The sequence below is a fragment of the Caloenas nicobarica genome, chromosome 1 (genome assembly GCF_036013445.1).
Source record: "Caloenas nicobarica isolate bCalNic1 chromosome 1, bCalNic1.hap1, whole genome shotgun sequence".
Classification (NCBI taxonomy): Eukaryota; Metazoa; Chordata; class Aves; order Columbiformes; family Columbidae; genus Caloenas; species Caloenas nicobarica.
The window spans coordinates 179,787,868-179,932,046 of NC_088245.1; positions in this window are offsets into that span (position 1 = coordinate 179,787,868).

Here is a 144,179-nt window from a genome sequence, read left to right on the forward strand (position 1 = left end):
AATCACAACTAGGTTTTATATACACATGCAGTAAGAAGTCCTATTAGGAGACCAGGTATTTCTGGGTTTATATCTCTATTTGTACATGCACTTGTAAGGAATATCTACACACTGAAGGAGGAGAAGAAACCCTCAAGGTCAAGTGCACAGTCATGAGAATTCTTCCTTCTCTAACTGGAAAGCAGGAAAAAAACAATCAATGCAAATTCTTCTTGGCTGATGTGCCGCAAGTTTCTCATTATGGTAATTAGTGACGCATGAACACTGTTAGACTTTGCAGCATGTTATATCCCTTAATGCTCACTATTTACTGCAGTGCCCAGAGGCCCTAATAGGAACACTGAGCTGATGCAGCACAGCTGGGAGGCTGACAGGTCTGCACTAGGAGGAAATGCCACTGGTGGTCCTACCAAGGGACCCAAGGATCTCTTGTTGCCTCCCATCTCCTGTAGAGGCTGCAGCTGCTGAGATAGAGTCAGAGAGCAAAGCCATCACCCTTGGCAGGCTCAAGGGCTCTGTGTTCATGGTGTTGCAATTGGGAATTTTAATTTCTCTGTGGTGAGTACATTCCTTGCACTGTCCATAATAAATAAGCACGCATGATTGAAATGGATCTTACAAAAGATGAATACTACATTGTGCAGAGTACTATGAAAACCAATATATGTACCTTTTCCTTGTCTAAATCATAAGCATTTCCATTGTCATTCAGAAGCAGGTCAACCACATGTAAATGTGATCATTGTAAAATTGCCAAGGTCAGGGAGACTTAGGACAATCTGCTGTGTAAAGGCTGATTGCACAAGTTTAAGCTACCTGAGGGCTGCTTTAACTTATCTCACCAATTTTTCTAAAACTTAGGGTGAAGAGAATATTGTTTGATAAAACTGATTCTTTCTACTTCCTTTATTTTTCTCTTTACCCCTTCTGAGCAGCCACCAAACTCTCTGTCCATTGCTCTTTAGTGAATATAAAAAATATTTTACCATATTCACCAAAATATTTTTCTGAAATAACTAATGTATACATCACGTAGGTTAGAGAAACAACTATGGATCAAATGCTTGGCTGTGCTTGCTGAAGATTAGGAAATGGTCTAGCTCACAGTCATTGAGACCCCTCTTCTAAGTTCTTACTTGGTAGTCCAATGTGTTAGAAGTTAATCCTTTAACTATTCACCTGGTCTCTCCTTAAGTGAAGGAGACAGAAGGCATTGTCAAAGGTTTATCTCATTCTGTGATAGATATTTAAGAAGTTTCATATAAACTACTCTCATGAGATTCCTTTTTAGAATCATGGATCTAGGCTCAGTAGGTTACTATGTCTAATGTGAAATTGTGTAGGTTAGATGAAATTAATTGCACAGTATAAAGAGGTGGAATGTGATTTACATATTTTACTCAATGAAAGATTACAAATAAAAAGCTGGGATTTAAAGGAAAGTGTTGTTTAAGATGCTGTCATCCACAAGCAGATGGTTGGCATTTTAATGTAAAGAAATAGTAGCCAAAAATATTGGTGTATAACCTGTGCAAATACTGTTTCAGTGCATAGATGTAATGAGTCAGTAACAAGAAATGATGTATCTGATAAAATGGCCAGTTTAATATGTGAAATAAGGCAGAGCGAGAATTTCTGTATGCATAAACAATTATATTTCTACAATTAAACACTGCTAAAATGATGGAATAAATGTTATCAGGATGTTGATCACACAGCTAGCGTTGCTGCAATTGTAAGCTAACAAAACAAAAACAAAATCAAAAGAACAACCATAACCCAAAACCCACCAAATAACTGCTAGTAGGTAGTTTTAATGAACACTTTGGGTAATTTAGACTTTTATCTAAAATGTACTTTAAACTGTTAAACTTTAAAATGTTTATCATCATATGCTTTCATGCTTTCTCAATTCAGAACTGATCATTCAAACCCAGAAAGTTCTCCTTGAAATCTGCATTCCACCTGGTAAACTTATCTGAACATATTTAATGAAGAAAAATGTTCAATTGTAAATGTACACCATGAAATTTGCTACTTTGTCTATGTTGTATAATACTTTACAAATGCACATTAAGACTTTTGTCTGATTACTATGAATGATTAATAAAAAAACCCACCTTAAATGCACAGAAACTGGAGACCATACAGCCTAACTCAGCCGTCATGCAATCTATAAATACAGAAGCAACTACCCACATCTGTTCTCCTATTTTCTTTTTTCGATTTAAGAGGGAAATTGACCTTACAATCTTCAACGTGACTTCAGGTCATTGTTATTGGTGATGAGAAAATGCTGTGTTCTTCTTTTGACTGAGTCTGGCAAATCTCCCAGATATTTTACAATCACAGTATAAAAGCTCTGAAATGCTGTGCAATATTTTATTTTTTCAGGTTTAGACACTTGTTGTAGTAGCCTGTACATCTGGCAGATAGAAATATTTTTTTTGCAGGAAGTCTGTATGCTTTTTTCAGTTAAAATGGTATTTCTCCTTCAAAACCCTGAGTTCTAAAAAAACTTGTCTGAATTAAGTTACTAGGTCTTTCTTTTAGGCAAATTGCTTAGTAATTTTCATTAAGGGAGGATGAGTAAGGAGAAAGTATCAGTATTATTCAAGTCTCAGGAAGAACAAATATTTGTGTGGAAAATTAGAGTAAGGTTGAGGCTCATTCTCAAGAAGACATGGATCCACAAATGCAGAAGTATGGAACTTTCCACTCTCTCTACTTGAAGGAAAGAGCACATCCAGCTTTTTACAGCATAATTCACATTAACTACAGTATTATTCATGCATAGTCCTGTTTAAATTTTTTTATGTTTAAGTTAAAAAATCAAGGATTTAAGTACCCCAATAAAACAATTTTATCACAATTTAACAGCATCCAAAGGATCTCCACAGGAAATTGTTTGACTTCTTATCTTCTATCTGCAGGAATTTGGGACCCATGCAGTAAGTTTTCATGTTTAATATAATAACCAGAAGCCTGTAAGAACAGAAATAAAATTGATGCATGTGTTTAAAATCTTATGGGATACAAGGATGCTGATCCTGAGGGTTGCATTCTTATCTCCACATTTTGAAACTGTTCTGTTTTCCATGGTATTAAGAGAGAAAGATATTCCTCCTCTAACAGCTCGTTAAGATAGCACACACACATAATTTTGGATCTGGGACTGGAATTGAAGTTTCTACTTATTCACAAGCATTGTGCAAGAGAATCATGCTTAGAAGCTTTCTCGGTTAAAAAGAATTTTTAACAGTGCTGAAAGAAGGCAAACAATCCTTGTAGAAGAAAGGTACTTTTTTCCATTGAAATGGATTGTTGTTCTGTCGGCAATTTTGACAATTTTAAGCAAAAATGCGACAATAAATATGGACTCTATCGATAAAGATCAGAAAATTAGCAATACAAAAGCAAAACTTGCTTGTTTTTTGTTTAGCAAATATGTAACTATAAATGATTTTTTTTTTTTTAAGGCGGCTATTTCTTTAGAAAACAACATAATCTACCTCAGATGTCACAACATTCCTGCACTTATACGTCTAGAAAGAGAGCAGCAGAGTAAGACATACTGCATATGTTGAGGAAGGTACATTCATTGGCCACAGGCAAGTTCTTATGGACGTTCTTTTATACAGCCTCCTTGGAGAAAGGCTGGGTAAACAGATAGGCATTGGAGCATGATTTTAAGGCTAGCAAATTCCGTGCTGTTAAACTGTAGGGTTAGCAAGATCTACAACTCTTTGCTGAAAAAAAAAAACAACAAAAAAAACCAAACCTGCAAAGAATCGTTGCAACTAGTTAGGTCCCTTTATAAAACGGGATTAGCTCCTGTCTAAAATATGGAGTTAATATAAGGAAACAGAAGAGTTTGTCGTGTCATCCAGGAACTTAATCATACGTGAGTAGTGGGGGGTGGGAGAAAGAATATTTATTACTCAGTTATTTACCAGGAAAGGTTTATTACAATTGTGAAATATAGTAGTAATGTTGGTAGTATAGAGAGCCCTTTAAAATTTAAAACATCTTAAAACTCTAGAATAAGAGTTTGTTTTGCAAAATGAATAGATCACTGAATATACACTGCACAGTACCTTTATTACTTTTCCCACCATTTGCTGTTATTTAATAAACCCTGCTATTAATAAGCAGAGATAATGTCTGACTTAAGCTTACAAAAGACAGGAAATTCAGAGTTCAGACTTTTCACTTCATCTTTAACTTGGACCTTTTTTGTCTTGATATTGCAGAGGCCTGAGAGCCTTGAACAAGTGTCCTTTAACTTATACCACAGTATAAGTTGAGCAAAATATGCAAGCATAGAACCCTGTAACAAGGCATTGTCATTGCTAGTAACAGGCCAAAAACTTTGTACTGAGTTTGCATGGCCTCAGGACCAAGGTTTGTCACACCTGCTCTGCATGAACTTGTCTTGTCCTACTTGCAGCTTTACTTCACTTGGTTTAGCTGTCAGAGCACTTTCTCTAATTGACTAGGTGTCTACAGCTGATTTGATTTGTTTTATTTTTGTTCTCTTTGTATGGTGAAACCATGGTTTTATACAGAGAGCAGAAAAAAGCAGTCGTTCTATGCAGAAGAAAAAATTATTATGTCAAGGTAATGATGTAAGGTAGAGAAATACAGTCCTGGTACAACAGCAGAGGGCTTGAGAAGTGGGGGCTCAGGATGTCGTGTAGGGTTGGGCAGGAAGTGATAAGGGATAGGTGACAGGATGGTGCTTCAGACGCCATGGTTATAAACAACTCACCCATGGTCAGTTATAGACTACAACTTGCCATGGTCAGGCAAAACTCGTTTTAAGAATAAAAAACAGAACAAAGCAGAATTATCTACCTATATGCAAAGAGTACTACATATGGCACATTTGGATGTAAAGTAGAGTTGCAGACAAGCAAAAAACTAGCAGGGGTGTAAAAGCCAGTTAACAAACACAAAAAATGACCCTAAGTGAACCCTAGAGTGAAGAAGAGGAAACGATCAACATTGACATCATATTCCTCCCAGTGAAGGACTCCAGATGCTGACAATTCACCATAACAACACCCTCATACATCCTCCAATAAATAAAACACTGACCCCAAGATCCCAAGAAACAAGGCAAGGTGAGCATAACACCAGAAAAAGGGACAGAAACAAAGTTTTTTCTACAATTAAATCTGGATTTATGAAGGATTAAACTGTTAATATTTCGGTTATACTAACGAGTTTTTGGCTTTATATGTGTATAAGATATGCCTGCTTTTTACCCATGAAGATTTAGGGTGGAACAGACACTGACTGTAGTGTAGTAGAAGGAGGTAAAGCAACAAGTTATAAGGTTAAGAACCAGAGCTGTTCCATATGGTCTGCATTGTGCTACTACAGTTTTGGATAGCCAGTTTTAATATACCAATGCAGAAGTAATGGCTCCAAAATGTTAGTTGAGAACAACTTTTTTTCTTTTATCATTCCTGCACTAAAAAGCAATGAGAAAAAACCCCTAACATAAAAGGTATGATGATATCTCTTAACACTATTTTTCGTAGAGTCATAGATTCATAGGTTTCAATTGTTTAGCCACAGAGAGCTGGTTGCTTGGGCAACACACTGGATTTGAAATTCAGATTCTTTGATTTTGCAGCAAATCTATGTAATCTAGGAATAGTCATAAGTATTTTGCTGTCCATCTGTTAAATTTATTTCATCCCACCTTTGTCCCTGGTAGTTTTACAATTTTTTCTTCAGCTCATTTGCATAGTAATGGACTTTTTTTGTTGTTGGTGGTGGTTGTTTCTTTGGTGGCTTTTTGTTTGGTTGGTTTTTGTCCTCCTCAGGAGGAGGATCTCCTGTTGATTAGCTTTAGAAAGTGCATGACGGAAGAGTAGATGTCTGGTTGATTATCATCAGGTATTCCAGTGATACTGCTTGACATCCCATTCAGCAACCTCACTCAGATATTTTTGACAATGGTCAAAGTTTTTAGAAGTCAGTATTTGAAGGCAACACCTCTATTCTTCTTAAATCCACATTGACAAGGATCTGTTTGGCCTTGAATCCAGGACATGAGATTACTAATTCATTAATTACGATGACAATGAACTGAGATCTGATATGAATTACAACTAAAGTATTTAATAATGAAGTATACCAGGACAAAGAAATAGATTCTTCTCTAAAATTTAAATTAGGAAAAATAATGCTTTTTATTTTATCAAAATCTTCTAAATCAATCAAAATGAAATAAAAAGAATATTTTTATAATGCAGATATTGAATAGGATTTTATAGTATTTGAGACACTCTTTATTACCTAAAAGAAAAGCAAATTTAATATGTTCAAAGGAACTAGAATGAAGGATCCATCATTAAGTGAATGGGACTCTTTGATTATCCATGGGTCATTAGTTCAATATGCTCTAATGGCTCCTAAAGAGCTTTTGCACACTCTGAGAGTACTTAACTAACTTAGCTTATAATGCATCAATACAGAAGAAAAAAATATCAATATCAGAAAATCATCTTGGTAGGTCTATAGCTGATTCAGAATATTTATGTCCGCTTTTCAGGTATCGTGTGCATGAAATACCCATATTTTATTCATGGCAGCAGCTATTGCTCATGGTGACATGACACAATCTTTGTCTGAAATTGTTACTTCTTTCCACATTGTTTGAAATTTATATCACATAAAATCCAAGTTGTCAACTTGCAGAAATCATATTGGCTCTTTTAATGTGCAGGTCAGGTGGATTTTAGATGGCCATGTACAGGAAAATAGTCCAGAAAATTCTTGCTCGCTAGCCCAGGGCCCTTTAGGGGTCTTTGCTTTACAGTGTCTTAGAGACTTACATATTTGGGGAGAGATTACTTACACATTAACAGAGCTACTACTGCAATACGTGCCAATTTAATTCTACAATCTCGTGTGTTCTTCACATGAATGTGGAACATTTTGTAAATCTGGAGCTTCATTCTACTTTATTATAATCTTTTTTAAAATTTTTTTAATCCATTCTGACCTTTCTTTACTTTTACAGTTATTGCACTACAGTACATAAAGGCTCACTGAAAAATACTTTACTCCTTTCCTCTTCCTTTTATGTCCTTTCATGTCCTAAAAATTATTAAAAAGGATATCTTATGAAAGCACACACCTAAGTAGGGCCAAACACATATAGCCACATACCTTCAGGACATCAAAAAGACAGCATTAGAACTTTTTCCAGGTAAAAGAAGGCAGCAATTGCCACTGAAGAGGTGAAAATCTTTTAATAGGATCATGGGATCATATGATAATTGAGTTTTGAAGGTACCTCAGGAAGTAATTCATTCCAACCTCCTCCTCAAAGCAGGGTCAGATCTGAGTTGAGACCAGGTTACCCAGGACTTTGCGTAGTTGAGTGTTGAAGGTCTCCAAGGATGGATACATGGCTTCTCTGGACAACTTGTTTCCCCACTTGAGTGTTTGCATCACAAAAATCTTTTCCTGACATCCAGCCTTAACCTCTGTTGTTTCAACTTATGCCCACTCTCTCTTGTCCTCCCACCTTGCACAGCTGTGAAGAGTCCAGCTGCATCCTCTTCATTAACTGCCTCATAGGTAAGAGAGGGCTGCTGTTAGTTCTCCTCAAAGCCATTGTGTCTCCAGGCTGAACAAGCAGTTTCCTCAGCCTATATATCTTTGACACTATTAAATACATTTTGAAAATTTAAAGAATATGTGGTAAAACTTATTTTTTAAATCATTGGATTAACATTGAACAGACTTAGATTCAACAAATGATTTATGATCTTACCTGTTGTGAAAGCTTTTACTATCTAATGTCAGCAGTCAGAAGTTAAAAGCATAAATATTTTGTTGGATCTGGGCCTTGGTATTTTCCTTGCTTGTTCTTACTTCACCCTTAGTCACGCATCTACTCAAATTACAGTTACTTCTATATTATATGTTATTCATTAAATCTTTTTTCCCAGAATATGTCCTTTTTATTCAAACCAGGTAATGTATCCACTCCTTAAAATGTGTGTAGCCTCAATCAGCAATACACAATTTGCCCTCAGTATAATATGCACCCAAAAAATGATCTATAAATTCCTTATTATGTCTCTTCTCTCCAAGGTCAGTCAACTTCTTCTTGTCCTTCTTCAGCAATTCATCAGTTCCTTGTTCATTTCTCAAAGGAACTATCATTTCTATACTCTTTTATCATTAACATTTTTTCAATTCCATTGTTTCTTACCCCTAGGAGAATTTCGGTCAAATGTATCAATCACTGAGTTGTTAGTCCTTCTGCTTTCTACCTGTCCAGCCACCACAGCAAAATCTAGTTGGTTTCTCAAACCTGGATTCTTATACAACTTTCTCTAGGATGGCTTATCAGAAACCAGAAAGAATAAATGGCCTACATCAAGCCTTCTGCTATGGATGTCCGTCCTCACAGTTATGGCACTTCAAGAAGTATATTTCACCTCTTTCTTATTTCCTGCTGAAGAAAGGGAACTTAATGACTCCACTTATTAAGCAACCAAGAAAAAGGGACTATCTGCAATCGTAGCACTGAATTGTTGCCAGTGGGACTCTACCTTCTCTTTCCTCAATGTCAATTAAATTCTCAGAGCAACATGGAGACTGGGTTTTACACCAAGGCAGAGTAATAAGGTGTTACCCATAACAAAGAACACAGTTTAATTCACAAGCTAGATTTCCAGCTTTTTCATTCATTTTTTCCAGTACATTTTTAATTTCATTTCAAACTGCTTAATTTAAAGTGCATACTTTTGTCACTCTGACCTGTGTTTTTGTCCAGACTTAGCATGGTACAACTGATACCAGCCCAGTGTGAACTGCTGTTGGGTCTACTAAAGAGAAAGAGCATAGTGTGATGATGTTTGTTTCTGCTGAGATTTAATGGCTATTTGACTTGGCAGCTGCTTTCTGAGACACGGTTCTCACAGGGGATCTCTCCATTTCAACAACCACAGTATAGGTTTTCTCTCTGGTACTGAGTGTCAAACATCTGCTCTCCTCTTATCTTTCCCTTCCAGTTTTTCCTGTCTATGGCTCAGCTTGCTGCAGGCCAGGAGTCCGTTTTTTTTCCCCCTTCAGGTTTGTGACAGCAGCTCTTTCTTCCTCAGGCTCACTGTGATCAGGAATCTGTGTATATTTCAGGAAACATGGGGAACTACAGTGACCTGCCCTTTCTGTCTTCGCCACTACTACATTCCTCTCTACAATGGTCCTTCAAATGCCAGGAGTGATCCTGAAATTGCCACAGGCACCATCAGTTGGTGAAGAGACAAGTCAGTTCCAGCGTTGGTGCAATACTTACCTTTGCACCACGTGTCATTGTGGCTGCATTTTCACACTTGTCTTGTTCTCTGTTTCCTAACATACTGTATTGCCCTGCATCAACTCGGCCTTCCTCCCCTATATAACTTATTAAAATGGAGCCCAGGACAATTATTTGTGTGTTTAGTTTTTAATTTTTGCTAGTTCAACACAGAATTTAATATAAAAGGTTTGCCAACTTAAACCTCTATGTGTTTTCTTTAAGGGCTTGTTTGCAGGGCCAAATTAAAATTTTGCATTACTTGGGCCTTACCTTGTTATTGACATTTTTCTCTCAACTTCTCTATTTTTGGAAAAGAATTTCATTCAATATACCTTAACCTCTGGAGCAAGCCTCTAATAAGAAATGTGTCTGTTTGTTTTATGAGAAGAAAAATGGATTCAGCTCTATGTACAGATTTTAATTTCACATTTCTTCAGGAATGATTACAATTACTTTCAAAGCCTACACTTAGTCTCCTTTTCACACCATTAAGGCATCAAAAGAACCTATAAGGAAACAAAATACATTATTTTATTGTAATTTATGAGCTTATTTGAAGGCTTGTATAAATATATGAGACTTCATTACACCCTGTTAGCAGAATAAACTCTGTCCTCTACTACTTATGTTTAGGACTGGAATTTGAATGGATGGCAGTTGTCCAGCAAACCAATATCTGTGAAGATTCTTATCTTTGTAGGCTCAAGCATCTAAGCTTTCATTAAAGCATAACAAACAGATTTTCAGATCTTGAGTTTTTACAAATAACTAACTGTATTTGAACAAAATAGTCTGAGTGGGAGGTTTATGATACTTAAATGCTGATACACATAGAAAATCCAACCATACAGTTAAACACAGACATTGGAAGTAGTGGTGAAATGCTGAGCAGATGGAGGAAGAGGACATATGTGCCTAAGTGGGCTGTACAGAAGGGGTTTCAGAAGTGTGTTATGGGCCAACAGTTGATTTGAGAATAGTAGGGCATCATGCTGGCTTATTCTTTCTTAATGTCAAATTATAGTTTTGACTGATGGAAACAACAATACCTTCCAGTATTTGGCATTTATTTTGCTGACATTTTAGTGTGTAGATTCAGACAACTTCCCTCAGATCTAATGTGTTGTCTAAACTTCTGATGAGAAAAGTAATAAATCTTCAGAAAAGCTCCAGAAAGGACTCCAGACATTCTCATGGAATCCACTTCAGCTGAATCACACTGAGATACAAATTAATGGCTCTGTAGAAAAAACAAAAACAAAACCAAAAACCCCACACTATTTTCTAGTGGTGTTTTTTTGTTGTTTTGTTTGGTTGGGGTTTTTTGTGGGTTTTTTTTGTTTTATTTTTTTGGGAGGTCTACCTTCTGCATACAGCTGCCAGGCCTCTCTAATGCCTGCTCACTTTTGCTCTCTGCCTTTCGCAGAAAAGAGGTGATGTCAACTCCTTAATCTAATTCAGATGTTTCAAATAGATAAATTATAGTCTAGGAAAGGACAGAGATAATCAGAGATAAGCAACAGAGATAATCCTCTGCTAACTGACCAGACCTGGGGCAGAAACGATAGTCAGATAATTACTGCTTTATTTTTACATCAGAAATCATACTCAATATTTTATATGTTAAACCCATATTTTTTTTCTTGGATCAACTGAAAGAGAAATTTCCAGAGACTATCATATGTTGAAGAAGTGTTTAAATGAAGACATAAAGACTGGTCACCATGATTACAGAAGGGAAGCATTTTTCAGATATTTTGCCTTGTGGGAAGTTAGATTAGGTGAATGAAGATCAATATTGGAATAAACACCTATTTGATGTTAATAATGAGAAAAAATATACACTTAGTGGTTGAACTCAGCCACAGAATTTGAAAGTACTTTTTAAACTCAATTTTTCCATCATCTATTGTATTCTGAAGGCAGCATAGCGAAAGAGTGGGTTCACTAACACTGCACACTTGCTGGAAATACTTTATAGTGTCTTGCACTATGCTTATCCAGAGACAAGAACTACCTTGGATTTAACTGGAGTGCTCTATAGTGTCTTCAGAGGCCAGCACATTGAAGTTTTCCCTTTTATCTGCACAGGAAGACACAGGCATGGTACTTAAAGTCTGTGGGAAGATCTGCCAAGATCTGCTAGAGAAAGAATCTCAACAAGGAGTCAGACAATAGGGAAAAGCCTCTTTCTACTTTTGCTGGCTAGATTATGTGTAAAATTCACATAGACACGGTGTATAAATAAGGCAAGGGCTGCACATTCACCACAGAAGTTGGTTTGTCTATTGATGTCGCCTCTGTAGCAGTCTCATTCTGACTGTATGCCAAATAGCTCCTGGCAGATGCTCAGCTCCATGAGCCTACATTCCTTAGCAGCTACAGTTTAGCAAAGACTTGTAAGAGACAGAGACAGACTGTGAAGCTGTTCAGAAACGATCCCGCTTCAGCAGTAGATGATGATTCCATAAAGAAAACAAATCACAGCTACACGTTTGAACAAGCAAAGACAGTCTTGCACAGTCCATGCTGATCTGCATGAGGGACAACTAATTAGTCCCAAACAATGATACTGATCTCAAAAATACAATCCCAAAGTGAATTCTGAAAGCTATCTTTCAGAAGGAGGAGCATGTTCTTTAAAAACAGATGGATACTCCTAAATCTTAGATAAACCACAAGAATATTCTGTGTTACAAATAGGATTTTGAAAAGTGATGCAAAATCGTATAAAGTGGAGTTCTGGTTATAGTTGTTGCCTGTGTAATACACAAGTTATAATAAACTGTTACTATATGGCACGTGATGTTTCTACACCTAGGTCAGGTTTTTTTTTTTTTTTTAAGTAGCCAGCTGTTGTCAAATGTTGGCTTAACCATACTCTGGCAGACAGGGGTATAACTCCCTGCAATGATCTAATATTAGCATCCTAGTGCAGAACTGCAATGTCCCATCAGATTTCCAAGTGCAGAAATGTATCCCTGATGCACCATGGGAGATATTGGTCTTACAGACTTCCAAAAATCCTTGTGAGCTCAACAAAAATAAGAAATAATGATGGACCATAGAATCACTAGACAGGAAGTGAGGCAGTAAAAGCTAATAATTTTCCCAACTTGAGCACTATTTAATATAAATACTTATAAACAAAATTTAAAGTGGAAAATTGTCTTCTGTGTTTTCTTTTTTCTTTCTTTTTTATTTTTTTTTTCTGCCCTATCTGTACCTACTGTTGAGGTGTCTTATCTTTAGTGTTTTCAGAATAACATCTTAGACACACATTTCCATTTTTTTTTCTGTGATTTTTTTCCAATGGAGTAATTAAAAATGTATTTTTGCAGCTATTCACACTCCAACATTAATCTTCAAGAAAGCCTAAGTTAGATCTGTCCTGACAAAGTCTATTTTCTATACATTTAACTTTCGTTATTTCCTCTTTTGTATGGTTTGAAAATTTCTGTGCAGGTGTAACTGCTTCTGTAAAATTTGGAAGACCTGCCCCTTGCACCCTCCCCTGCCCCCCAAAGATGTTTAGATTCTTCCTCTGTCATACTGAACAAAGTAGACAGTTGTGAAGTGTTATTTGTCTGGTTATGGCCATCCCATAGGTACAGCTGTAAGAGGTGTGATCTGTATTATTTTAGTTAGAATGGTAACACAAAACCTAGATGATGATAATTTAAATGTCAACAATATCAAGACTGAAGCATAAAAGCAGGAAAAGAAATGATCCTAACTATACTTTAAGTTTATAGACTCACAAAATCAGACTGAAAAAAACATTTTGAGAGGTCTAATAGTTTGTCCTCAAGGTAGGATAAACTAGACTTAAAACATTCATGGTAGCTATTTCTCTACCTTGTTTCTGGAAACTTCCACTGATAGAAATTCTACAATATTCCAAGATAATCTTCACCATCTGTACAGATCAAAAGTTTTTACTTGTGCCTAAACCAAAACTATCTTTCTACAATTTAAGCAAAGTGCTTCTTGTCCTTGCTACACAGACAAGGAAATCAGCTTTCGAGAATAACCTTTCCTATATTTTGGGATTGAAAAAAAAAATGTATAACAAGTTTCTCTAGATTCTTCTTTTCTTATACATTAGCTCAGTCCTGATGGGATAACCAGAGTCTTTTCATTCAATCTGGGTAGAATTCATCTCACACTGTGTAAACCTAAATATCCAAACGTGTCTATCAGGTCTTCAAAGCACACAGTGGAAATACTGTATTTAGATGTACACAGGGTCATGTGAATCCACAGTAGCCACTGGAAATGTAAATCCTGATTTAGTTGCCTACACATAGGTGTGTAATGTTATCTGAAGTACCCAATGTGATTGAAAGATCCAGATGGGACTGTCAGGTATGACACAACACCAATGAGAAACCTGTGCTTTCCTGAAATGTCATCTGGAGGTCACTGAATCAATCCCAATGTAGCCTGAAGAGCTATTCATTAGACAAAGTGTATATATGCCTGCTTTTAGGTGAGCTAAATAGGCCTCTTTGCTCCATTGGCTGTATTTATTTAAGACTCAGTTCTGTTACCCACACACACACAGATGCCAAGGGCTATTTGAGATGACCCAGCATACCTGAGACATGCAGATGTGACCCCAAGGTATGACACGAGGTCAATGGTTACATGTTTTTCTGGAGGACAGGCAGAATGCCATAAGGTGTATCAAAAAGTGCTAGATGCCCACTGTGTGTAACTAACCCAGACAGTATTTCAGTATTTTTCAGCAGCACTACCGTCTAACTTGTTGATTTCAATGTTGTACTTGTGGTTATTTATATCAACTTCGAAGTGATATTTTGCTCTTGTCCCATATTGAATTGCATTCTATTTACTATTTTTCTCCTTTTGTAAATCATTTTGAATTGTAGCACTGTTCTTCAATATACTTGCATCTGCTACAAGTTTGGTATCATCTGTATATTTAATAAACATTGTTCTAGTCTGCTGTCCAGATAATTAATGAAAATATGAAATAGTGCCAGTTCCAGAACAGATTTCTGTGGAACACCACTTGACACAGCTTTTTATTTTGGCATTGCACTATGATATCTAGTTTTTCAGTATGGATCTTCAGCTAATTCTATATGCAACTCACAATATTTTGATCTAGATGAATTTTCAGTCATTTTGTAGTGAGAACATCATATGTGGCAATGTCACATACATTACTTACATTATGGTATATGACAACAAATCTTTTTCTCCCTTACTACAGATCGAAGATTCTTTGAATGACATAATTTGTTCTTGACAAATCTGTGTTGACTGTTACTTAGCCTGTTGCTATCTTCTGTATCCTTACCAACAGAGAGTCCCAGCAGTTTTCTGAATTTCAAAGCATGATGATAGCCCTATAATATTCTGGCTTTTCCTTCTTATAGGTAAGATTTTTGTTTGTCATCTTAATGATCTGGAAAATTAACTGTCCTACACTAATATTTTTTATTGCTTCACCAGGTTGAAGTCTGAGTACCTCAGGGTCAATCTAACCAAGTCTAGATGAGTAATTTATATACTAGTAGGATATTACTTTAATTTCTCAAATAATTGAACTTAACTTGAGAATTTTTTTGATGTGGCTTTTTGAAAAACTTTTTGTTTGTTTATTTTTCCCAATGCAAATACTGTCATTGCACAAACAGTAAAGAATGATTGAATCAAAAATAAGCCTGAAAGAAGGATGCTTTATTGTTTTATCCTTATTTTTTTCCTTATTTTCCTTTCCTTTTTTCCTTATTTTTTTATAAACTTGTTTAATAGTATTCATATTGCTAACAGTTGAACAATGTTTGTTTTTAAACATAAAAAAGCTCATTATACATTATAAGAAAAGTATTGAAAGAAATATCTAACATGCTAAAAATATTCTCTGTAGAAATGTTGTAAAATAACAAGCCTGTAAATAATAAGAAACATTGTATACGTAACAGTAAAGCAATGTTAAGGCTGCACCAGGCTTGCTTTAGTTTTCTGTGGAACAAAGAAAATGAAAGCACAAGGAGAACTCAGACAGGAATGCCAAGCTCTAAAAAGATGGTTTTATCAGGACAAAGCTGTCTGGAGCATACCAGATTCTGCTGAAGATGAAATACAAATAAACAAACAACTGCAGATAATGCTACATCATCTAAACAGACTGGAAAACAAACTGTTGTACGGCCTGGACAGTCTGTTATACAGACTCCAGACAGATCATAAACAAGAACAAGCTTCTGCGATTCCAAAGGAAAAGCTGATCCATGATTATATATGCTTTAGAATTCCAGTATGCAGAAAACAAGAAATAGCTTATTAACTCTTACTGCATAAATACTTTGGGAAGCATCTTGACAGAAAGGAATCCTTCTGCTACATTTGGATATAGATGCAGAGAAAAGAAATTCAAACAGACTTTGTATCACATATAAATATTATATAATTTGAAAATATTACCTTTCTGAGTGAATCTTGGAACACTGATGTCATGGAAATATTTCCTTCTTAAGGAAGGAAAAAACCATAGCTGATTTCAGTTCAGACACAGACTAAAGGATTTACATGTTATGTTGTCAGAAACAAACTGCTGAAGTTAGTCCAAAACTTCTGAGTAAACAATAAGAGACAGACTGCGTGGAATTTACCATAAGGTGTTGGAATGGACCGGAAAAGCACATATCCTATTCTGTATAGGTCTTACCTGCTATAATATTTAAGAACTAAAGTAGATAAACTGTATATCTCAAGTTTAAGTATTAATAGATAACCAGTATGTCTCAAGTTTTTAATCTCTAGGGGAAAAGAGAAGAACAAGATGTGCAATATTGTCGTGAATGAAATCTGCTGTGAACTTTTGCAAGAACTGCAAAAAATTGCCAAATCAATGGTTTCAGTCATTTATGACAAAATTATGAGAAAGAAATGGAAACCAGCCTATAGAAGAGAGGCAGAGAAACAAGAGGTAAAACTGAACTGATCCCTTCTCCTTTAAAAACATGCATTTTGGCACATTAAAAAAAAATCTAGTTTTTAGTTCAGTGTAGCATTATAAACATGTTAAATATCACAAGTTTTTGCAAAACAGAAGTGTCGATCTCCAGCTTGCCCTGTTACTGAGATCAGAAAATTCATTAAACTGCTTTAAAATATCTCTTGTCCTAACAGGAACTGCACTCTAAGAAAGAATGCAAGTATGCCAAGAATAGAGTTCTTCACATAATGGATTATTTTTTCAGCCACAAGACGAAGATTTTCACAGAGAAAGAAGCTTAAAATAATGGTATGATTTATAGGATACAATGATTATTATTGTTTTATCGTTTTGCTAGGATAACATGAAAATTGATTATAAATCAAGAAGAGGATTACGCATTACCTGTACTTTTACCATCAGGGTATAAATTGGAAGGAGTTTAGTTTTAAACACCTGCTTCTTTCTCTTTCTTTCTTTCTTTCTTTCTTTCTTTCTTTCTTCCTTTCTTCCTTTCTTCCTTTCTTCCTTTCTTCCTTTCTTTCTTCCTTTCTTTCTTCCTTTCTTCCTCCCTTCCTTCCTCCCTTCCTCCCTTCCTTCCCTTCCTTCCCTCCCTTCCTTCCTTCCTTCCTTCCTTCCTTCCTTCCTTCCTTCCTTCCTTCCTTCCTTCCTTCCTTCCTTCCTTCTTCTTTCCTCCTTTCCTTCCTTCTTTCCTCCTTTACTTCTTTCCTTCTTTCCTTCCTTCTTTCCTTCCTTCTTTCCTTCTCTCTTTCTCTCTTTCTTTCTCTCTTTCTTTCTCTTTCTCTCTCTCTTTCTTTCTCTCTTTCTTTCCCTTCCTTCCTTCCTTCCTTCCTTCCTTCCTTCCTTCCTTCCTGTTATTGTCCTGTGATATTTTATCTCTAGATGTGGAAATCATGAAAAAAGTTTAACAGTATAATATCAACATAAAGGAAATAAACTTCTAAAGTAATTGACATTTAAGTAATTCAATAATTGTTTATATACCTGACTGAGGGTCGCACTCTGTTGGACTTCTGATTGATGTTCTTTGATTGCTTTGATCAACATAAATCTGGACTTACTGATTAACAAAAAATTTAGAATAAATTAGTACTTTATAATAGAAATTGGATTCATTATTCTTTGATTTCTTATTTCTTGATACATTTTAGCATCATATGCTAAATCCATCAATTAACTTTTGTTAGCAATCTATAATATCCTTCATTACTTTTTGTGATTTCTTATTTGTTTTTGAATTGCATGATGATGAATATGTTGAAGTTCGTAGTTAATCTAAACAACTTCAAATTCGTGATTTCATAAGATGCATGGTACAGTTAATCGATGAATTACCTTTATTTTTATTATTATATTTTATACCTTATTCAGTCTAATGTTCACATACCTTACAATGTTTTCACACTACCTAAGTTTGTGTGCTTTATTTGACTGCTGACAAAGTGTGGAATTTTAATCTGTTATTGTAACAGTCTGAAATGAAGAGAAATTTGTCTTATGCTTTTATTGCTGCTTAAGTTGCTGCCAGAAAATCTGATTGAAAGTACAGAGAAAGCAGCCATGAAGAGGAAAGCACAAGCAATCTTCCATTCTCTATATTATGGTCTGACACATATTAGATCAGTGTCTTTTTGTGCAACAGACAGTCTGGGATAATGAATACCAATTTCATGCATGTTACACACAGGCAAGTCTTATTGCTCACCTTTTTCTTACAGTTTTCGTAAAAATTGGAGCAGATTATGAAGTCTACTTCAGTTGCCACATTCTTAGTGTGAAGTAAAAAGACATTTTGCCCAAATCTTCCCTGCAAAGAGCTTAAATTTAGTAATATATTCCTTTGAAAAAATGAGCAATTTCTTTTATGGAAAGGGAACTGAGGTGTGCAGGCTGGAAAGCTGCTACTCTGCACTGCTAACAGGTCTCTGACTTGAATGATAAGGGGACCAGGACTTGCCAGCCTGCCACAGAGACACTTACCAAGCAATTTAGATGCAGCCTGACTAGCTGAACTTCACATTAAATGCAGATAGATTTTTTTGCTCCATATATTTTGACTGCGTGTTCTCCAGGGTACTACATTGGAATCTAAGAAGCAATTCAAAGGCCTAACACGGGTGTCTGGTGACTTTTTAGATGCCATAGAGTGTATAAAATATTCACAAAGGGGTGGCAGGTATGATATAGGACCTAACTGTGACTCCCATCTTCTGGAGGGGTATCAGGAGGCCAGACAAAATACTTTTGGGTGTCTGAAATAGTATCAAGCAACTTCTCTTCAGACTCCTGTATCTTCTCATTCATTCAGAATTTTAGGTGGTATTTTCCCTCTTATGTCAATGCTATTCTGATATAAGTAGTCAATTTAGATTTTGGCAGATTAGAGTATTTCTGCTTTCCCTCATTCTGGATACTTATGCTTGTGATATATTTGTTTGCTCTAGAGGTGATCATAATGTCACATTAGGTCACACTGTGATCCCACTGTGATCAGTAACCACACAAAGTATAAGAGGAGTTGCATTAACTCCAGTCCACATGTTTTCATATAAATTTGTCTATCGCCAAATAATTTGAGTGTATATATGGAAGAAAACCCCACCCCCAAGGAGAAAACAGAAAATGTTTTGTAGCTAAGAGCCTTACAGCCTCTTCCACAGGAACATTTTCATCCCAAGATGCTCAGTACATGGCATGTAAGTCTGAGTTGAAGCTGGAATGGGCTAAGTTTTCTCCCCATGGTTTTAAATAGATCCATATTTATGGAACTATTCAGAAAAAGCAATATGTTTTGCACATATATTCTGTTTCTCATGTTTTTCCTTGCAAAGGAGAAGTCCCAGTTTGACTCACTATGTTTTCCATATATTTTGCCTAAGTGACACAGAATATTTAGGAGCATAGTAACTACTGACTTACTTGCAAAGCAAAGACTTTACCTAAATGCCTGTTCCACCTTCATCTTCTTCATAGACCATGCAACTGTCTCTAGGGATGTAATTGTAACTTTTCTTTTCTGATAATTATACTCATTCCTGTGTAACCCTATCATTACTGAAATGCGATGAAATAAAGATAGCATTTCTTTACAAATGTTTACTTACAACACATGGTTGAAATTGCATGTTTGACAGGTCTGATTGTCTGATGACTTCAAATTCTGACCAGAGATGACTCTTTAAGTGCATATCCCAGAGGAGCAGAACTTGGGAGGTTTGACCTGTAGGGACGTTCCTGTCATCAGTCTGTCCAGTTACCTTCCTAAGTCATTTTACCACCCTGTGATTCCGTTTCTCCATTTGTAAAAGAGAGAAGCTCTCACATTTTTGCTGAAAGTTTTGATAATGTGCCAGCTTTTGTTATTCTGCAGACCAATGACGTGTCAAGACTAGTCTTATATACACCAGAGAAAGTTACAAAACATTTTCTGAATGATTATATGTGTACAGCCTGTGATACTGAAAATTACAAAACTGCAAAAAAATAGGTATCACTTTTTCTCTTCTACCCTGAAGGTGGTAAAAATAACTTATTTCTCAGCAGAGAAAAAGCAAAACTAATTAACAAGAGTGGTTGTAAGTTTGAAAATGTGAAAGATTATCTCAATTAAAAGGATAAATTAACTGTATTTCTGGAATCTGGCTTACAACATAATTTAATCAAAAAAAAGTGTGCAAAAATTCTACCTTTCATTATCAGTTCAGTTTCTACATTTTTTCTCGTGTTATCAACATGGCATTTTTAATGCCACTATTACTGTCACCATATTTATAAGAAATCCCAAGAAACCATGGTTTTACAATGGGTCTAAATTAAAAAATATGTGCATAGGTCTGAAATCTTTCCTGGTTTATGCAGCTTCTCCATACTGTTGCATTCTACTGTTTTTCTACAAATTTTACGTAAAAGACTAAATTTAATGAATAAATGTCAAGCAAACAAAAATTAAAACAATTTCTCTTTTAACAATTTTACAAGTAAAATAGTGAATTTTTCATCGAAAAATAATTTATGATTTTATTTTCACTAATATATTTAACAGCCTCACCCATAACTAAATTTGGATGTCACTGCTAAGTCTGGTTATTCCAGATCAAAGTCAATGTGCAAAGGAGTGATTCTAGTACTGCCTTCACCTAGCGTTTTAACAGAAACTTCCTCCATAGGACATGTAACCAGCTGCGTTACATTATAGTTTACATGGGATACAAATAATTCCTTTCTGACTGCAGCATTTTATCAGAGTATACCCTACAACAAAAGATCTGATTAGCCTTATTGTTATCATAGCTACCTTAGTTACAAATGTTATTAGTGAGTATAAAATTTTCCATCTTTAATTTTTTTTAAGACCTAGCTGAAATATATTTCATCATTTTCTGCAGTACGAACTCTATTTGCTGAGACTATTTGATGTAGAAGCATAATTTATAAAATTTTGGATATTTATCTTCTTTTTACTTAATTTTATGATGTTGCATTTTTTTTAACATACTGTGGGACAAGCCAGATAACAGTCATTTTTTTTTCTTCTTTTTTTCCCCCCTATATTTTATTTTGTATCGAAAACATGATTCAGTTCCTTTTCAGTATCTGTCTTTTCCTGACTGAATATTTCAATCTTTTCATATTGTGCCACACATCTCAGCCATCTTTGTTCACCCTTCGTGGCCCTATACCACATTCAAATGTGTCTTAATGCCTTTATGTGGAAACCAGTTTAACATAAAAGACCATAATGATTTCTGAGTGGCTGTTGCAGGCCATTCAGTCAATGGTCTGTGAACTCAAGTATCTCTAAGTAAACCAGAAACAGTTAGGTAATAATAGCTGTGAAATAAAAAATTGGAACACCTGAATTTTAATAACTCTCTAATTATATATTTATTCCCTTCAGTAAAACCACTTAAAACTTTAATAATTTTGCATGATTTCCTGTAATATCTCTGACAAAGTTGTCAGCATCTGCTGGTTCCATGATCTGCAAATAAGAACTTTAAAAGCAAGTACTGACTTGGTAACTCCTGAAGCCTCCTTTCCTCAGTGCTGTTTGGAAAGGAGGGTAATTCAGGTCGTCTTGCAAATGAACAGCAGTACACCTTTAACCAAATATGTGAGAAAGCCTCCACAAAAATGTGTTGGCTTGGGATAGATCAGCTGTACCTTGTCTAGAACTAAAAGATCAGCTTTATGGATTCTGTGGTCAAGTTTCATGGCAGCATATATAGGGAAAGACTTACGTATCTCAAACAAGCGTTAAGCAACCTGAGGTCCCCTAACTCAGAATCATGAATTGTCATAAACCATCTGGGTCAGTTGCTGCTTCAATACAATTGAGTTTCCTCTAGGCTTGACTCTATAAATTGATAAACCTCCTCTTCTGCACATAGGCAAGCTTGGGCACTTGGCATCCTCCTGCTGAAGAACCAGCTTCAGAAACTGGGGCTGGAGTTTGTCCCTTTGACAGATGCAGGTATGCACACTGTAGAGATGCACAAGGAAGCCTGTGGTATATGGCTTCTTAAACATAAATTAGAAGGAGGAAAAAAAAAGCAAAACCAAAACAAAACCATTCTCAGGATGTGTTTAAGATGATCTATTAAGCTGATGGCTACCTTAAAACATCATTAATTAGGCTTTGGAAGTGCCTATTTCTTCCAAGACACTATATAAAGGAACTTTTGAAGGTCAGATCAGATGTAGATGTCTTCCTTTGACCAAATGAATCCTATGTTCTAGAGATAGATGTGGCTCACTACAATTCTTTGCAAACAAGCTGGCAGTGTGCACCTCAGGTAGCATAAGGAGCCTGTATTTAGTCAAGTTAACTCCACCCTGTGTGGTCTTTTGACTAAGGAATCCAATCTGGAAAGAACTCCCAGACATACCTACCACAGACCAACAGATATGATCTTTCCACAGAAATCTAACAGAGACCATTTCTTTAAAAGCAAGGAAAACATAATTGTGGTGGTTGCTCCCATCTCTTATGTAATGGATTAATATTTTCTTCAGCCAGAATGGCTGTAAAAGTGCATACTCAAACCAGCTGGGAAAAATGACAAGAATCATGAGAAAGCAAAGCCTGAAAAGTCTTAAAACTCAGCTTTAAAGTCCCAGCTAGCAATAACTTAAAGGTACTTTATGAATTTATTTTTAAATAGAAAAGTAATTAAAAAATCCCTGAGGCAGGTTATAAAAGATAAATGGAGTGTCATTTCCTAAACAGGCACTCATAGTAGGCCACCAGGTTATTCTTTTGCTCCAGTCACTGTGTGACAATTTCTGAAGAGGCTTCTGGGCCTTAGATCCTGAAAGGCATTTACAGAAAGATCATACCCTTGCCCTGGTCTCCAATATTTCCATTTGGCCAGTGGCTAGCTCAGAAGGTAGATTTTTTGATTGCCCCTCTAATATTCCTCATGCTGCTTTTTAACACTATAGGCAGGGGAGATGCATTCCAAGTAACTTGAAAATGCATATTGCAACTGAAAAAAATGGTGCTAAAATGACACCTCACAGTAACATAAAGTATCAGATTCTGGCCTTCCAAAAATAGTTGCATAATTGATATGTCTTGACATTTTTCTGTGCAGGTTTATAAAATAATGTTTCTGTTTTCCTGTTAAATATTAAAGATTGGAAAGTTTCATGTTGATATCCAGCAATTTCAACTAATTTGCTGAAGACTTTTGAAAAAAATAAAAAGAAAACAAACAAAAGACAGTCTTGGGAAAACATCTTAGAAGAATTTTTTGGTGTGATTTCTGCCTTCCTTAGCTTGTACATTTGTATGGTACTCTGTGCTAAATGGAAAATATTAAGGTAATAAAGTTCTCAAGTTATATCACTGAAATGACAGTTACGAGAATGAGTTACCTAATGCTGTAATTAATATTACTAATTAGACTGCCTTACATTCTGAGAGATTAAAAAGAAACAAACGAATAAATCATGTGTATAGAAGGAATTACTACTAATACATAAGATATGGAACCCTCAAGATGAATAGTTATAAGGCTGATGTTCTTCAACCTTTTCCTTAAAGACAACATTTCAAGAAACCCCATTCTGACATTTCCAAGACTTTGCTGAACGTTTTTTCTCTGCTTTTCTTGGGAACCATAGTCATACTTGATGGGCCATGTTTGGCTGTCACAGTCTATTTTGGTTTCTCCATGTACTTCCTAATCTTTCCCAAATTAAATGTGCCATATTGCTCCTTGGGAAGATGCACCCTTCTCATTTCAGAGAGTATCATCTGATCTAGAGTGTCACAGCCCAAGAGGAGCTAAACCTCCACAAGTAAACTAAAGCTGTGTTCAACTGTTCTCTGGAAACAAGGAAAACTGCCTTGGAAATGCTCAAGTCTGAACTGCTAAGCTCTTACTTTATAAAACTGGGTCACTATGGCTACATTGCTTATTGACAGTAACCCCGGGTTCTCTCCTAACTTCCAAATATGAACCTAGCATAAATGTCCCAGGCTACACCCTTCAAGGGACTCTGTTATCAGTTTCAATGGAAGAGACTATTGCATTCCAAAGCAGGTGAAAGTTCTGTAAAGTCCTTTAATTCATTAGTAGAGACACAATTGCTGCTGTTTCTCCCTATTGCTCAGCTCAATACATTGTGAAAAAACAACAGAAGCTCTAAAGAACAGTGTAAAAGAAATAGCGATCTTTCTTGAGGCACCAAGACTTTTCACGGTGCCATAGAGGATGGGAGACTGCAAAAGGGGAACCTCCTTAGGGAGTTATACATTAAAGACTGCTGTCCAGTATGAAATATGAGTGAACTACTTTATTTGTGCAAATTTCTATTGAACTAAGAGTTCTGGGAGCCTTCGTTGAACTCAGGGACATGAGTGTTGTAGCTACTGCTTTTGAACTAAATTCTAATACATGTTCTCTTCTTCTTCTCATTGTAAAGATGAGAGCAAAAAAGAGGAATTAGATGTACTGTTCTTTTTAGAGTAGCTGGTGTCACTGGAGCTAACTTCTCAGTCACATTCCTGGTATATGAAGGCAGAAAACTAGCATACAAGATCCCACACAATGAAGTAACTCACCCCCTTTGCACCCCTCTACTTAATCTTCAACATCCACTACAGAGAGGCTAGAAAAGTGCTCTATTTTCATACCTAAGAAATCATCAGGAAGGTTTTTGTTTGCACTGCTTTTTGTTTGTTTTTTGCTTGTTTGTTTGTTTGTCTTCCCAGTAAGAATGGAGTGGAGAGAAATTAGTCTTTCAGGATTATGGCTATTGATTTCAGCGGAATTATGAGTTGGTGTAATGGAAAGGGAGTGGCTACGCTTAAACAAATTAGACTAACACAAAAGGTGTGGAAAATGAAAGAAAAAATATCCTTAAAAACTCTTAAAGTACCTTTAAAAACTCAGCCCAGTTGAAATCCAAAGAGACAAGGAAAACATGAACAAAAATATGCTGCTGACTTACAGGTGGCTTACACTTTTTGTTTTTCCTCTACATGGCTTTGAGAATCCTGGAACTTCCAGATCATAAATCTAGTACCAGTAGACATTTGGAGGTAGGGTAAAAATACTCTTAAATATGATATAGTAACAAAAAACTAGTTTAACAAATGTGTGTAGTTCTGAATTTGAATGACCTTCACATGTTCTAAATGAACCTCCAGCATTCGTAATAGCAAGGCTTTAATAATCATCCTATAATAATCACCCTATTAACCATTCAGGTTCTTATACCTTGGGAAATATTAAATTTGGACATTTAAATTATGTCTAAATTATTGTTTCACAATCATTAAGCAATATTTCCTGCATTTCCTGTTGAAGGTGTATATGATACCACCTTGAATTCCCCTCCATTCCTGTGTATTTAATGAATATTTCTAATCTATTGTTAACATTTGAACTTGAGTGTGATTTAGATTTCCTGGCGTAATGTGTGCTATGCTATTGTAAATAAACAGCTGCTTTAACTTCACTAGTGCACAAAGTTAAATGTCAGAAAACCATATTTGCATTTATTCACAAAATAATTACATGCTGAACAGAACAGTATAATTAGGGATACTAATGTGAAATGTTAACCAAGAGCCCATGTTTTTGCAGGGAAAAAAAAACCAATAGGAGCAAACAACAAAAAAGAAGCTGAATGTTTATTTTAAGTTGTGTAAGATGAAGAACTGCAAAAACTTACAAACCAGCTCTAATGCATGTCAACCTGCTGTTCAAATTATTTCTTACTTGATAAAAATGTCATACGTTCTCTCTAATATTTTTTTTTCTTTTTTTTAGGTCTCTTAACAACACATGAAGAGCTGCAGATCTTGACTGACTTAATATATTTAAATTTCTCTTATGGAGAACTGGATTTGAAGTGCTTGGGATTATAATCGAAATGAATTTGATGGTTCAGCTCAGCCTCTAATGGATTACAGTATGAATGTCATCAACTTCATATTACAGTTAAAAGTGTGATCTTGTTCCAAATTTAGAGGTTTGGAATGGAGCAGAGTGGCTGAAGTCCATCTTTTGATCCCAGAAAGAATGCAGAGAGGGAATTAATGCCAGTCTTCATTTAGAAGAGTTTATTTGCTGAGCACCTGCTTTCCTGACATGGCAAGACATCAACTGAAATCTGAAGAAACATTTAAAAATATCAAATTAGACACAAGTTGTGAATCATGATTTACAATGCTGAAATGAAATGTTAATACGCAAAGTTTTATAAAAAATGCTTCTGCTGTTAATTGTCTCTTTTCCTCTATTTTCAGATGCTTTTGGAACCCTGTACCTGTAACTAGAATTGTGTAAAGTATGGGTGAAACTGCAGCTGAAAAAATAAAACAAAATTTTGAGACAATAACACATACCTTCTTTAAGAAGAAGATTGGCTTCAGCGGAGTCTGTGTTTTCCCTTTGTAACATGTCTTCACTATCAGTAAGTATAACATTTTCTGGCAAGATTTTTTTGTGGAAATAGATAATACTAAGCTAATAGAAAAGAATGGTCATGTAAAGTGAGTTCGCTAACATAATTCACATTTCCAATCAGGCAAAACCAGCAGTGTCAACATAACTTCAATTCAATATGATTCCTGTTTTGAATTTCAAGTACTCAACAAATGACTGATAAGTAATTATTCTTGGAAACTTTATGTCACATTACTACCTAAAGATATATTGAGAAAATTAGATATAGCTTTAATTAACTCATAAACAGAAAACAGAAGCAAAACTCTAGTAATATAATTATTTGATAGGAATTGTGACCTCAGCTTTACCTTTGATAAACTGGACCTTTCTGTTTAGCCATGGTGTCTATAATATACCAGTTTCTGTGTTTTGAGCAGTATCATGCTGGCCAAAACATGAGATTAACCTACATATCCAGCAATTCAGCCATAGGCTTCTTTTAGCTGTTTGCTTTTGCATTAAAATAGGTAGTTTGGTATCAGGAATCCTGGGTAACCCAGATCTACATATTTTTGTTCTAAATATTTGGTTTGGTTGTAATCTGGGACTCAAGAGTAAAAAACTGTAGATGAAAATCTGTGTGCATTGAAGATGAAGAAAATGTTTTCATCAGCCTTCTCACTGTTAAACTGCAGAATGATGTACAGCTCGAGATATGACTCAGGCTCACTTAAGCAAATCTACCACGAAAGGTCAAAATCACTTATGGGGGTTAATCACAAATAAAATGCCATTTTACTAGTCTTTCTAATACTCAAAAGATTCAGAAGATGTTTTAGGTTTTCTCTGAAGGCATTTACTTATTACACTGACACAACAAGAATCTGCTTTGAGTATGTGTTGTGTAGGTGGAGTAAGGTGTGAGTAGAAATGGCAGAATCACAAGGCAGGATATTCACAATATCTGCTGATGAGCTATGGACAAGCCATGCCAAAGATCAGCCTCATTATATACATTTATAAATACAGGTGGGAGCACTTGTTTAGTAACTACATATTTATTGAAAAGAAGAAAATAATAAAATGTTTTTATTCCTGCTCTCAGAAAAAAAAAAAGTAGCGAACTTGTGCAGCGACTCGAGAATCTGTTGGTGATAAAAACACTTAAAGGTGGCATATTTGACTTTGTGGCAGTAGAAAAGAGGAAATGGATTCCTACCTTGCAGGGACAGTGTTCATACCTGAGATTGAGGTAAAGGGTCTTACATTTTACTTCTTTAATTCAGATTAAATAGAACTCCATTAAATTATTGGAATAAATGCCCCTAACGCTACAGTTGCTCTAGCTACAGGTGTAGCGAAATTCGAACCTTGAACATTTGAAGCTACCATTTGTCAAGAGAACTTGGTGGTAGAGATAGAGGCATGCCTTCCAGATGGAGTAATACAAAATTGGTAGTCCATGTTTGTATAGACTGAGGAGAAAGTTTCTGAAGGGGTCTGGGACCTTTTTGTTTACACCATTTCCAAACACTAACACTTTACAGAGCCATAGACTGATGACAAATTATGAGCAGGGTTTTTCAGAAGAGCGAGCAGGGCTGTGATGAACCACAGGTACATCTGCTCTTTATACACCCATCCTGACAGACATGGAAAACGAGATAAATAGCTATGGCCCAAGAAAGTGGCCATGGAGATTATCGTCATAGTACTTGAATGCATGACCTGCTTTTTTTACTCCCAGGAAAGTTTTGTGTTTCGCACATGAATTCACTATGTTCAGGAGGACACAATGGTAAAGGCACATGAAAGGAAGTATTTCATTTCCCCATGTTGCTGAATGGATGTTTTTTGGTGGTAGAGTTCTCTCTGTATTAAAGACCTTTTATTTGAAGTCAGTCCCAGGCATCACTAATTACAAGATCATCAGCTCTTCTGTACAGCCAAATTGTGTTGGTCTTAAGGTTGGTGTCTTAATTAGAATACCTTCCAAAGTGAACTTTCATAGTTTCACTTCCTCATTTAAGGACAATCATGAGAATGACCAATTTCCATTCAAAGGCAGCCACAAGTAGGCCTACTTATATAGACTGCATGTTAGTATTCAGTGTTCCTCAGTATATCCAAAACTTCTTAGCAAGAAACTCTGAGATAGATCAGTTAATAAATTAACCTAGAGCATGTCTTCACTACAAATATACAGACAAAGAAAACATACAGTCAGCTAAACCTTGCTTTTACAGGAAAGAGAAAGACGTTACCTGTCTAGGGCTTCTGAGAATGGTGCTCTGTAGAAGGACTTAGGCTCTGATGATGGACTTGTGGTTGCCATAGACTTTTATATGTTAGAATGAGGAAGCCACTGTAGCCTTTCAGGCAAGAAACAAGAATGCATTGATATGAATTTCAATAACATGTTTGAATTACATGAAAACCTTTTAGCATTTATGCAGTCCCAATAATTACATTCAGATCTATCCTTCCGTGGTCCTTCCTAATGTGCATTTCCAAAACCATAGACCGTTTTCCTATTGTATACCGGATCCAGGTTTGTGTCTGCTCTCACAACACATTAGCCTCTAACTCAAGGATGTGTTTTTAGCATCAAAATGAACTATGTGACCATATTGCAGTCAAGTGTTCTTGCGGAGAGTAGGTGAAATATGGAAGAAACACCCTTGTTCTGAATCAGTTTCTACAAAAAGATTTTCTGACAAACAGGATATTTTTAAATTGATGTGTTTTTTTCCTTCATGTACCTTCACTACCATGGACCATATTATATATTTTTGCTTCCAACCTGTGTTTCTACATGCCATCTACACATCATTCACAGACTTTTGGTGAAAGCAGCCAAATCTCTCTGAGATCTGTAGTTCACATCTTCAATGTGAGTAAAAAATGTACCTTTACAGACACATCAGTGCAAACTACAAGCAAAAGAAAATGGAAGAACACTGCTTAGAAAATTTAGTGAACTGCAATTGTCATACGTTTAAATTATATTTATTTTGTCATACATTTAAATTATATTTATTTAGAGCAATGGTGATCCCATGAGTATGGTCAACACTGAATCAAATTTTCCTCTCATTTGTTACTGTAATATGAAATTTTGTACTAATTTTGTACATGAAGATGTTTCACATAGCCAGTTATATTCTTTTAGTGTCATTGGACACTTGCTTTGAGATAAAAAGCTGTTGAGTTCTCATAAAATTAACCTTAGCCTAACATTGCTTGTAAAAGGAACATAAAGGCTTGTCTGTTGAAACATGAGATTTTTTAAAAGACCTTCATGAGATAGTTAGATTCAGAGCATTTTCACAGGCAATACGCTGAACTATGAAGAAATATTTAAATGAAAAATAAAATAAAAAAAAGTGTTACTTTTGATAAGCCTTCAAGGGAGTTCACTTTAGAATAAATCCATGCACGACTATACCTATTACCTCCCTAAAGTTCTCCAGTCTCTCAAAAGCCTGATGCATGGTAATTTTTCTGTGTTGTATGCTACACAGTAAAATGTGCATTCTTCTAAACACATAATTAGTTCTCTTGGGGCTTACACCAATTTCAGTTCTTATACACCTGTGTCTAGCACAAAGTAAATTTGAAAACTGAAAGCCTTAGGAACATGTCAGTCTCTACAAACTGCCCACCTGTGAAAATTGTAGACTTGCCCTTTGAATGTTTTATCGAGCTACTAAATAAATAAATTAATAAATCTTCCTGCTCTGGAACTCAAGGTCCAAAGACATATTAACTGTATGTTTGAAGATGAAACACGCAAGCCATTGCAAAGCATTTTATACAAATATGTCCATGTTTCAGACATCAGTACTGAGTTTGGAGCTGCAAATTGAGGAACTGGGAACTCTGATCTTTTGGAAGGTCCACATGAAGATAAATGAGGAGGATATTCTTATTTATGCTCACTTATTCACCCTTGAAAAGAGAGGCTTCTATCCACAGTTTAATAGGTATGAGACATTAAACTGATTACAGAGCCCATACCAGAATAATGGTGAGAGTTGTTTATCTGAATAGAACTGTAATTACATAAAAAATTAAGAATGATAATGTTTTATTGGATAAACTAAACCTACTGTATGTACCACATATAGTAACTTCATGGAGACTTTGTAATCATTACTCAGTCAAGCCAGAAAATATGAAACAGTGCCAAGACCATCAAAACAGTTTAAGAGTAATTAATGAAAAGGTGTCGTCAGTTTTGAGGTTTATTCTCCAGATTGGATGACTTTGTTGTTCTATCTCAGTGAGTAACTGTTCTCAGCTAAATCTAACAATTCAATGTAAAATTTCTTGACTGAATGTCAATGGGTTCAGTGGTATCGCAATGGGCTATAGGATCCCTCTTTTCTAGGTGACTGTTTCAAACCAGACCTCAGAGACCAGTGAATTGCTTTGCTCTATGTGAAATGAGCTTGGTGATATATGGCTGTTGACTCATGAAAAGAAACAGTACAGCTACTGCTATTTGACATATCTTTTGGAAATCTCAGCCAAGTAATCTAGGATAGATACACTCAAATGTTGAACTGTTATCTTTATAGTAAGCTTAATTTAATCTGATTCTTGAGCACTGTGGTTTTATGTGAATAAAGAGAGGACATCACAGGGCAGTAAACTGTCACTTTACTAAACACTACATTTACTTTTGAAAATCTACATTTCTTATATACATTCTTAAAATCTATCTATTAACCCGTAATTCAAAACACGCTTCTTTGGATATATCTTGCCCATTTTATGTTATTGCTATGTGAAACTCTGGCAGAATGGGGAATTGCTCTTTGCTCACCATGTGTTAGAGTACTGGGACCAATTCAGTAGATATAAAAATATCAGATATGGTAGAGCATATCTTTATCGTTCACTCCATTATCACAAAATTAATTCTTTTTGTTTTTAAAACATAAAAATAAGAAATGTCTGTTTGTCAGCTGTTAGCACCTTTTCCTTTTAAGACACAAAAATGCTTTGTGTTTCCTGGAATTCCTATAGAAATATATAAAGCAGTAGTAAGTATTTGGAAAGCTCGCTTGTGGTACTGCAGTGAGCAGATGATTTGTCGCAGTGTGGCTAATAGACATGTTTGCCCATCTTTTGAATGCTCACCTAGAAATAAAGTACATTTCATTATTTCTTTGCCCACTTGGTCCCATTACACTGTAGGTTTGTTTCCTAGAGGGAGGAAAATGTATGTGCCTGTGTGTGTCTGTGTTTGTGTGTGTGGGTAGTCTGCCCTTCTCAAATTCAACTGGAAAGGGTCTTTGGATGCAATGGAGTTAGCTCTGGAGTACTACAAGTCCTGAAAGTAGCTTGCTTTTAAAGACATCCTTTAGATTTCTGTTGTTTTCATATTTAAAGTAAAAAACCTAGTGACTGCATAAGTGATGGAATTTAAAAATTACCTGCATGGCATATGCATCTACGTGAAGGCTGTTTACTGTGTAGATAAAAAAGTGAGTTAAAGGCCTTAGCGGAATTATGTGATTAAGAGATGATGGAACTGTTGGAGTAAATCCAAGCTAAAATTATTTGGCTTCACCTAAATTGATTCCAAAACTAGTAAATGAAATAAAACAAAACAAACAAACAAACAAACAAACAAAAACCAACAAAAAGCAACAGAAGAGAAACAAAAAAGTATTTTAAAATAACAAATAAAGAAGAAAGGAAGGGGCAAGAAAACAGGATATGATGTTGTTGAGTGGGAACAGCCAAAATGTATAAAACATAGCGTTGAAAGATCTATAAGTGGGGAGGAGAAGGGAAGAAGAGTAGAAATACAAGTCTTAGACAAGGACTAAATCTAGTAGGACTCAGCATTAATTTAAACTGGGAGTTGAAAGGATGTTGCTAAATGTCTTTTGAAATACAGAAGTTTTACTTGTCATTTACCTGAAGACAGTGCTATTTCAGATCGTTTCACTGCTTACAGTGGATTTTCAATCAGATCCTTAAAGTCAATGTGTCTAGATATCTGCCCAGTATGCTCTATGATTCTCTAAAGTGTATTCTGAAAGTGTCTTCTATTAAATTTTCCACTTTATTTTGTCATTAACATACATTTGAATGGTTTGGACACAATTTATCTGTCCTGGTGTAGGCACTTAAAAATTAGACCCCTAAATCTGAGCTAGGCCCCCAGACTTCCTTTGTAATTGATTGAGAAAAATCTGCACACGAAGATGACCATTAATTTTATCTCGAGATATGCATTTAAAATACGTTAGATGTATTGCCCTCCAGAGTTGCCTGTTTCTTCCCATTAACTGTAAGAGGCTAGAGTTACTAGCTGAAACTTTTGTATGAAACTCAATCAGATAAATCTTTCCACTTTTGTTTTATTATAAGCAGTTCCTTCCTTTAACCAAATTTATTCTTGCTTTTCAGGAATAAGGCTGATTTAGAATCTTACATGTTTTACATTTAATTTTACCTATTTTCTTCCCATCTGTTATCTTTTCAATGTCTTCTGCTAAATATTTTTTGTTTAGACTTTCTTCTTATTTCTTACTCCTGTGCCATAAAATAATTTACGTTGGGAGAGAAGCTTCAAATAACAGTCATAGCATTTGAGCCTCAGAGGTGTAGTGAAGGCAAAGTAAACCAGGAGTCTAATAAAAAATAAAAAAAATATAGAGGATGTAAGATTTTAAATTAAAAATCCCTGAGGAATAATGTTAATTTAACATACAAAATTCCAATACAAGCTTCATAAGAAATAAGTATTATTTTCTAAGCCCTACTTCAAGGCAAACAGAGCTTTAAAACTGACAGCTATTACCTGTGGGTCTGTTGTGGGTATATTAAGCTGGTATCTCAAGTTAAGTATCTCCCTTTATGGAATATCTGGATGAAGCTAAGATCCCATGTGTGGGATGAAGCAACCACTATTTAATACCAGTTTCTAAGATCTTACACTCCCATAAGAAAGTCCCAAGCTCTTCCTTTTCACTAGAGATCATTTATTTCATTTTTAATACACTCCCACTCTAATCCCTTCTTGCTGCTTTTAATAAAATATGTTCAAGACATCCTTCCATTTAACTGAAGAAGTAGTTTTATGGGCAGTAGTGAATGTATCAGCTTTCCTGGCTACAAAGATTTTCTAATCCACCTATTTCTCAAGAAGTTTTCACCTATGTCCACCTCTGGTGTTCTTTCACCTGAGAGAGATAAAGGAGGGAGGAAACAATAATTCAACTATGTTATGCTTGCTATGAGCCTATTCTACTTTCCTGTTTTTCAGCAATCTCACTGAGGAATTGAAAAAACATATTACAGTTACTGCACACCACTGACTTTACTTCCTTACTTTTTTGCAATTTTTCTCAGTTTAAGTTTCTATTTAATGAGATGATAAGTGTCCAGTACAAGAGTATGTTATATGTCATTGCTGTGCTCGTTGAATAAAGATTTTTCTGAACTCCCAGCTGCAAAGGGCAGCTCTCTAATATAAGTTTGAGACACTTATGTTTTCCATTCTATTAGTCTCTAAACTTCTGGCCATAAATTTAAGTGGAAGCACAACTGGAGTTTATAGTTCTCGAGATAAAACTCATGCTGTTAAATTTCTTAGGTAAAGAACAACCTTCTGCTGCTGGGGTTGTGAAACTCAGGAGAGGCTGTTGCAACGTGTTTGTCATTCTACAGAGATGAGAAATTATCAATCTGCCCTTCATATGACAATGGAAGTGGTACACAGTGGTTCCTACAACTTTGATTCTGCAGTCCCAAGCTTCAGCCTGTCTTACTGGTGCTAGTTTTGCATTTCATACCTGAAGGACTGCAGAAATTACCAGCTCTGCAGTACGTCACCCTCTGAACACAAGGAGAGATGCATCGTAGGAAAATTCCTTGCACAAGACAAATTGGCAGAAGGTTCATGTCACCTGTGCTTAGCCCCATAACATCTGAAAGGTCCATCCTGTTTCCATTCCTTAAAAGGGGAAATCAGCTCTAAGAGACACTAAGACAGATAGTGTGACCATCCTTCCTTTTTCCCCTGGTTGTCTTCAACCTGGCAGACATCTCTGGATTTTTCTGTTTTCTCCCAGTAACTACTACTTTCTTATTCCTAGGCAGACTTCCAGAATCTGTGTTCTACTGTCTGTGATCATTATGTTGTCCACAACTGCATCAGCTGCACCTAATTAATCTGTTATGCAGTGTACATGAAAGAAAGGGGAGTAACACAGCTAACACTACAGCATTTACTAACTAGCAACAGAGAGTGTAGGCCTGTGTCAGGGTTAACATCAGTCCATCAGTCTATTTTTTCTCACAATATCTACTTCTGATCATCTTCTACTTGATAGCACAACCCTCTACCATATTTTCTTTTAAGTTCAGGCATAAAGGTTAGACTAAATATAAGGGCAAACGAGGCAAGGATTTGATTTTACTTTCAACCTGCTTTTACCTTTTGCAAAAAATGCTCAAAACTCATTTGAGTTATGCTAGTTAAAGGTATTTTTGGCACATATATAAATCTGCTTTGCACAGAAAGAAAATGTGACAAAAAGGCAAAATGTAAAAGGCAATGCCGAGCACAGTTCTGCTGAGGCGTAGTTTGAGATACAGGGATGAGGGCTGTGTTCACAATTTTAAAGGTTGAAGTGTACACCTGTTTTAGGGAAACGCTAACTTGCAGCTGCATTGTACTTCATTTCAATGAAATCCCGCTGATCTGATTAAAAGGTGCCGTTTCACAGTCACATTATCTCAGTCGCTTTGAAAGGGAAAGCAGCAGACTTGATCAAAACATGCTTCCCCATGGCTGCATTCTCAGAGCCACTCTCACAGCAGCAGCAGATGACGTGAATGAGAATTGCTCTTTGCTAGAATTGTTAAATGAGTATCTGAGAGCGAAAATGCTTCTCACCTCTTCTTTGTTCTCCAGTCTTATAGAAGAAACAGTAGTCCTGACAACTATCGGTGATGTCCTTCCACTCTCCCTTCTCTCCTTTGGGTTTTCATGAAAGTTCTGTGTGCCTGGGGCTTAATATTTTGTTAGACTTTCTTGCTGTCTGTCAGAAGTGAGTAGTATGATTGATTATAATGAGTTTGTTGAATAGACCAGAAAGCAATTTTCAGTTTTTCTTAATTTTCATGAAGAGAGATGGCAAATTCATTTTGTTGTTATTAACATATCATGTTTTTCTTTGACTTTTCATTTTTAAATCCTGGCTTGTATCTAAAAGTGGCCATGAATTATGCCAAAATTCTTAATTTAAGGTTGAATAATATATTCATTGAAATGAAACTATTGTCTCTTAGAAATTTTGAGCTGCCTAAGAAAAGATGTCCATCATCTTGCTGCACTGGAGTTCAGATTTAAGATATCTAAATGCCACACCTACTGTAAGTGCCAAATACCACAAGAACATAAATCTCCATCTTTAATCCTCTTATGACAAACAGGCTACTCCAATATAGGTATATGGCAGAAGTCTTAGTCTAAAGATCTGATAACAAAGATATTGACTGCTATAAGTAGGCATGTCTGAAAAAGTCACAATACCTTTCACAGCCATTGGGATTTCTGTTGTTGTATCTCTAAGCACTTCTTCAGGAAGGAATAACATCCTGTGTGTCAGCTACTTGCCTATTCAGGATCTTCTGGTTTTGTATTAATTTTTTTTTTTCTTTGAGATCATTCAGCTGAGACTTAAAACCTAAACATTAATTATGACTATTTATTGAAAAATGTGTGAAAAATTACTAATAGATAGTGGGAGCTCCTCAAAACCTGTGGTAACATTTTTAACACCAATCTACATCATGATTTATTTCTTAAAATGCAAATCGATTCTATAATTTTATAACTTCATTGCTAGTCTTCCGGTACTTCTTTATGTAACCTTTTACAGGTAAAGCAGGAAGAACAGTGACTCGGAGAAGAAAGAATACTTTAGTGGTAACCTGAACCTTTCATCTTTTTCTCTTCTTTAATGAAAACCAACATTACAATGTCAGATTTGGCTTACAGCACATAGCAGATGAGTGGAAGTGGCTAATGCAGAGTTATGATCTGAGTGTTTGTCCTGGAAATGTAAGACAATGGAATAACAGTGAGCAAAGTAAGGCTCAAAAACATGTGAATTAAATGGAGGTTGTCTGTCATGCTCAAAATCCAAAGAAATTCTTGATTTGGATCTTTCAGGTTCAGTCACCTGTTGGGAAAGTGATAAACAGTGGTCTGTTCACATGAACACAGCTGATTTGTGGCAAAAGATGTGTTGAGTGCCTTGGCAATGAAGGGGAGAGAGCTGGACACCAGCTGTGAATGCTCTATCAAAATCCATGGACATTTGTTTCATAGGAGTTGGAACTTATCAGTGTAGAAAATGTCATCACAGATCTAATTAACACTGGACAATATCTTACTTAATAGCAGTACTAACCTATACCACTATTTTCATATTCATCAGTGCTCCTAATGCATCACTCTTTGGTATCAAAAAGTTTAGGTCAAAAGCCAGAATCAAAGATTTCTAGTGTCACAGTGGATAACATAACCTTTTCCATATGTTCCGAAGTCAGAGAAAATTCTCTGTCAAATGTAATTTGCTCCAGTCAACCTCATTATGTGGTCGAAAGGTGGAAATATAAGGCAGAGACAAGGATGGAAATTTCTGACAGTGAACAGAGGCTGGAGCACTGATGTTTACACTGTTCTGTCCAAATGCTCGTAAGTTAGAAGCTCATCTTCCACTGCAGTCTGGCTTTGCTAGACTTTTTTTTATTGTTGTTATGCTCTTATACTGCCAACAAAGCAGATTGTTTATGAACTGTCTGCCCGAGTACACAGCTTATACACTTGCACTACTGTTGGGATTTTCTTTCTGTGCATAGCTGGAAATAACTGCTGGACAATTTTCACAGCCACGTCTCTCTGGTTATTGCATCTGATGTGTGACTCAGACTTCACCATTTATACAAAACTTTATTTTGATATGTCACTGAAATTCTTGTATTTCAGGAGACAAACATAAGAATTAAAGGATTTCTTTCCACAAAAGACCGATAATCCCAGTCTTGAACTTGAGTTTAAATAAATTCACAATAATTCTTAAGCAAGCTTCAAGATGATGTTATTGTTTTAAGCTTAAGTAAATTTTTGTTAGGTTTCTAGTAGCTTCCAGCTATTTCTCTGCAAGGAGCAGAAAACTCCTATTGACTTCTGAATTCTTGACTTATGATGTATATTAACATTTGGTTTAATTTTAAGAGATACTGAATAAAAGGTGTAAATGTCATGTAGATTTGGGGGCATATTACTTATACAATCAATCTCTATTGAAATTGATTACATAATCAATGGACCATTATGAAGTTCTTGGTAATGAGAGATTGCAGCCATAGTTTGTACTCGGACTTCCTGGGCCAAACAGGTACATTGTAAATAATCCATTTTGCCTCTGTTTACTGTCTGAAACATCCTATGTGCTAAAATATTGGATTGGCTTGAGAAGAAAAAAAAAAAAAAAAAGATAATCTTCAGCACTCCTGGAGCTGATAACGAACACAGTGTCCTTAGAAATCCTGATAATCCTTATGATTAATTTCATACAATATCAGTTTTTAGTGATACTTTCCATTTAGTCATTTATTGCTCAAGTTCTTAATGATTTGTACTAGTATAAACATAAGAATAAACTTAAATTTGATCAAGTACAGCTACATCCATTTAGTTCTTCCACTGAGCTGCTAAATGGACAAAACATGTTGTGGGTAGATTGGCATACTGACAGGTGCACTTCTTCCCAAGAACAGAGAGAGAGAGTACTGTCTTCACTTGTTTCAGAAGAAATGGAAAATCTTTTAGAAGATAATGATGAACTATAATGATAGGTAAGAAAGTATGATACAAATTATCAAGCCGACTTTCAGTTCAGGCTGCTTCGTAGACTTCATCAACATAACCAGCATGAAGAGGGCAGATAAAAGGTGAACACAGATCTCAGTGCTACCCTTTATCTCGGAAAAATCTACTGTCACCATCTCAGAAAGATTATTTTTGTGTATGAGGAGCACTGACTCATTTAAGGACCTGATACATGGAGCGAATGACAGACTTTGTATACATGGAGAGGCATTTGGGTTGATTTCATTTATACTCCTGGGGGAACTGGGTTTGTTCTGTGAAGAACTGAGAGTGCCCACATGCCAAAGGCACTCAGTGATTTATAGAGCCTCTGCGTTCTTGATCTGAATCTTTAATATTATGCCAATCTACAGAAGAATAGCTGTGCTGCATTTGGGCTGGAAAACATAAGCGAGGAGACAGCAAAGCTGCCTCACAAAATGACCCTGATTAGATTGCTGCAGGTAGATGGTGTGAGAGAAGATTCATTTGATAAGAGACAGTTATTTTTGACTCCAGTCACAAATATCATCTTCCAACTGTTGTAAATTCAACCATCTACAGCATACCACTGCATATAATGCACCTCTGATAGAAAGATTGGTGGTTTGCCACAAAAAAAAAAAAAAAATCTGTAACCTACCCTTCCACCCTCCCCAGTGGTAATTCTGTGTTCGAGCCCTACTCAGACCCTGACGAGGTCAACCTGCTCCAGAGAGACTGGCCTGTTCTTGCTGCAGGGCAAAGGTGGGATTGCCGTACTCCTTCTTGCCCTCCTCAGACCCAGACATGTAAGACTTTTCTAGCTGTTCACATGAACTCTGAACCAGATGATATTTCTATTAATTAAAAAAAAAAAAAAAAAAAAAAAGATTATTTGCTTTTCTTAGGCTTTGCCTGACCCCAGTCTTCAGCACTGGGAGGTTATATCACGGATTTTGGAAAAAAGGAACATCATTACAGGGTGTCCTCTTACCACCTACATCCCTCAACTCACTGATATTTTCTCTGCATGTTTATTACTTTCTAAGTGCTGTCTTTTATTTGGCTTTTGCTGAATTAATGTCTGAGTGATTCAATGATCTTTAGAGTTAGCCTATCAAAACAGTTGAAATACTTAAATCAAAATTTACCAGCCTACTCATATTTACTTGGTACATTAGCTATCTGAAGATTTCATATTGCATACACACTTAGCTTCTAACTCAAGAAGGTCATTTGAACATCAAAGAAATGCTGAATTGTTTATTGATTTCTTAATTATTCAGTGCTTGAGGTTACTTCTTTATGTTCCACTATGTTGTGGGGATTTTTTTCCACTTGAAAGTTTAATAAACCAAAATTTTAAAAACAAAACAATATTTAACCATAAAAAGGGCAAGACTGTGATCTTGAAATCTTGCTTTCCAAATGTTTTATCTGTTAAATCCTCATTGAGGGAATATTTCCTCATTCAGGTAGCTAGCTTTAATTTTACATATTTGTATAATGTGTGTGTATGTAAATACATACATATACTCATGTATGCATGTGTACAAGGACTCATCTCTATGGTAGAGAAGCAGAGCAAAAGCAGTTGTGAGGTAAACCTTACAGTTTTACTACTTTGTGAATCTGAAGCGTCTGATCTTGTTCAATACTTTTTATGGAGCAACACGCATAAGTAGTGACAGGTATCAAAGAAGAGAGGATGCCTTTTCCAAAGTGTTTTCCAGACCAAGTACGACTTTATATTCCTGTGCTGTCTTTTATTTTTTATAGTACTAATGAACTAATTTTACTGAAGCACCTTTTGTGGAACCGCTGAACAAATATAGTATTATCTTTAAAATCCTTACTTCAATTAAGAATGTCCATTTACTTATATAAGAAGAAATACTGCTATTTAAAAAATTATTTTATTTTGATTATATTCGGTGATGCAGTCTCAAAAATGTAAGAAATGTAGTATTGGACATCTACCATGTTCTTTGCGTTATTAGCACAAATAATGGAATAATTTAAACCAGTTAATTGATTTGACAATTTTTCTTCTACTGTTTTTTTCTTTTCCTTTTTTCATCATTATGCTAGACAAAGCTGGTCACATAAGAGTCAGCAATTTAATTGAATTTAACTATGTATAGTTGAATGATGATGATGATGTTTTCATTTGAGCCACTAATTATGGCTTGCCCAGTTGTTTCACATTCTAATTAGCATCATACTTCAAAACAAACAAACAAACAAAATGTGTTTGTTTCACATACAGTCACTACTGACAACCACCTTTGCCTATTGCTGTAAATAAGATAAATCAAAGCGCATCTTTGACTGTCAGTGTCCAATATGGAGTTATACTGTAGAACAGTATCTTCCTGTCATTTGACTTAATTTGATTTAGACAACTCCATAGTGTTAACTAATTTGCTGAATAATTATACTTATGGAAGTAAGAAATCATTTGCATTAGCTTGATCCAAGTATCATTGCCAAAAGCAAACCTGCTCTGCAATGTCCCTTCTATTCCATTTCTTGGTTCCTTAGAGAATAGTACTCTACAATTACACTTTACTGCCAAATTATGTACAAGAGTAGTTTTGTGATATAGACAAATGCCTACTAAGGACTAATTTGAGACCATTAAGCTAATTTCACTTATGACCCATACCAGATTTAAACCTAGGCCCTGTGAAGGTGACGGCCGAGTATATTAACTTATGGTACTATGAAACTTGCTCTAGGGCAGGAAGATTTCAATAACATTAAAAAAAAAGTCTCTTAAAATTGAAATATGAATAATTTACAAAACAAGAAACCTCAACTAATAGTCTCTGTTCATATTCAGTACTACTGTGACCTGCAGGCTATATTACAGAAATGTGTTTTATCTCATGTTACTTTTGCAGCAAACTGTGTGGTAGATTACTGCTTTTAAAGAAGGCCTCAGTATAATTTTTCCATGTTTTTTATGCATAGAAAAACCCGTACTTTTTAAATGGTTGTGCCTTACTATTAGTCATCAGAGATCAGGTCCTGCAAAGCTCTCCAAATGAAATTTTCTGGGAGACTAGTCCACTAGTCTGACCTTATGTGTCATTCATACACAAAAGGTGATGTTTTAAAGCAGATATTAAACTAATGCATCATGATGCTCAGCTCTTCAATACACCAAAATTAGAAATCTGGTTGAAGGCCTGGAATTCAAGGGTAGTTAGGCACCTAAGTTTCACAAGCCCTCTACAGCTTAGCTTATACAGTGCTCGTACAGTTAATAACCTGTTGAGTGGTAGAGCATACTGGTCTACATGAACACATGTGTCTCTTTCAGGGCAGCAGGTGATTATCACCGTCAAACAGTTTTACAGTCTGAAGCAGCTTTCTCTACTAAGTCTTAGAAAAGCATGATGGCATTCGTTCCTTCAATCGTTTCTCCTTTTTTTTTTAATTAATGGTCAATTATGAAAATGTAAATAATATTCTGCATTAGTATTTGGATCCAGATCAGGAAAGTTTTTTAATTTTCCCACTTGCCACACATTGGGATATACTGTGCAGATTAATTTTGGGATTAAACTGGACTGGAAGATGGGCGACAGAGAGTAGCTCCTGAATATCTGGCCCATGCCACTAGACTAGATCCTACCTTTTGTAAAGTCCACTGAATTTTTTATTGTTTTCGCAACAGTTTTGCTCCAAAGGCCCAGTTATATTGGCCCACACTGCTCAGCAACATAGGCACAGCCAAATATAGAGGAAACCTCAGGTTTCTGCCCTCAGCTAAATATGTAAAAATTGGGCTACAGAGCCAGGATCCCTTTTGCTGGCTGGACTTGTGGTTTGATGATCCTATTTTCTTCATTGACTAGTGTTTCAGATTCAGGAAGGAACTGGGAATTCAAAAAGTATCGGGAAGTCTTTTACTCAAAGTGTTTTGTAAGCTGTCATATAGATGCTGCGTTGGAAAATCAGAAATTCAAATTGTTGTGTCAAAATTGGACCTAATGTGTTGGGTTTTTACCTCATAAGTAAGGACCCCCACCACATATTACACAGTGAAAAAACCCAGCTACTGTGATCTCTTCATTTTCTAACAGTTAAGGAACTTTTGCTTGAACCATGGAGTCTAGACAAGATTTTTCTGAACTTTTCTTACTGAAATATGTGCATATGCTTAAGTAGCAAGAGCTCTGACTCGTATGACATATACTGCATGTAACTGAATCAACATTAAATTTTCTTGTTTAATAAAACACTTAGTCTTAGCTAATACTATTCAATTTTCATATATTTTCATAAGGGAAAACTTTTGGGTTTGTCACTAATAAAAGTAATCTGGGGAAGAGATGGAAGATATTTTTTGTATATAGCAACAAAGTCACTGACTACATTTTTACAATAAGAGATTTACTTAACCAGCTTGTTCAGCCAACGTCTATGTAATGATAGAAACAGCCAGTTGAGGGAGGTGATTGTCCTGCTCTACTCTGCACTGGTGGTTTAAGGTGGATTGAGTAGAACCTGTAAAGAGTTTTTATTTATTTCTTTATTCTTGATGTCACCAAGGCATCTATAACACATGGTTCCAACCATCTTTTCTTTAGGTTTCAGTTGTCCCTACAGTTTGGACACGTAATCAGAAAGACTTAACAGATAGGAAAAAAACATGGACTTTTAATACAAATTACCAAAAGAACAACACAATTAGTGAGATGATATGGTCTAAGAAGTTTCTGATTAGGGTGGAACTTTGCACCATGCCCACTACTTTATTGCCTGTGTTTATTTTCTGTGTGAAGACGTGATGGCCAACATGAAACACCCAAAATTATTTTTTAAGAAAGGAACTTTCTCATCCTATGTTCAATATGGTTAATGGAGAAATAAAATATGTCCTTTGCAGAGGTTATTCAGCCCACCATGATCTCCTTGTTGTCTCCACTGACTGTAGAAGGAATGTACACTACTAAATTTATTGCTTTAATTAGCTGCTAAAAACTAAACTAGACTATTGAGTTTTGGGGATTGTTCTAGGAAGAATCTGCCAGAATAATCCTTGGAGGCTGGAATATTTCACTAATATAATACTTAGTTTGTTTAAGGAACAGTACTTAAATGTAAGATATGCCATAAAATTTTCCTTGGTTCAGTAGGAACCAAGTTTTCTTGGTAGTAGAAGTACTTTTCTTTCTGTATATTGCATATATATATTCATAAAAATGTTGATGTCTACTTATAATCATTTTGCATACTTTCACCATTTCCTTGATGCTACTACTCAGAATTATATTTTTCTCTTTTGTGTGTGTGTGTTTATTGTTTGTAATGAGTAAAAAACCTCAAGACATTCTCAAATAAAAAATTGCTTATGATCAGTGTAATACCGTGTTTCCCTGAAAATAAGACCTACCCTGAAAATAAGCCCTAGCATGATTTTTCAGGATGCTTAAAATATAAACCCTTCTCCAAAAGTAGGCTATAGTTACAGTTCATGAAAAAAAAAAAACAATTTAAATAGTGTCCAGGCAGCTATACATGTAAAAAAGTTTTGAAGTAATAATTAATATAAATCCCTGTTTATTTTCAGGGAAACAAAGTACATTCAGTGCAAAGTACCTCTACAAAGCTATGGGATCAATATGACAAACAGCTCCTGAATAACCTCTAGTAGTTATTAGAGTTTCTTTTGAAGGAAACAAAAGATGTAAAATTTATCTTCCTGACTTACAGACCAGTTCTCCACTTACTTTTGAATTACAAAGATTGACAAGAGCCAGTAATGAGAGTTAGTGCTTAATTTAGGATTGTAATGGTCAAAGTGCATGTCTAGAACACTAAATACAGTTCCTGAATTGCTAAATGTGACTTAGCTGTATTCCAATCTTTATTCAATTTGTACTTTGGACAGGTCACTGAGATGGAGAGAAATAATGGCTATATTCTACAGGGATAGTCCCCATATTCTGGAGTCAATGAGGGATGAGTCTGGCAGCTGGCAATAGCCAGAGCTTGTGTTCAGTTATATTACATGTCCACACAAAATTATGAATAATAGGAGTTTCAGCTAGTATGGAACAACACAGGTGGCTTTCATGTGCTGGGACGAAAGTAATTTGTAAGAGCTATGATGTATTTGTAAGCTATGATGGCTTATAGCTATTTACAACAGCACTACTAGAGATAAAACCAGAATCTGGGACCTTGCTATCAATAGGTAAACTTTCTTCAGAAGATGAAAGTAGCACACAGCATTTTGCTTATCATAATGAAAGGCTACGTGAAGCAAATAGACATTTTTGAGACAAGTGGTGTCCATAGCTTTGTAGCTTCTCCATGCTACTATAGATCTGTGGCTTATGAGGCATGAGAAACAGCAGAGGGTCCGTTATACTTTTCACATAAATGTTGGGAAACAGCACACAGCAAAATCTAGATCCACCTATATTTCCAGTGCCAGAAGTCTTGAGCAAGGCAAACAATAGATTCATTTTATTGATTGATTGAATAATAAGGTCTGCTACCTTATTCTGCAAAAAACTGCTCTGTGCTTTTCAGCTTTTATCTTTTTTTTTTTTTTTTTTTTTTTTTCCTAGGGAACTTCTTTACCTGATGAAAACATTCAGCTTCTAACTCTTCTATGAAGAAGTTATTCTTTCTAAAAAGGGAATAAGAATTTAAATGCTGGAAAAAGTAAACTTTGCTGTGTTTGAAAACATACTGGCCTCACAGAAAAGAATGATGACCCTATTAATGAAACTGAACGAATAAAAGATGGTAAATAAAAGATGTTTGCATTATGTTTTAACAGGCAGGTTCCTTAGTAAGAGTGTAGAATTTCTTTAACCTCCTGTATTGTATAAAGAAAAGAATAATTCAACACTAGACAGGTTTGAAAACTGATTAACATTTGACTATTTATTCCTAGTTCATACAGTTAAGTATGCTTGCATTAAGCAGCAAGAAGTCTAAATAATTTGACTCCTCCTTGGGTGTTTGTACAGTGTGAATTAAACAAATAATTCTGTCATATTAATCTGTGCAGGTTCTACTACTTTCAGTACAATAAATGCAGGTATACTTAAGAGTATCTTAGTATAAGAACTATTTCAAAATTTAAAAAAAAATAGGATTAAGAGTATGTGTCCAAATTTATACCAAGTGCCTTTTCACTGGGTCTTTGAAGATATAGGCACCTTTTCAGTTCTTATCCATCAAAAAGGTTTAAGGATGTATCAATGATTTGTCTAAACTGGACAGGTTCTGCAAGTATGTTATCCAAGAATAAAACTGAAATCACAGCAACGTACCGTGACCTTCAATTATATGAATTGCTGTAGCAGTATTATCAAGAAGTATGATATATTAAGGAGAGAAAGGGGGAAAAAAAAAGTTCCTATTCATATTTTGCCTCCTCTGTGTCGTAGTATAGAAGATAATATACAGGATTAGAAAACAGTGGAACCAGATGTGACACTGACACACTATGTCACCATAGACACATTACATTAATTTCTATAAGCAAAATTCAGAATAGGACTTTGGAATGTATGTGGAAGCAATAGGTATTAAAAGACATTCAAAATCTAAATTTATTACCCTACCCCAATGTTTACTGTTACCTTGGAAGTGCAGTTGTCTGCATAAATACTCTTTTGAATCTGACCTGCTAGGCTTTCTGAGAATATAATACATCCATCATGAATTAAGATGACTCCAATTCCCTCAAAATGCTGTTGTTGCTGACCTTTTTTGTTTCAATTCATTTTTCTGCCAATGAAAATTACAGCTCATAGGTCCACATATTTATCTGATAAAACAGCAATGAGATTATTTACTATCTAAGGGAATTCTCTATTTATGGCAAAAAAAAGTGTGAGGGAAAAAAAAAAGACTAATTTGCTAAATATTGATCAGATAATCAATAATATTCAGACACAAAATTTCTATTATGATAGTCAGAGGTAGTTTTCCAAATGTAATAAATGCTATGACCATCTGAGTTTGTTTTCCAGAGCATTTAAACACTAAAATTCTTTACCTTTCTTCATGTACCCTAAGGGATATTGTGATGATGAGGGACTACATTCTGAAGCAGAATTTTTTATAGGAAATAGATTGTAAAAAGAAATTCCACAGACAAAAAATCATTAAGAATTTCAGGTTATAATAAAACAATTATATTTTTAAAGAAGGACACTGAGTCTAATAGTTTTTCCACAATAATCTGACTATTATCAGACTTTGGCCAGCCTTCAGTCTCAAAATAGCATCCTCCTACTGTTCTCTTTTTAACTTTGTAATCTCAGGTTCATACTTTGTAAGTGACTTGACTTGATTATGGAACATGCAGACTTTCTGAGGAATTAAGGTTTATAAGTGATCAACATTTTAAAACTTATCCTTTTCGTTAGAAAGTGTCACTTTCCTCCAAACTACAAATATTTTTAAAAATTTACTGTAGGCTGAAAAATGTTTCGGTTTCAGAAAGGAAATAAAAATGTTGAACTGAATAACCAAAATCTCAGGATACAAGAAACTCGTGTTTAAATTGTGACCAAAATTCAGTTTCCACATCTCAAATGAGAGCCTCATGCCTAGTACCTTTAAAGGAATGAGCAAAGAATAAGCATAAAGGTCATGTAGATTAATGAGGAAAATTCTATTGAAAAGCTATTTTCAGGGTTGCTTGTGTGCTTGGTGTTTTTGTTTGTTTGTTTGTTTATTTGTTTTTCCATTTGAGAGTTTAATTTGGAATTTCATGGATTTTCTTAAACAAAATGATTGACTTAAATAGTATTTTTTACTATGTTTCAATTCTATGACTATGCCAAAAATCAACTGATATGTCAGCTACTGACAGAAGCTGAAGATTCTCCATTTGTAACTGATGCTTTCTGCTGTGTGAAAAACCACTTTCAGATTCCCGAATCTGGGTAATTCATCCCAAAACACCCATGTTCAAAGTGAAGGCCTTCCAAAAGAAGCCATTCTGCACCTAGATCAATTATATGCTGCTAAATAGAGAAGCTGTAGCATGTAGTCAGTTTATAACAGATTTCAAAGATCCTTTGACTTATTGTTGTAGTCACCAAGGCAAAATGTTTAGATATTATCTTTTAATTTGTTGCCTAACTTTTCCTAAAGAGCTCTAGTTTTCCTCTCATTTTCATTCTATATTATAAGACAATAGTGTTATTTTATCTGACATAATTAAGATGTCTCAGTGATGAGGGGAAGAAAAAAGACTTGAACAGAAAAACATGATTTTGGAAAAAAAAAGGAAAAAAGTCATTATTTTTTATTATTCAGTGATCTAATGTATATATTTTAAACTAGAATGTCTTTTAAAAATGAGGGGACATTCAGTGCAAATTTAAATAAATTAACTCTCCAGAAAATAAATCCCCTCTTACAAAGACAAAAAGAGGTATTAAAGAACTATGTTGTATATAATGACACTTTGAAAGAGTTAGATCCTGAAATACTCTACCAATTTTAGACAGATGCATCCTGACTCACAGTGTTTCAGAGCTAATTGGAATACTGACATGGTGTTTAGGATGACAGCTTCAATTTCCCTTCTTGCTCTTGATTCTTACCAGTTGACCATGGCAACATGTAATACCGCATGAAAAGCTATCAGGATTCTCAAAGCTATAGTTTCCATTGTTTAAAAAACAAAGGAAAATAAAGAGTAGTATTTTGCAAGGGTCAATACTGTATTGTAATTATTGGCACCAACTTCTATTTGGTTATAGTGAATTAAATTTGATTATACTACCGCCCATGAAAAGGGACTACCATGCCTATCTTTTACTAATAAATGTTGACATGCAACATTCAAAATATGTGAAATATTTTTATTGAAAACCACACACACACAAAAACCAAAACCAAACCAAACCAAAATCCCCACACAAAGAGCTCTGACTAGACTTTAACCCAATACATATTTTATAAGAATTATGTATCCTGCATATACAATATAGCTATTGCAAATAAGCAAAAAAGTTGAATGGCAAAACTTCCACTATTTTTCAGAATTTTTATGGTTCTCTGAAGTCCTATCTTTATCTTGCTTTAACCTGGCTTTATTTTCAAAGGTGTCAAATACTCTGAGCTTTTGCATTTAAAGGATTCCTGATTTTTCTGGAGGGTGCATATGCATGACAAATAATAAAAAACAACTAAGGAATACATCAGGTAACAAGCTTTATAAATTCAACAACCGTGAACCAAAATGTGATTTATTAAACATTTGTTATTACCCACTAACATTCTCTTGAAATCAAAGGTGTTTTATTAAGTCGTAGTAGCATAAATCAGTTCAGGCATTTAAATACTAATGCTGAAGAATTTGAAACACTGAAGGAAGCAGAGAAAGTCATACAAATCATCAGCAGAAAGAAAAAAGAACAAGCTATTTTAGAACTAAGCAGTCCATTATTTTGTCTGGTCCCCTGGTTTTAGCTCCACTTTTTATACAAATTGTTATATTATTATTATTATGATAATGACAAATGAGAACACACTGTCCTTAAGAAGAAGGAAAATTATAAAATTACATTAAACTTTCGAAAATGTTCTTGTCATTGTTATTTCAAGTTCATTTTTTGGAGGGGAGATTATACTTGAGAGAAAATCTACTTACAACCATGGTAATTGCCATTCACTGCCACTCAACCGTGAGCAGGTGTGTTTTAAACCATAGTATGCCCACTGCACAATATATATTTATAAATTCAATTTCCTTCCAAGCAAAAGGTACCTGCAATTCAGGTGGGGAGAAATGGTGATTCAGTAAGCCTACTTTTGTGGAATGAATATATAAATCTTAATATGACTAATAATTTAATAATTCATAAATATTAATATCTTTGCACAGGAAGAGTACAGAATCTCAGTTTTTCTTAAATACATTTAAAGAGATGAGATATAAAACCTACAAAACTGTTGATATAGAGAGATTTTTTCTCTTCTGATTTTTTTTATGAAGGTCTTCTTTCATGACCACACTTATGAAATAACCTCTCAAAAGTTAAATTTAGTGCTTTGGAAAAATATAATTCTCTTTAGTGAGTTACTACACTACTTGTTTTTATTAATTACCCCAGACCTAACAGTTCTATTATTTAATGTTATTTAATGTTATTTAATGCTATTTAATGTTTTCTTATGTTTTTACACATATTTGAATTTTATCTTTAAAATAATGTTATAATTATTGGTCTACTTCTGCTATAAAAATAAACTATATAAATAATATATTAAATAAATTAAATAAAATAATTATAAAAATAAACTTTGTTCATTTATCAATAATATCTGTAATACTTTTAGCAAAATACTTTTAAAAGCCTAAAGACAAAAGTAAGGAAACAGAACAACTTTCTCAAGTGTATCTGCAAGAAGTTCAACAGCTTTTAAAATCCCAGCTGTTATTCTCTAATTCCCACCTACTAATTCCAAAGAAATCTTAACTTTTATGTACAAAAAAAAAAAAAAAAAAAAAAATCTTTGGCTCCTCCCTAGTGATTCTGAAGGAAATCTGAAAGGTTATTACTTTTTTTTTTAATTTTATTTTTTTAATTATTTTTTTAATTTTCTTTCCTCCAATAGGAGGAAAACTGAATACAAGAGTGGAAAGCATTTCATATTAATTTTATAGTTCTTCTTAAATTTTGTTTGCTGTTGTATTTATCTCTAGTTCCAGAAAATTGGGTTGGAAGATAATCCAGATGAAGACTTTTTTTCCTATGTCCAGCCCGTTATTTTGAAATCTGTGCAAAATAATGAGTTTGAAGATGCATCAGGGTATTTCACACAGCAGCTTTTGATCACTAGCAGATTTTAAGCACTAAAAAAGTGTTTTAATTTGGACATTCTAGGTAAAAGGAAAAAAAGGAGTTGAGGTAACCAGAAGTAATGAGGTTTATGACAAGTGTTTTTCATGGATTCTCTTGAATGAATGTCAACTACTGCTTAGATTACTTGGAATGAATCAAAAATACACCAACTCCCTGTTACTGGCTTATTGACAGATATATCAATTTATGACCTATTGTAGGTCAGTTCTTAATAGCCTTGCCAGGGATTTTTTTTTTTTTTTTGACCTAGAGTTGTTAATATCTATAATGCACTCTACACAACCAACTTTAAATAATAAATATTAAAAAAGAGATACAGTTATACAGAGTGCTGTGGTTCATGAGTAGTCTTCAGATCACAGATTGGTATCTCTTAATGCGAACTATAAAGCCTTAGGCTGACAAAGTATGCAAAGATATGAAAAATGCTTAAAGACTAAATAGCAGAGTACAGGATACTATGACAGCAGGATCAAAAGCATTTGATTTAATGGTTGTAATTCAAAAAAACACATCTTAATGCAGCTAGATGCAAGGAGGACATCAGTTGATCAAGTCTTCCGACTAATTGTTTCTCTCAGTCAAAGCTAAGAATATAATCCTATAGCAAAAAGATTCACTGACATACAAGAAGGAATAATTTATCTCTGTATTCTACATTAATGATATCACTCTTAGAATACTAGTTTCACTATTGGTTTCCACACTTGGACTACTCAAAAAGTTGGAAATCAAACTGAGACTGAGATTTACAGAACTCAGTTTATTCATCTTAGCAAAGAAATGAATGAACAGTGAGTTGAAAGAAGAAAAAAAAAACTTTCTTTGCAGTGAGTGATCTAGTCTTCATTTCAGTGACATAAAATGAATCATTTATTTAAATACAACAGTGTTCACTGCTGTGACAAAGTTTGCATGCTCAACTTCAGCAGTGAAAAGCACAGTGTGGCTCGAAACGGAGGAATCCCATTAATCCTTCAATTGGGTTTAAAAAAGGCAGCTTGCGGGGTACTTAATCAAGCCAATAGGAAATGCCAAACAGAGGGCAATATCTGATACTCTTTCCTACATGAATGTGAACAACTGCCTCAGAGTTGCAGCAAAGCACCCTTGTGAAGATAGAATTAAGAGCCTGAAGCCCTTTTCTGTGCTGTAGCACCTTTTGCATGATTACTTAGAGCTTTTACCCAGAAGAGCTGTGTTTTAGGCCATCATCAAACTCTGGAGGTTTAAAATTTACAGTTTTGACATCTCAGTGGTATGCCTAGTCATCATAACTATAGTACATGCAGTGCTCCTTCTGCATTTTACTTTAGACAATCACTGGATAGAAAGGATAGAAATAACCAAGGAAAAAAGAACTGCCTGCTTTCCTCTCAGCTGAATACTCTAGATACCATTTGTGGACCAGGCTGCTTCTTCCTTAAAAGATACCAGATTACATATATATCCCCTCTCTCTCCTGCAAAAATACAAGAGTTGCAATATTCCAACTCTGTTAGGCTCGATTTGAGCACACCTTTTTTTTTTGTCTATTCAAAGCTATTAAGCATAAGAATGCCAATGTTTTGTGTCCCAAACTGACTATTGTTATTTCGGAAGAAACACTGAGCCTACTACGTGCACACAGTTTGTTGGATTGGGAATGTTTGGCCAGAAACCCTAAGCCCCCTACAGAATCTCAAGTGTTTCAGTGTGTTGGGCAGGATTAGCCTGAATTGCTCTTTTCAGTTTTAAGGGCCCTAATTCCACTTCAAAAGTACTTTATTCGCCTTATGAAAATAGGGCCTTAAAAATTTTCTTTTTTTTTTTTTTTTTTTTTTAGGAGAAATCTTATAGATGTGTATAAGAAACAACCTTGCAAGGCTGTAACTGTCCCTTTATGACATTTGAATTTGTGCATCTGTGAATCCTCCCATTTGTCCCTTACCTTCATAAGGCTTAGAGATAACATGATTTCTTGCATTGCCCTTAAAATGCTCATTAAAATAGAGCTTTGCATTCAGAAAACTATAATCTCCTCTAATCAGTATACTGCCATTGCATAATTACTAGGTCACTTGTGCCTCTTTCTTATTCTTTGCTAGTAGCTCAGGACAATGTAGACTCCTGAACACTGGCATGCTTCTGCTGATTAAAACCTGGGAGTTCGAATGTGTAGGTATCTGGCTGAAAGGCAACAATGAGAATAGAAGATGGTCTTCTCATAGTTAAACACTACTAGCTGTGCTTTTTCCCATCTGTTTGACAAGAAAGAATTAAAAAGGAAAGTATTCCTTGTAGCTCCAGGTGCTTGCAATGCACCCACTTAACACAGATGGCAGAAGGCCTGCCTGTCGATGAGTGGACCTTCCTTTGCCAAGGAAACTAGAATTGTAGCTAAAATTGTATTGGTTTTGTTTTGCCTTTTTTATTTTTTTTTTCTCTCACTCTGCCCACAAAAGATAGGAAATTTGCTTTACTGTATCTGATTTATAAAATGTAGTCTTTTCCTGATGTATGATAAAGATAAAAGACAGTCTTGAAGGATGTGTGCTTCTCTTCCACTTTAAAAAATCTCAATGTTAAAGTGCCTAACTGGCACAAAATTCTTATGGGTATTTCACTTGTGTCACTAGTGTCCTCAGAATTTAAAAGAAATGTAGGTGAACACAGAATTCTAGAAATGGAAATGACCACCCAAGTCACTAAATCCAGTTTTTACAGTTACAAGAAAGCAAGTCATACAATACCATCTCTAATTTCTACTCTAATCAACCAAGCTGGATTGCTCCAGCACTTTTTTTTTATATGATTTCTCTAAAGTAGCTCTGCTCACTTAGCTGCCAAGTTGTTAGTATCCTTGGAACATTAATTTATTGTCACATAAAACCTCAGAGGTTTACTCTGATTCATTTCTATGAATTCTGTTTAAGCACTCTGCATTTAGATTGCCTCGTGGTTCCAGAGAATTATCTATTTCCCCTCACATTTGTCAATAAGAAGGTAAAACTGAGGGTTGTTTTAGCTTCTTACAGATGATGGTGTTCTTTCGTATGAACAGGATTACCGTGTCCTTAGTTTTTCTCTTATCAAAGATCAGACTAGTGAAATAAATCAGAGCTGAAATTACACACACTGAAAATCCACACAACATTTCGAAGTGCGCACTTGCTTTGGTAGGCTACAAAAACTCTGAATGTCTCTTCATACATATTCACATGTATACAGAAAGTTATAATTTGCCTTATTAACTATATCTAAGACTTTTTTAGAGTATGTCTGGCCTGTTGTCCTGCTGATATAGCCTAAGCTACTGAAGACATATTTGTTTCACAGACAAATATTCAGTACATATGCCACAGGTCTCAGTCAATGTGGCTGCTGGCTAAGAGAAGGCAGCTTTCCTGTCAGCTCTCAGGCTCTTTCTTGTCCAGTAATCTTTTGACATATTGCTCTGGGAATGCTAATCAGAAACATAGAATCTGCATAATGGCAGTCAGATTACAAGAAGCAAATGTGTCTGCTGTTTGGGTGATTATATTTTATTTTTTTGCCAGTGATTGGCTACATGAATGCACAAACATTTGGGGACAGAGTAGAAGGTAAACCTGGAACTGGGTAGAGGAGCATAAATTATTCTACTAGGTTAAGATATACCTATGGGCAGACTATTACCTTGGAAGCTAAAGAAGATATCAACTGATGAGATAAAGAAGTGCTGCCACTGGGCACTAGAGATTGCCAGAATAGTTGGAGAAGAAAGCAGATTGCTGTCATCTTCATAAATAACAAAAGACAAGAAGCTAAATAGCCTGTTCCAAAACAGATCATTGAAAGGAATTATAATAGAAGTATAAATTGAGGGAGAGACTGAATGTTGGATTAAAAACTTGATTCAATTATGTCATTTTAAAAAATGCATAATTTAAAAGTGATTTTTTTTCCCCAGCTAACTCTCTGAAGAACCCTTTATTGTTGAGTGTCATGTGGAAACCTTTTTCACACAGATTTTTTGGTGAATACAAAAATGCTTAGTAAATCATAAAAAATAGTTGTGTAAATCCATTCCCTGTGGTGTGTATCCTCTGCAAGGGTAATGTTTGGCCTATAAGTTGAAAATGATCAGTGATCAGTAACTTGGCACACTGTCCTGATATTTGCAATGTACTGCTTACTTGGCAGTACATCTGCTAGTGAAAGGAGACAGTTTTAATTTCTGCTTGAGGTCATGTTTGCAGGAGTAACTTTTGCTAAAAACTGCTATCCTACCCACCATTAATTCTGTCTGTATTATCAGTAGTCTTGTTGCATTGAGTCAAACCCTGAGTCAAGGTCAGGTGTCTTCATTTCAATCAGATCAGCAAAAACATGCTAATTTATGCAAAACAGGAGAGTTGTAGAATCATAGAATCATCTAGGTTGGAAAAGACTATTAAGATCATCCAAGTCCAATGGTTAACGTAGCCCTGCCATGTCCCCCGCTGTACCATGTCCCTAAATACCACATCTACACATCTTTTAAACACCTCCAGGGATGGTGACTCAACCACTTCCCTGGTCAGCCTATTCCAATGCCTGTCAACCCTTTTCGTTAAGAAACTTTTCCTAATATCCAATCTAAACCTTCCCTGGCACAACATGAAGCCATTTCCTTTCATCCTATTGCTTGTTACTTAAGAGACTGACACCCTTGCTACTACAACCTTCTTTCAGGTATTATTAGTTGTAGAGAGTGATAAGGTCTCGCCTCAGCCTCCTTTTCTCCAGGCTAAATAACTCCGGTTCCCTCAGCTGCTCCTCATAAGATTTGTGTTCTAGACCCTTCAGCAGCTTTGTTTCTCTTCTCTGGACTCCCTCTAGCACCTCAAAGTCTTTTTTGTAGTGAGGGGCCCAAAAGTGAACACAGGATTCAAGGTGGGGCCTCACCAGTGCTGAGTGCAGGGGGACGATCACTGCCCTAGTCCTGCTGGCCACACTATTCCTGATACAAGCCAGGATGCTGTTGGCCTTTTTGGCCACCTGGGCACACCGCTGGCTCATGTTCAGCTGGCTGTTGACCAACACCGCCAGATCCTTTTCTGCCAGGTAGTTTTCCAGCCACTCTTCCCAAGCCTGTATTGTTGCATGGGGTTTTTGTGACCCAAGTGTAGGACCTGGCACTTGGCCTTGTTGAACCTCATATAATTGGCATCAGCCCATCTGTCCAGATCCCTCTATAGAGCCTTCCTATCATCAAGCAGATCAACACTCCAACCCAAATTTGTGTTGTCTGCAAACTTACTGAAGGTGCACTTGATCCCCTCATCCAGATCATTGATAAAGAGATTAAACAGAACTGGCCTCAGTACTGAGCCCTGGGGAATACCACTCGTGACTGGCTGCCAACTGGATTTGGCTCCATCCACTACAATTTTTTGGACCCAGCCAACCAGCCAGTTCTTTACCCAGTGAAGAATATAAGCATCCAGGCCATGAGCTGCCAGTTTCTCCAGGAGAATGCTGTGAATACAGTGTCAAAGGCTTTACTAAAGTCTAGGAAGACAACATCCACAGCCTTTTCCTCATCCACTAAGCTGGTCACCTTGTCATAGAAGAAGACCAAGTTAGTCAAGCAGAACCTGCCTTTCACTAACCCATGCTGACTGGACCTGTATGTGCCATGTGATGGCACTCAGGATGATCTGCTCCGTAACCTTTCCCAGAACCAAGGTCAGATTGACAGGCCTGTAGTTCCCTGGATCCTCCTTCCAGTCCTTCTTGTACAGGCATCACATTTGCTAACTTCAAGTCAACTGTGACCTCCCTGGTTAGCCAGGACTGCTGAATAAATTGTTGCAAGTGGCTTGATGAGCACTCCTGCCAGATGCCTCAGAACTCTTGGTTGGATCTCATCCAGCTCCGTAGACTTGTGGGTGTCTAAGTGGTGTGGCAGGTCATTAACCATTTCCCCTTGGATCATAGGGGCTTCATTCTGCACCCCATCCCTGTCTTCCAGCTCAGGAGGCTGGGTACTTGAAGCACAACTGGTCCTACTATTAAAGGCTGAGGCAAAGAAGGCATTTAGTACGTCAGCCTGTTCTTCGTCCTCTGTCACTATGTTTCCCTCTGCACTCAATAAAGGATGGAGATTCTCCTTAGCCTTCCTTTCGTTGTTAATATATTTACAGAAACATTTTTGCTGTCTTTTAACACAGTAGCAGGATAAACTTCTAGATGAATTTTGGCTCTTCTGATTTTCTCCCTGCATAACCTTGCAACATTCTTGTTGTCCTGCTGAGTTGTCTGCCCTTTCTTCCAAAGTTAATAAACTTTTTTCCTGAGTTCCAGCCAAAGCTCTGTGTTCAGCCAGACTGGTCTTCTTCCCTGCTAGCTCATCTTATAGCACACAGTGACAGCCTAGCAGTTTTAAGTTTTCCTTCTTAAAAAACAAACACCCTTCCTGGATGCCTTTTCCCTTCAGTATTGCCTCCCAATGAACGTTACCAACCAGGCTCCTAAACAGGCCATGGTCTGCCCTCCAGAAATTCAAGGTAGCAGTTCTGCTGACCTCTCTCCTACTTCTTCAAGAATCAAAAGCTCTATTTCATGATCACTGTGCCCAAGATGACCTCCATCCATCACATTGCCCGCAAGTCCTCTGTTTACAAACAACAGGTCCAGTGGGTCACCTTCCCTAGCTGTCTCCCTCACCAACTGCGTCAGGAAGTTGTCTTTCACACACTCCAGGAATATCCTAAACTATTTCCTCTCTGCTGTGTTTCATTTTCAGCAGAAATCTGGTAAATTGAAGTCCCCCATGAGAACAAGGGCTAGCAATTGTGAGATTTCTCCTAGCTGCTTATAGAATATTTCATCGGTCTCTTCATCGAGGTTGGGTGGTCTGTAACAGACTCCCACCATGATATCTGCATTGTTGGACTTCCCCTTGAGTCCATCTCTTCTGGACCGTAATATCTACATGCTTAGTGGGTTCTTTTAATCTTTGCTCAAAACTGAAGAAAAGATACATCCTGTAATTAATCTACACATAGGTTCATTTATCCTTGTTTTGACAAGGCTATTTACAGTCATGATCATTATGCATATTGGTAGATTCTATGGACAGTGTAGGATCAATGGCTCTAAATATAACAGGAGAATAGAAGGCAATTTATGGTTTAAAAAGAGGAAACTACTCAATTTTGAGAGTTTATCAACAGTGCTGCAATGATCCAATTTTATATTAGAAACAATGAAAGCTGTAATTGCTTTTGAAAGCCACAATTTATAGGTGGATTTGCTCAGGGACTTTTTTTAAGATTTAGAAATGCTGAGTAATTAAAATATATCTTACTTTGCCTCTCCCCAGCTAAATGGAAACATGCAAGTGAAATTAATGTGAAGTTGTACTGTAAATTTTATTTCAAACTAAAATATGCACAGGATTAGTATTCTGAAAGAAAACTGAATCATAAATGTCTGACAGTTCCTTACAACTGGTAGGTATCTTTCCTTGTCATAAAAATGTGATGATCTTTATTCATTTTACACAGATATTCCATATAACCTCTGCTTAAATTAAAACCCCATGTTGTCTTTCTCATTGGCATTTTCATCCTTTGCTCTGCATTCATCTCTGCTCTCTTGAATCTAAGATATTGAAAAGGATAAATTTGGCTTGATAGGACTATGTATAACGATGCTACTGTGTGTTGCTAGGATACCATTTGGTGGTCAACTGTCTTTAGTGCAGCCACTATTACTTGCCAGACTGACAAACATATTAGCTTTTATCCCCCTTAATTCTTGGGCTACAGAAAGTTTCCCTTAATTTTATTCCATTTTGATTTTTTGTGGGAGGTAAACTTAGAGAGAAAGACAAGGGAGAGGGAGAGAGATGTTATTATTTTATTTTCTTTTCAGTCAATCTAAATAACAAATATGTTATCTCAATGAGTTTAAAAGGAAACATTTACCAATCTTTCTGAGTTTTATAATTTTCGGTACATGAGCTAGTACAGGATCTAATCTGATGTCCTCTAGAGCCAGTGAGAATCTTTCACTGATTTGTTATGAATCTGATAGCACCCTTTGGCTTTGTCTCTGGGGATTCTGAGGGATAAAAGCAAGAGATGGAATAATTTGAGCTATATAGTCATGTGGTGTAGCTGGTGGTGTCTAAAAGTTCATATCCTCTGGGGATGCATGAAGAGGGGAGGTGAAAGAAATTCACACTTGACTTACTCAAGAAAAAAATGCTTTTTCCACAGGAACAAATAATGGCTGCTTTTCTTTTGATAGAATTGCTCATTCCTTAGTGCTGACCACTTCTAGAAATTAGTCAGCTTGACTGAGTGACAAAATATTAGTTTGCTACTTTAACGTTAGGTGTCATTTCTTGAAAAAAAACAAACAAGCAGAAAGGCACCCTTTCTCACTTGTAGCTTGCTTTCCCTTCCTGATCTGATTCCTTCTCCTGCTTCTGGTCACAAGCTCAAGGTAATGGTACACTATAGTGGAAACGCTGAGAAGCTACGGTCTGCCAGGAGACTTGAACTTTGGTCATCATGTATTTAAGATATTAAGGACTCTGATAGCAAGAAGTATTTCTTCTTTTGAAAAAGAAAACAAACAAACAAAAACCACGAACAAACAAAAATGAGGACAATTACAATAACAACAACAAAATAGAAAAAAATACAGTGCTTTCTAGTGATTTACATTGCTTTCCTAAATTGATTAAAAACAATAGGAATTGTCAGTGAATTTCAGGCTGAGTAGGACCTGAACGTCCAGTCTTAAATGAAATAACAAGAATTTAGGGAATAAGTATTTACATGTAAAGAGTATTTCTTCATGTAATATCTGTCCAGCATGAGGAAAAGTAATTATGTCCATAACACACAAATCTAATTGATAAGTTTTATAAAGACATCATTATTAAACCTTCTGTAAAGGATGTTATTTGTTGTGGGATACATCTCAACAACATCTGTAGTAGTGACCTTATGTACCTGACCATAGTCAATACAGAAGAAGGCATTGCTCTAGTACGTGATTTAGCTCACTTGTTTTAGACATCCAACTGTAGAATAAGATGCATTGCACTTTTCTCTTGGAAGATTATAAGAACAACCTGAGGTTATAGACAACTACATTTAGTCATTGATACTAATCTTTCTTGTAGGTTAGTATCTAACTTCAGCACCTAAACCAGTGATATTTGGTCGTCTCTGTATTCAGAGGAAAGAGCAAATTGTCTTCAGAGAAGAGGCCACTGTCACTGTTCTAGATTTGCCTCAGAAAGGGATGAAACTCCCTTTAGAGATGCCTAGCTTTCATTTGACTGTAGTAGGAACTGATATTGCAGTCTAGACTGAGCATTAGACTCTCAGAAGCCCAAGGTTAGGTGATATGAATACCACCTTTAATGGATATCTATTACTTTACAAAACAGCATAACCTACATACAATAAAAGTAATGAGTCACAAGTAAATATTATTAAATTTTACAGAGGACACATGGTATTTGGGATAGCAGATGGATATCAGGTAACAGCTGATTAGGAAGTTACTCCCTAGTGTGTTCAAATATATCTGGACAGAAGGTGTGCAAACAGTATCGCAGCACACATGTGAACTCAGTGAAAAATTCTGGCCACACGCGATGTTGCTGGCCAATGTCTGTCATTCCTCTCTCCACATTGCTTTATGCCCAACACTGAATTCATGATTACTAACATCTGCACATTATACTGGCAGTGTATCATCATTTTCTGGCAGCTATGAGTGCCAGTGAAGGACTGTAACACTTTGTTTAAGCCATGGGCAGTTGGGGGTAGTGAGGTCCATGCAGTTTATTCTGAGAATTTGCTGAGTTCTTGGCTACTATAAATACAAATAACTCTAAAGCCACCACCAGTACCAACAACAATGAATATTCAAGCTCTAGCCAGGTACCTTAAAATTATATTGTGCTTCACAGATTTTTCTCACAAACATGCAGATACTAGTACACAGCACTGAAAAGATTAAAAGCCAAATCAAATACTACCAGTAATAAAGACACCAAACAATAAAAATTGTGCAAACTGTAATTCCTAGCCATTCTGTGCAGCTGCTTTTCCTGTAGCATTTTCTGCCTAGATTCCAGGGGAGAGATCAAAAACAAGTTTTGGTGATATAATCTACCTGCCTGCAACCTCACCAGCAAAAAGGCAGCAATAAATCTACCTTATTTGGCTACAAACTCATGGTAATGCTTTGTCATTAGGCAGACACTAAGAAGGCACTGTACATCAGTAGACATAGACCTTGGTCTTCATATGTTTAAGATGCAATGAACCCCAGCACTAACAGGTAAAGCAAGGAAGTTTAAGGAGTCATTGGTTTAAGAACACTCGAATAATCCCTTGAATCAAATGTTAGTGCAATGAATGAGGGTGGCGAGACTCAGTAACCGGACGAGAACTGCTTAGAGAAGTTGTGGATGCCCCTCCCCTGGAAGTGTTCAAGGCCAAGCTGGATGGAGCTTTGAGCAATCTGGTCTAGTGGAAGGTGTCCCTGCCCATGGCAGAGGGGCTAGAACTAGATGATCTTTAAGGTCCCCTCCAACTCAAACCATCCTATGATTCTATGAACACAGCTTCTTGAGTTGTTGAGGAGTCTAAATGTTCTGAGTTATAAAGATGTTTTGAAATTTTTCTTGGTACTCTCTATTGACTCAAAATTGAGTGTAAATTGATGAATACTTCCATAACAACAACAAGAGCAGCAAGCATGTGTCTTGTCAAATTGACTCACCAGTCATTTGGGGGTTTTGTGTATTTTTAAGTAAAACTGGTGGTTTATTTTCCATGAAAAATAAAAAGGATGCAGCAGCAAAAATTGTAAAGATAAGAGAAAACATATTTTACTGAAAAGCAGGGGAAAACATCTGAGCAGAACTCAGGTGTCTGGTACTGACTCTTCACTTGGAATGGAGTATAACATTTTCACTCAACAGCACTGACGTGGATGCATTGCTGCATTATGAAGTTCTAGGGTTGCTAACTGCTGAGGTCATCTTCACTTTTGAGTGGAGACCACAGGGAGGGAACAAGGAAATCAGGAAGTTCTTAACAAATTCTCTGATCTGAATTTTCTGTGTCTATTTTATGTCTATTTTATGTCTTATTTTGCCTATTGCTACCTTTATTTAGTGAAACAAGATTTGTACCACTGACACTACAAAAACAGCTATATCATTGATTTCTTCTTTCAGTTAAACACTGATTGTTACAGCACAATAAGCGGTTGTATTTTTTTTTAAATGGTCAACAGTGTATGTTATGTAGTTCAGGCACGGCTCATCTTTTCTTGCAAGGAACTCAATGCTGATAAATCTTCCCATAACCTGAAGTCGCAGACACACTATGGCAGAGGAGTCAAGATCAGTCCACTGATAGAAGATATCTGTGCTCCTTAGGTATTTATGCAACATTTTATTGTGGACTGAGAGTGGGATCAGCAGACAGCTGAGTCCTGGGAGACCTGCTGATATTGGCTTAAACAGCCAATGCTGGCTCATTTCCTCGCTTCTGGTGCAGATCCAGGAGGCTTTCCACCAGGAGAGCTTGCCCACAGCCATTCACATCACAGTTTCTGCAACAGATCCACACTTGAACTGTTCAGATGCCACAGGTTTGCCCATCTGGTATAGTTAAACCTATGGCTGTTGCTCCCACACTAAAACACATCAATGACTTTCTCCACCCTTGATATCTTGCTGAGCTGGCTGTATCTGATAATGCAGAATCTTCCTATAACAAGGGAATATGGGTTCTGGCAAAAATACTGGAACTCTTCATGCATCTGCCTCTGCTTGAGTCTCATTTGTCAGCTTTATATCTGTGCTGATCTCTGGATTGCATTGCTACTGATGTTCATTTCCTAACCTGTCACAACTGCTATCACTTGCCTATTTCTGGTGTTGCATACTTGCCACTCTATGCTGTGCATAAACAGCCTCTTTGTGACTCAGCTGTATTAACAGAAAAGGTTACCATTGCCAGTTTAGCCCTGCTGTCCCTGCTTCTTCTGTTTGAGATTTTTCTCCCCATTAGATCTCCTTACAGAAGTGCTGTTACAAGTGTTGTGTAATTTGCATTGGTCAAAATGATCTGGAATAAAGAAGATTTGCTATCTGCACATTTTAAAGTAACCCAATTTGTTTTGATTAAAGTGTCTTTCAAATCAGGGATTGAGAAGAGGCAGACCCTAACAAACAAATGATGGTGGCCAGCTACAAGTGAACTGTGTGTGGTAGCCTAGACACAAATTTTATGCAGACTGCCTTTCCATTTTTAGCTTTAAACCAAGCCCTATATGCTATTTCATGTCCCTCAACACTTTTCTTTGAAAAATCCCCACAGATACCTCTCCACTGATAAACTTTTTTGGCCATATTTAATGAAAAATTTCTGATTCAGATGGTGGTTTATTTTCTATGTGAGAGCAATGCTGCATCTGCACAGAACTACATTGTCCACCTTGGAATCCATTTCTCGTTGGCATTTGACATACTTTATGTCTGCACTGTATAAATCCTGGAATATGTTGACACATGGGATGCAGCAATGTCTCCAGATAGATTTGAATACAGCTGCCACGGACACAAGTATAATTCTACATAAGCATTATCTGATTATCTGATTTGCTCACGGGAACCTCAGCAGCATGTTTACACCACATGTGGGGTTGGCTATTCACAGTAAGTTTTTAATTGCTGCTTAAAAAACTTACAGCTGTAAAACTCACTTGCCAATACCAAGGATGCTCTGTCTCCTTCCTGTCAGAAGTAACAGAAATGGCAAAATTGACTCAGATGGAAGAAAGAATAATTTTCTATTTGTATAATGAAAAAAAGTCCCCCCCCAAAAAACCCCAAAACCCAGTTTTGCCTTTTGGCAAGTTCTTTTTATAATACCAAGCCATAAAATGTTTCTGGAATGTGAATTTGTGGTACAGTTTGTATCCTTTCACTTGTGGTTTCTCTCATCTTCACCAAAACAAGAATTCAGCTCTCAATCTCACTTCTATTGTCATTATGTTAAGCCTTTCTGTATTTACCCAGATTAAGGAATACTCTATTTGGTAAACACTAACATATAGTTGTGGTTATTGCAGAACTTTCCATATAATACTATCAGGCTACTGAGATTCCTGTAATACCTTTGTGTCCATAACCAGCTATTGGCCGGATGTAAGTGACTTCCTACACATTGGCTAGTCCAGCTTGATGTTGACTAGTGAATCACCCCTCAACACACATCACATGGAGAACAGATGGCAAGATCACACAGCAAATAGTAAGGAACAGTATTTAAAAATAAGACAAGTGGTCAGATGCAGGGTTGGCCAGAGGTGTGTCAATCACCCTCCCTCTCCATCCATGCTTGTATTATCACACTTAGATCCCTCCCTTTCCCCAACCTTAACTCTTTTCCTAAACATCCTGGAACACCTCATGTGTATTCCCACAATCCTCTTAAAACTTTCCATAAATTTTATACTATCCCATAAACCCCATAAAATACCCCACTGTAGGTTTGTTCTTTCCCGTGAAACCCATGATAATTTCGTTACCCTCCCTCATATCGGTTCTAGTTGAGGCCTCTCAGTAGCCCACCAATCAGTGGCCTGAGAGTCCTACAGAATGTTAGGGATTGGAAGGGACCTCAAACGATCATCTAGTCCAATCCCCCAATCCTAGTCCTTGTTATTTCTCTATTAGTTCCTGTTCATGTTCATGTTCATTTTTTTTCCTTTTTCTTTTTCTTTCTTTTTCTTTTTTTTCTTTTAATGTTGAATAGCTATTAGTCACATATCCTCACAAACCAGATGTCCTTACACTCCAGGTGTCCACACATCCTTATGTTCCACCTATACTTACAAACAGTTGAGTTTGTTCCTGAGTTTCTAAAAAAATATTACTAGAATCATTAATAGAAAAAATTGAAGAGATGTTAGGGAATGCATGAGAATACCACCATGACTGAAAATGATTCTCCACTTACATCCATGTAGATTAACATCCTTTGGTTTACATTTGAAGGGGACAGGGCTGCACAAACTGAGTGGCTGCTCTAGACCTTCAAAAAACCTACAACAAAGAAATTGTATATGTAATAATTCACCTGTCTTCCAGGGAGGCAGAAACGCAACTGAGTCAAGGCAGGGTAAGGAAACCCTTGCCATGGATAAGGCCAAAAAATCTGAAAAATCCTTGCCCACTATGGTGGGCCTGGGGAAACAAGAAGGATAACCACTTTCTTAATGACTTTTCTGTAAGGAGGCCATCTAGGGATTTATCCAGGCATCTAGAGGTTCAATCTGAGGAGGGCTTGGGGAGGAACATATTCTGAAGTGATGTTAGGTGAGAAGGTGACTGTGAGAGGGAGTATCACCTTCAGCTAGTTGAATAGAAATCTGAGTGGGAAGCAATTCTACCTGAAGTTTTCAGTTCTGGTCGACCTGCAGGGTAGATGAGTCGAAAGCAGAAAGCTGCAACTAGACGGTTCTCAGAAAAACTAGCTTGAAAACTGTTGCATAAGATTTTTAATTTAATTTAAGACTTAAAGGACTGGCCCTCCTCTGTGGAGACTTTCTGACAGGACAGAAGTGTCATCGGCTTCTCTGAAACACATTTTATATCAAATTACAAGAGTACCAGGTCACAGTTACTCTGAAATTCTGATCAGAGTCACAAATGTGTGAAGTTGGATGATGACTGGTGAATTAGTCTCCTCCAATCAGCGACTGTTAAAAAAAATTGATCAGACATAATGTAGTGTAAATTATTCATTCATTCATTTAGTTAAAAATGATTAAATACAGTGTCGCTGTCATGGAGGCACCCCAAAGTCAGTTTTAGGCAGACAACAAGTTCCAAAACAGTCTTTATTCTAGCTGGAAAAGTGCAGCCAATAAACCGACTAGAAATAGGGTTTATACAATTAGTTAGCACTCCGACAACATAAAATACGGGTTCGGATATCAGTTGAGATTATTGGGGTACAGCAAATAAGAATAATGAGGATTCACAGCGTGAATGCACACACACACTCACAAGAAACAAAACCAGAACCCTCTGACTCCAGGGTACCCACAAGAAATAATCACTCGCCTGGGTTAGGCAAGGACTCACACTTGTCTGGTTAGGCAAGGACTCATTCAAGGATATATCCAGTAAATAAGCACTCACCCAAACGGGGAGGTGAGGCGCTCTCAATCCCGGGAAGTCTCTTCAGATGGCATCCCAGTCTAAGGAGAGGGCTCCAGTTCACAGACCCGCTGCTCCGAGAAGACCAAGGGAGCCTTCGGTGGGAACCCCGTTTTATAGTCTGGTCAGATCTGGCTGTGGGCTAACACAATCCAGAAGCTTTGCAGCTACTCTGGGCACCTCCTCTGCTAACGACCCTGTCAACTGACCAAGGGTCTCACTCCTCCTGCCCCACCAGCTGGTGGAGGTGAAGGCACCCTGCCCCGGGGTAGGGAAGGATGTGACTATCAGCACCTGGGTACCATCCTAGGTGTGTACATGGGGACAGGCACAGTGGGGCACAAAACGTGCTAAAAGAGTCATCAGCTGCCCCATTGAAGGCTCCAGATCTCAAGTGGATGTGCAACTGCCACAGTCACATTTTCATACGCGATTTTTTGTGGAAACCTAACTATTGTGTATGAAGCTTCCCCCTTCACCTTTGTTTTAATCAGTTACTTTCAATAAATGTCATACCTTGGAATGGATGAGAGGCAAAAATTATACTTTGTAAAAAAATTCAGATTTCAAAACTTGATCTCTCCCCTCACCAAAGGGTGAACTCTAGATCTTTTAATTACTGTTACATTTTAGGAAAAAAAAAAAAAAGAAAAAAAGAGAAAAAAAGTGCGCCACCCAAGAATACTCCATTGCATGGTTGTAATTAACTCATTCATTTAGCTCATTTAAAAAGCAGAACCATAAGGAGAAGTCTCATATCAGAAAAGGAAAAACAGAATGTAAGAGATTAATACATATATATTCCATTGCTCATACTGATGCCATAAACAGTGGATAATTCTATATGAGCCTTTCCTTCTCATTTCTATTATGGCTTTATAAAACAGATTTCTATGCACTTTTGTTTGTTTTATTATCTCCATTTATGAAAGTTTCCAAAGGAAAGATATTTTTATAACATTGTCTTTGCCTTGAAGCTGTGTATAAAGAAGCCAGAAATAGTTATGAAGAAATACATGGCAGAAATAAATAAGAGTGATCTTACTTTATTTTTCAGAGTCTTGCACAAGAAAAATCCATGTACAAAATGCACTGCAAGAAATTTTGTGATCATCACAGAAATATTTTGTCAAGTATTTAATTGTTGCACTTTTTTTTTTTATATTCAATGGTAACTTGTCTAAAACATTGATAAGATACCATACTTTATCCCACCATAAGAGAGTGGAACTTCTATGTAGCATCTGGTGCCAGTATTTTTTTCCCTGTCAGCTTGCTAAGTGAGAATCTGTATGTCATCAACACTGGGATAAGTTTTCTGCCACACTCCGCATTTTCCTTTTTGCTTATTACAGTCAATATACTTTTAATTATTTTCTGTATCTTTTCCGAAACACTGAATCGCTGTATCTTATTCTAAACATGCTTTTCCTAAAATATTTGTGTCTTCTCTGTTTTACAGCTTTTTCGGGGAGGTGCATTGGTGTAACATATAAAGTTGAAGAAATGTTCTGGTAAGGTAAAAAAGAATTAATCACAACCCCATGACTAGTCAAAAGCTTGAATAGTCTTGAAGGAGGGAAGTGAAATGTGCAGCATCTGTGGATCTTTATACACCTACACTGTGTATAAACTGCCTGACAAACTATCAGGCACTATGCAGTGAATTTAAAAACTAGAATACAAAGCAGATGGGACACAAACATTTAAAACTCATGCTACCTAGTTAGCTTGCAGTAAGTTCTACCTCCTCCCTTTTCCTTCAGTCCTGTAGTACAAGACTCATGGCTTAAGATGGTACGAGGAAATGTTTGGCCAGATCCCAGTTTTTAGTTACCTGCTCTAACAACAGCTACTAAAAAGAGATCTCTACTTCAAAAGATGTTTCTGTATATATTGTGTATATATATATGTGTGTGTATACACATCTGACATATTACCATACACACATCATGCACATGTCTATATATACATATATTTGTGTTAAAACAATCTTTTATTTTTTTTTTTACAGCAAAGTTCAAGCAGCATGGTAAATGAAGTGATCAGAGGACTAAAGCAGGACACAAAATTCCTGACTTCAGAGACTTCTGTCATACTCCTGACTCTAAGATTAAGTTGTTTACACAGTTTTCCCCCTCATAGTACTGTTTATTCTGTTTATTCATACCATAACTCTTTGGGTACCAAGGACTTAATCTTACTCTAACTCTAATTTAAGTCTAGAAGTCCAAGTACCTACATTTGCTCCTGAGTTAGTCATTCTGACAGGGAGAAATAAGCAACTCAGAGGTAGATATTCACTTAGGAAACAGCTACATCTGATCATATGACCTTGATTTCAGTTGGTAATTCTTGAGCTTCAGTTATTTAACAAAACAGAAAACATGAGTTAACTGCCACGCTACAATACTGCCCTTCACAGATGGGCATAAACAGAGAGTGCTGTAATGCATATTACTCCTCAGATGTTGGAAAAAAACTGCGCACAAAAGCTGAGAGGCAACAGCAGAAGGCCATCAAAAAGTGCCAAGTGGTTTATCAATAAACAGTCATATACTTTGTTAAGTGAAAGATCACTTGCTGGAATTTCAGAGAGAGAGTTTGTTAATGCTGTATGAACAATAACATGGACATTCATAACTAAATATCAGAGACACAGCTATTCCTAAATAAGTATCTTGAAGTAACCAAATGGGGAACGATACTGCAATAACTTTGTTCCAGGTGTTCTTTTGGTCTGATCGACCATTTTCCAGAGCCTGCAATAAAATATTCCTCTATTATTAACAGTTACACTGTCCAAGAGTCAGTCCCATAGTGTGTCATGAGATATTTCTTTATATTATTCTTCTCTTTTGTATTCAATGAAAGGAATTCCGGTTGGACATTGAAATATGAATTAATGTAGATTTACAGTGGGAGTTATTTACCTTATTTTTCCCTGTACCATACATGTTGGTACACTTCTACAAAATCTTACATAATCACCTCCTGGCAAAATATTAGTTTCTAAATTTCTCTTTCTATACAGATTTAAGAATTATGTTCTGATTGAAGTGATAAAGCTACTGTGTGACTGTCAACATTTACTCTTTATTCTAGGTAAATTAATATTTTCCTTGAGTTTCCTGTATGTTTGCAGGCGTTTTCTTTTTCCAAGGGCAATTATTCTATGTAAAAATGCATGAGATGTACCAGTAGTTGTGACCTCTCTGTCATTGACCCTTCCTGATAAATTTTTCGAAGGAACTCTCTCAATAGGTTGGGACTGAGGGAGGCTTAACTTCGTGGAAGGAAATCTATCACACAGTGAACTGTGCTTAGAGCTTGCTTATTGCAAGACATGAAAAATAAATGGTTTGAGTGTGAAGCATATTTTTTCAGCCAGAGAATGACTTCAGGCATAATGGACTGCATTCAGGAATCTTCCATTATTTTAGTCAATATTTCATGTATTTGCTTTCATTTTCTGCCAAAATATAGTCCTATTTTTTCAGGCATTTACTTTTACTTTTAGTGAGAAAATAACACTCAGAAATGCAGTGTATTTCACATCTTCTAGCTGAAGCCCTAGAACTTGTATTGTGTCTTTGTCCATAACAGAAAATAAATGTTAAACTACCAAGAAACCTACCTGATGTACTGGTAAAGCATCCCATAGTAGCTCAGTATAATACACATAGGGCTCAGATTCAAGAGTATTCAGTGACTGAAACAGTAACAGAATAGGATTATTACTTACAAAGAGTAAAAGTAATGGATAAGTACAGGAAGCACTGGAATTCATCTTCTTTTTCTCTGCGTAGTGCAAAATGTGTTGCAGAGGAGAATAAAAGGGACACCATAGTCTTTCTAGCAACTAAAAAACCCTCTCAAAATAAATTAAATAGTAGCTGTGGGAAAATACAGTGAAGTGGTATATTGCCTTTATCAGACAACTAACCTGGGTTTGTACTGGCACTGAAGACACAAAATGAAGATTAAAATGTGAGATAGATTTTCCATACAGCAATTAAGAAAACCAACAATTACTGGGTACTGGAAAACTGAAATATCAGCCCTTTCACATAAGAACTTTTATGGGGGAAAAAGGAACAAAAATAAAAATAATAAAATATTTTACAGTTATTCAGAACAGTAATTTTAGTCATTCAGTTGCAAATACCTTTTGTTATTTCTTACAATGATAGGACAAGAAGTAAGGGTTTTAAACTGAAAGAGAGTAGATTTTGGTTAGATATAAGGAAGAAATTCTTCACCATGGAGGTGGTGAGACACTGGAACAGGTTGCACAGAGAATTTGTGGATGTCTCATCCCTGAAGGTGTTCAAGGCCAGTTGGATGGGGCTTTGAGCAATCTGAGTGAGTGGAAGGTGTCCTTGCCCATGGCAGGGGGGGTTGGAACAAGATAATCTTTATATATCCTTTTCAACCCAAACCATTCTACGATTCTATGATTTTACACACATGACTGCAATAAAATTTTATATAAATCCTGCAGTATCACTAAAGTGTGTTTCATTACTGTATGTTTATGTGCATGTCTATGTACATATGCACTCACAGAATCCCTCAAAATGTGTGAATTTAGGTCTGCAATCTAATATTTTGTGTTAAACTGCACCTGATCTCTTTAGGAGTTTTATCATTTAACATCACTTCTCAAGTGAGAGCTTATGTCTATTAATTGTAAAGACACTGCCGAAATGATAATTTTATTTCTAATTGATCTGAGTGACCACTGGGGATAAGTATATGTGATTTTTTAAATTTAAAAATATCATGTCTACCTGATTGAACACTATAGTAAAAATATTAACAAAATTTGGCATTAAAATGCATTAATATTCATTGGAACCAAATTTCAATCTGTATCTGATATCTGACCCAAAGTGCAGAGTACAAAAATGAATTACAAGAACACTCAACTAGTAAATAAAAATTGTACCATATGATGTTAATGAACATGATTTCCAAGTAAAAATATAAAATATTTAATAAATTTTCTAAACACCGATCTTGTTAGAAAATGCATCTATGAATGTCATTGATGAGAAATTCAGTTTAAGTGAATTGTTGATAATGAATTGGTTGGTCACCTTTAATATTTAGGAATGGGCAAGAGCATTTTTGGGGTGGGGGGGTCCATCTCCACTTGACATCTCCACTTGACATCTCCACTTGACAATACTCAACAAAATCTTCCTGAGTTGTATTTACCTCTTGTGCTAATGGCTGATGGTGTGCATCAAGCCTGATACCACAACATGCAGGAAGAGTGGGTTTGCTTCTCCACAGAATTTTTACTGTGCCTGCACAGTAGTTTTCAGTAGGGATTTCCCTGGTTGCCAGTCAGAAGTGAGCATCATGGGTTCATGATGAACAAGCCCAGAGGAGCTGGGACTTTGAGCAGCATCAGGGGGAAACCTGTGTGTGTGCATGCACATCTCAGAATACAGGTTTTAGAATACAAGATTGCTGTCCACTCACTATACCCATCCTGCTGAGCAAATATATTTTTGATTACATGTCACTGAGTGGTATAGTTTCATTCTTGCTGCCACCTCACTGAAGTTTCCTTCTGGCAAGCAATGCACAAGACTTATAGCCCTTTTTTTCTGTCTTCCAACCTCTAGCAGCTAAAAATTCATATCTTGTTAGTATTATATTAATAATGAATAACAAATACATTTCTTGTTCTGTTAAATATTGTTCTCCTACACCTCCACTGTGTTATATGCACACAGATCCATATGTACATACACACACACACACAAAGAAAAATCTACTGCAAAATTTTCTGTTGAAATCCCCACCAGCTAAAAGACATTAGAATTGCCACAGGCATAGGATTCAATATATCACTGGCTCTGTTATAATAATTCCTTTATACTTCATAACATGAAACTGAGGACATATCTCTTCTACACTCCTTTCTCTCACCTCTTTAGTGTCTTTGCTTGATGCCTCTGGTGATACTTTTAAAACTTTTGCTTTTATTATTGTGCTACATATCAAGTAAGATACACCATGTAATTCAGAAACTTTATAATGGAAGAAAAGCAACCAAAAACTTAAACAGAAAATAAACAGCCTAATTGCTTTCATAATTATATTTGCATGAAACTCATGCAAATAAAGAAGAAATTGTAAATTGTCTCTACTAAAAGTTTTACAAAAAGTTACAGAAACGAGACAGCATTCAATTGAGTTTTTCTGTATCACGATAGCCCAACACCATAGCTACCAAATGACGTGTTAATGTTAATGATCCAGCAAATTTATGAATTTCATTGGGTTGTTTTTTTAATGAAGGTATTAATCTGTATGTATGTAAGTGTTGCATTTTTATGAAGGCTGAGCAAGTATTTGTGCAAAAGTAAGGACTTTTTAAAACTGGCGGTGGTTTTTGTTGTTGTTGTTGTTTTGGGTTTTTTTTGTTTTTCCCTAGCATCTACGATCATTCAATCATTTGATTCTGCATGGAAAATTTTGAACTTTATTTGGACTTTACTGTAGTTTTTGATGTTCACTACTACCTGCTTTGAAACAGTTACAGGTCAGTTCTATAGTATCAGTGTGCCTGATATAGTGAAGAGAGTGTCTGTCACCTTAAAATGCAGGGCTATTGTAAGAATATAAAAAGAGAAGTATGTCATTAGATCAAAGATCCATTTGTGTATGACGGATGTCACTATCTTGTTTCTGGCATTGGCCAAGAGTAGATTTATATGTAAGAACAGATTGACAGGGGAAACAGCCATATGACTGTAGTGATACAAATTAGCAGCTTAATTTTGGTTTGTAGTTTTTCTAATACATTGACATGCAAAAAAACCCCACCCTAAAAAAATCAAACCAAAACCAAAACAACCAACCAACCAAACAAAAACCCACAAAAAATGAAAAGAAAAAATGAAAGGTACATGTGGTGATTCAGGTCAGAATTTTTTTTTTTTTTTTTTAATTTCTGAGTATGCATTTACTTACTCATGGAACCATCACACATATGTGGAGGTTGTATTATTTTCTAAAAGTTTTGTTTAAAAATTGCCCCTAGCCAAGCCTCAGGTCTTAATGGTTTTTGTTGTTATCATCGCCTTTTCTTGAAAGACTAGGAAATATTTTCATTTTTTTCCCATATTTTCTCTCTTTTTCAGAAAGAAATATTAAAACGTTATGTTTTCAGATAGGTAAAGAATTCCTTTATTTTTGTCTACTCTTAACTATAATTTTTCAAAGAAATTACTCATGTGTGTAGTCTTTGGGAATAGCCTGACATCCTATGAAAATATTAACTCTACATCAAAATGAAATCTTGTTGAAACTCTCTTCCTCCTTCATGTTGTACAACATCTAGAATGTGCATATGCAGCTTGACATAGAAATGCCACAGCACTCCCTTGTTTAGCAAAGTTGGCAACAGAGAAAATATCATGCCTGTTTTTTTAAAGCCAGAAGTGCTTCCCTCTCCAGTTATACATGCAGTTCAAGCTGCAGTCACATAATTGGGTCCCAGATACCTGAGGAATTTCCTCTCTCTCTCTTTTTCTCAAATTCCCATGCCCAAGTTAAGAACTACTATTAAAGGTCTCACTTTCATTCCCCAATTTCTTTTCTCTCAGAAAGCTTCACTGTAGTACTCTAGCAATTTGCTTCATTTTATCTGTTGATTTTCAAGTGTGTTAAGTCAAAGTTAGAGAGTGGAGAGCTAACCTTTCTCTGATTTTTCTTATGGATGAGTTTGGGGTATCTTATGGTACTTTAAAAATGCAATTCAGTATGATCTCCAATTATACAGTCTTATAAAATTATTATTATTTTTCACTGTGTGTGCATGTGAGAGGATTCTCTCACTTGACATGTTTATTGCTCTCAGCACTGAAAAAACACAGAGAGATGCTGAAGAGATCTGGGGTCACAGTCTTGTTGGGTTCTTCTCTGGATTTCATCTCAGCTGCAGCTCAGCTCTTTTCAGCAGGGCAAATGTAATTGACAACTGAGTCACAAAACAGACATATAGACAGACAGATTAACCTCTTGCCTTGTAAAGATTAAGCCATATATAGTTTTGAAGGAATTTTTTCTCATCCATATTTGTTGGCATCAATAGCTATATTCATTGCACGTATCTATGTGTGGTTTTGTATGTGCTCTGTGGTTTTCAACATCAGTGCACATTTGGTATAGGAACATAGTAGTCTTTTTTTTTTTCAACCAAAATGAGTAGATTTTAGGGAAGTTGGACATTCAGCATTCTGAAAATCAGGTCCTGGAGAAAAACAAAAAAGCATCTAAAAGTAACAGTGGGTTTCATCTCTAAAAATAGCCATCTAAAATTTAGGCACAACTTTTGACCTGCCCTATAGTCAATGGAGTGAAATGAGTGCCTCCACATCTGAGTTGTTGCTTTAGCTGCCCACTGTATCTCAGTTATCTCAGTGATGTCATAGCTTTGTGAACACATGACAGGGAATTTCCTTAACACATGCACATCTCGACTTCTAATACTTGTTTCCCAGGTTGCATGTGCATTAGGTGAATTTCCTTGTTTTATAATTTCTGAGGTCTCTTTTATTCCCATCATCCTGCATCTCTGCTTTCCAGCACTTTTGACCCGTACTGTACTTTACCATTAGATGTGCTGTTCTTAATTTAAAACTCTCTTCATCAGTTTGACCAGCCTTTAGCAAAGATTATCTTGGCTTCACTTGGTCAGTAGCATCCCCTGCCCCCCTACCAGTCCTCCATCCTCAAAGTAGGTCCCATGGTTGTAAAACCCAAATTCCTGTCAACATCACCAGCTGCACAACCAGATTGTTGACCTGCAGGTGCTGAAATTAATATAATTGTATGACTTTGATGTGACAGGACTCAAAATCAGCCAGGATTTTGAGGTAGATCTGTTTATATTTTCTCCAGATCTAAGGTAAAATGATATTTAAACCTAGTTTTAATTTTGTTTTTAGTAGTCTAAAACCAAGAATAAGTAACTCTCTGAATAAAGAAAATCTACAGCTTTCTTGCAGTAGTAAAATAAACACTGCCAAAGAGATCTCCTGGGCAGTGGAACTCCATTGCTTGTGCTATTAAATTGTGCAAGAGAGGTCTCTAACATGGTTTTGGCCTAAAAGAATACGCAAATGCACTGCCAGGGCTCTAGCAAGGTTTGCATTTAGCATAAGTCAGACACCTTTCTCAACAGGCAGCATGCATTCAGCCACCCTGTTTTGGAAGTTAGGAGAGTATAACAGTATGCTCATGAGCAATTTGCTGCTGAAGAACAGGTTAGGGAGCATTTTTTTTTTCCCAGTTTGAATGTAGTAAACATGATTAGGAAAAGCAGAATAAAAGGAAAAAAAAATAGTATTAGAAACTACTTTTCTTTTGCCAGCTCTGCTCTTGCAAACAGGTTCTGGCTCAGTCCAGCCACTGAAACTCAGGTTTTTGAATTACAAGGAATTATATTAACCTCTTTCTAGTCCCCAGGAAATTCTCTCTATCCTCTAGCTGACCACATCTCCAAAGGAGTTTCTCAGCCCATGCACAAAATGTAAACTTCCAAATCTTTCTATGAGTCTTTAAAGCCTTTTTTGTTTGGTCATGCTCAGTTCATCTCACCCACATATTTAAAAGCCTGCCCTTATTTTTTTCTTTTCTTTTCTTTTCTTTTTTTTTTTTTTTTAATTTCTGGAAAGTTCCACATGTCCCAGTGACTTCTTAAAGGATTATAACGCAAGAATGTGCACACATATGATATCTTTCCTTAAACAGGGCATTATGCCCAAGCTAATTAGCTGAATTCTCAGCAGGGCTAATTAGCTTGGATGGAGCTCCACGGTGAGGGGTATGTTGTCTTTGGTTCCAGAGCAACGGTGTTTGGACTAACAAGTGCTCTGCAAAGTTGTGTACTCAGCAGGGTAAAAATCCTTCATCAGAAGTCCGAGTTGCAGCAACCATCTTGCAAAACTTGGCTGGTTTGTATCTTCTAACCAAGTTAAAATACATGACTTCTGCTCCTGCTTTTTTCTCTAGAATTTCCCAGTCTAAATTAATTAGTCATTTTAGAAACCAAAACATTCTGGCAGGGCATTGGAGCAGGTGCATAGACACCGTGCTCTATCATGTGTAACTTTAAAAAGACTGGAGACGCTAAAGACTTTGTTAAAATTATTATCTGTAATCCTAGACAGTAAAAGGAATAGTAGGCCAAAATTCTTCTCTCTGTTGAAGAATCTTGTTAGAAACTCATCCAAATTATTGATGGGTCATTTGTGGCTCATTCTCATAACTGTGGGTCTGGATTTTCATGACAGATGGTTGAGTTGACATTCTTGGTAGGAATTGTGCTCCCTGCAAATACGTTAGTATACATACATGGTATTTTGCCTCTCTGAAGTCATGTACGTCTGTTCGGATGGCATTTTGCCTACTTGCAAGTCAGCACAGAAGTCAAGCAATGATAGGCTCATGCGGACAGTTGGCATTACCCTGAAAATGTCACTTTTTTCAGGAATTCTTCATTCTGTGCCAGCGTTACATATTGGCACCACATGCCTCTTTACACCTAATTACATGAGTTGACATGTACATGACAGAACAGAAATGGTTGATCTGAGGAGGGACTGAGAGGTTGAACTTTATGACTGCTTTTACAAATACAATTAATATACTTTCACACTTGTTGGCAAGTCAATATACAGGAGTCGTCATGACCCTTTCACTGTATCATGTTCAAGTAATTTTCCTAAAAAGTAATGGTTGTCAGTGTTTCCTGTTTTGGCACAGATGATTGTCTGATAAAGCTAAGTCCTTATACTAAGAAGTGTGTATTATGCATGTACTGAAGTTTTAACGGGGGAAATAGAAAGAGAGAATTTTTCTGTTTCTTCTAAAACCAGGATAAGAAATAGCTTTTTCTGTTGTAAAATCTATCACAAATAAAAAGTGGAGGTAATATACCTAAATGCTGCACATAGGTTACTGGTTTGGGAATTCTGCAGTTATGCTCATTCTTTTCTAGAGCTCTTTTCCATCTTATGCATGTACAATCCAACAGATAACAAGAGAGGGCTTAAAAACAATTCTGCACAATTACTTCTACATTTTTGGTAAGTGGCAGTTCAACCTCATTAACATGTCCCTTTCTTTCTCCTTTTCTTCCTCTTGTTTCTCTTTTCTCTTTCTAAAGTTGTCATGGTGAATATCTACTATTTGTGTTGTCCTAGCTGAAAGGCTCTGATCCAGTTAACCTGGCTAGTTTTGCAGAAAACAAAACAAAAAAATCAAAAGCGGATAGCTTTCTTTTGGTGAATAGTAGATCCAACGAGCATGCAGATTGCAGCAAGGAGGAGCAGAAGAGCAAGGCTATCTACATATTTAAGTATTAATGAGCTATTAGATTGGCTCAGAAGCTCATAGAAACACAACTTGAGGTTCTTTCTTGTAGACCAATGATACCTTTGGCTTTTCATTTTGGCAGATAGCTGACTTTGGAGAACTGGTTAAGCCTGACTGGGACTGTTAGTCAAATATTAGCAAGATAACCAATTTTTACTGAGGCCATCTGCTAAACAGCTTCACAGCCTCCTCACAATTGGGTCACTTCCCTCAAATCTGTAAAGACAAGTAAACACTTCCATATTCACTAGAAGACCACTAGAGAATGTAAGATATTGCAACAGAAAACTTGGCTTGCAACAGACAGAAGAAAGACTTAAACGGCTTGTATGTATCTGCTTAAATACAGTTAAACTAGCTTGGACGCTCATACCCATTTCATTTCAGCTAATCTACAATGAAAACATAGCCATACTTAATCTATTTGAAATAATAATAATAATATACATATAAATACAAATACTTATCTTCATAATCCAGTTGCTCCAACTTATTCTCTTTCAACTTTGCTAAATTATTTAATATGTTTACTCATCCCAAAGTCATCAAAGGAAAGTAAACAGGAGTGAGGAACATATGTCTTACTTTTGCCCTTTTACTAATTTGTGGGATGGATTGACCACACAGAAGAAAAGAACGTCAACCTATAAAATGGGAGCACAGCAAATACGTAATCTTGGTTCATACAAATCCTTCCAAAACTTTACTGTTACATCCAGATGTTCTTTTCAAAAGGGATGGAAATGTCTAACTGTATTTTGAAAGTAAATATTTAATATGAGACGCAAACAGTGACAATACGACATTGTCTTAGAGATCTATGGGAAAGTTAATATATCAGTTAAAAAAAAATTGCTTGCAAAATACCTTTTGTTGTTTAAAAAGGAATTAGTCCTCATCCACTAAATACCTCACATGTCACTCACATATGTGCAGCAGTCTTTGGGTTTTGATTTATCCTATCTAACTATAGGCATCAACTTGTATGCCCTAATGGAGAGTTTAATCTAAATTAGTAGCTCAGACTTTCTTGATAACTTGATTCAGCTGGAAAAAATCACTTTCTAGAGGTGCCACTATTTCTCTTCAGTGCCTATATAAGAGTCCTAGACTTTATGTTTTGGCACTGTAGTGGAATTAGATGGGATAAATGTGAGTATGTGTCTGGGTTCATTCTTAGTTCAGTTCAGTATAAGTAAATTGAGTTTGGCTAAATGACTTGCACTGCTTCCTTAAAACAATCTGGTTTATTTGACCTGAAATGGGACAGCAGTAGTAATGCATCCAGTTATCACATCTCAAGTGAGGAGTGATAACTAACAGCTTTGGAGCTGTCATCTAATGAATAGCTCCAGCTGTTCTGTAAGCCAGCATCTGGCTACATCCCAATTAAAAAAACCAACCAAACAAAACCCCACAAACAAATAAACAAAAAACACAACCAAAAAACAGCAAACAAGAAACATTCTAAGTTCTTCTCTTACGGAGATATTTTAGGGCATTATTTTTGTTAGGTGTAATAATGTAAAATGTAAAAAGGCATTATTTTTGTAAGATATTAAATAACATTTACTACACAAGTTCAAAAGTCTAAGAAAGCAGAAATAAATGTCTATGAGTTTGGTACAGCTTTCTGTACCTCTGTGAGTAAGAATAGACTACAACTGTTCATGTTTACAAAATATTTTCTTCACTATATATTTCTTTGCTGTGTGAATGTATTTTAAAATAAGAGTTTATAAATTATTTCAGTAATAATTTTGCCTAAAACTTCTGTAAAAGAAACAAAACAGGGAGAAACACCACTAAACAACCCATGTTAAATATTTATGCAGATAAGTGTGCATGAAGTTTCTGAGGATTTTTCATTTTTATGAGAAATGTAATTGGTAGAAATGTGACTCTCTAAACCAAGGATTTAAAGAAATCTTAAGATGGGGGTGGGGGGGGGGATGGGGGGAAAAATGCTGTTTGGTAGGAGAAATATGGATATTATATCTCTAAAACTTCATGGGAGACCAGATCAGAAAACTGTATAGATTAGGAAAAAATTATGTAACAAGGTATATTACTGAAATAGAAGCTGCATATCGCATGGGTGCCTATGGCTCCTGTGTGGTTCCTATGAACTTCTAGAGAGCTCATTGGCATTTGCATATCAGGCAATAAGGATGAGAAAATATAAAAATTCCCAACACCAAACCCAGAGAATGCCAGTTTCCAAGTCATGTTATCCTTCCCAGATACAATAGTGGTTTCAGTGAATTTATTTATGTCCTGCTCTGCCCTCAGAGCATCACACTGGCATTTTCTTCCAAGTGTCACTTGGAAATATGTTTCTCTTGTGACCTCCCCCTTGGTATCACAAGTGCCCCAGAAATCTTCTAAAGTGAAACAAGTGAGCTACAGAAAGGCCTAGAGGGGAGTGAAAGGAATGACATTTTAAGAGGCAAGCAATGTTTTACAACAAATTCTGAAGGTGACAAAAGCTTCTTGACCAGAATTAAGAAAGGTGCTTTCACAAGTCCAGTTGCATTTTTATAGGACTTATGATTGATCAATGGGAGGTGAGAAGAAGAGAAGAAGAGAAGACAAAGAAGAGGAGAAGGAGAAGGAGATGGAGAAGGAGAAGGAGAAGGAGAAGGAGAGGAAGAGAAGAGAAGAGAAGAGAAAAGAGGAGAGGGGAGGGGAGGGAAGGGGAGGAGAGGAGAGGAGAGGAGAGGAGAGAAAAGAGAAGAGAAGAGAAGAAGAGAAGAGAAGAGAAGAGAAGAGAAGAGAAGAGAAGAGAAGAGAAGAGAAGAGAAGAGAAGAGAAGAGAAGAGAAGAGAAGAGAAGAAGAGAAGAGAAGAGAAGAGAGGAGAAGAGAAGAGAAGAGAAGAGAAGAAGAGAAGAGAAGAGAAGAAGAGAAGAGAAGAGAAGAGAGGAGAAGAGAAGAGAAGAGAAGAGAAGAGAAGAGAAGAGAAGAGAAGAGAAGAGAAGAGAAGAGAAGAGAAAAAAGTATTCAAATCTATTGAAATCTCACCACTTAATTATTCATTGGAACATTTGCTGTTTCTTGATATGATAGTACATTGAAGCAACTTATACCTAACCTTTCTCCAACAAAGGCCATGCTCTAAAATCTAAAGCTGAATATGCACTAAAAAAGTTGTAGTGTTTCACTATTGTCCCCTGAGAGTTATGCCAAATCTGTATGGCAAGATAATCTATTTTACCGAGATAACTATCTCCAGTTCTGGTGACACTCAGCATAAATATATGACTAAACACCACAGTGTTTTGAAGATACCTGATACTGATAGAAAACCAATGCACAGGCATGCTTTCCTCATTTGAGAGGAAGAGAATATTAGAGCATATTCCAGATATTTTCAGCAGCACTATCAACAAACACTGTCTTCCAACTAGCATTTTTGCTTTTGGAGTTCATTATGTCAGTTTGTTTGCAAATTACCACAGCTTAGAAGGCTGACAAGATTACAAAATTTACTCATAAATTCATTAACACATAAGTAAGCTTTAGAAACACACGGGTGGGTTCTAGAAACACACAAGTAGGCTTTAGAAATAGCTGTGTTCTGCAATGCATTCAAATACAGGCAGTCTGCCTCCAGGCAGGTCTCAGATGACCTCTCTTCATGCTCCATGGTTAGTCTGGAGGATGCTGCCTGCAGCTCTTTGATGTAGTGGCTGCACATGCTGTCCCACCATAAAGGTAGTAGGTATTAGCCCCAGAGCAGGGTGATAGCTGGAGTAGTGAACATTCATTTACGAACTTTATGATCTCTTTATGATCTTTTTCAGTATCAAACTTTTCTATTTTTTTTTAGTACTACAAGTAGCCTAAGTCCTTATAATTCTCGTTTCCTGTTTCACAAGTCTGATTTGAATGTTATCACCCTCGCAAATGAGAACCGTAACAACTTTGTTTTGCTTACCAGCCTGCCAAGCTAATGAAGAATGGAACATTCAGCAAAATAGAAAATCCATATCAATATTACCCAGATAATATAATATCATAAGAAGCTATTATATCTCAATATGGCCTCAATATGCTGTGAAATCCACATACCATAAGAAATAGAGTGTGAGATTTATCTCATCTAAATTTAACCACTGAAATCTTAAACACCCAGATTAGTAATTTGATCTGCCTTTTTAGAGAATACAGAGAAAGAAGCACCATTGTTGAAAAGCATGTGGCAAAAGGTACTTTCTATATAATGTGCATTCAGATGTCCAAAAGTACCTGTAGAACCCTGTAATTAGGAGAGATTAAAATCTTTCCTTTCAGTTAGTCATGTGTCCCTCTAAACAGAAGAGAAGAAGCTGGCAGTCTAAAGCACTCATATAACTTGCTGGACAAAAGAAATTGCCTAAGGTGACTAGCTTAGACTAGCTGGCATACCTGACACAGTATGACCTAGTGATCCTTTCTTTAATGATTCCAGAATCACAGAATTGGTTGGGCTGGAAGGGACCTTCAAAGTCCGATATCCTTGCAATGGACAGGGACACCTACAGCTAGATCAAGTTGCTCAAAGCCCCACCAAACTTGACTTTGAATGTTTCCAGGGATGGGGCATGTACCACCTCGCTGGGCAACCTATTCCAGTGTTTCACCATCCTCATTGTAAAAAACAAACAGTCCATCCATCAGATCCATATCTCTTCGATTCAGTTTCACCAGCAGGTCTCAACTCAGCCATGCAGGCCTCTTGACTTCCTTTCCTGATTTCTTACACCTGGGAATTGAGAGCTCTTGTGCTTGCTGGAAAATATCCTTAAAGATCTGCCATCTCTGTTCTGCTCCTTTGTCCCTGAGGGCAGTTTCCCAGGGTATCCTATTGACTAAGTCCTTAAACATCTGGAAGCTGGCTTTCTTAAAATTCAGGGTCATGATCTCACTCTTCACCTGACCCATATCCCTCAGGACTGCAAACTCCACTTGTGCACGATCACTGCAACCCAGACTGCCCCCAATCTTGACACCTCTGATGAGGTCACATGTGGGTGACCAACAGTTCCAGGAGAGTAACAGAACACTGGAACAGACTGCCCAGGGAGGTTGTGGAGTCTCCTTCTCTGGAGACATTCAAAACCCACCTGGACGCCTTCCTGTGTAACCTCATCTAGGTGTTCCTGCTCTGGCAGGGGGATTGGACTAGATGATCTTTTGAGGTCCCTTCCCATCCCTAACATTCTGTGATCACATCCCCTCTGGTAGGGCTGTCTACTACCTGGCTTAAGAAATTATTCTCACTGTACTTCAACAATCTCCTAGATTACCTACAGCTCATTGTGCTACAGAAGGTTTAGATGTTCCTCAGTCTCAACAAAGTCATTCAGGAAATATCATAGTTTTGTCTGCAAAGATCTTCTGTGGAACTTGTAATTTTTTGTAAATTATTTTACCTTTTGTTTTCTCTCATAACGTGGGTTTTCTGGTGCTTGAAAAAATGATCTTTATCAGCTCTATATCTGAAAAAGATGAAGTACCTTTTTATAAAACAACACTAATTTTCCTCACTTTAAAATTCCTTTTCACTCCTACCAGGTGTTCTTTCCAGGTTTCACGGAAACAAATGCAGTCATCTAAGATTTGAAGTTATCTTCACATCTCAAAATTTGTAATAGATCATTTACTACCCAATGATCATTTACTACCCAGGGCACTCATGAGTCACAAAGGCATTCCTTGGGTCTGAAACCCTGTTGGGTATTGCAAAAGGTGTTCTTTCTTCATCTGCATGTGTTAGTTTAATCTGGTGGCAACCAAATTCCAGAACCAAACTACTGAAATATTTTGTTTCTGACACAATGAGTTGATCAGCTAAGTGTGGAAATGGGTAGTTGCCTTCAATTGACTGAAGTTTCTGTAATCAGCATAATCATTTACTTATCATTAGATATACTTTTTTTTTTTAAAATTGCAATCGAGATGTTCAAATGTTCTGTAGACTAACTCCTTAAACATCTGGAAGTTGGCTTTCCGAAAATTCAGGGTCCTGATCTCACTCTTCACCTGACCTAGCTTTCAGAATATGATTGATTACCTTTTAACGTTATCTTATGTATTAAGAAGATGCTTCATGGAAACACTACAGGAACACAGTCCAGACTTGCATTCAACAGCATTTTTCTCAGTCTTATTTTTGGGGAACATGATTGTAGTAAAGGGCTAAATCAACTGCTATAATGTCTGCTTTTTGCTACCTATAGGTTCTTTTCTCTAATACTGTCTTCAAATGCCTCACATATGAGGATCTCAAAAGCTTCAATAATATTAGACAGTATTCTACGAGATTATTTCTAATTACTTATACACTCTGTGCAGTCATAATGGTTACTTTTACCCAAGAATCCAGTTTTAGTCCAGGTTGAAACAGAAATCCCAAATAGGTCTTTCTGACTTTAAACAATTCGTCAATTGCATTGTGACTGTGCCTGTCCTATACATTATGCTCAGCTGAAAGAAGAGTATATCCTCTCATTCACATAGGAGCTACAGGAAATATCTTTATCACTGCAAGAATTTAAATTTCCTCATAGCCATTTGCTAGAGTGTATGAACATTGTTTACGTTTAAGTCTATTCCTTTATGACAACATGCATTTTCTAAATACCTTTCAGTGAAATTCACTCTCAACACAACATTAGAAATATCATAATAAGAAATAGTCATTAATATGCAAAACCCTCTGATTCTTCATAAGACAGATTTTTTCTGTTGTCTGTACTTCCTGGCTGATTACTAGCAGTAACATATGATTTATCCGATACACACTTTCTTCCTTTCAGCATTGCTCATTTTCCATAGATCAAACTTTGGCTCTTCAGTGGCCTTTGCCTTCACTTTGTCTGCAAATGTCATCCAACTTAGTATCCATTTGGAAAAATGTCCCTTTCATCAGACTCAGTCTGTATAAATAAGCTGGTTTAGGCACCAAAACCAGTCTAATCACATCAGTGTAGGACTCCACATAATATCTTTTTATTTCCTTCCCACCAAAAAGCTTTTTTACAGCTAGTCTATGTATGTCTGTGTTGTGTCTCAGCATAGACATACTATTTGTCCTATTCCTTTAAAAATCTGTTAGGGTAGAAGGCAAGGAGACTAATGGCTGTGGGGTTGGTGCTACCACAAAGCAGAGAGTGAGAATGAAAATATAACTTTGGGGATAATATCATTTACCCTATTCCAGTAAATTTCTTAGACCAGTAAATTCCTTAGACCAGTAAATTCCTTGTTAGAAGAAAAGAATTCTTAGCATCCTCCTGCTACTTTTGTATCATGTGTGGTTTGCCCATAGGAGACAGAATGTAATGCAAGTGATTCCTTTATTTACTTTATCTTAGGGAAAAACAGAGACCTGATTAAAGAGTAGTAGGAGAACAAAAGTCTCTCTGGGCTCAGTTCTGCAACTTAACATCTCAGTGGTTGCTGAAATCACAAGCTCTTTGGGTCCCTTACACTATTAGTTATAAATTTTCTTCTTTAGACCCAAGAGCCTGGTTTAAAATCCTACGAGCTTAGAAATGCTACCTTAATGTTGTTCCCTCAGCTGTGCTGAGAGGAATACGATCTTTCTTATCCTGTTTACTGCAAGCTGTATTTAGAAGCATTCATTCACCTCTGGCAATCATATAACTGAGACAATTTCTGTGAATATGTTAAATGTTCATTATTTAGCCCTACATTCAGAGCTGGTGAAAGATGATATTTAAAATATATCAGATGCTCAACAACCATGAAATACTCAATTGAAAGAATATCCTTGTCCGTACTAGAAGTTCTGAGGGTCAGTCTAGTAACTGTAATTCAGATTGATTAAAGAGCATGGAAATGACATTAAAGTGCAAAGTATCTCTATTTCACATAGCAAATATCTGATTTTTTTAAATGAAAATAATACTGTGAAGGAGCATGCTGATTTTATTTTGTTGTAATCATATTATGAACACAGTGGGAAGGATCCTTGTGCAACAAGATGGCTGTACATCTATCCTGATATATATTACACTTGGAAGTATTAACAGATGGCACAGATCCTTCCCTAGGAACTGGAATCTTATCTGTGGCTTCGTGAAACCTCAACTTTGTGAACCAGAATTTTCTAACCACCTAACAAGGGAATTTTTTTTAGAATAGGAGCAGTTTGTATACCAAGAGAATAATATTCCTTGATACACTGGCTGGTAGGTTGTGCCAAAGTAATTAACTATTGGAAAATATTTAATCTCAAATAGATTTCTAATAGAACAACAGAACAAAAGATCTCCACAGATACTCTTGTTTCTTTTTTGAAAATATATTGTTTCATTTAATCTGCTAAAGAATCTGATACATTTCTAATATTTTAAATTTTAAGTTTCAACAGAAGAACATATATAACTTATTTTAGTTCTATCTTTTTAACTGGGAAAGCACCAGGGTAAAAATGGTTATAAAGCTACTAAGCCATATAAGGTTTATTTTTCATTTTATCTTTCAAAAATTCAGGATCTAATTTGTTTACATGACAGATGACAGGAAACAATCTCTTTCTTGAAGTCTGTCCAGACTTCAAGGGGGGAAAGTGGTAAGAAACCTCTGATAACCAATACTAAAGGACAAAAACATATAAACATGATAATCTCTGCTGTTAACTACCACTTTCATAAAGATTATATCTTCAGGATAAGAAAATGGTAGCACTGATCTTCTGATAGTGATCAGGTAAAAAGCTCCAGTCTGATGTTCATAAGAACAAATAACTAGCAGAATTCTTTCTTCTTTATATCCCTTGCACTTGACAATATTTCAGTTCTTTGCACATAATGAGAATTTACGTGTTTTAGAAGAGTTTAGTTTTAGTTTAAAGAGATGAGACGGAGGAGCTGGCTCATTAGTGACTGTAACCACTGGTATCTACACTAATAAAGTCAGAATGCAAGATAACACTGAACCAGAGTTCTTGTTCACTCATTTGAGTCATCAGATTTTTAATAAGAATAATAGTAAAACCTGATTCAGGGTAGTTCAGTTAAGTAACTATGGCTTCAAGGTCAAGGATTCACTTTAGAATGTGAATCTTGTGCTCCTGCAACCTCCTGTGTAAAGGTATTATAAACTGTTGGCTGTATACACAACATATTACTGTGAAGAACCACATAACCATGAAGTGGAATGATTGTTTTTTGACTCTCAGGCTTTGATAGCAAAGGAAGAGAACTTGCCGCAACGCTAAGGTGTGAACTAACATCTGTGATTCAGTACCAGCCCTGTTCATGAGTACAATACTTAAATCCCACTGAAATGGTTTTCTTTCTGCTGGATAGAATCTATCAACAACTAATGACTGGAGACTATATTTTCCAGTACCTTGCTTGATTATGCAGTATTTTCAGTGTGTATAAACATGCATGAGCCAGAATGATTTAGCCGTTCAGACTGGCAGAAGTTTACATGCTATTTGCAAGGAAGTAGATGACTGTAACAAGGTGCAAAGCATCAGCAGATCTTTCCCAGGTGTATTATTTCTCTTTTTCATCGTGTGCACTCTTACATGTCTGGCGTTTAAGTGGTGAGAAAGTTCCATTTCAATAAGGCACTTGAAAATCCCAAGGCATATTCTGTGCAATTTCTATGAGTTAGAGCTCTGTGGCTAGTTTGTTGCCTTGCAAGAAACTGTTTTGCTTCTATAACTGCAATCTATGTCACCAATAAGCAGTTGTTATAATGACTTCCAACATATCAATTATTTTTTTCTTTATCCCACTTTATTTTGCTATAATAATATTGTCTTAGTACTATACCATGAATGTAGAGCCATTACTTATTTTCAATAAAGACTTATGGAATATACATGTAGTAGAGAAACTAGCTTTTTGTTCTGGAGAAAAATTCATAATCAAACGAAATTCCTCCTCATTCATCATTTACAACTACTAAGCAGCTTGACTTTAAACAATAGAAGGAAAACATTAAATCCATTCTGAATCTGTGGGATACTGTTGCGTTGTTGCATTTGAAGAGAAGATGTAGACAGATGGTGACAGAGAGATGGAAAACAATAACAGAGACAGAGATAGAATATTTAGAAATTTCTAGAGTAACAAAAGACAAAAAAATGTTATGTTTCACTTTTTTTTGGTCTCAATTTCAAAATAGTGATGTGTGGAAAATATTTATTTTGCTTATGCATAGTAATTTTCCTGATGGTTGAAACTGATTTCCAGGTACTTCTACGATGGAAATAAAAACACCTGAATGGGGAAGAAAGTGACCAAACAAATATGTAAATTTCGAATTTTGACCTAAATTCAACTAGAACTCATTTTAGCAGTCATAGGCATCCTCATTCAGAGAATGAGAACATCATATCAATGAAAACCGAGATATATTTAGGAAAAATCAAATTAGAAGGAGATAAATGTAAGTAATTTTAGCTTTCTTACATGGAACATGAAATCCAATGGCCTGGTGTCTCTATATGAAAAATCCAGAATATAAACCACTAACCAAGACTGTCCATTCTAGATACATTTCTGGAGAACAAAATAGAAATCCAACGACAGTACTAATGTCAGCTGAGGATAAAACTTGTATAAGTAGGGCATTCTAATTATTTTTGTGTGGAAAAAATATAATTTACAGAAAGAAAGGGTGCCTGTTCTCCAACTGGACAAGGTCATACTTTATCATGATGGATCTATGAACAATTTAGACTCAATAAGTTGTTCTTTTTCAGGACTACAGAAGTCAAACTCAAATTTTCCCAAAAACTTTATAGGTGAACATGTACACTGTTTAGTAAAGGTAAATTTATAAAAGACAAAAATCCTTTGTAATTTTACAACCTCACAAACATGTAAGTTGTGACCTAAGTTCCTCTAAAGACAGACTTTTCTAAGTATTAGATGTTTTCAAATAGATATTAATTTTTATCTGCTGCATGAATGTTCTATCTTTTGCATCCTATAGTAAGTGAATAATTTCTTATTAATAACAAGCTGGAAGAACAAAATATAACTGAGAAGTCCTTTTGTTACATAGTGTGTAAAAATTATATTTAACATAGAAATTGTTGTGCTGGTAGCTAAAAAGAGACGTTAAGTGCCTGAAAGCTCTGATCATGAGAGGATACCAGAGGAGTACTTGATAAGGAGGAAAAAAGGATGATTCCTGACAGTAAGGCTTCAAATATAAATTTAGGGTAGGAAGAAGGAAGAACGAACAGAAGATGAGCAAAATAAAAGAAAAAAAACCAAAACCTCTAAGATAATAAGTGTTCTTGTGAAAGAGTCTTAAAGAAAGGAAAATGCCTTGTTTACAGTTAGCCGTGAGTATATCCTTTCTACCAAAAGATGTGAACCAAAATGGCAAATGGTCCGTATTAAGGAAGGCTTTGTATAAGTAGACCTAAACTTCCCTCAAATATATTAGTTATAGTCATAAGAAAAATACATGATTTAGAAGACTGATATATAAGCAGTTGCAACACAGTGTAGGCTAAAGAAGTTATATTTATCATCAACTGCTATTTAAGCTTTGCTATTTTAAAACCCCATAAGCTAAAGCTAGTAGAAAACTTCTTGACATGAATGAAATATCATAGTAACACCATCGCAATCTACTAATATTAAGTTTTAATGGTAACAACATAAACCAAGTGAATCACCAACCAAAAATAAGCCTAAAATCAAGTTGGGTGCAAGGCTAAATAAATTTAATTATTCTGATACTGATGAGCATGAGGCCAAGAGAATGTTCAAATAGCAAAACACAAAGTAGCATAACAAGAATCTTAACTCTCATCATGTGAAAAGAAATCCTGGGAAAATATATGGAAATTTTCCATCCTGTCTTTTTCTCTCATGTCTTCCACAAACCTGCCAGTAAATAATGCCTATGATGGACATTTGCTTTATTTTTTTTTCTTTTTTAGTCTTTTCTTCAGCCTAAATTTTATTTCTGTTTGGAGCAAAAACCAATTATGATATGTATTAAAAACGGTGTTCTTGGACTGTCATGACTCAGATTCCTTAATCTAGTTTCAGACTTTAATATATCTTTGAGGTACTTTCCCACACTGGCACCTAAATTGGAAGTTAAAGTCAGGTATATAAATTTCAAGAAACTGTTCACTTAATAATGTAGATTCAAAGTAGAAAATGGACAATTAACCTGAAGGAGAATAATATAGTATTTAAAGAGTTCTGGAGAATTCATCTCTGAAACAACTTTCAACACAAAATTAAGTACAATCATGAAAACTTTGCTAGGAACTGATAAGGGCTATAATTTTCAACAGACTGCAGTTTGTAATTAATGTCATTTTTAAGCCACGTATGTTTTATTTATCTGATTTTGGGGAAGAAATGATATTCAGTTCTAATCTGGAAATCCTGTTACACCACTGTTGTTGAATGCTAGGTACTGTTGTTTTCAATGATATGCTAATTGGATTCTCTTTTTTTTGGCTCATATAAATCTTAACCATATGTGAATGAAATAGGGAAAGTGGGTAGGCTTTACATATGGAAAAAAATGACATTTCATATACCTTCCATGTAGTTATGCAATGAATTTGGCCAGATTAAAATTCAACACAGAAGCAACCACAGGTTTTGCACTTAACAACACAAAATCTCTTTCTGCTTAGATATTTTCAATTAAAGATATAATCTTTAAAATTCACATATCTATGACATATAAAAATAATTGCAACTAAGATGAGATTCAGATAGGTAAGTTCTCAAAAGAAGGATAGTCTATCTAAACTTAAACCACAGAAATAATCACATCTGGTCTTCACAGGTATATGTAACAGAAATAAACTTAATTTATGAGGTATTTTTGACAGAAATAATTCCTTGTTGATTTCCAGGCATATGTCCTAGGCATATTTGCTATCGACAGAATGGGAAGAGGTAGAGGAAGAAAGTGGGTATAATGAGTGTCAACTAGATTTTACGTGGTAGTCTCCATTGAGTCTCCTCAACTAGCTTAGAAGCTTGACTTCTAACGATATAACTATGTACAGTTTTCTTTTACATATTCCTTATTACATGATGCCCAAAAGCAAAATTACAGAAGGATGTACATAATGGTGAAACACACTTAATATTTTTTCTAGACCCATTTCAGACCTGTTTTTATATATCAAGACTGTAGAGGTTGATTAGCAACAGTGATTTCAAAGTTGGATAACCATATTTCTACTTAATATCGTAATAAATGTAGAAAGGTTAAATTTAATATAGATGAAGACTTTTTGCAGAAGTTCACATTTTTACTTTGGACATAAATTTCTCTTTTATCTTCCAGGTGGGATTCGCTTCACCTAACACTTGCCATCTATTCTATAGAGGTCCAAACTAGAGGTAGTAACTGAAGCCATTTTTGTGGTCATTAGAGAGAGACAGATTCTTGAAGGTGCAATTCATTTCAATGTGAGATGAAAAATAAATGTGTGTTTCTCTTCATTAAAGGTCTTTATGTAGTTAGCATAGATGCAGAATATGTAAAAATGGTATGAATTCTCAATATAGTTTTTAATATGCACATGCCAAAGCTACAGCAAAGGTAAGACTTGCTGTATTTCTTACAGTAGTTGTAGGCTAGCTGAGATCTTGAGTATATTGCTGGCAGGGAAGAAACGAAACAGCTGTACTGAAAACAATATTTTTTCCCTCACAGAAGAAAAAAGTGACATTATATTTGCTTCATCTATTTTATATTAGGGAAATCAATGTAGATGTTCAGACTATATTTTAAATAATACAATAAATATCAGGTTTGTGTCCCAAAATTACAATATTTACTTGGTGCTAGGGACCCTTAGAATTTTTATGTTTGGTTGAGAATCAAGGACCTGATTCCATGAAGACATATCATAGAATCATAGAATACCAGGTTGGAAGGGACCACAAGAATCATATGGTCCAAATTTTCTTGGCAAAAGCACAGTCTAGACAAGATGTCCCAGTACCCTGTCCAGCTGAATCTTAAAAGCGTACGTTCATCTTTATATATGTCAGCTGTTAACAGCCTTATTTGCTTAACACTATTTGTGACACCTCATAATAAACAACATGATGATAAATAGAGAGTGGAGAAAAGAGAAGGAAAAATAAAATGTTTATAAAATATTTTTAGTCAGATGAAATAACATTCTTGTAGAACTGAATGCATTTCCATCATGATATTCATTTATTTGAAGCTTAATACATACATATATAAAGCTAAAAGATTTAGGCAGCCACAGTATACTTAAAACAAAACAAACCAAACAGTATAGCTTACAATAAGTTTAATATATGTGATGAAACTGTTGTGAAATGTAGGAATCAAATTCTCCTTACTTGGGGCAATGCAGATCTCTTTTCTGTGTGCTCATATGGGCTCTAGCTGGAATCTAGATTAGAGTGAGGAACATACCTTAGAAAGTAATCTTTAAAGTTATTTTCTGAAATACAGTCAGTTTTCTGCTTTAAATGTCACAGACAAAGTATTCTTTTCCATCGTGATGAAACATGATGCTTGTCTGTATTCTGACTTTTCAAATTTTATTACATAGATTCAGAATGATCTGTTTACTGTATATTTATATATAACTTAGTCATATTCTGAAAAAAAACCCAAACAACAAACTACACAAAGACTGAGAAAATATGCAGCTGCTCACCGTAATTTATTTTTTTCTCTCTTCTGAGAGAACAAGTCAATATTGCAGAAATAAGACTGATTTATCACCTATATTTTTTACTGCTTCTACTGAATACAGTTGTCTACAAAATTAGTTTTTCCAAACTTGGGCTCCAGAAGTGCAAACATCTCTGAAAAAAATAAACAAAAACTAAAAACTGAGTATTTGCCTCAGTATTTCTGGTTCCAAACCCCATTTCTTCTAATAGAACAACATTTCCTCTGAGCTACTTCTTCTTGCTCTGCGTTCTCTGGCTGTGATGAATGAGTTCAGCTAACCTGTTACCTATTTACTTATGCCACTACCTCTTTGTAAGAATGCTCTGATGCTGCTTCAGTGACTGGCTCTGAGTAGGCTTGAAAATAATTAATGTCAAACAACAGAGCAGATGGACTAAGATATCTAATTAAGACTCTAAAATATCAAAGAATAAGTGTCTGGCTGTCATAGGGGGTTGATTCAGAGGTTAATAGTGGACTAAACAGTGCCAGAGATGGTTCTTCAAGACTGAAGCCAACTGACACAGTCTGGTTGAACATATCAAGCCTTTGAAAACTTTTAGCTTCTAAAACAGAAGGCAGAATAGAGAGGTGGAATAGCCATGTCCCCTCCCATGTCAACCAGCCAGTCATCCCGTGAATAATCTGGGAGATGATGAACTGGCCTAAGACAAACCAGTTCCAAGTACAGATCTAACACATAAATGGTACAGATGATCAACTGTCTTACATCATAAGTGTTTGTGACTTAATTTAGTAATACAGATCTACTTAGAGGAGTCCACCCTCCTCTGTCAATGGAAATGACTTATTACCACTGGAGGAATCTAAAATTTAAAAAACAACGAAAAGCTCGTTACATTTCCTATTGACCATCTAAGAAGTTCTGGTGATTCAGTGTTTCCAAACAATGAAGTAAAGAGCTGATTCTAAGTAACTGATAGGAAAGTATGATGACATGTTTTGTCTACGCAGGTTGCTTGGTTTTGTTTCTACAGTATGCAAAACTCTTATGCTGGAGCAAAACACCATAAACAGTGCACTGCAAAGTAAACCTTCTGTCCACTCTGCTGCAGTGAGGCACAGTGTAAGCTAGAATGAAAGATTTGTGAGCTCAGAGACAAAAAAATAATCAAGAGAAAAGCAAATTCAGTAGTGAGAGAGGGGCATCCCTGAGGAGAGGTAATTGTATGGTTTGATCTCCAGCATTGTCTTTGATATATAAGAAAACAAATACAAGCTGTTGAGAAATACTGTACATGGTGGATATTTTTTTTGGACTGAGCAGCTTTCTGTCAAAAAAGCAATTTAGATGAAATTTTAACATCTACGACAACGTGTCAGCAAAACCTTCTGACAGAACTTTAGTTTGGAAAGAGTCTAAATATTTTGCTTTAAGAAACTGAAACATTTTGAAAGTGATGTTTTTGTTTTCTATTTACACTGAAAGGAAAATAGTAAGAGAAAAAAATATGTATAAGTACTTGAAAGAAAAGAAAAGAGAAGAACAGGTTTCAGCAAAAATGCCTTTTTTATTTATTTAAGGAAAAATGAGAAAACTATAGGAGAAATTAAAAAGGAAGGGAATAAATTATAAAATAAAAATGTGGTAAGAGTGTAAAATAAAATACATGAACATCCAGGCCCACAGACTACTTTAGGCTTAATTTTAAAGGGATGTCAATCAGCTTTTCCCATGTGTATGAAAATATATATGTAAAGAGTCCGTGTAGGTGTTTTTTATTTGTTTTCTGGATTGAATTTTCAGCACAGCTAAATGTCAGCATGCTTGGGTATCACTAGTACCCATCTGAACGAATGTATCCTAATGCTGAACTACAAATACCTAACTGAGAAATTAATTTTGTTTAGATGTACTTAGCAAGAAATTAACTTACAGGCTCCTAAACCTCTGTAATTTATTACGTTTGTGTTTACTAAACTTGAAATGTTGTCCTATGGCATTTTTTTAAGACTTGCAATTTGTTACTTCACATTACAACTTTCTAAGGGTGCCTTGCTAATTTTCAGGTGAACATGACATGCTGGTTTCTCTTCTCTATAGGTGTGCTTTAGAGCAGGCCATTCAAATAAAATGCCACAGCAAACAGAAGCCATTCTCTGGAGAGCCATTCAATAGCTGGGACTTCTGACTTCTGGGGAATATCATTACGAACGAGCACATTTCAACACTTACCTCTTGTAAAGAACACCCAGAATTTTGAAACCATTACTTTTATCCCATGGACATCTGTTGAAATCCTCCCACTTCTTCCAGTATGAATAATGTCTCATCTTTATTGTGTTCATTCACTTTAGAACATGGCTACACAAAATATCCCACTTAAGTTAGAGAAGCAAAAAGAACGGATAAGAAGTAACTGAGTACATTCAGCAACAAAAGCTTTGATGTACACAACACTTGTGCTGGAAAGTGGAGTCCATATACATATGTATATATCTCAATACAATTTTAATTATTATAGAAAATATTTTATATATGTATATACATGTATTTTACTAAAGACACAGAATATGAACTTTCCATTGCTATATCAGACCTTAACCCACTTGATCATTTCACTGGCAGATACTAGGTTATATTAACACAGAGAGGAGTAAAGCCATCATTCCAGAGGTACTTTACATGTTCAATTAGGAATTTGTTTTAGAATTTCAGTTGAATTACAAACAGGTGTTATTCTGAGGTTTTGGGACAAGATTCTGCCACTTAGTGAAATATTTACATTGAAGTCCTGAGTCTTACTCAAGTGCTTATGTTTATTTGTGTGTGTGACTGGTACTTGATATCCAAGACAGTATAATAAATAAATAATCCCATAGCCTTTTGTGTGTTTAGAGTTAAGTTCTTCAAGTTCTTTCACAGATCTAGACTTCATTCACTTTGTTTCAACTGTCTGCTTTGAATTTATCTATGATTAAAATATCTGATTGCTTTCTCTTGAAAACTTATTATGTCGTTGAATTCTAGAAATAAAAGTTAAGTTAAATGTTGAAGTTCACATACTGGGATAAAAAAGGGACATCACTGGAGAATTAGTAGTCTTTTTTTCTCTTTCATTTGGACAGTCAAATTAAAAATAAATCTACTAGAAAAAGCTGATGAATAGGGCGCATAGGGAGACTAAAAGCTTGCGGGTGAAAGTGCAGAAGTCTTTCTGTAAGTTAATGATATTTGGAAGTCTAATGTAGGTATCTGAACAGGTACTTTAACTCTGATACTGAAATTCCTTCCTTGCAGCAGTAGTCTTAATGCTACATTTTTCTCTGATTGACAACATTGTTTTCCAGTTGTTCATAGCAGTCCTTTCAAATACAAGGCATTGTGATCACCTGAAGCTGAAACAGTTTCAAATGTCACAAGCTTAGTAAAGCTGAGTAAGTAACTTCTGTTACTGGTTTTGTTTTAGATATTTCTCCCCCTGTTGCAGGAGAGGATTAATTTGTAAGGCAGTATACCTTTCTCTTTGACTAGGGAACCCTTATGTCTAAGTCACTTATGAAACCATTTTTTGAAGACAGTGTATATCCTGGAAGTATCACTATTCTATTATGGGAAAATAACGTCCAAACAAGAGACAGTGGCTAAGCCTGTAAACTTATCTTTTGATGCATAACAAATGCACAGAGTAAAAACAGGTGGTGTTCTTATAAATGCAGCATGATAATGAGCTCATTACAAGGATCTTCAGTTTTTATGTCAGCACTCTAAAGATGCTGATCAGTAATAAAGGCTTGTTCTGTAGGAGTTCAAATATGATCTGGATAATGGTGCAGATATTTCAGAAACATCTTAGATTTTACAGGAGTCTTTTCTTTTAATTGTCTCACTAATTTTTACTCTTTTAAAAGTTAAGCATCTGTTCTAGAGACTATTAAGTGAAAATTTAATTTCCTTTGATGCTGATTTTAGGATGGGACAAAACACTTTGTTAGCATATTTACCTGTTTCCTTTGAAGAAAGAGGAAACCTAGATATCTGTTTTGTCAAAACTCAGGTAAAACGAAATCCATTCTATTTCCATATAATTTATCAAAGAAAAAGTTACATTAATTTACCCACTCATTTTTTGCATGATGAATTTTCAGAAAGTAGTACTTTTAAATCTTATTAATGTGCAGGTAATGAGGTCAAGTGGCTGGAAGCTGAAGCTAGGCATATTCAAACTACAGTGGTGAACCCAACTGTTGAAAAACTCAGTTAAACTAGAGATAAGTTTGTTGCATTGCCTTTCGGTATTTCTGTATGAAGCTCAGATGCCTGAAGTCTTCCTAAGTGATAGTTTACCTAAACGAGAAGTATGGACTTGATGGAAAGACCACATGTAAAAATCTATTACATTTTATTCAGGAGGTATGATGACATTATTTGAAAATCTACTTCAGGCCTTAGGAGTCTATGAACTCATTTGGAAAACAGTTGTTTGTTTTAGACATCAAGAACTGCAGATAAATTGTCACAGTGACTTATATTCTATATCCAAAATTTTTTTACTTTTCGCAATGCTTGCATTCCTTATTTTTTCTACTAAACTTTTATGTGAGATTAAAATCTCTGTTGTCTTTGTTCTACTCTATAAGTGGACATGTTTTAGGATTTGAAGTGGGTCCATTTAAATTCATTTTCTTTTACTTTACAAAACAAAGATAGTCTATGAGATTGAATAATGATCTCAATCACTGTTAAAGGTCCTTTAATATGAGATATATAAAAAGACAATAAAAATATTATACATCATTATAATGACCCAGGTAGTGAGGAAAAGGTTGGTTATACTTGGTCTAAATTATTTGACTTTTATTATCAAATTATATAGTTTGGATGTTTCTTCTGGAGCATTAACGCACCAGGGATTCTTCCACAATCTCCTTTAATCTAGACATATGTATGTAGCCTTTGAAATTCTGGCCAGGTCCACAAATTTGCTGGTGATCCCCTCTCCAAGTAAATCAAATGCACAGAGAAAACTGCAAAGTAATCATTGTAGGCCACTATCAAAATACTATTCAATAAAATGATGGATGAAATATGAAATGTTACTAATGACATCGTCAATGACATGAAAGCTAAAATCTATGTCTATTTTCTTTGAACATACTTCAAGTCTTTTCTTAGAGATATGTGTCATGAAATTTGCAAAAAAAAAAAAAAAATTCTAGAGAGCAGTTAGGTTATTGATTCCACTGTCTGTAATTGTGAAGAATATTATCTCAATGTTTCCCTAAGTGTCTTCCAGTTCCTAACTGCCTTGAGGTGGACAGGGTATGATAGAATAGGAGAGGACAGAATATAGTAGGATAGGGTGAAGAATAAGATGTTTGTCCTTTAACACAGAAATATTTTTGTTTTTAACAACTCCTCTTAAAATATTCAGAGTTATTGAATTTCAAATTGCAGTTTAATTCATTACTTTTATTGAGACCATCTAAATGAAAATCATAAATCAAGGCCATAATAATCTTCCTGATAGAAGTATTCTGGTTCTGTGACATCCGTCATAACTGTTAAATGGCTCTTGGAATTCCATTTCTCTTTCTCACAGCAATATTAACGGGAAAGATTGAAATAAAACTGAACTTAGGTGGAATATTAGTGAGTCTGATTTCTTCTTGAATAAACAAACTTGGGAATATTTTCAAAGTTGGAACTTGTCATTCAGTTTGCAAGGAATACAAATAAAAGAGCCTTGTCACACGTAAAATTTGTTTCAGCTAAACTAGAAAAAGGAACACCCATTGTATGCTTATGCAAAATACAAAATGTGATATTGTGACCCAGTGAAATTCAAAGAAGCTAGAGTTACAGCTGAAAAAAATGTAAGCTTTACAGAATTTCCAGATTTCTGTACAGTTTTTGATATGTCATTCTTATTCCTTTTACATGCAGCTAGGCTATCCTTTATCGGATTCATCAATGACTTTGAAAATATTATTAAGACAAGATTGTTTTCCAGATATTTTCATTGGATCATATCAGAGATTGATATCTAACATCAATAGTTTACTTGTGTCTATTAATATATAATAAAAAAATCACCATCATTTCAACTAAAGTGTCCTCTGTAATATTAAACAGCTAACTCAACAATGTTGTCAAAAAATCTTTCACACATGCAGAAATAAGATTTCTCTAGAAAAGTTATTTTCCCTTTCAAATCTATCATAAAAGACTGAAAACATTGCACATAATACTAATGCCATGTTAGAACACAAATCATATAAAAAGAGATTTAAACTATGTTTTCTCCTCTTTGGACAGCAAAAATTTATTATGAATGTATTTCCTTCCAGATTATTTACATTATCTTGTGTTCAATATACTTAGCCTATTTATGAAAAAATGACAATAATGAAAAAGCTATCATTTACTAAGATCTAAATCCATTCTATATCCCAAATACCCTTTGCATAATTATCTGCATTGGTTTAGAGTGTTTTTAAGGAACTGTTGTTATTTTTAAAAACAGAAAACCCAAAGTAACAGCTCTTAAGTGCAGTTCCACTTAGAATCTGCAAATTTTCTTTTGCAGTTGTGGAAAACCTACCATGTACATTGTGTGGAGCTCATCTGACCAAGTGCAGACAGTGGCATATGAGCGAGTCACCCCAAGATCCTTTTATAACCAATGGTAATTTAAAAAAAGGTACTTTATGAGATTCTACCAAATAACCAGGCCCTAAAATTTCTTCCTTTTCCTGACAGTATGTAAGTAGGATTGCTAGCTCAGATACAGATAGATTACCTTTCAGACAGTGTATATAACTCAAATTGAGTTCCATAGTAGGAGAAGTGTTCAGGTCAACCAAGCTCTTACTGCTTCTTTGAAAGGAAATATTCTCATTTTGGGAAACATCCTTGGAAATAATTCTGAAAATGTAGGTAAGGTTCAGGAGAAAATTACATCTCTCACAGAAGAACCCTGTACAAATGAAGGCTTCTGCCCTGGAGCATGGATGGTACAGAAGAGGACTTTGATTAAAAAGGACTCTTTGTCTTATTACATGGACAATGATTTTGACCTAAAAATTTTATTGTTGTTTGATATCATTAAAGAGTTGATGTTCTTCTGTTTGTTTTATGGTTTATATCCAATGTGGCACTTAATGGACCTGCTGATGGAATGCATGAGGTTATTTTCTGAGTACTGAAGTGCATTATGGCCACTTACTAGCACTTAGCATGATTAGCTGCCTCACTATTACTTACTAATACTGACCTTTAACTTCATGTTGTGAAGAACTGAGCAACTGGCAAGACATTGTTTTGGGGATTTTTTTCTCACAAATTGGAGAACAATCTGTTTCAATAGTTGCACTTTCAAGTTCAAATTTACCTTGGGTGTCCTCTGTTACCCCCATTGTTGAACTTCAGGACTGTAAAAAGTGTGCGCTTACAGATATAGTGCAAGAGGAGATTTATAATCAACTTTTCTGAGGTATGTGTTGGATTTTTTTTTTAATTCCCCATTCTCCCATAGAAAGAAAGGGTTTGCTATTCTTTTTTTTTTTTTTTTTTTTTTTTTTAATTAAACAGCTCTTATCTGGGCCTCCTGTGTGGGAGGGAAGAAGCCTGTCATTTTGCTTGATGTGCCTCCCATAAAGTGTATTTTTGTTGTAAAAGCTAGTTGAAATTTAATATTTTGCTCATACTACAGCATTTTCTTTTATTACAGCCTGTCTTTTTAGACGAGTATGAATTTCATTCAGTTGACTACCTGTAGTCATCTATTGCCATTTGAGATACTTATACTTGATACCTTGTACTGGTTTTGGCTGGGATAGAGTTAATTTTCTTCACAGTAGTTTCTATGGTGCTATGTTCTGGATTTGTGATGAAAACAGTGTTGATAACACAGTCATGTTTTGCACAATGTCAAGGTAATATTTCTCACACTGCCCCACCAGCGAGTAGGCTGCAAGTGCAGAAGAAGTGAGGAGGGCACATAGTGGGACAGCTGACCACAGCTGACCAAAGACCATATGACATCATGCCCAGAATATAAAGCTGGAGGAAGAAGAAGGAGAAAGGAAGGACATTCAGAGTTATGGCATTTGTCTTCCCAAGTAGCGGTTATGTGTGCTGGAGCCCTGGTTTCCTGGAGATGGCTGAACACCTGCCTGTCAATGGGAAGTAGTGAATGAATTCCTTGATTTGTTTCACTGGCGTGCACAGCTTTTACTTTGACTATTAAACTGTCTTTATCTCAACTCATGAGTTTTCTCACTTTTTCGATTCTTTCCTCCATCCCACTGCAGAAGATGAGTGAGTAGATGCATGAGGCTGAGCTGCCAGTCCAGAGTTAGACTACAGCACATCACATGTGGCTCACAGACATGACTGAGGACACAAAACTTTTTTTGCAGTGGCACCCAGATGCTGAACAGAATAGATTTGGGCATCTCAAGTGGAATTCACATATGCAGGAAAGTACCCTAAGTGCCTGTCCAGTGTTTGGTGAAAGAAAAATTTCTGGCTTTATCATTCTATATTTTCAGTTGCTTCACAGGAGGCTTCATGTGCAGAAACAAACAAACAAAACAAAACCCCACAACAACAGGAACAAAAACCCTATAGAAATTTTTTTTAAAAATTGTAATTCCATAAGGTCATCTGCCTAGACATTTGAGATTTGAAGTGTAAATGGTTTAAGGAGTGAGTATGTCCATGTATCCACTTGGATCAGGAGATGGGTTGTGGAAGAAAAAAAGATATTTTATATATTAAGACTTCAGCGACGTATATATCATCAAAAGGGTCTTCAAACCTTGTTTTCAAAATAAGTTTAGCTACAACCAAGTCCTGGCTTTTTAGAGAAAGTGGGAGGGGGGGGTTTCATGCTTGTATGCATCCAATTTGCAAATGTACACTTCTAATTGGTTTTACACAGTTCCTGGGTTAGGCAAAGGTCTCAGATAGTAGGATACTAATTAAACTGTTATTTGACATTGCTTCCTCTCAAGAAAAATGAGGAGGAGGCAAGACAAAACTGTAACCTTTGTTATTAAATAGCAACGAAAATACTGAAAAACAGCTTTTAAAATAATTAGTATGATATGTTGATGCCTAGAAGAAAAAGGAAGTAAAAGACTACTAAACAAAAATATTAAATGTTAAAAAACAAAAAACCAAACAACTTGTGGATGGACACCAAGAGGCCTATTAATTAGTCCTTTGCATTTTCATAATACTTTTTCATCTGTGTGTTTCTGTTCTGAAAATAGAGGTCCAGGGACAAGCTCACACAGTAAATATAGGAGAACCAAACCCTACTAAATATCAGCAAGACAGAGGATTTATGTTTGCTACTTATTAAGTAAGAATTTTTTGTGGAAGAATGCTGTTGGACTGTAAAACCCTTACTGGTATCACCATTTCATGTCTGTGTGTTTAGAGCCTAAGCATCTCTGCTGATGTTAGTTTCATACTTTCCATAATTTGACATCAATTGATCATGAAGCAGAGTTATCCAAATATATTTGTTAATCTTCTCTCAACCTACACACCCTGAAGAAACCCCGCTACATTATCAGCCAGAACTCTAGAGCATCATAGGTCACAGTTGATACACTCTTTCTCCTGCTCAATTTTCCCATATGCACAGTATTCTAAAACAGATTTATGCTATTCGAACCATCAGATTTAATTGGAATACCATTTTTCTATAGTCAGTATCTAAAGAACAAACACAGCTAGAACACCCTGATAACTTTTATTCCTTCATGCTTTAAAGCACCGAATGTAAAGTCGTAATTGACCTGTCCGAACTTAAAAAACAAACGAAAACAAACCAAACCAAAACAACAACAAAACCAACAAAACCAGACAGAATGTTTCAGAATACCAAAATAGTCTGGAATGCCTCCATCTTTCCTTTAGTTCACATTTTTTCTTTGCAACTTGTGGGGGTCTTCTTCTGAAATAACATCAGATATAGTATACCCAAGGATGAAATATTCAGTAAAGAACCCTCTTCATTATACATTCCTTTAATTCTGAGGCTGCAGAATTTAATTTATGTTCCATGAGTTTGATACTAAACTAATGAAAGATATGTCTCACCTACCATAAACTTTCCTTTGGTGTTCTCCTGGCATTCAAAATCTAGAATCGTACCTATTGAGAAAATTTCTTTATCAGAAGCATAGCTGTTGATGAAACTTTGCATGGAAAAAAACATATTAATATAAAAGTAGCTACCATTTTAGGACTATTACTGGAGTGCTAAGGCTTCAGCAGGTGCAATAGATATCTAGGGTAGATTTAACTTGGAACAATGTACAATACTTCTCAGGGATGGCCACTGTTTCTATTAATATACCTAATGGTAGCAATAGGTGAGAACCTACTAAATTACATCGCTGAATTCATTGTACCAATAAATTCATATTTAATCCTAGTCTTACATATGCAAGCAAGGGAACTGAGCAGACACTTTATAAGCCTCCTTCTTGTTTGTTTGTTTCTAAAGACATAGATTGCCACTCTTTTGTTTTAAGACCAACTGGCACGTATCTCAAATACTCTGAAAATTTATTTTTTTACATCATCTACATTAGGAAGTAACAGAAAATTATGGTTTTATTTTCACAGTTGTTCAGGTTTTGGCTGAGAGAGTAAATTCTCTTCACAGTAGCTAGTATGGGGCTATGTTTTGACTTGTGATAATAGAGAGATGGTTTAGTTACTGCTGAACAGGGCTTACACAGAGTCAAGACATTTTCTGCTTCTCACATAACCCCACCAGCAAGTAGGCTGAGGGTGCAGAAAAAGCTGAGGGGGGACACAGGTGCTACAGCTGACTCCAGCTGACCAAAGGGATATCCCATACCATATGACATCATGCTCAGTATATAAAGCTGGGGGAAGAAGAAGGAGTGGGGGAGTATTTGGAGTTATGGCATTTTGTCTTCCTGAGTAACCATTACATATGATGGAGCCCTGATGTCTTGGCTGAGCACCTGCCTGCAGATGGGAAGTAGTGGATGAATTTCTTATCTTTGCTTGTATGCTTGGCTTTTGCTTTACTTCTTGAACTGTCTGTATCTCAACATGAGTTTTCTCACTTTTGATCTTTTAATTCTTTCCCCCATCCCACTAGGGCAGAGTAAGCAAATGGCTGCATGTGCTGAGTTGTCAGCTGCAGTTAAGCCATGACAATAGTTTTGCTTTTTCATGTGCATTCCAGAGAGTTACTATGTTGTTTTCAGGCATTAGCGTCTGAGACACTACGCAAGGGCATTAGAAAAAATGACTCAAGAATTACCTCTATTTTTCAGTAAAAGCAATAGTTTTCTCTGTCTCTTTGACAGGAATTCCTGGAAGCCAAGGCTACCTGGATTTTTAAGGCTTAATCTTAGTTTATGAGCTATATAGATAACTGTCGACATGATTCAGAATTCTGGAATAAAATAATCTGTGCATTCAAAATGTTTGCTATGCTTACAAAGAGAAACTTAGTAGCAAAAGGTCAATTACTGGTACTGTTCGAAAGATACTTTTGAAAAACAAGGGAGGCAGTCTCACCTAAAATTTGTGCCTATCTCTATGTGAAGTGTGCATATAATCAGATACAGATTAGTTAAATAATTTTAATTGTTCAATTAACTATTAGTATTTTTATTGAATTTCAGATAGCTTAGGCTATAGTAAATTCTCAAAATTTACAACTATTAGGTTTCATTAAAAATGTATTTAAAGGTAAAAATTCTAGAAAACTGAATGAAGATAGCTCTAATAATAGGAATTTTTAATGTTGAAACATAATATACAACAGCCTATGAGCTGTGATGACATTGTCTGACATCTAAGGTAATTGAAGACTGTATCGTGATAAGAATGTGTGTGCATTATGAAAAAAATGACGATGTAAAGAATATTCTAACTTGAATTCACATGTCCTCAATTTTATAAGCTCATTCATGAATTAAGAAGACTCTCATCCCTGGTTTTCTTTGAAAATAATTCCTCTGAGTCCCTTGTCACAGTCCTAAAAGAGTGACATCCTCAATTCTTCTGGGAATTTATTCAGCTTCACTAAGCGGGATTTATCAAAGATACTGATTTGACAAAGTTCCTATAGTCACAAAATGTTATGTTTATATCTCCTTCAGGAATTACTTTAATCTAATTGTCTGGTCTCCCTTAAAACCAACAGGCAGATGTAGGCTACCTCTGTATCCTCTACTTGAAGAGTACTCCTGGTTTTGGAGGCCAGATATATGCTTGTGACCCTGTCCTGTCTTCAGTCAGGATCTCGCTGTTCCCCTCTTTAACATCCAAACATGTCAGCAGGTGAATCCAGTTATAGCCACAGATACTTCCACAGTGATTCACCTAGCCTGTGATCGGATGGATCAAATCACTCATAGGATTTGCCTTTCTCTCACCATTCACTGTCAGGGGAGTTTAGAGGTTCAGCTTAAGACAGAAACCTAGTTTCAAGCTGTCTGAAGCTAAATTATCACTTAACGAACTACAGAAATATGGATTGCAAGTACCTCAAACACTCACCTGGTCATCTTTTTAAAAACTGAATGAGAAGTATTTGTCTAGAATCAAAACCGCCTCAAATATCTGTTAGGGTTTTTTTAGTACTATACTTTAAATTTTCCAGTGAAAGAGATGCCATTATCTTCCTTGGGAGGCCATTGTTGTGCACAAAATCTTATCATTTATAAAATCTTAAATTCTAATTTAAAGCTTCTTAACTAAAAGTTAAGCCAATACATCTTCATTTGAGTGACTATGAAGCACAATGGAATCTATGGGAAATAATGCTTTAGTGAGAAGCTACTTTTATGTATTTCTGTTGCGGTTTTGTTTGTTTGGTTTTTTTTCTTCACGAAACTTTCCTTTTATATAAATTTCCCATGGACCACAGCATTTTAATGGCTGTCTGCTGGGCTCTGTTCAGTTTTCCTTTCTTCTTAAAGTATCTTGTCTGAAACTGGAAAAAGTACTCTGGCTGAGGCCCTTATCAATGCTGAATAGAGAGGAAAAGTTTACTTAATGTGTCTCACTTATGATTTTATTTCTTTAAGTGTAGAGCAAAAAAATATTTAACACATATCAGGCCAGAGCATACAGCATGGTAATAACCTATATACTACATCAACTCAGATGGTTTTCACTCAAGGCTTAAATGAGAGGATTTTTTAAAGCTGCCTAAGTTGTGCTCTCTTGGATGCTCAAGAGTACCTTCAGATACCTTCACAAGACCTTCGGTTCTTCATCTACAGTCGCACCTTCCCTGTAAGTATCATGTCATATTTGCAAGCCTCACAGGAATACAGCTCACGGTATCTTGAATGCATACATGTGGCATTTGAACTGAGCCCAGGCTGCATTTATAGTGAACATTCGCAGAAGTAAAATGTAAAGTGAGATGGATCGCTCTCTAGGCTTAATGACTTAGCTCATTTGGGGCTTAATAAGGGCTTAGTCAGTTAAACTGGATGCAGACCCCTACGTCATAGACCCTAACATTTTGGGTAAGAAGTCTTTCCCCTTAGGAAAATTCTTTCTAACTAATTGAGCAGACAGATACTGCTTTGAGAAGCTGTTTATTTGTATTAGTGATTTTCTTTTTAAAAAGAGGTTAGATAAACTCCAGAATAGATGACCACTGAAAGGACTTTTTTTTCCCAGCTCAGTTTTATACCATTATAATATGTTATTTTGAAGAATACTGGTCTATCGAAAAATAATAAAAAAAATAAAAACTCTTTATCCCTGATATACACAGAACCTTGCTAAAGAACTGTTTTTCATTCTCTATACTTCAAATAAAGACTTAAAACTTACCAGTGCCCTTAGCTAATACAGGTTCATTTGTATTTTGTTCTGTTCTGCTGCAAAAGCAGCAGACAGCATACCACTCAGATAAGAGAGGGATTTCATCTAGTAATATGGACACATTAGAATTTTTTTACACTTTCAGTGGATAATTTTCTGAAAGTTCTTCCAAAGTTTACTGCATAGCATATAATTATTTTCAGTTTTTCATTTCTGCACAGCTTGTTCTGCAAATGTCAATAGAAAACATATAAGATTTTACTCATCCCAAAGCCTTCTTTAGATAGATATTGCCAAATTATGTTTTTATAGATTTCTCACTGTATTTCTTGTCCGCTTTTTACCTTACAAAAGTCTGAGTGCTTTTCTAAAGATAATGGGTACACTACATAGAGGACTAAGGCTGTATCTGTCAAAGCAAAAAACAATTACTGTAAAATGTAATCATTAAGGAATAGTACAAACATATCTAACAAAAAAGCCCAGATGCCAATGAGACTGTGAAATTCTGCTGCTTGTAGAGCAAATGAAACATTTTCTGGAAGATAGATGGGGGTGTGTGCAGACATATAGAGTCACTTATTACCAAAAGGTTTGGCAAATACAGAGTCAATCATTTTACAGATATTAATGCTTCTTTGGTCTGAATGGAGATAAATATATCTGCTGAGTACTACAGATTCAAAGGGAGAATATTCACTCTGCTCAGATTTCAGAGATATACATCCAGCGCCCGACTGAGCTCAAGGTACATGTTTGGCAAGCATAGGGCAAGCTGCTGCATTTGAATCTCTTTTGGAATATGAGAGTAGCCATTTGTTATCACCTTTGCAGAAGTTCTTGGGCATAAATTATTCTACCTCAGACAAGACAATTATATTAAAGAACACTCAGACGGCATGATCCTTGGATACTGAAGAAATAAGAACTATATGGATTCTGAATGCACATCTATAAAAATTAGTTTAATTCTGGTCACCACTTCAAAGGTTTCTTCATAGCTAGGGAGGATATTTATACCCGTTTTCAGAGAATGAGAGTAAACCAGTTATTCCCAATTAAATACTGAGACTGAAACTACTCGGTTAAATCAAAAGATGTTTTGAAAGCTGTGGTTGTAAGGTCCTCAGCAAGCACTAATTTGATGTAGAGGGCTAAAACTGTTAAGTTATGTGATGAAACTCATCTGCCCACCCACAAAGGAGCTCAGAAAGACAGGGGCAGGAGGCGGAGCCCATATAATACCCTGCTGGACTACTCCAAGGTGCATCAGAAGGGGTGATTGGCTCATAGAAAGCCCACCTTCAGAAATCAGAGGAGCACTGGGATGCACAATGGCAAGTGGGAACCCAGACTAAGGACTCTTGAGGAACACCCTGTCCAAGACCCTCCCAGGGTTGTCCCAGCAGAACCTCAGCCGCATTGTCCAGGTACAGAATCCACCATGAAGAGTCATCAGGAGCCTTCTCGGGATAACCATTCAGACTAATGGCCTTGTTACTGAGAAGTCTAGGACACATAAGATGCAGGGGAACAGCAGTTCAACATGGTACAGGACTTATTATGGGATGTTTAGAGGAGGAAAGGGAGTGAACAGGAAGACACGAGAGAGGTATACAGGTGATTTTGGGAGGAATGAGTATGAGTGATAAAGGCATAAAAAGAGCTGGTCATATGTAAATAGCTGGCTAGTCAATACACTTGTCTGGCTATGTCCTGATGAGCACAGTCTGTCCTATCTTCTTATTATATTAAATTCCTAAAGAGTTAAAACTCTTTCCTGGGTGAGGACTCTGTACTTGATGTGCATATGTGTGTGTGGGGAGGATGTCTATGGGGGTGTGAGCACAGCAGCTGGAGTCGAACCAAGAGTCACAGATGCCCATATGTCTTTGATGCAGCAACTGGAGTGAGTGCAGGTATGGAAGGGAGTGTGGGATTGCTAGCAAAGATTAAGCTGAGCTAGTTGGTAGGTAGGTGAAATTACTGGGAGGAAGGGTGTGGACGGGTCTCTGAGGGCCAGCCTGTGTGTCAAGGGATGAGAGCATGGGGGAATTGGTTATTGGGACCAGGGAGGTCCTTGCCAACTGTGTGTGTGCAAACAGTCTGTACCAGCAACAACCTGCAGCCTCAGGGTCTCAAATCTCTAGAAGCCTGCAACTGTTGAGTCTGGAATCCATGCACAACTACTGGACAGACCATCTGAGCCCAGCTGCTAGAGAGATCCATACTCTATGTATGTACATATGTGTATATAGATAGTCTCTCTAGTGGACCTCGATCCCGCTCAGCCAGAGAGGGGAGCAGGATGACGCCATTGGTGCTGTCTGTGTTTGTGTGAGCATTGAGCATGTGTGTCTGTCTGTGATCTGTGTGGCTGGCCATGTGTATATGGATATATGTGGTGTATATGGATATATGTGGGGTGTGTGTGTGCCTGCTGAGAACACATCTGCAGCCTCATTACAGCTCAGACCTGGGGACATGCAGCAGGAGCAGCCTCACCTCTCTCAGGCTGTTGAATGTATTTAGCTCTAACAGAATCTACCTTCCACAACTTAATATGAATTCGCTGTACTAGCAGACATTTCACAGCCACCACTGATCTGTATTGTTTCTTTAAAAGAGGAGAATTTACATCCAAGGAAAACTCAGAATAGGAAATACAGTGTGCAGACTAACTGGAAAAAAACAAAGCTAAAGAAAATTAGTCTGGAACCAGAGTCTTTGATACCTTTTCACTCAACCCTGACTCATGTGTTCTTATTTTCTACCTAGGATTTTATTCTTGCATTTATGTTTTTCAGAAATGACAGATGACCCTGTGTGTCAGGTATCCATAATCCCCTTTCATTGTGGTATTGGCTGCAGCTTACACAAAATTGTTTTGTGGAGAGATGCTAGGGCAGAAATGTTCCACAAATATCTGTGGAAAAACTGCCAAGGAGCATTTCAGCTTTCCACTACTACTGAGATACTAAAGAATAGCCAAACAGAAAGAAGCAAACAACAATTACAGTCCTGAAGAAATACACACTAAAATTTTGCAAAGCTCCAAAGGACTTCTCTGTATTAACAAAAAGATGTGTTTCAAAATTACAGACTTTTTTTTTCCCCACTGAAATCTAGACATTGTCTAAATCACCCATAAGCCTAACTTCACCGTTTTTAGTTCAGATTTAGGAAAGTCTTGTTTTGGTGAATATGAGTCCCAGAGAGAAAGCTTGGGCACTCGAATTTGATATTCTTTCCTACCTGTTTATTCTTTTCAAGGCCATGTTCTGGGTCATTGCCACTCACTCTTTGCAAAATAACAGTTGAACAACTCATAGGACACCTCATGACATGCAATGCATATTCACATATGTTAAAATGTTAGAATAGCATTCAGAGGCAGAAAGATGTATTATGGCCTTCACTTTTCTTTAAACACTTTGAACTGAAAATTCACAAAAATAATAATTACATGTTGTGTTTACAGGAACAACACACCCATCCTTGAGAGAAGCAGGGTGAAGGGCTATGGCATGTGGGTACAGGGGGCACGGTTTACAGTAAGCTTGCTTTCAGCAGTATGAATGTGAGCCAGTTCTTGCCTCTTAACCTCAGGACCTATGTATGGTCCCCTGTCCTGCTGTCATGTACCAGCTACACTGATACTAGTAATCACTGTCAGGGAACAGATTTTTAGTGTCCGATGCACAGACATTGTGCACAGCAAGCACAAGCACAGTCCTAGTGGGCGCAGATGCTAAACTCATGCTAAGCCTCATGCAGTCCCACTAAATCCTCTTTTACCTTTCCCTCCCCCACTTAATAACAAAGTTAAAAATTCATCTCTCTGGGGAGTCTTTCACTGAATTCCTGCTCTAGGAGTTGGCAGGAATGTATTACAAAGCGAAACTGAAGGGTCTGCTGTCACCTGTCTCAGACAAATAGCTTTATGGTGTGGCATTAGAAAGAATTTATATTCATCCAAATGAAAAAAACGAATGAACTGAACAGGTCACTCGGCTGCAGGGCTGCTGAAGATTATTTCAGGGCCCATAAGCATCAGACCTGATGAAGAATATTTCACTTATAATAAAATGCTGAAGTCCATGCCTTCTGGTTTACTTACTAACTTTCTCTGAGCATAAGAAGAACAAGAGGTAGTAAAGTCAGTTCCCTGACTGCAGAGCTAAGTCTGCTAAAATAGTCAGCCTCAGTGCGCTGCCTTTCTTTATCAGAACTATAGAAATAACCCCCTTGCTTTCAGTAAGAAATAGTACTTACCCAAGTGAACTTAGCATGTGGAAAGACAAGATAGGTGTGGGAAAAGTATTAGCTCTGTTTTATAGGTAGACAATCCAGAATAAGTGATTTTTTCCCTGCCCATATGCCATGCCTAAGACAGAAATCTCATTTGCTCCAGGCTGCAGTTTCATTCATTATCTCCTAAGACAGAAAGGTATAGGGTTTTTTCTATATGTCATTTCATCCAATTCTGATTTGGTCTAGACATGGCAAGAATTGTATGAACACAGGCCTTTGTACCATTGTACAGTACTTCCAGGAACTCCTTCTGAAACAGTGCATCTCCAGTGTATGTCTTGTACACCAGACTAAACCTCAAAGGTATTGTTTAGCCAGGGTAATCTCTGAGCAACATAGCAAATTGGAAAACATGCACTGGAGTGTATTTAGGATTTTGAAAAATGACACTGCAATCCCAACTAAAACTCTACAAAATAAAGTCCAATATACTACCATTCTGGAGAATAATGAGTCTGTATCAACTAGAACTAAGAGTATAATTTATCAACATTAGCCTTGATGGGACATCCAGTGCAGTGTGATTGATTTAAACGTGTAGATCTTTAATGTTTTGAACAGGTGGCTAACTTATAACAACAGTTTAAACTTTTATAGCATCTTATCATGCTGAGGCAGCTCATGGTGTTTTACAATGACATTAAAATTAAAATTTAATCTATCCTGCAGAGTTAATAATTAGCTAATGTCAGTTAAAAGTCAATGGAAACAAATCAGTCTTAAATATAGACTTAAAAAAGAAGAAAATAGAGATCTCCTGATGTTAAGAGGCAATGAGTTCCACTAAGCAGACGCATGGCAGCGTAAAGAGCAAGCACCCGAAGTGATATTTCAGTGAGGGTTAAAATTTTAAAAGATGGGTTTTGTTCTTGGCTGCTAGGCATGCTTATGGCTTCATTCACTTTTTGATTTATGAAGCAGTATAATAGTCCTTGGAGATGGGGTCAAGTAGTAGGTGTCCTTCAGCAGACGACTGCAGTCACTGGGATTCCACCCTTCTCTCTAGCCCAATGAGTTCTGCATTTGTTTCTGCAAAGAGGCACAGTGCCAAAATGAAGAGATTCCACAGCATCTTTCAGCCATATGGTTACGTGGATTTGAATACCTTCAGTCTGAATCCCATTTCAATAGTAGGAACACCATCCTCCAACCTCTGTGCTTTACAAGAAAGAGTTGCCTCTTATTTTGAAAGAAGGGACGCAAGCGCATTTGGACAGAAGAGGTTTCTGGGTTGTAAACCCTGTCTGACATAAGTATGGGATTTAAGTCTTGACTTTATTGAATAAACTTTGCACAACATGCTGTCTGTTCTGAATCCCTTTTAATCCTCCTCGTGCGTTGTATAGAGAGCTAAGGTATTTAACCGAGGGCTATGAGGGCTATGGATTGTACTCAAGAAACAAGTTTTGTTTCTGCTCTGAACTATCCATTGGTGATGCCTGTCACTCTCTGTGAACTACTGAGAGATCCTAGAAAACTAGTTTACTTTAGATTCCCATATCTGACATGGCTCAAGGACATAGATGTCGTGAGACCCAATGTTGCAAGATCTCCTTGCAATCTGGCCTTCAACTCAACTACCTTTTCATTTTCCACCTGAAACCAACCAACCAACCAACCAAACAAAAAACCACCATCAACAACAGAAAGGAATTATAATGTTTTCATTCCTTGTTGGTCTGATTCTTAGTCTCATCAGAATGACTGTAGTATTTGCATGGAGAAAGTTAATTATCTTTAGGCTTGGTCAAAACCTCAAGAAAAAGGTGAAAACATAGCACATTATCTTACATTTGGTATCTTAATCCAGCTAACATCTGTAATGAAAGAAGACAATATGCATATTTGCATGTATATTCCCAGAACATCTGGAGAGCTTGCTTTCACTACTCGTTGTTAGCTGTGCTAGCCCAATTAAGCCATCACAGGTGTGCTACAGATCTGCCAAGTCTCATGCACTGTAGGTGAAACTCTTATGGTTGACTCGTACTTTCATGTTCTTCTGTGACTCTGGCTGTACCTTCACATGGATAGCATTGTAGAGTATGTCCCACTACCAGACGCTGCTATTCACTGAGAAGAATAGAGGCAGCCAGATAAACAAGTATATTGTCAACTCATGGAAGTACATGTTTAAAGCACCCCATGGTCCCCTGCTGCAGGCTAGTGCCACAATGCCTTCCTCTTCCAGGTAACTCAGCCCAATACTGTTTCAAGTACATGAACAGTGGAAGCTGGGAAAGTCTCTGTATTTGCACATTCTAAAATTCCTCCTTAACTTATTGCATCGGTTTACATTAAACAAAAAACTTGTAATGAATAAACAGGTGATTTCTATTTGTTTGGCAAAGTTGCAAATATATGGGAATCATATGGGTGAGTGCATATATTAGTGGGGAAAAATATGCAAAAGTATGTGCAGAAGAAACATAGGTTTCTGGTTCTTGTGAAGCTGCCAACATGGACATCAGTTTTGTAAAGTCTGGGCACCCTGTAGTGTTTTTATGTGTCATCCTAAGTACCTAGTTAGTATTATAAAAATTGACTGATAATAAGTGCAATTAGGTCAAGAGAGAGATCATGTCTGTGAAGTGTCTAATGGCAAGATCTTTAAAAATAGGAGACAGCTATGCAAAGGGGCTATCAAAGAAGATACAAGAATGCATAATGAAGGGGTGACAGAGGTCAGCAATTAACATTTGGACATTTGTATTTCTTTCCTCAGGACAGGAGAGTACAATCAAAAGAGGATTTAAGTTCAAATTTGACACAGAAAGAGAACAAAGATAATGTTAATTTCTATGATGCTTTTAAAATGGTTTTAATATGCATATTATGCATTTTATTTAAAATGTTGTAATTTATTAGTGAACTGAAAAGATATAGGTGTGTTTTTATGACTAAAATATATAAGGTATAAATCAGGTTTTGATGTACTTGCTAATTACAAAGACAAAATAAGAGTTAACATGTTAAACTCCTTAAGTACTATTTGTGGGTACTTGTAGTTTGGAAAGATATGTACAGCAGGATAGTTTGGTATAAATTAAAATGCTTATTAAATGTCAGTAGTCCTAATAAGTGATTGATATGTAATTAATGTGTCATATGTGATAATTTGTAAATGTTAATTAATGCCTAAAGACTTAATAAGTGCTGCTTGACCTATTAATTATATTATACAAAAAAACCACAGTAATTGTTTCCTAAATGAAATGCTTAAATAAAGCATTTAAAGTGTTATCATATGATACTGACATGGAGGCAGACTGATTTTATGTAAGGCTGTGATTCAGCGATAACCTATGAACTCTACCTCATACATTTATGTAGAACAGAGTTGCACGATTTCCAGTATCATCACTAGACTTACTGTCCTCTTCACTCTTTTGGAAGTTAGGAATTGATACTGTGGCCTAGTCCTTGCTGTAATTTAGGCAGGTGTTGCAGAAGTGTTTCCTTGTGTGCCTGTCAGTGCAAATGGGTCTTTGGTGGTGCTCAGCGTGCTGTCTCCGCTGTGGTTATCTCCCGAGCAGGCTGGTAATGATGATACATTCAGGGGTCCATCCTCACACTGGACAGAGCCCAGCTCTAAGAGAGATGCAGTCATTAAGCAAAGAGATGGAGATAAAGTGTGGTCAGGTGATTAGTCATTGTAAAGGATGGAGGGCTGCTCCACAGGTTTCCAGTGTGGCTGAGACAAAGCCATGTCACTCTTTTATAAAAAAGATGCTATGCCCTAGTCTTCTTTTACTGCTTCTGTAACAGAAACATATCATTTTCTTCCCATATCAGTGTTTTGAAATTAAAAACATTAAATATTGTGAGGTGTTCATATGCTCTGATAGCTGGGAGCCAGAAAAGACATCAGAGGTTCTTTATAATTACAGTGGAAGAAAGTGATTACTGTTAGCAGAGTATTCATGGGAAGTTTGTACAACTTCTCAGAATTATCTTTGCAATATTTATGTATGTATATATATTATATCCACTTGATTAATAAATAATATGATCTGTTTCTAAAATATATATATTTAATTTACTTAATGAATAACTTATGAACATTTCCCTCTGTGTATCTAAACTTTAATCGAAAAAAAAAAATCCTAATTTTAACTTCATTTTAAAACTGTTTAACCTGGAATTTTTATTTTGCTATTCTGAGAGTGATTTTGTAAGAACGATTCCTATCTTTTGGAGGACTAGGTTTTTCAAATGTGTGTTTGGTCAATTGGTGCTTTCAATTAAAAAAAAGTATTTCCAGTTAGCTTCTGGAAAATATTTGCACACTTATCTATTATCTGATGTTGAAGATAAATTCCATGACATTAACTCTGCTTCTTTTACAGCTTTTCTCCTAGCATTCTCATTCCCTTGCATATTTTGATGAAGCCATTTCAAATATCTCTTTACAAAGGTTCAATATTCTTACTCAAAGTGCATTTGGTAGGAAAATGTTCAGATGAGCTACCAGGAACAGTTTATCTTCCTCAAGGTTTAAGCTCAAGAACAAGTAGTTTCCTGTATGGATGTAATCCATATTCTTTTTATATATTTGATATTATATAATATCATATTACATTACATATTACATTAAATTACATAATACATAAATATAATACTATATAATAATATTATATTTTATATTATATTATATATTTATATCCTTTTTGGAGTGTACTGATAAGAATGGTAGACCCTCTGGAGCCAGTATTTCGGTATTCTGACTTGCATCTTTAGTGACCATGTCCTTATTTCTTATGTTGTGACCCTGAGTATCCACCAGTGGTCATTATCAGTGATAGCAAATTGGGCTGGAACTTTAGTCTTGTCTAGAATGGTAATTTCCCACCTTTTGGAAGATAACCTGACATACATCTGTGTGGGGGTGTGTTGTGTATTGATAAGGATCATGGCCAAAACCATTGTGGCAAAACTAGTTCCTCCAGCCCCAGGATTCAGGAGATGACACATTCAGTATAGGGATGAACTGCGATTTACATATCAACGACAAGCTAACGAGCCACAGCCCAGGCCAGCTGGCTGATACCAGAGGTGGGGGATGTGCTGGAGAGCACATAGCTCCATCTTCTCATATGTCCAGCATGGCACAAAGGGAAAAGCTGAGACCCTTCAACGTGGCCGGAGACTTGTTGATCTTTCGCAATCACCCCTTCCCTCCAGACTTTCCTTTACTCGGAGAGCTATAAAAAAAAGCTCACCTAAGACAGCACTGCTAGGGAACCCACCACCCTGAGGACCCTCTGCCCACTAGCCTCGCCGCGGGAACAGGACCAGACACCCGAGGACGCTGCACGCCTGAACTACAAACCCCAGCATCCTCACCGTGGGACACCGGAGGCCACACATCATCATACGAGTCTCATCATCCACCCTGTGGAGTCGTAAGAGTGGTTGGATCCCTCACCCTTTTCTTTCTTCCTTTCTCTCTGCTCTTTCCTTCTCTCCTTTTTTTTTCTATATCCCTATTTCTTTGTCTCTCCTTCTGTGAGTGGTGATATATTACTCTCTTTCCCTGTCTCTTATACCTTAGTTTTTCTTCCCTCTCTACCACTCTCTTTCTCTCTTTTCCTTTTGAACATATAAGAGCAACATCATCTTAAGCTCTGTTGTTGGATTCTTATTGAATTTTGTATTATAGCTACTAATGGTTGCCAATACATTGCTTGTAGAAGGAGCTTTTTCTGTTATACTTTTGCCAAGACACTATTCGCTGTAGCTAGTATTCCAACACATACTTTTAGTAAAACTCATAATTGAATTGAACCCCTGGAGTGATTGTCTGTCATCCACTTTGTATAACTGTGCAGAATTAACCCAGAGTTAACTCACACCTGATCTCATCTGTTGAGTCAGGGTGTGTGTTGCGTTCAGAGTTAACTCATCCCTCATCCCATCTGTTGGGACGAGACAGAGTGCAGTTTTAAAATACTTTTCTAAGTGTAAGAAAGATCTTTATTTACCTTATTATGATACTGCAATATAGATTTTTAGGATCTCTACCCTTTGAAAACTTTGTTTCCTGCAATGCTATTGTACATTTGCTTTCATACAAATTTCCTTGTCATTGCCAAAAATTTCTTTATCATTATCTTTGATATAGTGTCTTTTGGCATTCAGAATACCGGATTGCCAAACACAGTATTGTAAACAGAGCAAGGAAGGGAGGGAGAAAGAGAAGGAAGAGGTAAACTGCAGTCTTTTCAACCAAAAAGCAGTACTGCTGAAGTCCAAGCATGTAAAACCTGTGTAATGGACTAGAGTCAGGCTCATGACTAAAGTTATCTGTGTTAAAAACTAACAGCTCTGAACAATTTTATATTCTTTAAGCTATTAGATAATCAGATTTTTAGAGACAACAATGAAATTAATTCCTGGTAGATGTGTACATAATGATCAGAGCTTCAGCAATTATAGCAAATAGTGGGTTTCTCAGCTTGATGTGTGTCCTTAGAGTTATGATCTTGTGTCACTCTCAGTGAAATGTAGAGGTGTCAGTGACTTCCATGGCAAAGTGCCGCCATTAGCAGCTGCAACAGTTACTAATGGAAGAAAACAGTCCCCCAGGTCACTAAAGGAAAAAAAAAAAAGCACTTTAAGGTAGAGAATGATTTTGATTTTGATATTTCTGGTGTACCTGTGAGTTGCACAAGTTTAAATGAGAAGTAACTCCATTTAAATCCCTGGGTTTATTTTCAATAGATTTGATCTAAATTAGGTGAGAATTGGAACCCCAAACACGAGTTCTCTATGATGACATGGATTTAAAGAGAGTTTTCTTAGGCTCCTTACCTAGTGAATGGATAGACAGAGTCTTCCAGCAGGTGGAAGAAAATGGAAAACTAATATGGTCTGTGAGAGTTAAAAAAAGATCGAGTGCTTCTCCCACAGCTAACTGCAAACCAATTGATTAAAGAATAGTCACACCTGTGTTTCTGTAACATATAGTTCTGTACAGCCTGGAACTGCCACAAATGTTGGATGCAGACATGCAATGTGACCTGTCTGCAAGGAAAACTTGCCTTCAGAGGTCTTTGTAGTACTGTGAGTAGGATGCCTGGGTTAACTTGTGTACATACCTTCACCCTGCGTTCCAGGAGGCGGCAGTCACACCGGCTGGGGTATGAGCTGGATTCATAGGAGGCTATCTATGCAGGCACAGTGAGGCCAAGGTAACACAGGCTGGTGTGTATAATGAAAGAAGGGAAGGACATACTGTAGAATGTTTGGATATTAAAATCTTCAAAGAGATTCTGAAATGCCAATGGAAGTAGCTGTAACTTAGCAGGCAAAGGAAAATTGCTGCTGTCAGAAAGGGCAATCTTTTCTTTTTCCTTTCCTTATTGTTTGTGGGGCATACTGACAATGATTTCCTCCTCCTCTGGAAATCCAAAACCACATTTAACAGCTGTACCTCTGATTCAAGTTTAGGCCCATAAGTGTATCTTAAGAAGTGAACTAGTTTAATTTAAATGCTAATGTGCAACTTAAAATAACATGCATTTTGGCTCATGACTGTCATAAATAATAATTTTTGGTCTGTTTTCATTGTTCTTAGTGGGATGCTAAGTCTGGAATGGACTTTTAGGCTGAACATGTTGATAAGATCACTGTCCAGTGATTGTTCTGATGATTGTTTTGGTGTTCATAATTTTTCAAGCGTGCTACATAATAAAGCTGGTCTGCAAGCTTTGTGTCCATAGCGGATACAGGTGCAGTTATTTGAAAATAGGTCAAATTATGCTCAGTTTATGGCTTACAAATAGTGGAAGAGCAAAGATTGCCATTCTGATAGTTCCCACTTCAACTGTGCAGCCTATTTAATCACTACTGTAGGTGCATCAACTTAAAGATGGGTTAGTCGGTAATCCTGGCAGATTTGGGATTACTTGAACTATTAGTATCAGGCAGATGAGGCCATAATATGGACTGTTGGCAGGCAAAAGGAAAACAATCCTTAGGAAGCGGTAATGCAAAAAACATCTCCAGGTTTCCTTTGGCAGTCAGGGCCTGCTCATTTCCTTTTTGGGGAAAATACAACAGCTTGAGGGTTATAGCAGAGATGCAAATATTATTTTCCAAATGTTACAACTAAAGAAATTTGAAGCAGAACTGATTAGAAACCAGTGGAATAGCTGTATGGATGAAGACAGTCTACAGATTTACTGTTTGGTAAGGTAAGCAAAAAATTAACAACAGGGTAAAAGTGTCTACCAGCAAAGTGGGTGGGCAAAAGGCAGTTATCATACAACAGCTAGTTAGATTTCTTTGATTATAGTTGTTAGTCTAGCACATTTAACTGGAGTAAATTAACAGTTACTAGGTTGAGTAAATATGTTTTGGTTTGATTTTTTTTTTCCATTTTGAATTCATATGCCTGTTTTCTGTTTCTTTGATTTAATTTAAACCTTGAGTTTGAAACCTGCTTCTCTATACAAACACCAGGGTTGTGGTATAGCAATACCTCTGCGCACTTTATTCCCATTAAACTGCTTGGAATAATGTAAATAGTATGATGAGCAGAAACACAAAGTAGTGGCTATCTTTGTACATAAGGTGGTTAAACTGTATGTAGATATATGTATTGTCTATGCTATAGAAGGTAATTGACAAAAGAATTCATATGATATCTAAGTGAATTCAAGTGAGATACATTAAAACAACATGAGGAGTTGTGGAAAGAAGCTTGCTCCTTGGAGTTTAGGTGAGGTTTAAATACACAACATAAAATGAAATATCTTATTCTTGAAATATTTTACAGTCTTATTTTGCAATACTGAAGGATTCAGATAGATTTTCATTGCCAAATTTGCCAAAGAGGTTAGGAAACATTAGCTACAGTTTTGGGGTCTTAAAAATATTACTGGATTTTTGAAAGTTCCTTTTACTAAGAGTTATGTTTTTATTCCCCTCAATACTAGTAACTGAGTACCAAAGAAAAAAAACCAACCCACAAACAAAAAACAAACCAACCAACAAAACCAAACCCCAAACCAACCAACCAACCAACCAAAACCAACAAAAAACCCCAAACAAACAAACAAACAAACCACCACAAACCTCTTGTACTAAAAAGATAAGAATAGAAGCACCTTAAGTAACAATAGTTTTACTTCAGAAACAGTAATTTCTTAACACCAGATTTAACCTGTATAAAAACACTGATATTAGGGGAACAAGACAGAGACAGAGGCATGAGGAGACTGGGACATCCACAGACATTGTAATTAAACTATATATTAAAATTAAAAACTTCATGTAATAGTTATTTTCTTTGCAGCTCTATCCTCTCATGAAATATGTTCTTTTACATGACGCGTGACTGATTCTAACCTATGTGTAAACCATGCAGGTCATTGCTTCCCATATATAGAAACCTACCAGCATCTAATACAATTTCATAATCAGAAAACCTGCTTCTCTGCACCTGTTTCGATTTCATATTCCTGGACCACCTGCAGTTCACCAGATGTTCTGGTATTTCATTGCTTGCATGTCTCTATGTGTTCTTTATTGTGTTTACCAAAGAAAATGCTTTGGATAAAGTTATTGGAGACATTTATTTATTTCCCTGCTGAGAGACAAACCAGACTAGTGATTCGCAACAAATTTTCATCGTAGTCCTTTCTACAAGTGATAATAAAGAAAAATTTCCTGTTAATAAGGGAATAAATGAGTCAATGTTATGCGCGACATAATATAAAAATTTATCAGTGTCCTGTGGCTTCCCAAAATTTGCATTTCATTGCTTTTAGGTAAAGTAAGAAATCAATAAACATGCAAATAAAAATGACATAGAAGCTTACAATTGGAAACTGTGCAAAAACTTATATTCCTGAAAATTTCCTGAAAAAAGCAGAAAAATGCTCAGTGAGATTTTATATGAAAATGGAACAGAAATAAGGAAAAAAGAAAAAAGACTTTAGTATGCCTTAGGGTGCTAGGAAAAGTATGATGAACTAGTTATATCAATATGCCTGTGATTTTCGAAGGAGGTTAGGGTTGCTCTTTTAAAAAACCTTCTGGCTAGTAATTTTAATTTAGATTGCTACCTTAAGGGGAATATTATAAATAATTACAGATCACAGTTAGATCCCAGATAAGTGCTGTACCACTGGGCACAAATATATTGAATAAAATAGTATGAAGAAGATCTTAAGGCAGTAAGTTCCAGATTTTTGGTTGCTTGCATTTTAGCATGTTAGATCACTGTGCCCCAACAAAATAGACTTAAACTATGTTACTTGTGTTCATCCCTTGCTAGCTGCTATCCTTCCATGAAAAAGTACAAAAAAGCCTCACTTGTGTTAATATATCCTTTCCTTCTCAGTGTTCTTTGGTTTCTATCCACTATGTGTTGATAAAGAAATTCTCAAGGAATCTGTTCATATTTTTGACATTTTTGTCTGCTCAGTAATTACAAAACGTTCTTACTGCACACACAACTGTGTCAGATAGATGTGGACTTTCTAAACAGAACAAGTTATGTCAATATGTTGATGTGTATTGTTGGCTACCATTAGCACTGCTATACTAACCAGGTTCACAACTCTTCATTTGTCCCGAAAGACAAAGTCCGGCAAAAAAGCGTAACACACACAGCTCTCCTCAAGACTTGTATTGCTGAAAATAATTGAAATATTCCTTCAGCAACTGTGATGTGGGAGTTTGTTTGTCAATTGACCTGAAGACTCCATGTAATGGAATAAATAATTCTGCATCCCATTTTCATTATGCATATTTGCTGCCGTGTCAGCCCAAGGGAGAAGTCAGACAATGCTTTTTGCAAATCCTTTGGTAAACTTTGCCCACGTATTCAAGAAGTCTGATTTTTTGTAGTCTTGCTGTCAGTTGTTGTTGTCACTAAGAACTAATAGATTTATTTGCTGGATACCACATATTTTGTATTTGACAAAGGTACCTGAAGTGTCTGTTGCCAATTTGTTTTGTCACAGTTTCTGTATCATCATGCTGTTTCTGCCAGCATGCTGACAAGGAAAATAATTTCTTATTTATTGCAAAACAGAAATCACTGAAACAATCACCCTTGTCAGTATGTGGTGGAAATGCAAAAGAAAAACAAAGCACTGCCACTGTTGACAATATTATTTGCAGAACATCTACAGGCACCTTCCACCAGAAACTGAAGTTAATAGTCCATCCTTCAGTCCTTTTATTCTCTTTTTTTTTTTTCTTCTTCTTCTTTCTTCTAAACTGTCTTAACAGTCCAGACATCCAGGTTCAAAGTTTATTGAGAAAGCTTACCTGTAATGGGTGCTTTTGCAGTCCCACACTTTCCTGGCTGCTGCCATTTTTAAACTTGAGGCATCAAGAAACATAGACCCAAACAATGGGTCTTCAAGTGTTTCCCAAAGGCCTTTTTGAAGCCATGGTCTCCAGTGGACTCAGGGACTCAAGGCTTCTTCTTTCTCATATGGAGATGCCCAGGCAGGTGTGCCCACAGACTTAGGTCTTTCCACTCTAGGCCGATGGGCATGGCTGCTGCTTTCTTGTTTGCAGGCTTGGCCAGTAGCAAGGCTGAGGATGCATTCCTGAGAGGTGTATGCCCATATATAACACAACAGAGGTCACTTACGTAGACTGCCACAAGGACTTCCACACACAGGGCACTGCCTTCAATAGCATCCAGATATAGCACTGCTAGGATTCATATACATTAAACAAGCATAAAACTCACATAAATGTATAGACAGCCATGTCCCCTCCTCCTCTTGGGCTGGTAGAGGCAGAAGATCACTAGTGCAGCACACACACCACACTCTCCAGGTTGACAAGGACATGCACATTTGTGTATGCCCTGAAAACCAGCACAGCCCCTCTGCCCACCCGACAGCCCTGCCTGGTTCCCAGACCCCTTACGCACCCCGTGGGTCCCAAATTCACTGGCTGGGTGATCGCTGCACACATGCAGCACTCACACACTCGTCCCATGGGCATCCTACACCCCCACATTCCCCTGGACACCAGCATGGACCCTCCACCTGCTTGAAAACCCTGCTCTGGGGTAAGGAACCTGTGCTCCCTTACAGAGATTTTTAACCTTTCCAGGTGCATGTTTTCTCAATGGACAGTCCAGCTTGAAATTTCCTAGTGAATTACATATACATATGCATGGACATCAACTGATATTCATTAAGGGAAAATATAAACACACTGAGACCTCTACACAGCTACTGACCCTTATGACTCTCACATGCAGAGACATGCTCTGGTCCCTCCAGTCACTGCCATACAGACCTGGGAGCCCTGTCACACATGACTCCTTCTCCATGTTCCATTAGCTAGGCCTTGAAGCACGCATGCACAGGATGGAGAGTGAAATTACATAGAAAATGTTGAAGAACGGACTTAAGAAAAAGATAGAGTGTTTTGATCAGGCACCAGTCTCATGCAGACAAGAGTACTGGCCAGTGCCTACTTACGTGCTATCAAACCTTTTATCCTTCCTCCTATTCCACCCCCCTTTTCCCTCCCTGATGCTTCCCTTTTCCTCACCTATGACCTTTCCCCTGGGCATTCCTTAATGTTTTTGCATAGTCCCCCAGAAATGTCCATAACAGTCATGTTCATCTTCTTTCCTCTTCTCATCAGTTACAAAGCCCAGGTTATCCCTCTTCAAAGTTGTACTCATACTTTCTTCATGACCCATCATTTAGTGCTTGAGGAGTTTTGTTATCCTTTATTGTCTCTCTTATTTGTTTGCTTATTAGGTTTGTGTCTCTGTGTGTTTTCTTTATCACCTTCTTTGTTATTATTCCCTTTGACCTGAAAAGCTTCTTCATCTGATGACCGTAATGAACCATATCCTCTTAAATGCCACATGCCCCCACAGCCATGACCTTTCTGTTTAGCTTAGCTTCGAAGGGAATGAGTACATGTGTGTGAGAAGAAAAGTTATGAAGAAGACATGCAGGGAGGAAAAAAACCAAACCAAACCAAACCAAATCAAACCAAACCAACCAACCAACCAAAAAAAAACCCAAACCACAAAACCAAAACCACCACAAAACAAAAACCAACACACCCACAAAAACCCCACAAATAAACAAACAAAACCCCCAAACACACACACCTGCATGTGAATTTATAGGAATAAGAATGGTGGGAAAAGGAAGCTTAAGAGGAGAAGATGAAAAATTGACAAAGAAAGAGATGCTGTTTTTAGCAAACAAAAAGGGAACAGGTATTGAAGGTAGGGCAAAGAGGGAGACTGGGAAAAACTTTCATGCAATATTGGATGGACCACGGTTTCCCACAGCATGCTGCACAAATCCCATTGCTGGATTGGTTCAATGTCTCTCTCCTACCATGGTGCCTTTTACCTTGTACAGCAAATAAAACCATATCTTTTCTCCTGAGAGGCTGGAATGGTGTCTCTTTCATAACAACCACCAGAGCACAGCACAGGGTGATACTGGACATTCGAGCAGATTCCCTTGCAGCAGCTACTCATGCCAACATTTGAGCTTCTCAAGCCTCAAGCACAAGGCTTGGTAGAGCGGACATAGTATGTCCAAGATCACTAACGCTTGAAATACGATATCTTCTGCAAAGCTCCCAATACAGGACCTCCCCTGAGCTCTGTGACCATTCAAAGATGATAATCAGTGGGTTTCCAACAACATCAGCCAGTTGTTTCAGCACTCTTGGATGCAATCTATCAGGTCTCACAGATCATGCTCCCTCAAGGAATTCCTGACTTGACTCTCATTCACTGCTGGTTGTTATTCTCTTCTTAGAACTCTTCCAGTAATCACGGAAACATGGCAAATCTTGTTGGTGAAACTGGGGATGTCATCCTGACTTGCTATGTTCTGTACTCTCTTGGAGTCCTCTGATATTTCTGAAATCCTGTGAACTATTAGGATAATAATAACAATAATGCAATGCTGAACTCAGGAAAAAAAATAAAAAGCAAGAAAAAAATTTTTACAAGCATTTTTTCTTATTCCTTAATTTCAAGCACCTGAATCATCTGAAGATCCAAAATTATGTCTTTTAAAGAGGCCAAGAAGAAGCGATTGGGCAATGGAACTAATAACAAGCACAGAACAACCAAAAGTTTGGGTAGAAAAGCGAATACTAGTTGTGCTTCTTTGAACAGAAAAATTCTAGCCGTTTAGCTCCAGGCACAAGTTGGACATGCAATCTGATCACAGGGCCTTGGAAATCATTGTGAAGAAGCCAGTGTTGAGTACTTTCAAACAAATGCAATGAATATAATCAAGGCTCCAGCAGCAGGATGTTTTGTGTGCAGGAAAATAATTTCTGGTGGCAAAGGTATCAGAAAGGAATGAAAGCAACTCATTACCTAAGATATTAGGAAGGCTAAAGCCCTGACAGAACTAAATTTGGCCAGGGACATCAAGGGCAACAAGAAAAGCTTCTGTAGGTACATCTGTGATAAAAGGAAGAGTAGGGAAAATGTGGGCCTTCTCCAGAAGGAAATGGGAGACCTGGTGCTATCACTTGTGCTTTCACTACATGTCTTTGTAAAAAGTCCGTCTCCAGCTTTCTTGTACATCCCCTTTAGTGCTCCTATAAGGTCCACCCAGGAGCCTTCTCTTCTCCAGGCTGAACAACTCCAAGTCTCTCAGCCTGTCTTCATAGGAGTGGTACTGCAGCCCTCTGATCATCTTTGTTGCCCTTCTTTGGACTTACTCAAACAGGTGCATGTTCTTATGTTGGGGGCTCCAGAGCTGGATGCAGTACTCCTGGTGAGGTCTCAACAGAGTGGAGCAGAGGGGCAGAATCACCTCCACTGACCTGCTGGTCATGCCTCTTTTGATGTAGCCCAAGATACAGTCGGCTTTCTGGGCAGTGAAAGCACATTGCTAGGTCATGTTGAGCTTCTCATCAACCAACACCCCCAAGTCCTGCCAGCTAACAGTTTTGTAATTAGTTTTCTTAGCACAGAGCCAAGTTTTAATGGCTAGCATAGCCTGCTTTTTGGATTACTAGCCAGCACATAAGGCATGAAACAAGAAGAATCTCAACAGAACATTACGATCAGTATTCTCTGTCTTCAGAAAACAAGAACAAACTATGACTAAAAAGAAAAGTCAGTCTCTGGAATTTCCCAAAACCAGCTTAAAATTTAAAATGCAGAAAAAAATACAATCAAATAAGAGAATATGCTGATCTCTATCTTCCTGCACACCCATCATCAGGTATTATTCATAGAACTTCCACATTTCTTTGTGAGAAAAGCAAGACCTCAAATTATGCTAAGTATACAAAAATGATATTCTGCTTTTAGAAATAACAGAGGACATGATGTAACACTGAAAAATACAGCCTACAGCTTCCTCATTAGAATTTCATACTTCTACCTCAATCTTTAATTAGAATTTAAAGTTGAGATCTAAAGTACTAGTCAAAGCCAAATTACAGCTGGATTTCCTGACCTTTAGCTGAAGTGTCTCTTTCATCTGAAGTCTGGTAACTTTTGCTTTTAAGAAGAGGAACAATTTGCTCTGGGTTAATGTGATTGTCTGCCTAGAGGCAAATTTTCAAAGCATGTGTATATGCAAATATTACATGTGTAAGAATCTGCATTTCTACAGGCAAACTGACATTTCAAAGTGCAAATTGGATGGCAGGAAATGGAGTTATTCAGTTTACACATTCAAAAGTTGTTTTGAGTTCACTTGGACAGATATGTGGCATGGCACCAGGAAAGCATTCTGGGAATGATAGTTTACAGAGCATCCCCAGCAAAGTACACGTTAGGCATCTTGAACTGATAGGGTAATGAATACAGATAATTTATTTCTAGATAAGAGGAGGAAGATGTCAAAATTATTTTAAGTACACAAGAAGAAAAAGAATAATGTACTTATTGGAAACAGGATAAGCAGGTCCTATTCATTCAGTCCATGTTTATTGAAGAAGCCTAAAAAAGGCCAAAGAGAAGGTGGAGAATACTTTTCTTTGCAATGCAGAAAGAGCAGAGAAGGAGTCTGTATTAATCTAGCCTGTGGTTTATTTAAGAAATAATTTATTGTAAAGTTACTAAAAGCCTAAAAGCAGAGGAACACCATAAAAAAGGGAAAGTTTTGAACAGGTTGGTTCTGTCAACCAGAGTAGTGTTCTCTGAGATGCCTTGAGAGCTTTGTTACCCTGAAAATAGTCAAATTTCATCAGTTACAAAGATTGTTGGGACTCATCTACCCTAAGTGTATACAAGTAAATTAGTAATGTACATCTAAGGTACTCTCATGGCCTGTTTTACATAAACACTCCAAGAAGAGATAAATATCCCTCTGGAGACTTCTTTTCCTTCTGATTGATAATAAAAAGAGATTAAACTAAGGATTTATTAAAGTGTTTATGACTATGTTTAAAATTTAGATTATCTAACTACTAAACATCTAAGTCAAGCAGATGAATCCCACCCAAGTCTGCCTGTAGACATATGAAGAACAACAGCTGCACCAGATGCTGGAGAATTCTGATTTACTAGCAGAACATGAAAGTTCTGGAGTCAGACATTTCTACACTTGCAACCATTGTAAAAGTCTGCTTGTACTGGCTTGTGGCATTGCCTCATCCGATAGGAGTTTTTGAGGTCAAGCTGGGACTGATTTTTTTTTTTTTTCTTTTTCCTTTTATTTTTCCTTTTTCCCCCTTCTATTTCAATAATTGAGTTATGTTTGTCTAGTATTACACCATCTTCTTTCTTTTTAGAAGAGTACAAGAAGAAAGAAGCCTGATTAAACCAATTTTCTCTGAATAAAGGTTCTTGCATCCCTGAAGTGTGTCTCCTGATGTCTGCTAGGAACTTTGCAAGTTTTTTCTACTTTTTTCTCCTTTTTATTATACTGTTAAGGTCTTTTACATCAACGCAGATTAATTTGCTGAGGTTATTCATGGTCACTATTCTCACTTGTAGAGGTATATCTTGATATATGTTGTAATAAAATATAATCCTATTTCTTTCAAAAAGAGTGCTCTGGTAAAAGCCATGTTTCTGATTCACCATTGTCAAAAAATTAACAATTACCCAGACTGCTAAGAACTGGATTTTTGTACTTGTACCATTTATTAACATATCTTTTTCTCACAGGCTTTGACACTTTTATTCTTAGTGGTTTAATCATGATATCCATATCTGTTTCTTTTTCAATTCCATTCTGTTTTCCCAAGCTATATTCTGAAACACACTCATCATGTATTTTTTCACTAGCTTTTTTTTTTTTTTACCATCCTACAGAAAGGGTTTTCAACATTGCAAATTATAGATACTATTGTCATGTCCTTTGTTATTTATCAAGGTCCATTTTGCCCTGTCCTTTGTTGTGAGTACTACTACAGTGGTATTCCTCTTCCATATTTTCTAGCCTATCTTTGTCTGATAGAGTTTTGAGGGAAAAATCCTCAAAAGTATATGACATATCAACCAGGTAAAATACTTAAATGGTTAGAGTTGAACTTTTCCATAAAATTCTTCAGTTTCAGAAGCCCAATGTAATGTGAACCTAAAAAAATTATAATATCGCATAATCTGATCTACACTTCATCTGCATATTTATTTGCAACCTTCAGTATGGGGGATCTTTACAGAAAAATGCATCTTCAGGTGTTTACCTAAGACAAATGTGTTGAGAAACCTTATTTATTTTGTTAACTATGGGCAGCATAGACATCCTGGGATCTTGTTTCAAATGGTTACTCTCAATTGAGTTCTACCTTCTTCTGCTCCTGACCCTTCACAGTGCATCTCTAAGTAAAAGATTGACGGGACTGTACCTTCTTTCTGGGTTTGCAGTACTGCAGGCTTAAAGTGATTCAAGACCTTTGCTTTTTTCCTTTATCCTTTGTTGGTTGCTTTAAAGTGGAAATGTGAAAAAGGAACAAATCTCAAAACATGTCTTTATTGCCACTTCTTTCTTGTGCCATTTTCTTTTGCCATTTATGAGCACCTCCTAATTCTGTGTAATAGGGAAAAGGTAACCAGTAAAAACTGTAAAAGGTAAAACTGTCAAAAGCAAATAATAGAAATTTAAAGGGAGACCTGACTTCTATGTAAATAATGCCACATTACTTTATTCTTCAGCTCCTTCTTTCTGCTCAAATGTCACTGTTAAGAAGTTCTAGAACATTAGTATTTTATAAATCTGTGAAAAAAAAGTCTCCTTATCCCAAAAGAGGGAGCTATCTGAGGTTCCTACCTATTGCAGACACAGGAAACAAACTACTGTGTGCCCTTTTAGTAATTTCTTTTTCAGAATGGTCCATAGATGATGGATGTTTCTTCTTGCCTCCTGACATGCCCTCAAATTTCAGATTATTGTTCTTCTTTCTGTTCCCAGAGATGTAAATGATGTCCTTTATGTCTTTTCCATTTGCTTCAGTTTTCCTTAGTTTTAGCCTGCCTATCAGTGACACTTTCATCAGTGCATCCTAGGTCAGGTTCTTGTTCATTCTCCAATGTGAATCACTAATGTTTACTAGTTGCTGCTACCTTCTGTATCAACCATCATTTACCTTCATTATCTGACAGGATTTCTTTTAAAAAAAGAGAAGGATTCAAGAAAGACCTTTTTCGCTTTCATATTTTTGGTACCAAGTTTAATTTGGATGGAAAATGTCTTCAATTTTTCTTTAGGAAATAATTTATCTCTATGCTTCTGAGAGGTTAGCTTGTGAAACTGTCCTTTGTTGTATGTTGCCACAATGGCCTTAGGCCTACTCTCTTACATCTCTTTGTTGTATGTCCATGCAGTTTCTCATCCTGTGGGATTGTTACGTTAAAAGGATTAATTTGGCAGAAACTAAATCCGTTTGTGTTCCAGCTTGTCCTCAGTATATTACTGGAGGCTGCTGAGTTTAGCTTCTGAGTGATGTCCAACTGAACCAAGATGACCTCAAGTTGGAACTACAAGTCCGATCATGCTCAACAGCCAGTCCAGCATTTTGTTGAATTATCACGATTATGGATTCACCAATAGTGCAAGGTTGGTCATGGGCATTGAATTTACAAGCTTGCACAGATACATGAGTAGTATAACATATACTATAAGTCAGAGCACATTCAATAAGAGATTCTCACAAGTAGATCCACAGATAATGAGGTTTATTAAAACAACAGGTACAAGTTCTTTCAGATTGCCAGTGATAAAATACACTATCTGTAAGTATACACTTCAGTTGCAAAAATACATTTTCATACCAAATATAATATAGATTCTAAGATGACTATATAGTGTTACTAATATGATTAAAAATACAAGCTAAAGTCTAAGTTTCCCAGGGAAACACTTGGTATAACCAAGTATGCAAATCTTACCCAAAAGCATCCCTTTGAGGGGGAAGATAAGTTCAGCCTGTCATCTGATCCCAGAAATCCGCGATGCTGTCTCCTTGACTTCTCAGTGATGGTGTCTTCCCTAACTTTCCCTTATTGTTAGGCTATTTTATACTATTTTCTACATTTAGGGGAGCTTGAGTGACTCGAATCATACATATCTTTGTTATCGGCTGGTCTAAAAGTCTCACTGCAATTTTAAAGGTATAGACTTAAAAGAATTCAGGGAGCATGCTCAAGGGAGGATGGAGGTGTCGAGCTTTTAGGATGGAGGTGTGTTTTGGTATTATAATGAGATTATAATGAACAAAGTTCATCCACAGGACAAATTTCATCACAATTGCTAGCTCAGAAACTAGGATTTTGGATGGAATGGAACATTATCTCTTGACAGAAACTATCTGCACAGTACCATCTGGTTCCTGTACCTGCCTTGTACATAGAGCCTGGCAGCTGTGTCTCCACACCGCTCCACCCTCCATTCTTCTTGGTGCCAGCACGCTGATCTCCCCCAATGTGCGAACATTTAAGGATGCAAGCCAGGCTGGGGAGGGGGAACCATTGCAGAGCAAGTTCCTTGCATGCTGAACAGCTGCCTTGTGTGCCAAGGATGTGGACATAACTTTTCTCAGTAAGTGTACCTTCAATAACTAGTTTCAATAATTTGCCCCGTCAGTAATTATTCCACAGGGATATCACCAGCCTTTAAAAAATTCTACTAAAGGTAATAGAAACAAATTCCTATGAAGCATTTCCATCTTTTCAATGATGGATGAAGTCAGAAATAGCCTTTGCCAGCCCACAGAAGATGCTGTTCTCCCTGTCCACATCTGCTGAATGTGTGTGATTATAGGTATTTAAGTGCAACACAGAACTGCAATCTAAGCATGAGGTCACCAAATTCTGCATAATCATCCAGCTGTTAGGAGGCTCTTATTTATAATTGCCACAGAAAGAAATAGTTTTCCCATGGAGGTCACAGAAATGCTCATGTTCAAACACAGCAAAGAACTAAAGATAATATAATAGCTAATTTACTTGGCAACAGATTTTCATTAATTTATATAAGTGCCAAAATCTGGAGGAAAAAAAAATCTTTATTTTTCAAATAACATTAATTCAGTCTTTCCAGCCTGTCTCCTCACTCTGCTTACCTTCCTCCAATTGCTAACCACAGTCCCTTTGTAGGCAGGGTATTTTGCCAGCTTTTAACTGACATAACACAAGCTAAGCATCCCGTGTAGATATGCTTCTTCTGTACAACTGCAAAAAACAGACAGAACTGTGTTTCTGGTGCCACTAAACTTTCAAGATCACAGTGAGTTGCATGCTAACTTAATCTCATGAAGAGTCTATTTAGAAGTAAACTCTGGTCTCTTTCCCCTTTACTGTCATTCTAGTTCTGTGAGAAAAATCCAAGAGAACTTGAATAACCTTGAGTGATCAAGACTTCAACACTGATGTTCCATCAAGGACCATTCTTAGCCTCACCTAAGCAAGGTGCTTATCTTGCACTGATGAGATGCAGCATAGGTGCTACATCTGCATTAGACAAGCTCATTACAGTTTTGTGAAGTGCTCAGAAAGTGTGCTAATAGAGGGCATGTAAGTATGTAGATAGAAAGAAACATTTGCTAATTGCCTGGAAGAAGGTTGATTAGTCTAATTCTGGCAAAGTACAATTTATATGCTGTCAGACTTGTTCCTTTCCTGAGGTGACCAAAAGTGGATGAACTACTCTGCTGCATCTTCGAGTCTTCAAAGTAGCTAGATACAGTATTATGCTTTGGATACTCCTACCATTTCTGAGATCATGAATGTTGTGTCTGGCTCTGTGTGTAAAGAATTGAGCTATAAAGATGATTTTTATTTAATTTGTCAAGCTTCCTTTGAGATATGTATTGCCCATGATACTTATTTACATTTGTAAAATTATGTGCACTCCATCCATTATGTGAGGTTTGATTTAGAGATTTGAACAGTTTGAGGTAGAAGAGTTACTTGGAGTGTAATTAAATTATCTCACTTTGCTTCCCTGGAAACCTCAATTAGAAAAGAGATATTTCTGTGGCAAATGGAGTGTGTTTTGTTGATATGTAGAAGAAAGAAGAACGAAGATAGAAGGGAAGCAGTTAGTGGTGTCTAATGATGGGGAGGGGATCATGTAGCAGACACAACTGAGAATTCTCCATCAAGAAGACAGTGTTAATGTCTCAAATAATGGCTGTAATATACATAATCCTTCAGGAATGACTATTATGGTTAATGTAATAAGAAATAAGTTAATAACACTTCAGTTCCTTTCAGCAATTCTGCTGTACTTACCTTATTTAACTGTCGTGTAACAGTGATGGGATGAGTTAGAGATTATGGTGTCATATTGACAGTGAACGGCTTCCTGTGGAAGGACTTGCATAAGAGGATCTTTGTCATAGGTCAGATCTCTTTCTTTTTTTTTCTGTTACTGCTAAAAAATGATTATTGCTATCATTGTAAGAGGAAAAGGGAAATTGTTATTCTTTAGAGAAGAATCTTCTAAATTCTGGCAATTTAGTAACACAACATCATCCTGAGGAGGTACAAGAGGAGTCCAAACATTTCATCCTGTTCTGAAACTAATAGCAGCTTCAGGGAAGACATTCTGTGTTCTTGAGCTAGTTTCTTAGTCTTTGTGTTCTCAAATTCTGCTACATCTCTAGCAGAATGAGAAGTTTGTAATAAGGTAATATAGTTTGTCTAGTTGAAAATTCCAGCTATTGGTGGTAGACCCACATATATAGTGATCAGCAAAATGTATGCAGTGATGACTGTAACAGGTGTATCATTGCAATCTGAGTTGTATCTATACTATGTGGTTAGCTCAAGCTGAATTTGCTTTCTAGCTCTCTGCCCACTGCCACCCTTCTATGAGGATCTGGAAACCATCTTTACCAGAGGGAAAACAAACTGGAGCTGAAGTGTGCAGAGAGATGTACAAGGGACTGTTAGACAAGTTGTACATCTGCACTGTATATGTACTGTACTCCACTATCTGAGACCTGTGTGAATATTTTACTACCCTTCTGTCCTAATGTAAAACCAAATAACACTTGCTTAACCCACACATAGCTTAAACTGACTGGTGATTTCAGAGCACATGGTCTATGTTCATCAGCTGAAAAATTAATATAGGAGTAAAACACAAAGGAGATATCCCTAGAAGGAGTGGTTTACATTTATCTGTTTGTCTTGAAACTGGAGTAGTATGTAGTGAAGCCTCACATTGATTCAGATATAAAATAAAATTCAGTGTAGATGCATCGACAGCAGACAAGCCCTAAAATATCTGCATGTAGACTTCTCTTTCTACTCCAAGATTGCACTCACTATGCGCAACTGATTTCACCAGACTTGGGATGCAATTTTATTCTTGTTATTTGGACTTAGTGAGAATCAGTCCTCAATACCTGATGTATTTTAAAGAATGATCTGTAAACTGCTACCTAGCTTTATTATGGTCAGACCAAAATGCTGGAACAAAACTAAAAAATGGAGCAGAATTGAGTGTTTATAAAATTCAGTTTTACAATGTGAAAATTTTTGATGGCTCCAAGAATAATGACTCATCCCAGTTACACTGGATGCAGAGACATCTCTTTCTTATAATCTAAATATATACAAACTAGTGATTACTACATATACAAACTGGTGACTGCTTGGTTACTTCTTTATTATTATTTTTAATGCCTAACAAATGCAAAATACATTTGAGGTGTGAAACAAAATCACGGCACTCTCTACAGATTTTCAGGGCAAGCTCAATATGAAAGACAAAGACAAAAGATTCAAAGGCTCCAGCAAATGTACAAAGAGGTTGAGCTCTGCCTGCCATTCATTTTTATAACAAGGGCAGCCATAAACATAATATTTACAAAATGTTGTCTCCTTTGAATGGATAGCAGTGTAACACTGACAAAGCTACCTTCAGCCCCTCTATATTCATCAAGATAATGCCAGAATTTACTTTTCAAATGCCTTTTGATTTTAACAAATCACCCATAGTAAAATTGCTCTGAGTTGAAATATGAGCACGCTTGTGGAAACTATGAATTAGGAAGTCAAATGTGTTACAGTAAAGGCACTTAACTACAGGGTGTGTTAATATGATAATTGTAAGATTCAGTCAGTGAACTACCTGAAGACTGTTAATTAACTTGAAATTCCAGTGTTGCCTTTGTTTCATAGCCATTATAGATTACTGCATCTGTATATTGACATGAGTGAAGTTTTTTATTGAATTGTATAATACTCTTAGTATTACAGTGTAAAAAATAATGTGCATTTTTAAATGACAAATGCACTATATATAGGCTTTCAGGGAACAAAATCCAGAGTTTATTTAAGTTGTCAGTAATAGAGTTACTTCAGCAATGCAGGTGCAGATTTTTTTGTGTTTTTGACAGGACTAGATTTATAAAACAAGATCATAATCTACTGCGATCATGATACAATTTGGAAGGAGTTGATTATCGTCCGTGCTGAGCTTTCTTTGTTTATTTGGGCCCTCATTTTTGTACTGGACAGTGTTTACAAATCTTGAATATTTTTAGCTCTGATGGTCAGCTTAGAAAGATGTCCTTCTGTCTCCCAGAATATATTCTTCACATTGCACAGAAGAAACTTTCTTTCTTTCGACCCCTCTCCAAGTCTTTTAAAAAATCATTATAAAGTTAAGGATATCAGACGTACATAAAACTCCATTTAACCATTGCACAGGTTATGATAAAAGCCAGATTATTTGCTTTGTTCCCCTTAAATCCTTCCAGAATGCTGCTGTGAAAGTCAGTTTTATCTCCTGAAGCTCAGGCCACAAAACTCCCCAATTAAAATTCTTTCCCTGCTTTCCGGCCCTTTAGTCGTGTTCAAGGTCCTTGTCTTCCCCATCAAGGCTGTGCTTTCATTTCTGCTTAGTGTACTTCCTTTCTTGACTGCACACAAGATTCCCACCTAGGTGCTACTTTCAAATCCTCCTTCTACTTTTTATCTTTGTATTTTGTTCCCGCCTGCCTAAGTTGGAACTGCAGCTAAAATTCTTCTCTGGCAGAGGCACCTACAGCGTCTGTGCGTCAGCCGCTCCTCAGCCCAGCCATCCACCCTTGCCCACCCATCCCTCTGATGATAAGTGTTTTACAGCCCCTTGCTTTTGCCATGGTAGGTGCATGGGGGACTTTGAGAACTGGAAGCACAATTCTCTGCAGCTTAATTGAAGAAACAGGCTCTGTGGTCAGGAGTGAGAATTTCTCACATTCCCTTTGGACTGAGTTTAGGAAAAGATCATAGCACAAAAAGACCGGTGGATTACACAGAGACCGCTTTAATTTCCATCAGCTATGCCATCCTCAGTGGTCCAGAGCACTGTGTGAAACCTTGAAATCTTGAAGGAATGAGGTTTCAAAGTTCTGGGGTTTTTATGCAGTTTTAACAGCAAATATTCATGATTCCCTAACCTTCATTTAAAAAAAAAAAAAAAAAAAAAAAAAGACAAAGAAAAATCTTCAGTTAAAATAGTTAGTTTACTTCAGCTAAATGTAGATTGTTCATGGTTTGCTAGAGCCTCAGATCAGGATGTAACTTGCATATATTCCATATGTGGCATAATTTCAAAGAGAAACTATGTGAATCGATGAAGATGAAAGTTTGTGTTTTAAATGTCTATCCTGTGCTTGTTATCTATTAAACAGGAGATATAAAGAGATGAATATGATGACATTGGAGAAAAAAAAAAAGTTTGCTTTGCTGGCTTATATTGAATTTATGTCGCTGCAGTTGAAGGATAATTTTGAGTTTTCAGGTCATGTCACAGCTAGGTGATCCACCTACATATACATACATATGCACATAGGAGAAATGTGTACAAATTAAAGACTAACTATCAGCAGGTTAACATAGTAGGTTTGATCTAAGTGGAAATAAAATCTACGCACTGACTTTAATCTAAATTTAGATATGAGGGGCAGATACAAACTCTGCAGTGAGCAAATTGAAGAAATTTGTCCAAGAAAATGAAGTTTTTCACTTGCTTATTGCAAGGTTTTAGGAATCTGGAAAACATACGTGAGGAAATGGAATTCCTTATTAATTTGAAGAAATTTGTTATGAGTGGTACTGCTGGAATCTGAAGAGGTGATGTCAGTGATTAAAATGTTCAGATTATAAATTGCAGCTTGTTCAGCAAAGCCTGAGAGGATGGGGAAATGAATAAAAGTCATTAGTTTGTATATGGGAACAAGATCCTGGCTTGACTTTAATACACAAGATAGTTTCAAGCAATAATTTGCTCTACATATATCTACTTTGCTTTTAAGAATGTTTAATTTCCCAGAATTAATAGAAATGTTAAGTAAAATATTAAAAAATAAAACCATAAAAATAGAAACAAAAAAATGTGCATTATTTAAAATTAATCTTTACATAGACAAAACAGGGTACCTCCATGACCAAGAAGAACAACTTTGATTAAAGTCTACCTTACTGTCAGAGACCAATAAAAAGTAATTTAAGGAGATCTATAGCTTGTCAGTCTTTGTTTTGAACATGTTTTGAAGAAATTCAAGAGGTCTTTTATTATGCCAATTAAAAACAAATTAACAAAACAAGTAACATGATTGGGTAAGTGTAACATTTAGTCTGAGAGCAATCCAAAGGAAAACAATGAAAAAGCTTCAATTGAATTAAATTGTGAGGAATAAAGTACATGGATATAATGCATTTTTTATGGAAAATGTGTCTTGTCAAACTTTATTTCACTCCTCAGTGCTAGTACATTTTTTTGTGAATAAAGTTAGAAGCATATATCTAATAATATCAGATGTTTGACAGCATGACATGACATTCTGATTTAAAAATTAATGCTATATAATATCAATGTAGTACACATATATGAATTAATGAATGAATGAAAAGCACTTCTCAAAAAAGTAATTTCAAAAGGGGAAACGTCCTTGAACTCCTTCCCAAAGGACTCCAATTACCTTTTAATATCTTTATCTGAGGCAAACATGAGATAACAAGCACTCTTAAGGCAGATGTTAACTATGTCCTCTCCAGTTAATGATCCCTCAGTTGTTTGCAAGTTGCCCACTTGGATTGTCCCCACAATATAGAGAATTTTTTTTTTCTTTTTTCTTGTATGTTTCCTTTTGTTTTAATCAACATGGGAGCTGGACTGCATATTATTAGGCTAATATTTTTATTGAATGAAACTGAATATATATATATTCATGAGATCACAAAAGTGAGTTAATGGATGCTAGAGTGTTGCATAGGACAAAGCAGCCAGTTGTGGCGCAGGTTCATCTATACTACCTGTTGGGGCTGGTTTCTAGAGCAAACTTTCCAGAATCACATCCATGTTTTGCTCTGGTGGTAACTTACTAGTTTATTCCAGAAAGATCTTGGTAGCAAATTAAACTTTTACTGGTATGGATCACTGAAAACCCAATATATACCAAACAACTCAGTGAGTAGGGGTTATATTTTGGAAAGTGGCATCTTGAAAATGGTTTTAAAGTTGATATTGTGCAAGGATTTGAAAATAGATTGCCAGGATAATGCTATACTGAAAAGCTAGCCTATTCTTTAAGAATAGAATTTAGGAAGTAACAAATAGCTTTTAACTCCATATACAGAATAAGTGAGATTAGTATCAGATTTCTGCATGGACTTGTGATGTCATCATTCTTAAAAGTGGTTGACAAGTTGAAGAGGGTACAGCAAACAAGCCAAAAGAAAAAAGAAAGCTTACAAGTCATTAAAGCTGGACAAAATGTCTTCTATTGTAAAACTGAAAAAAAATATTGCCTATGTGTCTTGGTAAATTCAAGATTGAAAGGTGCTTTGAATACAATGTTTAAGTACCTTTGTAGAAAGGAAGTACTGAATGCCAGAGAGATCTCTGGTCTGCTTGACTAAGGAAGAACAAGAGTCACTGGATAAAAGGTGTAGCTAGAAAATTTACAATTAGACTATACAAATATATTTTCTAAAATGAAGGCAATTAACCACTGGAAAAATATTAAAAGAAGGGAATTTATGTTTATGTCTTTTCCTTTACAGACTTCTCAATAGAGTCAAAATCACCTTTTTTTTCAGACTTTGTTTTTTTCTGAAACACTTTTTTTTCCCTGTTGACTTTTAGGTGACAATATAGGAGAAAAATTGAGTTCCAGTATACAAAGGCTTCTAAATACACTGTCAAAATACAGCAAATATGAATCAAACTAAAATGCATTTCTGAAGTCTTTTTATTCAACTAAAATAATGCTCAGATTGATGGAGTTTCTAGGTATTTTGGGCCATAAAACTCCAAGTATTCCAAGGAGATGAAGATCATGTTGCTTAGCTGTTAGGAAAATCGACTCTGTATTCCTTTAAGAGTAAAAATCCCATTGATATAGTTGGAAATTTGCAAATGGTGTTAATGAGAAATGTCCATGCAAAAGCATAGCTGTGCCTGTAGCCAGGTAGTACAGGACATGCTTTTGGAAAGAGTCCCTTTTAAGGTCAGGTCTCTGAGAGGTTCTGTAAAGAATACTGTGTTTATGTAGATGTAGTAGATTTTGGCTTAACCAGCACTAATCTAAGTTGAAATGTAAATTCTGACTGGGGCTGCCGATCAGTGTAAAAATTGATTTAGTGGTTTACATTTTTCATATAGAAGGACAGAATAAGGAATTGCATCTATCGTATCATTCTGCATTTAGAATGTCAAACACTGGGACATAGTGCATTGACCAATATTTCTAGAGAACTACATGAATTATGCCAGGTGAGAACAAAGCTCATATACTACCAGGTGCCTAAATCATGTACAACATCCTAATCCGCAGCATAAATGAGTTGTATAATTTCTGGCCTGGCAGTAATTTTTCTTTTAATAATTCTGTGTAGTTAATGATGATATCAGATGGCAGAAAAACATCTGGATTACAGAAAGCCTTGAAACCAGTTTTTTATAGAAATCATAACCTGGAAAAGAAAGAAAGAAAGAAACAAACAAACAAAAACCACACTCACGCAAAACCCACCAAAACAAATGAAAAACCACCACCACCACCACCACAAAAAAAAAAAAAAAACACCAAAATCAAACATCAAAAAAAACCCCAGCAGAAGTAAATTGGAAAGAGAATAAATTGCTTCAATAATGGCAGGTTAACCTTTTGCATGTTATTTGAAGGCATTCAAAAGTAGTCCCAAGCATTAAGGCTAAACTCATTTCTATGAAATAGAGAAGCAGGGTTTTGGAATAGCTTTGTAGCAGTATCAGTATGAAACAAACTCCTAGTTAATATTAAAATGGATTATTTTAAGAATAAATTGTATGATACAATTACCTGTGATAACAAAGGTCTGAAATTAAGCCAGGAAGCCTCTTCCAGTTCCATGTGTTTGTCCCATAAAGTAAAATATCAGATAGAGGGATACCGTATTATGTCCAAGAGTGGCTTTATGCTTCAATTCACAAAGATTAAAGAAGAAAAAAAGAGGAAAAGTGTGTTTATCTGTCTTCTTCACAGAGATTAAATTACCCTGATACATGATGTCGGCTCTGTTGTTTTACATAAGAGAAACAATATGTTTGAAACTCTCTTGTACAAGGCTTTTAACTTTATTGACTAACACTGAATTTCTTCAATTTCAAATAGTTTCAGAACTACACATTCTGTTACTTTTGTTTATAACACTGAATCATGCTAAGGTTTTATGATCCTTTGTAAAGGAATTTTCAATACTTATTTAATAGAACACTGAAGCAAGCTTTGGAGAAGAAATACTCCACAAAATAACTTCACTGTGAATCTTTTGAAGTAAGATTTATACACTTCATAAAAATGTGTACACAGGGTAACATAACAGAGACTTTCTAATTGCTCATTGAAATCAACATGGGCCTATAACTATGGGCTGCAGGGCTCCAACTCTTGACTTTTTAATCTCTTTCCTAAAGGTATTCATTTCTCATTGGAGGTGAGAAATGAATGTGTAGCTGCTAAGTGCGAGGAGGATGGTAATGGAAATCAGTAGTGTTAATTAAATTACAAGAATTAAGGTATCCAGTATTTCTCGCTCCTCTAAGATTTGTAACTGATAATGAGATTGAAGAGTGTTTTATGATCCCCTCCTTCTCACAGAATAATCTATATCCAAAATCTTTGCAAAGATACAGTTGAAATTTTGAATAATTGTTCATTTGTTTGTGTCTCCTCCCTCTCTTTCAACAGAATCAGTAGTTTATAAAATACAAACTGAAAAACAGACAAAAAAACAACCACCACCTTTCTACTGATCTTAGTGGGGTCAAACCTGGACCCTGCATCTCTGAGTAGCAACAAAACATCGTTGCAGTCCCCAGAACAACAGAGAATTAGTGAAAAACTTGTTCAAAATGAGCAGAAGACCTGTTTTGGAGGGTTTTTTTGTGTTTTGTTTGGTTGGTTGGTTGGTTAGTTTGGTTTGTTTCTTTGGCAGTTTTCTTGGTATAACATTTGTTAGGGCTTTTTTGTTTATTTTGTTTTTCTTTTGTCACTGTTTTGCTTGTTTAATATTTTATCAGTGGCTGCAAAGTTGGTCAAGTTCGGAAAAAAATTATTTTTTTCCAACACTCTAGAAGTAACAACTGCTGAAAATTACAGTGAATGTGTTCAAATTGAAATACTGATGAATAGGATATTGATAAGTAATCCAGGGTCGTAATAATTACCTACAACAAACATCTTTTTCTACCTTACTTTATCCTCAGTTCGACAATACACTTAAGGAACCAGTTAAGTCTGTCCCAGTTTTTGATTAAAACAAGACCAATTCTCTGTTAGTGAAGTTTCCTTTCTGGTAGGTTCTTCTAAGTAACTGCATTTTTCTGAAGTTGATTGCAAGTTTTTCAGACAACATTCGCTCTGGAGATGATAACGCCCTATGTCTGCAGTTTTACTGAACTACCAGTAGGAATGGTATGCAGAAAAGGCGCAGGTTTACATTTTTTTGCTGTAGCAGCCAAGGCCACTCATAAACTATGGATGTGAGGGGATCATACTTGCAGGGAGGGGTGGGCAAAACAGGTGACACAAATTGACTAATGAGATATTCCATACCATACACATCGCACTCAGTTTAAAGCTGAGAGATCGTGATGGTCTTGCTCTTCATCCATGGCCAGCATCTGAAGAAGACTCTGCCTGTTCTCCTGCTTGCAATCCTGATTCTGCTTCAAATCCATTTATCCCTGAATGAAGTTCCTGTCTACTGCTGAGTCCAGTCCAGGATGTCCTGGTGTCTGCCCTGCACTCACTGGCTCTACTTCAGCCCCCACAGCAAGTGACTTGCCAGGACTGCTGTGCTACTCTGGGAAATTCAATATTGCTTTTGTATATTTTCCATTATTTCCTTTCATTATTAATATGATTAGTAAAGATTTCTTTTTTTTTTTTTTAACATTCCAACTTGCAAGTGTCTCTCCCTTTTCCTCCTTTTCCCTCTCCTTAGTTGGCAGAGGGGAGTTAATAGAAAGCGTCTGCCACACTTTATTGTTGTATTGCAGTAAAGGGTGAGAAAGGTGTAGCTGTGGCCTTACCTACCTGGACATATTTCATTGTTTCACTACTAGGGTACCTGGCAAAATCGTGCTCAAATTCGTAGCTTAATATTTTGCAATTTATGTAAGGTAAAACAGACAAACAAAAAAAGAATCTGAAACTCTAGGTTTTATTGATTTCTCTTCACACAGTGAATTACATCTACGTTTTAGATAGCATATGTTCCTCCATCTGCTTAGATTTGACTTTTATTATTGAGGTTAATTATTGTTTTCCATCATGGTTGGGGTTTTGGTTTGTCCTTTTTAAATCAATCATCTAACTGAGACAGCTTTTACATTTTAGAATAATAAATTTGCACATTTATAAACACAAAAATGAACCTTTTGTCAGTGATCATACAACAGGATTTAATATTGTATAAAACCATAATGGTCTTTGGTAAATTTTAATTCTGATAAACTTTCTGTCTTTCACTGAATTCTATTGGTATAAGATTTGCAAGGAAGTTAGTGGGATACTGTAGAGAGGAGAGGATTGAAATAAGAGGTGCAAAACCACCTTTCTGTACTTAAGCTTTTGTAAACAAACCAGTAGTCCTTACTCCTTGGCAAATTCCAATATGTTTCAAGAAGACCAGCAGTTTCTGAGTCACTGTGTAACCTGTTATTCAAAGAGATTTTCTAAAAAAACAAACAAACAGACAAAAAATCAGTAGGTGAAAATGTAAAGCTGGACTCTATCCAAAATCAGACACAAGTAACATTTGCTGTGTTTGAAAGTCTGTCCTCTTTCTCATGGTATATATTAAAATAATCTATGGTTGATAAAATGCATAATAAAAATACATATTTTCAAAAATCAAGTAAAAGTAGCTTATGTGCAGTTTCAAACCAAATTAAACATTTTGTAGATATTACTAGGTTTGTGATATGAAGAAGTACAGTTATTAGGTAAAGGATTTCTTTTTTCTTGCTACTCATTGTGAATTTCTGTTCTTGGCAGCAGTCAGTCTTCCAGAAACAAGCACTCATCATCTCAGCTGTTTTTAGGATCAATGTGAAATGAGAGTTGACACAAGAAACATGAAAGCACAATGATAATTACATTTTATCCTCATTTCTCCCTCTTTCCTAAACTTACTGGGGCTTTTAATTTTCAGCACAATCTTTTTCGACTCACCTTGAAGCACTCTTTTTCCATCTCATTCATAAGTGTTATCTTCTGTGCTGTTCTCACAGCATAAATACATGCATTTCAAACATTTACCCAAAGCTCATCTTCTGACTTTTGACTATTATCATTTTTAAGCCACAGTACTTTGTTTTTTCCCAAACAATGATGTTGTTCCTCTTGTGGAATCAGCTGTTTGACCTTCAGTAATGTTTTCTTCATTCACGTGTGAATTGAATTATTCCCATTGTTAGAAGATTTTTACTAGTATCATTCCTTGAAATGATAGTAAAGTTAATTCTATCTGGTGATATATTTGTCTTGCAGATGTTAAACTGTGAATGCTGACAGGAAGCAGATAATTGGATATATGCATGTGAGTGTGAGTACTCAAAATTGAACTTTTGAACTCCCAATAAGAAACCTGCTATTTCCTAGATGTAACTAATATGGACTGGTTGTAAGTTTTTCTAGCACCCGAACGAAACAGACTTAGTGCATCCCAAATCCTTCAGTTAATAAAAAGACAAGAGAACCATCAATTAAGAAGCTGATCAAGTGTTGTGCTTTTGCACACAGACTGTTTAGTTAAGGAAAACTGGGGACTTAGGGTGCCAAACAGAGGAGCTGGTGCTGGGGAAAAAAAAAAAAAAAAAAAAAAAAAAAGAAGAAGTAGCACAAAAAGAAGAAATGGCCCTGGAAAGAAGAGGCCTCACAAAGCTGGTGGAAAGATACCAGAGATCACAGAGATGCATAGAAATGAAAGCTGGGAGATGCCCGGGCAGACATCCTGACCAGTGATACCCAAGACTGGTAACTGTGAGAAGACACTTGTCATGAACTGCTATGACTTGCTGTCCAACTCTCCCAGCCCAGTAACAACCTCTCTGCAGAGAAAAGACGCTGAGTCTTACTGAACACAATGCTGTGGGATAGTGAGTAAGTGTCTGAGGTAATCAAGTAGCTCTAATCTCATAGGTTTTTAAACAAATGGTGATATTCAGAACCACTACAAGCTGTCACTTACTCTGCCTCTCTTGAAAAAGAGCAGTGCAGGAGACCAAAGACTCAGAGAGTGCAATATATCCAAAATTAGTAACTAAGTAGTACAGAAATCAGATTTTCAACATGCAATTTCTACTAGATTTTCACCCATGCAGTCTTGCGGTGCTTACAAAAAAAAGCAATGACCGATCAAGTTAAACTAAGAACTTGGTTATTAGGACTACACACTGTGTGAGGACACTCTCAGTCATGAAAAACCAAACCAACCAACCAAGCAAAAAGATATGAGGAGCTAAACCTGACAGATTAAATACTGTAGCAAAAATCTAACAAAAATTAGAAGCTTTTTTTTTTTTTTTAGATTTTAGGTTTAGTTATATGAAAGGAAGAAAAAGAAATTTGTGAGAGAGAATATGCTTTGTAGTAAAGTTTGATGGAATGTGGGGATTTTTGAGAAAAAATTCTTGGCAGGAAGTCTCTTTTTTTTTTTTTTTCATTAAGAACACTGGTTACAGATAATAAGAAGTTCTGCTTAAGAATTCTTAATGAAATTAGATAAAGTTAGAGCAGACCATATGTATCTGTCCCAAAGATCTACTTTCGTCAGGGGATATATTTTAAACCTTCCAGTCATTATATTTTCATATAACATCCATGCAAAGTAAAGCTGGGAAAACTTAAAGGCATTTATTTCTCTGTGTTTCTTCCTCTAGGAGCCTTCTGGTCAAGGTGCTGGTCCAGCATGAGAGAAGTGCAGAATGGATGAAGGTGAGAACTTGAGTTTTTACTATCTCAAATGGAAAATTCTTCAGTTTTGAGCTCTGCAGGAGATGTTATGGATTTAGATGGGGGAAAAGGAAAAAAAAAAGTCTCTGCTTCTGTATATGGAAAGAGATTTATAATATTTGAGAGCTGAAAAGTGGTATACAAAGCTATAAAGAACAGGGATGAAAGCATTTTAATGACTATATTTAGCTAATACAAGTTTGACTTAAAATAATTACAGTTTATAGTTTTATATAGTACTTTATATACTTATTTCCTGCTAACTGAAAAAGCAACTCTCCCTTCCTCAAAAACAAACAAACAAACTCAAAACCAAACACAAAGAAGCCATCAACCAAAATGCAAAATAAAATCACACCAAACCTAAATTTTTAAGAACTTTAGGGAAAGAATGGTCTGAGTTTTCCTGTACACACTGAAGTCGGCTCTAAATGTCTGTTGGTATTTTACTTATTTGTTGGGTAGCTGACTGAAGGATATGGGATTATTAACAAATGCTCCCACTGGACACAAAAAAAGCAGAAACTCACTGAAGAATATTAGAGAAATTTCTTACTTTCTGTATTTTTAGAATCTGTTAATATCTTCCTCTCACTTTTTCCACCTACTCAAAGTTGGAGGTTGTAAACTGTGGTTTAGCCACAACCTCTAAAATAGCATCTGGGAATGAATAAACTAAAGCAGTCCATCTCTTGCTACTGAGACTGGCAAGGGCATATTTGAAAACAGCAAACAGGAGAAAAACAAGCATCAGACCTGCAACAATCTTGACAGCATACTATGACTCTGATAGGCAGCTTGTGCAGACGGGAGAGTACAAAGACAGTTACAAATGGCAAGGTGAACATTTATGAATACC